We start from the raw sequence: 144,179 nt of genomic DNA, 5'->3' as shown, positions 1-144,179 counted from the left end.
CCGGACTGCGGAGTAACTCTCCACGTGGCTAACAGGTGGTGCCAGGGATATGGAGCCCGTAGTCTGCTCGAGGTGTATAGCAACCTCCTTGCTGGAGCCAGACTACCAAACGGGAACTACCTGCCTCCCCCAGCTAAGTCTGCCTAAACCCCGCTAAACCTGCCTAAGCGACCTGTGCTAATCAGCCCAGCGAACTCTGGCATTGGCAGGTCACGGAGAGAGCAGCTAGACAGCACGTGGAGCCAAACACAAGCGTCCACACAGGAACACAACCTAAACTCAATGATCAGAGTGCACCGCCATGCTTGTGGGCGGACTATTTAAAGACTTATCCCTGCCCACCGTTGCATTATTGGTCGCACTACTGAAGTCGTCACCCGCGACCAATCAGGCGATGCCAGGTCACCGGATCAGCTGATGCCAAACCACCAATCACGGTCCGCTATGTCACAGGCATGCTCAGTGCAGTGCATCCTGGACTTAGACTGTAGCAACCCTGTTCCCCTCCGCAACCTATGCTTAACAGTACTAGGAACAAACATCTTGTTAACTGGCTAGGCATTGTGACTGATAGTGATGCTAAGCAGCATCTGCCCTGGCTTGACCAGAATGGGAGACCAGAGAGCCCACTGATGATTCTGACCCAAATTCATGTCCAGCAACCGCCTGATGCCTAACACAATGGCTGCCAAAAATTGGGAGGAACTCCAAAGCCACTTGCAAGAGATGTAGAGGTCAGAGAGCCTTCTAAAAACTATTTCTCATTGTTAGGAAGTCAGTCTCCCATAGTGTTTGCATATGCAGTGAAGCAATAGCTGCCAAAAATTTGAAGGAACTCCAATGCCACTTGCAAGAGAGGTTGATATGGTACATATGGTGGTGATATGGCAGTTGAGGATGAGGATGCAGAGAAGGAGGAGGACAAGAGCAAATAGACAAAATATTGAAGCGTATACTCATGTCTGGGTGTGAAGACAGAGGTGCATGGGAATAGCATTAGACCGCCCCCCAAAAAAGACACTGTATTTGAGTTTATTTTACGCTTCTTGTTCATTTTTATAAGAGTCAGCCTGACAGCATTTTCAGTTGACAGGTGGATGCCCCTATCGATTATAATTCAACCGGCGGCACTAAAAACCCACTCTGACATGACCTCCAAAGCATAGAGTGCCAGTTCATGCCACGTGTCCAGCTTGGATACCCAATAATTATAAGGCACAGAGGAATCACGGAGGACGTTTGTACGGTCGGCAAGGTACTCTCTGATGACCATCTTCCGAAACTTTGCACTCCTTGTGAGAATATCCCCCCGCCTCAGGGCCTGTGCAATGGCAGGGTCTGAGAAAACTGTCCCAGAACTTTGACAGTGTTCCCCTGATTCTGCTGGATTGCATTTGCGGCTTTCGCCTGTACTCCTTAGTTGTTCAACGAACTGTGACCTCTGCCGTCAGCATTTTCAGATGGGAATTCTCGTATTGCCCCATTATATTAGGCCTTTCCTGCAAAGGAATAACAGACATAAAGTTCTCCCTATAGTGCAATGATTAAGAACTTATAGTTCGAAACGCGTTTGCTGTTCCTCTCCAAGGTGGACTTTTAATATTTTTTGCATGACCCAATAAAATATGGATTTTAGAAGATTTGTTCAGCTGGATCTTCCTGGTTCCTCCCTGTAGTGTGGGTCTAAAAGCTTCACCAACCAATAATGACTGTCACAGAAAATTTGGACAACGCAAGGGTCACGGGAAAGGCAGTGTAACATAAACTCAGCCATGTGTGCCTGACTGAAAAGGGGCAAGACTTCCGTGTCCTTACCAAGAGGACGAATGAACATGCTCTCCTCCTCATCCTCTTCCTCCTCCTTCTCCTCTGGCCATTCACACTGAACAGACGGTATGACAGTTGCGCTGGTAGTACCGTCTATAGCGCAGGAAACTAGCTCCTGTTCTTCCTCCTCCTCCTCCTCATTGTCACCCAATCTCCATTGGCTGGGCTGTGTATAATCAACCTGTATGGTTCCTTTCTCCATCTCATCGTACTCCACCTGCAATGCATCCTCTTCAATTGAGAGCAGGGAGCATTTCAGAAGACAGAGAAGCGGGATGGTGACACTAATTATGGCGTCATCGCCGCTCACCATCTTGGTGGAGTCCTCAAAGTTTTGGAGAATGGTACAGATGTCTGATATCCATGTCCACTCCTGAGGTTTTATGTGTGGAGTATGACCTGAATACTGACGGTCTTGTTGATGCTGGAAGTCAACACCTGCACTCTTCTGCTCACAAATCCTTCCCAACATCTGCAATGTAGAGATCCAACGCGTGGGGACATCACAGATCAGTCAGTGAGCTGGAAGCTGCAAACGCTGCTGAAGCGCGGCAAGAGCTGCGAAAGCTGTAGCTGACTTTCTAAAATGGGCACACAGGTGGCATACTTTGACAAGCAGATCTGACAGATACGGGTAGGTTTTGAGAAACCGCTGAACCCCGAGGTTAAGCACATGGGCCAGGCATGGTACGTGTGTGAGATCACCTCGCCTCAGAGCCACCACCAGGCTCCGGCCATTGTCACACACGACCATGCCTGGCTGTAGGTTCAGCGGTATCAGCCATAGATCTTCCTGCTCTTTCAGAGCTGTCCACAACTGTTCAGCATTGTGTGGTTTGTCACCTAATCATATTAGCTTCAGCACAGCCTGTTGCCGCTAGGAGGCAGAGCTGCAGTGCTTCCAGCTTGTGATTGATGTGGTCATTTTGGAGATGGAGGCTGAAGTGGAGGAAGAGAAGGAGGATGACATGCAGGAACTGTAGAATGCGGGGGCATCCCTGATTGACCTAGGGCCCACAATCCTCGGCGTCGGGTGGACGTGTTCGGTCCCATGGTCCGACTGGGTCCCCGCCTCCATTATGTTAACTCAGTGTGCCATCAACGAGATGTACCGTCCCTGCCCACAAGCACTTGTCCACGTGTCCATGATTAGTTGGACTTTCCCAGTAACTGCATTGTTGAGAGGATGGCTAATGTTCTGGGACACGTGCTTGTGTAATGCGGGGACGGCACACCGAGAGAAATAGTGACAGCTGGGGAATTAGTATCGAGGGACAGCCATCACCATCAGGTTGCAGAAAGCTTCCATCTCCACAAGCCTAAAAGGCAACATTTGGAGCCCAAGCATTCGCGAAATGTGTGAATTTAGTAGTGTGGACTGTGGGGCGTTAGCTGCATATTTGCGCTTGTGTTCCAAGGACTGGGGTAGGTACAACTGAATGCTGCATTGGAACAAGGACGTGGACATGCTTGCTGATGATTCTAGTTGAGAGTGTTCAATGACAGGTGCAGGGTGGGAGGCATCTTGTCATGTGCCATGGACAGGGGATTGGCGTGCACGCACAACAGCAGAACGAGCAGTGTTGTCACCCGCAGACACTGTTGTTGGACCCTGGGGTTTGGTCCACTTAGTCGGGTGCTTTGCTGCCATGTGCCTGATCATGCTTGTGGTGGACAGGCTGCTAGTTTTGTTACCCCTGCTGATGCTGGCCTGGCCAGTGGTGCAAATGGCCTTTTTGGGGTTATAGGCAGAGTCTTTAAAAAACAACCTTACTCGGGAAGAGCTAGCAGTTGTACTGGCAACTTCCATCGTTTTGGCGTCGCCTTCGAGTGACCGTGGCTGCTCAAATATTTGAGCATCACTACATGCGATCTCCTCTTGCCCCGCTTCAAGTGGCCGGGCAAGAGGCCTGAATCTTTAAATTGAAAAGTGAACAACTCTTCGGAGTGTCCAAGTGTGGGATGAGTTGTCTCCAGGCACTCGGCATGGTGGGAGGAAGGAGGATTAGGGTGAGGAATATGCAGTTTAGACTCATGGCTACTGAGACTTGACCATGTGGAAGACAGGGTGGTGGTGGTGGTAGCTAAGTGACTGGAAGCATTATCTGCTATCCAACCAATAACCTTTTCAAACTGCTCTGGGTTCAATAGTGTTGTTCTGGGGTCCCCTATTAATTGGGATAGGAAGGTCGAGCGACAAAATGTGGGTGTTTGTTGTGGCACAATTTCAGCTTGCCCACGGCCTCGGCCTCGTTCTCTGCATGCACCATCACGATCACATCCACTTACCCGTCCCTTGCCACGTGCCTTGCCCATTTTAAATGGAGGACAATATTTTCCACGTTCACTACAAATGGCTGGATTTGAATAAAAAAAAACACACATATTTGGTATCACAGCATCCGGAATGATCCAAACTAAAAAAAAGTCACCTTATTTATTCTGTACGTTGAACACCACAAAAAATAAATAAAAATCAATGCTAAAATTCTGTTTATTCATTATATTGCCACAAAAACATGAAAGAAAATACATTCATAAAGCAAAATGTAGATAACAATGTTATCAATGAAAATAACATTGTGTCTTGGAAAAGATAAGCCCTTATACAGATTTGTTGGAAGAAAAAATTTAATTTCAGGTTTCAAAATAAAGTGATGCAAATACATTTTTTTCTTTTTTGACCCGAATAACAAAATTGTCTTATAATATTTAGCGCACAGTGAACGGCATAAAAAAAATCAAAAATAAAAAATAGCCAATTGACATTTAACCCTTCAAAAGTCATCACCTTGCCTTTGTTGAGGGCTCGCACACCAAGCCCGCATCTTTCCCGGCAGTTGATGGCTGAAGCATTGCCATGACAGACAGTGGTCTGCAAAAGACCCTTGTGTCTGTCATCATGGTACTCCTGTACCATTTACTATATGTGGCATATTGCCATCTGTTAACCATTTCTATCTGTGCTATTGGCTTTCCCTGTTTTAAGGAATACACAAAAGCACAATTGACTACACTTTTGTGCACCTCTAAAAAGAAGGGTACTGTCGGAAAAGAGCCAAAAGGAGTCCAAAGTGAGTTTGTCTTTGGTTCTATCGGGTGTTTGGTCTGAATCCTGGTATTCATGGATTTAGACAGAAACTCTAATGTAAGTGCTCAATATAAAGCACAGGATAAATGTAAATCTAGCCTAAAAGCAATAAAAAAGTTCTGCACCCCAATATGTTATCAATAAAAACTTCAACTCATCGCACAAAAAATAAACCCACTTTCAGCCTCATCATTCATAAATGAAAATATAGGGAGGATAAATGTTATTAATAGCTAAATTTCTCTGGAAAAGCAACATGATTTGCAAAATATTTTTAAGGGGACCGTTTCTCCTTGTAGAGAGTGCACAGCTGATGTAAGGAGGCCATGCAATGCTCTTCTGGGAAATTAAATATGCAAACATCTATTTAGATAGAAAGAGTAGAGAGCTAGTGACACCTATTGGGGTACCAATCCTAAAAGTCAATATTGACCCTTTAACAAGCCTTACCACATGACTTAGGATGTAAAACCAAACACATGTTTCAGAGTATTTGCCTTCCATCAGTGGAAATCAGGAGGTCTGATTTTGCTAAGTGAGAGGCCTCTGACAGAGGATCTAAAAGAGTGTATTTCTCCTTGTGGAGCATGCCAATCTGGTTTAACAAGACCTATAGGCCATGAAGTGCTCCTCAGGAAAATAAAATATGCAAATATCCTCTTCAGAGAGGAAGAAAACTAAAACTTTAGTGCAACTTATCGGGGTTTCAATCCCAAAAAACAATGTGAACCCTTTAGTAAGCCATATCAGACCCCTGCTTTGCACTAATGAAGAGTAAACACCATGAAATCACGTGTTTGCAAATGGAATGTCTGGCTTGGCTTTTTATCCCAAGTCATGTTGCTTGGTCTATTACCCTTCATCTCTGAAGATAATATTTACATATTTACCCCTTCAAAAAATTTTGTGAAATCTGCACTCCCAATACCAGAGACTCCCATCTCAGCTGCGTCCGCAGTTAGTGTCTACATGTTTGGCATTAATTTAGCGGCGACATTACTTAACATTTTTCTGCATGCACGTCTCCAGAAGCACAAGCTGGGCATAATATATAGGGCACCAAGCTGGCATATTTGCAATTATCACTCTGCAACATCAAATGCGTGATTATTTTGTTGTAATCAGAAGAAATTCTGTAACAAACTTTTGGAACCATTTTCTTCTTCCATTCCTTATGAAAATGAAAACTCTGGTGCTAAAACCACATTATTGTGGAATATACTGCACAATTTTTTTTTAATCTTCACAGCTCAATAGTATACAATTTTATGAAACACCTGTGGTATTTTCATCTCTGGATAAATTTATGGAGGGGTGTAGTGTGTAAAATAAGGTCTTAGGGGCTCTACTGTTATGTCACATTAGCAGAACCTCCTAGGGGCTAGGACATCCCAAAACCATTCCAAAAAAATCTAAATCTGCACTCCAAAATGTCGACCTTACTTTTTGAGCCCTCCCGTGTACTCAAAAAGTAGTTTCTGATCCCATATGGGATATTAGTGTACTCAGGAGAAATTCTGTTATATATTGTGCACTTCTTTTTCTTCTGCTACCCCTTATATAAATGACTAATTTTGGGCTAATGAAACATTTTATTAGAAAAAAAAATAACTTTTTCAGTTTCACTGCCTAACATTGTATGAATTTTGTGAGGCTTGTAGTATCCAACATGATGTCCATAATGTGCTCTCACCAAAATTGCTATCCAAATGATAAAAAAGCACTCCTTCCCTTCTGAGCTCTGCATTGTGCCCAAACAGTAGTTTCTGAGCATATATGGGGTGTTTGGGGTGTTTCCACATTCAGGAGAACCTGCATAATAAAACTTGGGATTCGTTTTCTCTTATTATTCCTGTAAAAATTAAACATTTCTACTTTCCTAAAGCATAATTTTAGCGAAAAAAATGAAATTTTTCGTTTCCACATCCCAGTATTTAAAAATTCTGTGAAACACCTGTCATTTCACAATTCTCAGTACACCCCTAGATGAATTGCTTAAGGGATATATTTTTAAAATGGGGGTTACTTTGTGGGGTTTTCTGCTGTTTTGCCATGCTTTTATAATGTGACATTGTTTTCAGAATCTATTCGAGCAAATATTATGCTCCATATGTCAAATTCCCTGCAGTTTTCCCACACAGTAGTTTCCAACCATATATGGGATGTTGGAGAAATTGCCCAATAAAATTTGGAATCCATTTTCTTGTGTTTCCCTTGTGAAAATGAAACATATGGGCTAAAGGAACATTTTTATAAAACACATTTTTGCATCTCAACATCATAAACTTTGCTCCTTTGGGTCCAAAATGGCTGCTTCATCAATAGGATGAATTCTTTTAGGTGTGAAATGTCGCGTCTGTCAGAGGCCACTGACCCAAAAAGGCTACCTCAGACAGACTTGGCACAAGGCTCTCCATCTGGTAGATACCAAAGGAACCCACGACTTCATCCTTTACCTTTAAGCCCTATACTGGAATCTGGTCTTATAATTGGGTTCACTGGAATGCTTCCATAAAAAGGCAGTTCTCTGGAGGAGCAAAACAAGGCAAGAGAATGGTCTGGTAGCTGCGTCAAAACCAAGAGGGCAGAGACAGAACAAAATCATAAAGAAGGAGGATAGTCAAAAACGAGCCACGGTCAAAATCAAGAATGTACACTGGGAATATAGCAAAGCACTAAAAACACAGGAGCATATCAGTTTATAACTGGCAATGGGCAGCAGTTATTCAGGAGTTTAAATAACTTGCAGCCCCACGCAGCAGGGAGCAACATGTATTTAATTACATGCCATGCCGTGTACCTAAATCGTAGTTTCTGTCCACAAATAGGGTATCTGCACACTCAGCTGATAATAAGTAATTAATGTTATTTGTGAGATAATTAATTCAAGGCAAATTGAATTAGCCTCAATTTTTACAAAAAATTACAATTCTCCTCATTCTAAGTTATTTGTGATTCACTTCTTGTGATTTGAGCCAGCCATTATTTTGCTCATATGTAGATTGGGAAAATTGTAAAAATTAAATTCTCACCTCGCTGCTCATCTGTCCAGTCAGTCTCTCATCTTATCCTTCATGCAATTTCCTATGGCCATTTCATTTTCTCAACACCATGCACAACATTCTATTTGAATTTTCTGTGAAATGAACTAAGGTTTTCACCAACAAGTAGATCAATAATTTCTTGACGTGTATTGCCTGATAAAGGTTTGCAGTTTTCACAAAGACCTCAAAGTATAATAATGAACTTTTACTGCCGATTAAGTTAATCCTTTTTGGCCAAATCTGAGTGAATTCTAAATTCAGCAGATTCGTTGGACACTAGAGCAAACAAAAATCACAAAAAAACAAAATTACTAATAAAATGATGGGTTGAAACATTAGTTCTCAGCAACATGCAAACGGGCAACAATGCTATTACTTTTTCCTATGATTATAAGCAGATTTAATCCCTTTTACATGAAAGTTTTGTAATGCTTATGTTAGCATTTGTAAGGGTCATTGACAAGAGTTTGTGGGTCAAAATCTCAAATAATACCTAATGTTTACAAATTTTACAGGATTCAGTGTGGTTGATGTCAGTGGCTTGTGTTAGTTACTAGGAAGGTGATAGGCAGAGCTAATAACAATGTCACTGTTAGGCTTTCAGCTTAAAAAAAGTTTTAATGCATCAGGTTTAGTGATGAGCGAGCACTAAAATGCTCGGGTACTCGTAGCTCGGATCAAGCAAATTGGAATGCTCGGCGAGGCCAATGTAAGTCTATGGGAAACTCGAGTATTTTTCAGGCGGCTCCCACTAGCGGTCTGCAGAGGGCCTAAAAATTGACGAAATTGATGGGAACAGTGCTCAAATGACATGTGAACAGCATGGGGAAGACCCCTGGAAGCATTTCTCTTTCCCAGGTCACTGCTGTCAACAACGTTGTCAGAGTATTACGCCACTTTTACAGACTCACAATAAAACATACCAAAACGAAACCAAAATGGATTTTCCTGGGAAATATGTTAAGGAGCATCCATTGCAGGGTAATGACTTGTATATAAGGCAAAATAAATAACCAAAACCAAAAATACTCCTCCACACCTTGGGCTATGTTCACACGTAGCGTTTTTGATGAGTTTTTGAACTTTTGCATTGGTATCAACCAAGACAAATGCATTCACTGGGAAATGTCATTTTAACATTTAACAACCTTATCTGGCCATGTGGTGTGTGACACAACATCAGACACATGCATAAAGGGCTGAAAAGACATGGAAACAGCATGGGGAAGACCTCTGGAAGCACTTCTGACTCACAGGTAACTGCCTAAAAGTGTGCCCATCATAAGTGATCCTTGGCACAGGCGAAGATGCCTCCCGCCATGCACCAGTCATTGCAGACTTGCAACAATCACCGTCCACGTCCTTGTCCCAGTGCAGCGTTCAGTTGTCCCTACCCCATTCCTTGAAATGCAAGTGCAAGTATGCAGCAAGCCACCAACCCACCCACAGGCTGCAATACTATACTGCCAAATTTTTGACAGCTGCTTGTACTTGAAATGTGGCCTTTTAGGCTCGTGGAGGCTGAAGCTGTCCACAATCTTATGGCGGCGGCATCCATACTCGGTCCCCAGTCGCCACTATTTCTCCCGGTATCGTCTCCGCCTTCCACAAGCACGGGTCCCACAACATTACCCTTGCCCTCCCCAGTGCACTTACTGGGAAGGACCACCTAACCACAAACATGTGAACAGGTGAATGTGGCCAGGGAGGGTACGGGGCCAGTCCACAGCTTTTTTTGCTGAGTTGTATTTCACCACAGCCATATTCTTTAGCTTGGTGAAAGTACTTTGGAAACCATATCTACCCAGCTGTCATTTCTCCCAGAAGTCCTCTAAAGCTGCTTTCACTTGAAATGCGGCCTTTTAGGCTCGTGGAGGTGGAAGCTTTTCATAACCTCATGCCGGTGGCGGCCGGGTGTCCATACTCAGTCCCCAGCCGCCAATATTTCTCCGGGTATAGTCTCCGCCTTCCACAAGCATGGGTCCCACAACATTACCCATGCCCTCCCCAGTGCACTTACTGGGAAGGACAGCCTAACCACAAGCACGTGGACAGGGACGGTACGGAGCCAGTCCACAGCTTTTTTTGCTGAGAGTTGTATTTAGCTCGGTGAAAGGATAGGCATAGAGGGAAATCATATCTACTCTGGGTGTCACTTCTCCCAGGAAGTCCTCTAATGCAGCTTGTTGCAGAAGCAATGGCAGCCTGTCCAACATCAACTCGCACTTGTCGGTGGTGCTTTGACACACAAACATCTTTCTTTGCACATTTAATTTCATGACTACAGAGTTGGGCAATGGCATGATCTGCAATGCGGTTTGAGAAATAACATGCATAAGCACGTCCGCTCCACATTAAAAAAGCAGCCATAGAGTGTCCAGGAACCTTCCCACACACTTTTCTTAGCCAGGGTTGCTTCTTGGCAGGGATGGACGGACCCACCAAGAAACTGGAGATTCTTCCGGTGGTCCCTGGCTTCTCCTTCAGGAGAGTTCATAGTGACGAGGAGAGGCCATGATGATGATAGAGACCACAATGTGCTTAGTTTACTGTTACTTGTAATGCAAGCACAAGTATGCAGCCAGACACCCAACCACAGGCCACAATACTAAACTGCAAGATTACCGGGCAGCTGCTTGCACTTGAAATGTGTCCTTTTAGGCTCGTGGAGGCAGAAGCTTTTCACAACCTCAAGTCTCATGCCTCGTGTCCATACTTGGTCCCCAGCCATCACTATTTCTCCCAGTGTTGTCTCCGCCTTCTACAAGCGAGGGTCCCTGAACAATACTGCTGGTGCTTTTCTGTGGGAATTTGCTTGCCTCCGACCAGCCTAGAATATTTCTAGTAAATTATGGTACGAAGCCATGTTATTAACACTGCCCCAGTACCAGTAGCGAAGACATCCCCAATTTCCTTCTCAGGAATTTTATTTGCTAGACTGAGTGTCTGCCCAAATACATTAGTTTCTCACAAAGGAGATGAAGATAGAGTGGCAGTAGGTGGAAGTTTCTCCAGCCTGTTAGATATTAGAGGGTGAACGGCAGCACATTGGATCAGTGGTTAGCACTGAAGCCTTGCAGCGCTGGGATCCTGGGTTTAAATCCCAGCAAGGACAACATCTAAAATGACTTTGTATCTTCTCCTCGTGTTTGCGTGTGTTTCCTTCTCAGTAAAAAAGCTGCCATAGAGTGTCCGGGAACCTTCCCACACACTTTTGTTAGCCAGGACTGCTTCTCGGCAGGGTGGGACGGTGCAACCAGAGAATCCTCTGGTGTGCCCTGGCTTCTACCTCAGGAGAGTTCATGATAGCGCTGACTTTGCAGCTGTTATGGGGCTCTTAAGCAGGGGAGAAAGGTGAGCCCCCAGAATCAAATTATCTGGTGGGCACAATGTTTTTCAATCTGAAAAAGCTTCTCAGTGGGAATTGTATTTCACCACAGCCATATTTATTAGCTCGGTGAAAGGACTGGCATGGAGGGAAACCATATCTACTCCGGCTGTCATTTCTCCATCACCAGGTTCCACTCATTGTCACACACGACCATGCCTGGCTGTATATTAAGAGGTGAGAGCCACAGATCTGGCAGCTGTGTTACAGCTTTCAACAACTCTGCAGCGCTGGGCGGTTTGTCACCTAAGCATTAAGCATGCTATCTTCAGCACAACCTGTTGCTGCATGGCCAAGGCAGTGCTGCAGTGCTTTCAGCTTGTGACTGATGTGGTCAATTTGAAGATGGAGGAGGAGGTGCAGGAGCTGAACAATGTGATTACATTGAGGTTAAATTGGCGATGCTGTTTTTTATACTAAAGAAAGATTATATTGTTTTGTTTTTTTTTACGGTATTTTTTAAGACAAATGCATTCAGCGGGTAATGTCATTTTAACATTTTACAACCTTATCTGGCAATGTGGTTTGTTACACATCATCAGACACATCCTGCTTCACTTATGATGGAGGGACTCTGAAAGGTATAAAGCCTAGTTTTATAGGGCCATCAGACGGCCCTTACTATTCTTAAAAGGCCAGCAGTCGGCACTCGCTATTGTTAGAGAGCCATCAGCCGGATATGCTTTGTTGTTCCCATTATTAATAAGTGGGTCTCCTATACTGTTATTGCCTATGCAGTGACTGCAAGGGCTGCCAAAAATTTGGACACAACCCAATACCCCTTTGAAGAAACACAGAGGCGGGTCTCAGTAAAAAAAATGTTCCCATTATAAAGGAGCGGGTCTCCTATATTGGTAATGCCCATGCTGTGACTGCAAAGGCTGCCAAAAGTTGGAAAAAACACCACTAAGAATTTAAAGACACATAGAGCAGGGCCACAGTAACGACAAATTCCCATTAGAAAAGAGAGAGTCTGCTATACAGTTATAGGGTATGCAGTGAGTCCAACGGCTGACCAAATTTAAGAAAAACCCCACTAAGAATTTAAAGATACATAGAGCAGGGCCACAGTAACGTGTACGACATGTTCCCATTAGAAAGGAGAGGGTCTGCTATACAGTTATAGGGTATGCAGTGAGTCTAATGTCTGACCAAATTTAGGAAAAATCCGACTAAGAATTTAAAGACACATACAGCAGGGCCACAGTAACGACAAATTCCAATTAGAAAGGAGAGGGTCTCCCAAAGTGTTGGCCTATGCAGTGAATGTAAGGGCTGCCAAAAATTGGGAGGCCCTCCAATACCCATTGGAAGAGACTTAGAGGGCCTCATAAAAAAATGTTCCCATTAGAAAGGAGCGGACTTCCTATACTTGTAATGCCCATGCACTAAGTGTATGGGCTGACAAACATTTACCCCTGGGGGGTATACATGAACATACCATATAACAAATTTTTTATACGGGCATCATAAACACCCTTTAAAAAAATTCTGTGGGTGTTGCATCACGGACCACGATCACCCTTGTGACATGGTGGTGGAGGATGAGGAAAAGGAGGAGAACAAGAGCAAACAGCCAAAATCAGGAAGCGTATACCCATGTCTGGGTGTGAAAAGGTGCATGGGAATACACCTCCCAAGAAAAGACATTGGATTTGAGTTTATGTTACGCTGCCCTCATTCGGTGGTGTTGAGAAATCTGGCCCAATCCAGCCCTTGTTCATTTTTATAAGAGTCAGCCTGTCAGCATTTTCAGTCGACAGGCCGATGCATTTATCATTTATAATTCCACCAGCGGCACTAAAAACCTGCTCTGATAAAATGCTAGCGGCAGGGCAGCCAAGGACCTCCAAGGTATAGAGCGCCAGTTTATTCCACGTATCCAGCTTGGATACTCAATAATTATAAGGCACAGAGGAATCACGGAGGACATTGGTACGGTCGGCAAGGTACTCTCTCAGGATCTTCCCAAACTTTGCACTGCTTGAGAGAGTACCCCGCGTACCTCAGGGCCTGTGCGATGGTAGGGGCTGAGAAAACTGTCCCAGAACTTTGACAGTGTTCTCCTACCTCTGCTAGATTGCATTTATGCCTCTCTCTCCTGTACTCCTTGTTTGTCCAACGAACTGTGACCCCTGCAACCAGCGTTTTCAGATGGGAACTTTTTTAATAGTGCTGCAACAAGGGCCTTCTGGTACTGCCCCGTTTTTGTAGACCGGTCCGCCTCATGAATAAGAGATATAAAGTTCTCCTTGTAGTGTGGGTCTAGAAGTGTCACCAACCAGTAATGACTGTCACACAAAATTTTGAGAATGCGAGGGTCATGGGAAAGGTAGCATAACATAAACTCAGCCATGCGTGCCAGACTGGTAACAGACAAGACTTCCGTGTCCCCAAGAGGATGACTGACCATGCTCTCCTCCTTCTCCTCCTCCTCCTCTCTGTACTCTGGCCATCCACGCTGAGTAGACGGTATGACAGTTGTGCAGGTAGTACCATCTATAGCGCATGAAACTAGCTCCTGTTCTTCCTCCTCCTCCTCCTCTTCCTCATTGTCACCCAATCCACGTTGGGATGAGATGAGGCTGGGCTGTGAGTAATCACCCTGTATGGTTCTTTGCTCCATCTCATCGTGCTCCGCCTGCAATGCATCCTCTTTGATTCTGAGCAGAGAGTATTTCAGAAGACAGAGAAGCGGGATGGTGATGCTAATTATGGCATCACCACTGCTCACCATCTTTGTGAAGTTCTCAAAGTCTTGGAGGATGTTACATATGTCTGACATCCATGTCCACTCCTGAGGTCTTGTGTGGAGTCTGAACTGAATACCGATGGCCTTGTTGATGCTGGTACTCAACAAATGCCCTCTTATTCTCACAAATCCTTCCCAACATCTGGATTGTAGAAATCCAAAACGTGGGGAAATCACATTCCAGTCTGTGAGCCGGAAGCTGCAAACGCTGCTGAAACACGGCAGGGGCGGCGGAAGCTGTAGCTGACTTTCTAAAATGGGCACACAGGCGGTGTACTTTAACAAGCAGATCCGGCAGCTCCGGGTAGAATTTGAGAAACCGCTGAACCACGAGGTTAAGCACATAGGACAGGCATGGTACGTGTGTGAGCTCACCTCACCTCAGAGCCGCCACCAGGTTCCGGCCATTGTCACACACAACCATGCCTGGCTGTAGGTTCAGCATTTTGAGCCACAGATCTGCCTGCTCTTTCAGAGCTGTCCACAACTCTTCAGCATTGTGCGGCTTGTCACCTAAGCACATTAGCTTCAGCACAGCCTGTTGCCACTTGGCCGAGGCAGTGCTGCAGTGCTTCTAGCTTATGACTGATGTGTTCATTTTGGAGATGGAGGATGAAGAAGAGGAGGAGGCTGAGGAGGATGAGGTGCAGGAGCTGGAGAATGTGGGGGCAACCCTGATTGACCCAGGGCATCTTCGCATGCACCAAGGACTGGGGATTGTCTTGCATGCACAACAACGGAAGGAGCAATGGTGTCACCCACAGACACTGTTCCCGGACCCTGAGGCTCGGCCCACAAAGTCAGGTGCTTTTTTGCCATGTGCCTGATCATGCTGGTGGTGGTCAGAGTGGACGTTTGGCCACCCATGCTTATGCTGGCCTGGCAGGTGGTGCTGTGGAGATTTCACCAATTTAAGATACACCAGGTAACTGCTCTCCTACAAATTAATGATGTCCGAGTGCATGCAGAAAAGCTAATTAACCAAATCTGCTAATCCGGTTGAAAAACTTCACTCAGAGACTGAACCACGCAAATGGCATACATTGTTATGTAGACATGGGGTTAAATAGTATTCTCCTTCTAGGTGGGATTAGTAAAATTTATTGCTCTTTTCTGATAATTCGGCACACTGTAATTTGTTCATCCATGTATCTCATGACCTTAGTAAGGCCTTAGGAATTCCAATGGGAGGGGGTGAGTTTGTCTCTCAGCGCCATCTTTGCCAACTCAACATGAATCTCTCTGTTATCAGCCATGCACATGCATACGTCATTCCCCGGAAATCATTTAGTCCTTCATGTCTGCAATAAGAATAGAAGCTGTTAGCTATATATTTTTTAACTATTAACATAAACCATGTGCATATACACATTTGCATACATACATACACATAGATTATTCCATCATCGGTATATTGATTCACACTGATTAGGTAATCTATTAAAAGAAACTAATTGATTTTCTATAATATATATATATTTTACCTTGACAGTGCAAATGGCCTTTTTGGGGTAATCGGCAGAGTCTTTAAAAAACAACCAGACTCGGGAAGACCTAACAGTTGTACTGGCAACTTCCTTCGTGTTGGTGCTGCAGGGAACGGTTGCCTGCCTCCTTTCTGCGGCCACCACACTGATTCTTCCTGCCTGTTTGGGTGCTCTGCCTCCCTCCCCCTGTGTGCTGCTGTTCTCGCTCTGCATGTCCTCCTACCAGGGTGGGTCAGTTACTATATCATCCACCACCTCTTCTTCCACTTCCGCACTCTGGTCCTCCTCCTGACTTTCTGGCAATTGTGTCTTATCATGGTCCACCTCTTGTGACACCTTCCCACCGTCGCCTTCGTGTGACCGTGGCTGCTCAAATATTTGGGCATTGCTACAAGCGATCTCCTCTTGCCCCACTTCAAGTGGACCGTGCAAGAGGACTGAATCTATAAATGGGAAAGTGAACAGCTCTTCGGGAGTGTCCAAGTGTGGGATCAGTTGTCTCTGGGCACTCGGCATGGTGGGAGGAAGGAGCTTCAGGGTGACTAATATGCGGTCCAGGCACACAACTACTGAGACTTGACCATGTGGTAGACAAGGTGGTGGTGGTGGCTAAGTGACTGGAAGCATTTTCTGCTATCCAACCAATAACCTTTTCACACTGCTCTGGGTTCAATATAGGTGTTCTGCGGTCCCCTATTAATTGGGACAGGAAGGTCGAATGAGAAGATGTGGGTGTTTGTTGTGTCACAATTTCAGCTTGCCCACGGCCTCGGCCTCCGCATGCACCATCATTACCATCACGTCCAGTTCCCCGTTAGTGTTGAGCGAGTATGTTCAGTTCCGAGTATGCTCGGGCCGAGCTCCGAGTATTTACAGCTGCTCGGTGATATGGTTGAATCACTCCCATATGCATGATTTTCAACTGTTTGACAGCTTTATTACATGTGAGGAATGTGTAAGAAATAGACATTCCCCACATGTAATAAAGCTGTCAAACAGTTGCAAATCATGCACATGGGAGCGATTCAACCATATCACCGAGCAGCTGTAAATACTCAGAACTCGGCCCGAGCATACTTGGCGAAAGGGTTAATAGAACATACTCGCTCAACACTATTCCCCGTCCCTTGCACATTTTAAATGGAGGACAATATCTTCCACTCTCACAACAAATGACTGAATTTGGAACGTATATGTGATCCGTGTGACGGACAAACCACAGTTTTAAATACCTGGCCTGTAGGTAACTATTTTGAACAGCAATCTGGTGTCAATTGCTTCACTGACACACTGAAACAAATTTTTAATGGAGGTCAGAAATGTCAGTATTTTCTGAAAACGTATATGTGATCCGTGTGACGGAGAAAACACAGTTTTAAATACCTGGCCTGTAGGTAACTATTTGGAACAGCAATCTTTTGTCAATTGCTTCACTGACACACTGAAAATTTTTTTTAATGGAAGTCAGAAATGGCAGTATTTTCTGAAAACGTATATGTGATCCGTGTGATAGAGAAAACACAGTTTTAAATACCTGGCCTGTAGGTAACTATTTTGAACAGCAATCTGGTGTCAATTGCTTCACTGACACACTGAAACAAATTTTTAATGGAGGTCAGAAATGGCAGTATTTTCTGAAAACGTATATGTGATCCGTGTGATAGAGAAAACTCAGTTTTAAATACCTGGCCTGTAGGTAACTATTTTGAACAGCAAACTGGTATCAATTGCTTCACTGACACACTGAAAAAAAATGTAATGGAGGCCAGAAATGGCAGTATTTTCTGAAAACGTATATGTGATCCGTATGATGGAGAAAACACAATTTTAAATAGCTGGATTTCTAGCGCTGTAATATGGAAAGGACCTGGCTGTATTGTGCAGTACCAACAAGCAAATGGCGCAAAAAAACTGTGTTCTCTGGATTGCTTTTTAAGCAAATAATGAGGATTAAGATCCCCAAAAAAAATATTCCTTGACCCTGAGACCTGGGCCTATTTCTAGAAATATCTATCAACTTCAGCAGCAGCAGACAAAACTGGAATGGAGCCTCTTGTCCTATGAGCACTGCAGTCTGATATATACCCTGCCTGCCTGCCTATATACACTGCCTGCCTGATATCTCTGTAGATGGATTAGTCCTCAGAAGGACTGTTTGTTAAGATGGATGTGTGTCTCTAATATAGTTTGGTACACCTACACTAACTAGAAACAAGCAAATCTCTCCTTAGCTCAGCAGCACCTCTCCCTACACTGTCTGATTCCGGAGTGACTGTGACTAGCATAGCGGCGCCAGGTCTGATATAGACTTGATGACGCTGTGCGGCCAGCCAATCACTGTAATGCCACAACCAACATGGCTATGGCATTACAGTGAGTGGCAGGCAATCCCTGCATGTTCATTGGCTCTCTAAAGAGCACCAGACATGCCGGGAGGAGACCCGAGCTCCCGCCGAGCAACCCCAGAAATACTTGGCTAGCGCCTAGCACATCGAACAGTGAGATGCTCGGGCGAGCACCGAGCAGTAGCAAACATGCTCGCTCATCACTAATCGGGTTTGTTGGATTTTAACTTCATTTGATTTTATTTTTAATTTTCCAAAATCGTATCTACAGGTCGTATCAGAAATAACTTAATTATATTTACTAAATATAAAAGTATTACCTATAGTGAGATCTCTTCAGAAAATCACTTTTTTAAGAATGCCACCCCTTTAACCAGACCTGATAATACTGCCTTTATTTAAAAGTTGAAACCATAGTTAAGAGTTTTTCATCCATTTTCTCATTATACTTCCTTTAACCTTTTTCCTAATGAAAATAGTTGTACATTTCAGGGGCTCCTTGATCAATTTTACTGTTCAGTATAATAAATAGTCAAACATAGCCAACAGCACATCTCTGATAAATTCTGCAATACAAGAAATTATTCTACCTACATAATTACTTTTAATTTCATTAATTCATTTAGTAAAAGGATATTCTCTACTGTGAACCCCTAGCCTTATTTCCATAAATTACTGAGCTCTGTGTTTTTTCATGGACACATTTTCATGGCTCAGCAGATCGGTGTCAGAGGCCCAATCTTGTCTGATATGGGATCCATGTACATAGTTTCTTTCAGCCTTTTAATTAACTTCTACATTCAGATGGGTGTCACATAAGCCTGGCTTCTCCACATAGGGGCTGATACAAATTAGCAGATTTCACTAATGCAAATTACAGGAAGTTATCATTAGGAACAGCGTGTGCCTGCTGATTACTTCATCATTTAGGCGTAAAGTGGGCTCAGTCTGCCACTGCGTTAAGACAGAGAGGACAAATGGCACACTTAGAATGTGACAGCCTGCTTACGTTGCAAGATGCTTTCAAGATAAAGATAAATGTGTTAAAAAAAGATTGTGGTAAAATGACGAATGCAAAAATGACTAATATAAAAAATGACTAAATGATACAAGGTACAGAATAAATAACAAATTACCTTGTATGTACAAATGTTGATGTTGCGTAGTGCAATGATAGCAATAATAAAAAAACCAGCAAGAATTAATAAAAGTAAACATGGTGTGTGAAATTTACTAGAATTCAATTTATCACTTTCTTTAACCTCTTAATGACCGGAGCATTTTCCGTTTTTGCATTTTTGTTTTTTGCTCCCCTTGTTCCCAGAGCCATAACTTTTTTATTTTTCTGTCAATATGGCCATGTCAAGGCTTGTTTTTAGTGGGAAGTGTTGTACTTTTGAACGACATCACTGTTTTTACCATATCTTGAACTAGAAAATGGGAAAAAAATGCAATTACACAGTTTTTTTTTTTTTTACCACATTCACTGCATGCTAAAATTGACCTGCCATTATTATTCTCCAGGTCATTACGAGTTTGTAGATACCAAACATGTATAGGTTCTTTTTTTATTTAAATGGTGAAAATAATTCCAAAGTTTGCTAAAATGGCGCCATTTTGCGAGACACGTAGCATCTCCATTTTTCGTGATCTGGGGATGGGTGAGGGATTATTTTTTGCACCCCAGCTGACATTTTTATTGATACCATTTTGGGGTAGATGCGATGTTTTGATCACCGTTATTGCATTTTATTGCAATGTTGTGGCGACCAAAAAAATGTAATTCTGGTGTTTAGAATTTTTTTCTCGCTACGCTGTTTACCGATCGGATTAATTATTTTTTTATATTGACATATTGGGTGATTCTGAACGCGGCAATACCAAATATGTATATTTGTGTTTTTTATTTTATTGTTTTATTTTGAATGGGGCGAAAGGGGGATGATTTAAACTTTTATATTTGTTTATTTTTTTAATATTTTTAAAAAACGTTTTTTTTTTACTTTTTGCTTGTTTCAATAGTCTCCATGGGAGACTACAAGCAACACTTGCCTGATTGGCTCTGCTACATACAGGCGATGAGCAGATTGCCTGTATGTAGCAGATTTGCTCACTTGCTATGAGCGTCGACCACTGGGCAGCGCTCCTAGCAATCTGGACATGACAACCACAGGGATCTCCTGCAGACCCCGGGTTGTTATGCCAACCCATGGGTGACCCTCGATCTTGTGACGGGGTCAACAATGGGCGGGATAAGTGTGTTAAATGCTGCTGTTAGAGATTGACAGCGGCATTTAACTAGTTAAAAGCCGCGGGTGGATGGCGATTTGACTCGCGGCTGTTGCGGGCACATGTCAGCTGTATAAATCAGCTGACATGTTCCAGGTTTAGTGGGGGCTCAGTACCGAAGCCCACGCTGAACCGGGGTTACAATGTGGTGCGTACTATTATGTACCACGTCGTAAAGGGGTTAAAAAAGGATTTCCAGGACTTAAAAGGAATCTGTCACCCCCTGGCACTTATCTTACCTCTAATATGGGCATACAGGTGATAGAAATGTAAATCTATTCATAGCTGTATGGCTCATATTAAAGGTCTTTTTGCTGTGAAATGTATTTTTATTCATATAAGTTTCTGATGTGTTCCAGTCCAGGGGTCCTGAAGAAATCCCCGCCTCCTGTGTGAATTACAATACTTTCCCCCCTCCCCTACATGGTGCAGTGCCTGGATTTGGCTGCTGCAACTGCACATCATAGGGTACTGTGACATGCAGGGGAGGGGGAAACATTATAATTACCACAGGAGGTGGGGATGTCATCAGGCCCGGGGACTGGAACACATCAGAGACTTGTAGAAATAAAAAGACATTTCACAGCCACAAGACCTCTAATATGAGGCAGACGGGTATGAATAGATTTACATTTCTATCAATTGTATGCCCATATTAGTGGTCAGATAAGTGCCAGGGGGTGACAGATTCCCTTTAAAGGACCTCCCAGCACGTTTTTCATATGGAATCAGTGTGATAGCTGTATAAGTGCTCGTCATTCAATAAAAATTTAGAGAAACAATGTGCTAGTCATGAGAAAATCTATTATGTAAGCCATAAGCAAATCAGTCTATTAGCTCACTAAGGGCTAGTCAACGCACTTGCAAGAAGTAGTTTAACATGACCCGACCCTAGAGCCCTTCCAGCTAGATTTAAATATTGCTTGTATGCAATATTTAACAAGACTTTCATAACGTATTGATACAAAAAATGAAATGGTCGCTATTAAACTTGACATCTAGAGTGTTAAACAGTTTGGGAAGATGCTGACCCCAACCTTGGCTGTTGCTGCTGGAGTTTTGCTGTCAATTAAGCCGAGCTCCTGGCAGCGATCATGAGGTCACAGATCCTGTGTCTGCATGATCACTATGATGTATCTATACAGTACAAACCAAAAGTTTGGACACACCTTCTCATTTAAAGATTTTTCTGTATTTTCATGACTATGAAAATTGTACATTCAAACTGAAGGCATCAAAACTATGAATTAACACTAGAGATGAGCGTTGTTCTACTCGAACTGTTCGCCAATCTCAAATTCGAGCTGTTTTGGGCGGTGTTCGAGCCGGTCGGCGAACACGAACAATTTGAGAAAAATTCGGCTGTTCGAGGTTATGTTCGATAACTGTTCGTGCACCAAAATCATAACTGGATTTTTTCTCAGTAATGATGAAAATTAATGTTAATACGCAGTTTGAGTGTACAGCGGGGCGGGGGGAGGGGCAGGGGATGGATCTCTGCAGGAACAATGAAGATCTCCATTTTTTTTTCTCTTTCCCGCATTTGCAGTGGGGAGGTGGAATCTGTCAGCCTATCAGCAGCGCACACACGGAGCGAAGTGCTTTTTTTCACACAAGCAAGGGCATGTGTGATTGGCAGTGTATGTCACATGTCCTTGCCCTATAAGACCAAGCCATTTTCCCCGTCGCCACCATTTTCTCACTGCTGCAGCTGCGTGTTAGACGGCACCGCTGTTGCTGTGTGCGCTATACCTTGTTAATTTCAAGCCAATTTTCGCACAAATATACAGATAGCTTGGGAGTAGGGAATAGTTGTGATTGCAGTCCTTTTAAGGACTAGGTTACAGCATTTCCTACGACTTTTATCAGGCAGGTCTGTGCTCTTAAATAGATAGATTGTGGGAGTAAAGACTAATTGTAATTGGAGTCCTTTTCAGGACTAGGTTACATCAGTTCCTATCAGTTTTTGCCAGGCAGGTCTGTGCCAGTGCTGTGCAAGTTTTTTTCACAGCATTTGGCTGAATCTAGCAAAGTTAATCCTTTTTGGCCTATTGCAGAGTGTGTTAGTCAGTGGAGTAGCCTATCTGTGTTGCAAGATATACCACCTGTGTATAGAATACCAATTTTTTTACTGCACCTAGTGAAGTAAAATCTTTTGGGCATAGCATCATTCTATTAGTCCATCTATACTGACCTCCATCAGGTTGCAAACTGAATATAATTTTTTTCTGCATCTAGCTCTGAAAAAATATTTGGGCTTCTAGCAGTGTGTGGGACTTGGTCTATTAGTCCATCTATACTGACCTCCATCAGGTTGCAAATTAAAAATAATTTTTTTCTTCATTTAGCTCTGAAAAAATATTTGGGCTTCTAGCAGTGTGTGGGACTTGTTCTATTAGTCCTTCTATACTGACGTCCAGCAGATTGCAAATTGAATATAATTTTTTTCTGCATCTAGCTCTGAAAAAATATTTGGGCTTCTAGCGGTGTGTGGGACTTGGTCTATTAGTCCATCTATACTGACCTCCATCAGGTTGCAAATTAAAAATAATTTTTTTCTGCATCTAGCTCTGAAAAAATATTTGGGCTTCTAGCAGTGTGTGGGACTTGGTCTATTAGTCCATCTATACTGACCTCCATCAGGTTGCAAATTAAAAATAATTTTTTTCTGCATCTAGCTCTGAAAAAATATTTGGGCTTCTAGCGGTGTGTGGGACTTGGTCTATTAGTCCATCTATACTGACCTCCATCAGGTTGCAAATTAAAAATAATTTTTTTCTGCATCTAACCCAGCCAATAGTTTTGGCCTAATACCACAGTTTGGCCACTCAGCTCTGCTCGGTTACCATCCATTGTTTTTTTGTGCAAACAACTCCAGAGTTGTGAATTAGTTAACCACCAAAATGAGTGGAAAAAGGCCTGCTGCTGGTGGAAAGGGGAATAGGCGTGTTGGGAAGGGGAAAAAAGGTTGTGTCCGTGGGGTAGGTGCAGAAGAAAGACCATCTTCCAGCCAAACTAAAATGTCTACTTCTTTTAGCGGACAATGTGATAAGATCCCTTTCTTACGGCCACGCCAATCGCTACAAATTCCAGATGAGGCACAAAAACAGCAGGTGCTTCAACGGATATCAAGTGCTCCTTTAAGTGGGCTCTCCTCCACATCAACTTCAACATCACAAATACTCCAGTCCTCAAAGGTGTCACCCAAATCGCACTTGCTTCCTCACAGCTCCCAAATCTCCAGCTGCCCGTCTGAGTATGAGGTAGAACAGATGGTTGAGTCTGCAGAGCTGTTTACTCATACTATAGCCTGGGAATCAGAGGTCGACTCCAGCGCTTCTGTGAATCCAGACGAGGAAATGATCTGCACTGATGCCCAGAATCTTTATGAGTCGGATCCAGGACCAGACGCAGAAGGTTCTGACCATAATGTAGACCCTCATTCCCAAACTGTAACTCCTGTTGGTGGAGACAATGAGGAAGACGATGATAAGACTCAAATACCTGATTGGAGCGACAACTTTAGTTTTTTGTCAGGGCAGGAACAGGTTGGCTCTGAGGACGACGGGTGTGATAACGCACAGGGTGATGATGATCAGGTCGGAGATCCCACTTACTGTCAACCCACAGTCAGCCAAGAGATGAGGTCAGCAGAGGAGGTGGAGGAAGATGCTAGTGACGACGAGGTCAGGTTGCGCCTTCCTGGACAGAGACGTAGTACTGGAAGCACGTCAACAACTGCATCCTCAAACACAACTCTGCCTCTCACCACAAGTCGTGGTGGCTCTTCAGGTCGCATGGGTGCTAAGCCTTGCATAGCCTGGGCATTTTTTCAGATCGATAAAGATGACCCAACTCGTGTTATCTGTAACATTTGTCAGCAAAAGCTAAGTAGAGGCCAAAAAATACATAGTTTGAGTACTTCATGCATGAACCGGCACATGGACATGAAGCATAAGTTGCAGTGGGAAGCTCAGTGTGCTACAATGCGGTCTAGCCGGCCGGGCCAACCACCGTCTGCCATATCTTGTGCATCCGCGGCCTCTTCATCCTCTGTGACTGGGGGGACAGCAGTCACACCTGTTTTGGGGCGCAGACCTGCCACCTCTTTACCCGCAACAGCCAGCGTGATTGGCAGGTCATCATTTTCTTTGGAGGTGGTAACACCAGCTGGTCTTGAGCGCTGTCCGACATCGATAGCACCACCTTTGGATCAAGGCAACCTAACATGTCCGCCTGCATCTTCCTCACAGACCGGCAGTTTGCCGGGGACACCCTTATCAACCCCGTCTAAGCACAATAGCCAGCCCTCGGTCCCTCAGATGTGGACAAGTAAAAGACAATTTCCTCCTAGCCATGAGAAAGCTAAGAGGTTGAATTTCACCATCTGCAAGCTCTTGGCTACAGAAATGCTGCCTTTCCGCCTGGTGGACACAGAGGATTTTCGAGACCTTATGTCCGTCGCAGTGCCCCAGTACCAGATGCCCAGTCGGCACTACTTCTCAAAGAAAGGTGTGCCTGCGCTCCACCAGCATGTCGCACACAACATCACCGCTTCTTTGAGAAACTCTGTGTGTGACAGGGTGCATTTCACCACAGACACTTGGACGAGTAGGCATGGACAGGGGCGTTACATGTCGCTGACTGGGCACTGGGTAACTATGGTGACAGCAGGACAAGGGGCTGCTGTCCAAGTCTTGCCGTCCCCACGAGTTGTGCGTCAATCCTCTTTATGTCATTTTTCCTCCACTGCTTCTGCCTCCTCAACCTCCTCTCGGTCTTCCACCTGCACCCAAAGCCTGTCTGGTCATGCCACAAGCTTTCTAACTGCGCAGAAGGGATCCTGCACACCTCCTTACTATGCTGGCAGTAGGGCTCAACGTCATCAGGCGGTTTTTACATTGAAATGTCTGGGAAATGTGAGTCACACAGCTGAGGAGTTGTGGTCAGCTCTGGAGAACCAATTTCATGAATGGTTGTCTCCACTGGACCTGAAACCAGGGAAGGCCGTGTGCGACAATGCTGCAAACCTGGGTGCGGCCCTTCGCCGGGGCAATGCCACACACGTGCCTTGTATGGCTCACGTGTTGAACCTGGTTGTCCAGCAATTTTTAGCCCACTATCCCAGACTAGATGGCCTTCTGCAGAGGGCACGGTCGCTGTGTGCTCACTTCCGCCGTTCGCATCCCGCAGCTCAGCGACTTACATCTCTACAGAAGTCGTTGGGCCTGCCACTTCACCGGCTAAAATGCGATGTGCCTACCCGGTGGAATTCAACTCTGCACATGTTGCAGCGACTGTGGCAGCACCGACAAGCCCTGGTGCAATACGTTCTGACGTATAGCCTGGGCCAACGAGATTCAGAGGTGGGGCAAATCACGCTGGAGGAGTGGTCTCAGATCAGGGACCTATGCACCCTTCTGCACAGTTTTGAAATGGCGACGAAGATGTTTAGTGCTGACGATGCCATTATCAGCATGACTATTCCGGTGATTTACATGCTGGAGCACATGTTAAACAGAATTCGGAGTCAGGTGGTGGCACAAGAGGAGGTGGAGGAAGTAGAGGAGGAGGAGTTGTATGCGGAAGGGCTAACATCTGCAAGGTCCAGACGGTCGGCAGCACCAGGGCGGCAGGCATGTGAGGGTGGGGGAGATGATTTTACCAGGGTGCATGGTAGCAGCCAAACTAGTGAGGAAGGTGCAGGAGCCCAGGAAGAAATGGAGGACGAACTGATGGAAGACTCATCAGATGAGGGAGACCTTGATCACATTTCTGTTGTGCGAGGTTGGGGGGAGAGGACAGAGGAAAGAAGCATGATTGTTACCTCGCCACCAACACAACAGGGACTTGGTGCTCCTGGATGCGCAACACACATGAGTGCCTTCTTGCTGCACTACCTGCAACATGACCCTCGAATTGTGAGAATTAGAAATAATCCTGACTACTGGGTTGCCACACTGTTAGATCCCCGGTACAAAAGTAAATTTGCAGAAATTATTCCTGCCATAGAAAGGGATGCACGCATGCAGGAGTATCAGCAGAGACTGTTGCAGAATCTTACATGTGCTTTTCCACAAAATACCAGTGGTGCACGTAGTGAATCTCACAGTTCCAACTTGCCAACCGTGGTCTGTATGGAATTGTTCAATAAAGGGCCCAAAATTAAGATAACATAGATGGGAGAGGTCTCTATGAATAGGAATTCCTAAGTATTTGATACCCTGTGAGGGCCAGGCAAAGGGAAAGTTGGACTGGATGGAATCCTATATGGATTTAGGGAGGGAGACATCGAGGGCCTCAGACTTCGCTGCATTGATTTTAAAATTTTACCATGTAACAAAGTGATCTATTTCAGCCATAACAGCAGGGATGGATATATGTGATTGAGTGATATATACTAGGACATCATCAGCAAATAGAGAGCACTTGTACTCGGTGCCTCCCACCTCAATCCACCTAATATTGGGGTTATGGCGAATTGATGAGAGCAGGTGCTCCGTCACTAGGATGTATAAGAGAGGGGACAGAGGACATCCCTGCCTTGTCCCATTGGTGATTGTGAAAGGTGATGAAAATGTTCTGACGCACCCCCTGGGCCTTGGGACACCCGGAGCCGGACCCTTTTTGGTGGATGCTGGTGGTTGTAGTGTTCGTGGCGGCGATCCGGTTCCGTGGCTCAGGGCGGTCAAACCAGTGGCGGAACTATTTATGTGGTTTTGATGTTTAAATGTCCGACTACGCCACCCGTGGATTGCGGTCAGAGTGAACCGCCGCTACAGGGCAGACCGCTAAGGCTGGTGTTGTGGGTGCAGCAGAGCGTAGCATAACTCCCCACGGGAGGAGTATAGCCTCAGGGCAGTGTATGCGGAGGATGGGGGTGATGGTGCAGGGCAGCAGCAGTAACGACACGGAGTCAGTGATGCAGTTCAGGGCCTTTACTCACAGTTCTTATTATCCAGACCACGTCTGCAGGTAACGGCTGCCCACGTCGTACTGTGCTCACCAGGTGAGGGGCTCAGACAACTCCCAGATAACTTTGGAGCGCTTCACAGGACCCCCTTTGTGTGTCCTTTGTCTGGCCTTTCTTACCAACACTTCTGTCCGGCTGCCTCGGGCCTCCTCTTGGTAAACTTGGCGCCAGTTTCCCTGACCCTATGTGGTGCCTTCCTAGCGGGTGGAGCAAGGGGCTGCGCCACATAAAATGTCAGAGCCTCCAGTTTCTAGCTGAGGGTCGTTTCCTGCCTCCACTACTTCGGGGACCGGTCTCCCCCTTTGGCCTGACCCCTCCACGCAGGTGGATTCGGGCGTGCGGTGGCGACTCGCCCGTCCGCACCCCTGGGATCCCTTCATTCCTCGTTCCTGGAGCCTTCTCCGCTCCTCTTCCTTCCTTCTCCTTCTTGCAGGCCTGGGCCTCTGTTACTAGGCCCGCCTCCGGAGCAGAGCTCATGCAGAGCCCCTGCTCCCTGCCACTTCTGCTCAGACTTCTCTGCACTGAACTAAGATGGTGCCCACCTTTTATACTCCCTTCTCAATGCACCCAGGAACTGCTTCCTCCCTGCTCCTGCACTGCAGGGTTCCCCTTCCTCAGTGTTCCCTCCCCCCACTCCAGCCAGGGACAGGGACTGTCGTGCCCATCTCAGGGGCATATTGGTCGCCCTGCCCCACGGCAATGTGGTGTAATGCATGCAGGTGTCGGGTCCTGATCCACACTCCATCCTTATCTGAGAGTGAGATATCACACCTCTGGGTGAGGTGCAATACGTCTGTAGCAACTGAGCCCTCGGTGCTACAGTTCCATTTATCTTCAGCCTAGGTGACGTATTGTGATACAGGGCCGTGATTTTGGCTATAAAAGGGTCCCCTAGACCCCTACCCCAAGCTTTTTAAGAGAATTATATATGGCGTGCCAGGAGACTCTATGGAATGCTTTCTCAGCATCCAACGAGAGTATCTACTTACAAATTTTTAACTGCATCTAGCCCAGGAAATACTTTGTGCCTAGTAGCAGTGTCTGCTAGTCAGCGGATTATCCCGGCTGTTAAGCAAGCTACACCACCTGTAGTTTGGACACTTAATTTTTTCAAAGGAAATGCTTCGGGACCACGGGATACTTAGTGAAGAGCATCAGGAGGCACCCCAAGGCATAGGGGCTGGGACTGGCACTAGGATGCCTTGCGGTGGACAGCCGAGCTCGATCCTTATAAAAGCTTTTTAACTGCAGCAGCTTTAGTGGACGCTACTGGAGCTGGAATTACGCGGCTGCTGGCATGAGACTTGCCCTCCAATAGATCCTTGTAAATGGATTTAAAGTGTATTCATTCAAATTAGAGGGACAATTTAAATTAAAAAGCTTAGAGCTGCCTCCACCACAGGGGGGCTCTCTCGACCCACCAGCGGACAGGCACCAGTATTGGGAGAGGGGGGCTGGCCGTCAGGGTTCACCGCGGCTCTGGCACAAACCCGGCGACACGGAGGTGGCACGGGCAGGAGCGGACTGGCCGTCTCGGCTTCTCACTTTTTGGATTTTAGAAGGGCATGACATGCCTATATCTGTGTCTCCCCCTCCTTTTACTCCTCCACCTCTTTTCTTTTCGCATGACTATATGTACTTGTCACTTTTCCATGTGTTAGTTGTGTCTTCTGAGCAGTTTGTCAGCTTTTGGACACCTTTGAAGGTGTTTTCTATGTGTTTCTATGTGTTTTTGTTTGCCTGCCATTGGTTTTAACGGTGTTCGAAGGTGTTCGACGAACAGTTCGCCGAACAGTTCGGCGAACACACGGGTGTTCGACGAACCGAACCGAACTCGAACACTACGGGGGTGGCTCAACACTAATTAACACATGTGGACTTGTATACTTAACAAAAAAGTGTGAAAAAACTGAAAATATGTCTTATATTCTAGGTTCTTCAATGTAGCCACCTTTTGCTTTGATGACTGCTTTGCACACTCTTGGCATTCTCTTGATGAGCTTCAAGAGGTAGTCACCGGAAATGGTTTTCACTTCACAGCTGTGCCCTGTCAGGTTTAATTGGTGGGATTTCTTGCCTTATATATGGGGTTGGGACCATTAGTTGTGTTGTGCAGAAGTCAGGTGGATACACAGCTGATAGTCCTACTGAATAGACTGTAAGAATTTGTATTATGGCAAGAAAAAAGCAGCTAAGTAAAGAAAAATGAGTGGCCATCATTACTTTAAGAAATGAATGTCAGTCAGTCCGAAAAATTTGGCAAACTTTGAAAGTGTCCCCAAGTGCAGTTGCAAAAACCATCAAGCGCTACAAAGAAACTGGCTCACATTAGGACCGCCCCAGGAAAGGAAGACCAAGAGTCACCTCTGCTTCTGAGGATAAGTTTATCTGAGTCACCAGCCTCAGAAATCGCAGGTTAACAGCTGCTCAGATTAGAGACCAGGTCCATGCCACACAGAGTACTAGCAGCAGACACATCTCTACAACAACTGTTAAGAGAAGACTTTGTGCAGCAGGCCTTCATGGTAAAATAGCTGCTAGGAAACCACTGCTAAGGACAGGCAACAAGCAGAAGAGACTTGCTTGGGCTAAAGAACACAAGGAATGGACATTAGACCAGTGGAAATCTGTGCTTTGGTCTGATGAGTCCAAATTTAAGATCATTGGTTCCAACCACCGTGTCTTTGTGTGACGCAGAAAAGGTGAACGAATGGACTCTACATGCCTGGTTCCCACCGTGAAGCATGGAGGAGTAGGTGTGATGGTGTAGGGGTGCTTTGCTTTTGACACTGTTGGGGATTTATTCAAAATTGAAGACATACTGAACTAGCATGGCTACCACAGCATCTTGCAGCGGCATGCTATTCCATCCGGTTTGCGTTTAGTTGGACCATCATTTATTTTTTAACGGGACAATGATGCCAAACACACCTCCAGGCTGTGTAAGGGCTATTTGACCAGGAAGGAGAGTGATGGGGTGCTACGCCAGATGACCTGGCCTCCACAGTCACCAGACCTGAACCCAATTGAGATGATTTGGGGTGAGCTGGACCGCAGAGTGAAGGCAAAAGGGCCAACAAGTGCTAAGTATCTCTGAGAACTCCTTCAAGATTGTTGGCAGACCATTTCCGGTGACTACCTCTTGAAGCTCATCAAGAGAATGCCAAGAGTGTGCAAAGCAGTCATCAAAGCAAAAGGTGGCTACTTTGAAGAACATTTGAAGACATATTTTCAGTTGTTTCACACTTTTTTGTTAAGTATATAATTCCACATGTGTTAATTCATAGTTTTCATGCCTTCAGTGAATGTACAATTTTCATAGTCATGAAAATACAGAAAAATCTTCAAATAAGAGGGTGTGTCCAAACTTTTGGTCTGTACTGTATGTAATATTGCAGTAACATCTTCCCCAACATGACATTTATATATATATATATATATATATATATATATATATATATATATATATATGTCAAATGACAGAATGTGGTTAATAACACCAATATTTTTTCATTCTTGAAGCTGTACAAACTTCTTCCAATTTTATGTAATGGTTTTATCATTATTGTTCATTAATAAAGATAAGTTCATCTTGTTTGTATTTTTGTTGCCCGAATTGTTTTTTTGGTGTGATTTCTCTCCTATAGGTGCTTGGCTCTTTATAGCTTGAGCTCAAAGTACAAAGTTCACCATCTCTCTCTTAGATTGGCTGTGAAGATCCTCAGCTTGGAGAGTAAAATACCTTGCTTGGAGGGGCGTGACCTGAATGGCATGGAGTAAGGAGGAATGGTGCACATCCATCTTTAATTATCCTGTGGATTCAGTGTGAGGGTCAACTATAAAGAGCTAAACTTTCTCCCTCAGACCTTGTCCATCTGCTCACAGTGAATATATGAATAAGCAGCCAACCATGACAAGGTCAAAGGCTGTAAAAGAACAGACCCATGATGATGGCCTTTCTAGTATGGCAACATTGGTTCCCACACCAGTGAAGGAAAAGGCAGCTGTGGCTGCTGCAACAAAAATAGAAAGGTTTGACTGCTCAGCATCTAACCAGCCATCCAGACCTGATGATGACTATAAAACTGTCAACTCCCTACTCTCTGAAGACCTGACAGCAGGAGGATGATATCCAGGATACAATCAGAGAATCAAAATCACAGGGACAGTTGCCAGCAAGCCAATTGCTACAAGAAGATGCACAGGAGGTATGTGCATTAACTATTTTAATCCCAAATGCTACTGCTGTTCAAGAACAAAACGCTTGATGCCTTAACTATGCATGTTGGTAGTCTGAAAGAAGACAGGAGTTACCTCAAACATGAGATTAACAGAATTAATGAAAAAATTAAAGAAGTTGAGGACACAGTAAGCACAGTGGAGGATCAACTTCCCACTATATACAGTGAAGGAAATAATTATTTGATCCCTTGCTGTTTTTGTAAGTTTGCCCACTGACAAAGACACAAACAGTCTATAATTTTAAGGGTAGGTTAATTTTAACATTAAGAGATAGAATATCCAAAAAAATCAAGAAAATCACATTATATAAATTAGATACATTTATTTGCATTTTGCAGTAAGAAATAAGTTTTTGTTCCCCTACAAACCATTCTGGCTCATACAGACCAGTTAGATGCTTCTAATCAACTTGTTACCTGCATTAAAGACAGCTGTCTAAGATAGTCACCTGTATAAAAGACTCCTGTCCACAAACTCAATTAATCAGTCAGACTCTAACCTCTACAACATGGGCAAGACCAAAGAGCTGTCTAAGGAGGTCAGAGACAAGATCATAGACCTGCACAAAACTGGAATGGGCTACAAAACCATAAGTAAGATGCTGAGTGAGAAGGAGACAACTGTTGATGCAATAGTAAGAAAATGGAAGAAATACAAAATGACTGTCAATCGACATCGATCTGGGGAACCATGCAAAATCTCACCTTGTGGGTTAACCTTGATCATGAGGAAGGTAAGAGATCAGCCTAAAACTACATGGGGGAACTTGTTAATCATCTCCAGGCAACTGGGACCACAGTCACCAAGAAAACCATTTGTAACACATTACACCTTAAAGGTTTAAAATCATGCAGTGCCCGCAAGGTCCCCCTGCTCAAGAAGGCACATGTGCAGGCCCATGTGAAGTTTGCCAATGAACACCTGAATGATTCTGTGAGTTATTAGGAAAAAGTTCTGCGGTCAGATGAGACAAAAATTGAGCTCTTTGGCATTAACTCAACTCGCCGTGTTTGGAGGAAGAGAAATGCTGCCTATGACCCAAAGAATACTGTCCCCACTGTCAAGCATGGAGGTGGAAACATTATGTTTTGGGGGTGTTTCTCTGCTAAGGGCACAGGACTACTTCACCGCATCAATGGGAGAATGGATGGGGCCATGTACCGTAAAATCCTGAGTGACAACCTCCTTCCGTCCGCCAGGACATTAAAAATGGGTCGTGGCTGGGTCTTCCAGCAAGACAGTGACCCAAAGCATACAGCCAAGGCAACAAAGGAGTGGCTCAAAAAGAAGCACACTAAGGTCATGGAGTGGCCTAGCCAGTCTCCAGACCTTAATCCCATAGAAAACTTATGGAGGGAGTTGAAGCTCCGAGTTGCCAAGCGACAGCCTCAAAATCTTAATGATTAAGAGATGATCTGCAAAGTGGAGTGGACCAAAATTCCTCCTGACATGTGTGCAACCCTCATCATCAACTACAAAAAACGTCTGACTGCTGGGCTTGCCAACAAGGGTTTTGCCACCAAGTATTAAGTTTTGTTTGCCAGAGGGATCAAATACTTTTTTTCTCACTGCAAAATGCAAATAAATGTATCTAATTTATGCAATGTGATTTTCTTTTTTTTTGGATATTCAATCTCTCAATGTTAAAATTAACCTACCCTTAAAATTATAGACTGTTCATGGCTTTGTCAGTGGACAAACTTACAAAACCAGCAAGGGATGAAATAAATATTTCCTTCACTGTATAAGGATCTAAAGTGAACTGTCCTTAATGTGAGCTTACTAATCAGTAAAAGAGATGACCTTGAAAATAGGTCTTGCGGCAGGCAGTAATCTACGCTTGGTAGGAGTGCCAGAAAAAGCAGAGGGCAAAGATTGTGTTCCCCTTTTTGAATTCTGGCTTATTTCTAAATTTATGATAGAAACTTTGACACCGTTCTTTTCTATTGAAAGGGCTCACTTGGTTCCAAGTCATCCAGGGCAACTAGGTGCCACCTAGAACAATCCTCATTAAGATTGATTCATTTTAGGGACAGAGACATCATACTACAAAAAGCTAAAGATCATCAGTCTATTATGGTGTATAGTAATAAGGTCTCCATATATTCTGACTTCAGCAGAAGTGCAGAAAAAGTGGGCAAAATTTCTGGATATCAAAAAACGACTATGAGATCTAACAATCGCATACTCGATGCTGATCCCTGCAAAATTTTGTGTAGTCAGATTGGGAAAAACACAGTTCTCTGACTCCCCAGTGGATGCACTAATGCAGCTGGATGCCAGCAAAGATCTCCATGAAGCAAAAAAAGTTGAGATTTTGAATAATGCCAGAATATATGCTACTTGCTGAATCCCACAAATGTTTCTCACAAAGAAGGTGTTATGCACACGCCCGGGCTAAGCGGCGTGTGCGTGTGATTGGTAGTGATTCCACTGGACCGTGCCGGAGAGTGAATGCCTGGAGGGGCGTGACTAAGTATTCACCCGATCCGACCAGGGTCGCACGACGGCATACGACGCCAGTGCACCAAGGAGGAACCGAGCGGAGGGACCAGGTGCTACTCCAGGACAGACCCCGGACACGGCTGTTGACCCACACAGGGGAATACAGGAACAGGCTGGTAGGCTGGCACACAGACTGGAGGGTATAGGCAGGCACGACTGGTATGCAGGCAGGCGGGTATGCAGGCAGGGGGGTAAAGGCAAGCACAGCTAGAGTGCAGACAGGGAGGCACTAGCAGGTAGGAACACAGGCGGGATAGGGCCCAGTACACACTGGGACTCAGGAACATTACAGGCAGAGGGGTACAGGCAGGGCAGGACAGGACTGCCGGAGCAGCGGGCAGAAGCAGGGCAGGACAGGACTGCCGGAGCAGCGGGCAGAAGCAGGGCAGGACAGGACTGCCGGAGCAGCGGGCAGAAGCAGGGCAGGACAGGACTGCCGGAGCAGCGGGCAGAAGCAGGGCAGGACAGGACTGCCGGAGCAGCGGGCAGAAGCAGGGCAGGACAGGACTGCCGGAGCAGCGGGCAAAAGCAGGGCAGGATAGGACTCTGTTCACACGGAACAGACAGGAAGGGAAAGACAGAGCCAGATACTCACACAGTACTTGCAGGGACAACAAGCAGGAGTTAGGTACGAGTTCAGACTCTGCAGAAAAAGGAAGGGAACGGACATAGAGGCAAAACAGGTAAAGGATAGGAGAGAGTTCAGACTGGAACTGAGTGTACGGAGGAGACCGACACTGCAACGGGATACAGGAGCGGGTCTGGGAATACTGCCCCCAGAGAGGCGGGACGAACAGGCAAGGAGCGTGTTCAGACAGGACAGACAAGATACAGGAGCGGGTCTAGGTAATCGGCTCCTAGAAGGCGGGAGGAACAGGCTAGGAGCGTGTTCAGACAGGACAGACAAGATACACAGAAAGGACTCAGTTCAGACACGGGAACTAATACCGCAAAGCAGGAGACATACAGGACTTAGTTCAGACACGGGAACTAATACCGCAAAGCAGGAGACATACAGGACACAGTTCAGACACGGGAGCTGATACCGCAAAGCAGGAGAAATACAGGACTCAGTTCAGACACGGGAACTGATACAAAAAGCAGGAGACATACAGGACTCATAGAATCATAGAATCATAGAATGGTAGAGTTGGAAGGGACCTCCTGGGTCATCTGGTCCAACCCCCTGCTCAAAGCAGGATTCACTAGATCATCTCAGACAGATGTCTGTCCAGCCTCTGTTTGAAGACGTCCATTGAAGGGGAACTCACCACCAGTTCAGACACGGGAACTGATACAAAAAGCAGGAGACATACAGGACTCAGTTCAGACACGGGAACTGATACAAAAAGCAGGAGACATACAGGACTCAGTTCAGACACAGGAACTGATACAAAAAGCAGGAGACATACAGGACTCAGTTCAGACACGGGAACTGATACAAAAAGCAGGAGACATACAGGACTTAGTTCAGACACGGGAACTAATACCGCAAAGCAGGAGACATACAGGACTAAGTTCAGACAGGCCTGGAAATACAGCCTCCAGGAAAGGCAGACAAGGAAACAAAGACGGGACCTGGCACCTTCAGAGTGCAAGCACACACTGAAGGAAAACACTATGCTCAGGCAGGGATAGAAGGGAGCTGCTGAGCTATATACCAAGTGTCAGACAGCAATAGGCTGAGGACGCACAAGGGGTGTGACCCACAGCAGGTACAAAAAGCAGGAAGTGATCGGGCGCCGCCCCTAGGCAGCAGAGACAGACACAAACAGACAGCATGGAGGGAAGCCAGAGAGACATTCTGGACAGGAGATCAAGTGCGCGCTCCTGCACAGTGGGAGATGGACCACTATGCAAGGACGCCGCCAGGTATGTTACAGTACCTCCCCCCTTACGCCCCCTCTTCTTCAGGCCTGCCAGAATCTTCCGCAGGGAATTCGAGGACCAGTCGTTCACTGGGTTGGAGGGGGACAGAGACTTGAGGGTAATCTCTGCTTCGAGGTACATCTTGTCAAGCTCACAGGAAAAAATAGACGGGATATCAGGTACATAATGAGGAAAAGTCACTGTCTCTTTGTTATCTGGTGGTATCCCGGAGGATTCAGGAAACAACTGGAGGTCCTCCGCCGGGTCAGAAGAGTGCAGAGGCTCAGAGAAAACAACTGCTTCAGAGTACACTAGGTCGGACTCACTGGAGGAAGCAGGCGAGGTATCGGGTACCGAGTATAGGAAAGTCTCTGTCCATTCACCACCAGGTGGCACCCCGAAGGGTTCTGGAGACAGCTGGTGGTCCTCCGCCTGGTCAGAGGGGTGTAGAGACTCACGGGTAACCTCTGCTTCGGAGTACACTAGGTCGGACTCAACGGACGAAGCAAGCGAGGTATCAGATCCAGGATATAGGAAAGTCTCTGTCCATTCACCACCAGGTGGCACCCCGAAGGATTCTGAACACAACTGGAGGTCCTCCGCCTGGTCGGAGGGGTGTAGAGACTCAGGAGTAACCTCTGCTTCGGAGTACACTAGGTTGGACTCACTGGACGAAGCGAGCGAGGTATCAGGTACAGAGTATAGGAGAGTCTCTGTCCTTTCGCTACCAGGTAGCACCCCGAAGGGTTCAGGAGACAACTGGAGATCCTCCGCCTGGTCGGAGGGGTGTAGAGACTCGGAGGTAACTACCACTTTGGGGTACCCATTGTCAGGCTCACAGGACGAAGCGGACAAAGTATTGAGTACCGGGTGTAGAGAAGTCTCTCTCCATTTGTCGTCGAGTGGTATCCCGGAGGGTTCAGGAGGCAACAGGGGATCCTCCGCCAGGTAGTAGAGGTGCACAGACTCTGAGGTAACCACAGCTTTGGAGCATCCTTGGACATGCACACCGGCTAAAGAGAAAGAAGCATCTGATGCCGGGTGCAGGAAGTTCTCCTGTGTGGAGTCTGGATGGGCAGAAGTCTCTTCGGGCAGGAGAACTGGTGCACTACCCACGCACATTACCCATTGGGGTTTCTCCGGGATACAGGGAGATGAAGCTTCAGTAGGGACTTCAAGGTTGGGGTCAGGAGGTCTCAGGGAGGACAGACCCTGGCGTGACGGCTTGCCTCTAAGTCTAGCACGTCTGGACTGCCTCTTGAGGTTGAGAGAAGTATTCCGGAAAGCGTAGTCACCCTGTGAGGATTCTGGGTGGGCAGTAGTCTCATTGGGCTGGAGGACTATTGCGCTACCCACACACATTACCCATCGGGGCTGCTCCGGGATATTGGGAGGTGAAGCTTCAGCAGGAGCCTCCGGGTTAGGATCATCGAAGACCATTAGAAAGGCCACCAGGAAGGCCATTAGGTCCCGGAGGATCGGATCCTGTGTTTCATATAGGGGGTTGATCCATTCCAAGGCATCACCCGCCAGGTAAGACATCATAAAGGCCACTTTAGCCCAATCGGAAGGAAAATAAAGAGGGTAGGCCTTAAAGTGTAGCATGCATTGCTCCACAAATGCACGACACTGTCTTGGATCCCCATAGTAACGTGGCGGATCCGCAGGAACGAGAGCTGATAGATCCATCTGGACGGTGCGTAATTCGCCTGGAACTCAGCTAAGGGAAAAAAAAAATTTATTTATTTATTTTAATGCATATATTCGCTGGAAAACTTCTCAGAGGGCGAAGGCCGTGGGGCTCAACGGGAACCATGGCCTGAGCATGCTGTTATGCACACGCCCGGGCTAAGCGGCGTGTGCGTGTGATTGGTAGTGATTCCACTGGACCGTGCCGGAGAGTGAATGCCTGGAGGGGCGTGACTAAGTATTCACCCGATCCGACCAGGGTCGCACGACGGCATACGACGCCAGTGCACCAAGGAGGAACCGAGCGGAGGGACCAGGTGCTACTCCAGGACAGACCCCGGACACGGCTGTTGACCCACACAGGGGAATACAGGAACAGGCTGGTAGGCTGGCACACAGACTGGAGGGTATAGGCAGGCACGACTGGTATGCAGGCAGGCGGGTATGCAGGCAGGGGGGTAAAGGCAAGCACAGCTAGAGTGCAGACAGGGAGGCACTAGCAGGTAGGAACACAGGCGGGATAGGGCCCAGTACACACTGGGACTCAGGAACATTACAGGCAGAGGGGTACAGGCAGGGCAGGACAGGACTGCCGGAGCAGCGGGCAGAAGCAGGGCAGGACAGGACTGCCGGAGCAGCGGGCAGAAGCAGGGCAGGACAGGACTGCCGGAGCAGCGGGCAGAAGCAGGGCAGGACAGGACTGCCGGAGCAGCGGGCAGAAGCAGGGCAGGACAGGACTGCCGGAGCAGCGGGCAGAAGCAGGGCAGGACAGGACTGCCGGAGCAGCGGGCAAAAGCAGGGCAGGATAGGACTCTGTTCACACGGAACAGACAGGAAGGGAAAGACAGAGCCAGATACTCACACAGTACTTGCAGGGACAACAAGCAGGAGTTAGGTACGAGTTCAGACTCTGCAGAAAAAGGAAGGGAACGGACATAGAGGCAAAACAGGTAAAGGATAGGAGAGAGTTCAGACTGGAACTGAGTGTACGGAGGAGACCGACACTGCAACGGGATACAGGAGCGGGTCTGGGAATACTGCCCCCAGAGAGGCGGGACGAACAGGCAAGGAGCGTGTTCAGACAGGACAGACAAGATACAGGAGCGGGTCTAGGTAATCGGCTCCTAGAAGGCGGGAGGAACAGGCTAGGAGCGTGTTCAGACAGGACAGACAAGATACACAGAAAGGACTCAGTTCAGACACGGGAACTAATACCGCAAAGCAGGAGACATACAGGACTTAGTTCAGACACGGGAACTAATACCGCAAAGCAGGAGACATACAGGACACAGTTCAGACACGGGAGCTGATACCGCAAAGCAGGAGAAATACAGGACTCAGTTCAGACACGGGAACTGATACAAAAAGCAGGAGACATACAGGACTCAGTTCAGACACGGGAACTGATACAAAAAGCAGGAGACATACAGGACTCAGTTCAGACACGGGAACTGATACAAAAAGCAGGAGACATACAGGACTCAGTTCAGACACAGGAACTGATACAAAAAGCAGGAGACATACAGGACTCAGTTCAGACACGGGAACTGATACAAAAAGCAGGAGACATACAGGACTTAGTTCAGACACGGGAACTAATACCGCAAAGCAGGAGACATACAGGACTAAGTTCAGACAGGCCTGGAAATACAGCCTCCAGGAAAGGCAGACAAGGAAACAAAGACGGGACCTGGCACCTTCAGAGTGCAAGCACACACTGAAGGAAAACACTATGCTCAGGCAGGGATAGAAGGGAGCTGCTGAGCTATATACCAAGTGTCAGACAGCAATAGGCTGAGGACGCACAAGGGGTGTGACCCACAGCAGGTACAAAAAGCAGGAAGTGATCGGGCGCCGCCCCTAGGCAGCAGAGACAGACACAAACAGACAGCATGGAGGGAAGCCAGAGAGACATTCTGGACAGGAGATCAAGTGCGCGCTCCTGCACAGTGGGAGATGGACCACTATGCAAGGACGCCGCCAGGTATGTTACAGAAGGGATTATTATTGTTACAAATTTAACATAATGGATACTTATTAGTGTTGAGCGAGCACTAAAATGCTCGGGTGCTGGAAGCTCGGGCCGAGCTCGCCGTGATACTCGGGTGCTCGACCCGAGCAATGAGCCCAATGTTAGTCTATGGGAGACTCGAGCATTTTTGCGGTGGCACCCCGGGCAGTCTTTTAAAAGCCTATCAAGTGCCCAAAACGATAGTGACAGTGCTCAAATGACATGGGGACAGCATGAGGATCACCCCAGGAAGCATTTCTAACCCCCAGGTCACTGCTGTCAACAACGTGGTCAGAGGTATTAAGCCACTATTACGGGCTCACAATAAAACGTTCAAAAACTAAAGTGAAACTTTTTTCCTGTGAAATATGTTAAGGAACATCCTTTCCAGGGAAAAGACTTGTGTATAAGTTAAAATAAATGACCAAAAACAAAAATACTCCTCCACACTTTCTGCTATGTTCACAAGTACCATTTTTTATGTGTTTTTGCACTTTTGTATTGCTTTGAACTATGACAAATGCATTCACCGGGAAATGTCATTTTAACATTTTACAACCTTATCTGGCCATGTGCTGTGTGACACATGCATAAAGTGCTGAAAAGACATGGGAACAGCATGGGGAAGACCCCTGGAAGCATCTCTGACTCCCAGGTCACAGTCTAAACGTGTGCCCATCATAAGTGATCCTTGCCGCATCAGAAGATGCAGACTTGCAACTATCCCCATGCAAGTTCTAGTCCCAGGGCAGTGTTCAATTGTACCTCCCCCATTCCTTGCAATGCAAGCGCAAGTATGCAGCCTGCCACCCACCCACCCCCAGGCTGCAATACCATACTGTTTGCTTGCTTGAACTTGAAATTGGGCCTTTTAGGCATGTGGAGGCGGAATCTGGCCACCACGTCATGGCTGTGCTGGCGGCCTGGAATCCATACTCAGTCCCCAGCTGCCCGGCGGCCAGGTGTCCATACTCGGTCCCCAGCCGCCCCACGGCCGGGTGTCCACACACGGTCCCCAGCCGCCTGGGGGCAGCCGGGTGTCCATAAACGGTCCCCATCCGCCCCTATTTCTCCTTGGAACATCCCCCCACACACTTTTCTTAGCCCGGCCTGCTTTAGGCAGCATTGGACGAGCCCACCAGAGAACCAGACTCCTCCGGTGGGCCCTGACTTCTCCATCGGTGGAGTTGAGAGTGCCAAGGTGAGGAGCATGATGATGATGACAGAAGTTAGCATCTGCTATGTTTTCTTTTAATGCAAGTGTAAGTGTGCAGCCTGCCACCCACCCACCCCCAGACTGCAATTCCATACTGCTAGCTTGCACTTGAAATGGGGCCTTTTAGTTTGGAGGAGGCCGAAGCTGGCCACTACCTCATGGCTGCTTCGGCAGCGAGGAATCCATACTCAGTCCCCAGCCGCCCCTATTTATACTTAAGATTAAGCGTGTATACCAAAACATTACCTGTGCCCTCCCCAGTGCATTTAGTGGGAAGGAGAGCCTATTCTGCTGTAGTGTGTGCATGCCAAACCACTGTTCATGGTACATGCGAAGATGGCTCCCACCTTGCACCTGTCGTTGCAGACTTGCAACTATCCCCATTCAAGTCCTTGTCTCAGGGCAGTGTTCAATTGTACCTCCCCCATTCCTTGCAATGCAAGTGCAAGTATGCAGCCTGCCACCCACCCACCCCCAGGCTGCAATACCATACTGCTTGCTTGCACTTTAAATTGGGCTATTTAGGCATGTGGAGGCGGAATCTGGCCACCACGCCATAGCTGTGTCGGCGACCTGGTATCCATACTCAGTTCCCAGCCGCCTGGTGGCCGGGTGTCCCCGCTTGCTCCCCAGCCTCCAGGGGGTGGCCGGGTGTCCATACTCGGTCCCCAGCCACCCCTATTTGTCCCGGTAACCTTTCCCACACTTTTCCTAGCCTGGCCTGCTTTAGGGCAGCATTGGCCGAGCCCACTGGACTATCAGACTCCTCCGGTGGGCCCTGGCGTCTCCATCAGGGGAGTTGAGAGTGCCAAGGTGAGGAGCATGATGAGGATGATAGAAGTTAGCATCTGCTTTGTTTTGTTGTAATGCAAGCGCATGTATGTAGTAGCGGCTAGGCCTGAGGTGGTCAGCGTTTTGGCGCATATCCTACCTCCTCCGAGGATTGCTGGATGTTTTCCTGCTACTATCCAAGTTCTATGACTCCTGTTAAAACAAATCTTCAGGTGATAAATGATGGATGAGGAAGTGGCAAAGGAGAAAGAGCAGGAGGAACAGGGACCATTCACATCAATATCAGGCCAGTCAACCAGATATGTCTTGTAGGATATGTTTCTGTAACTAAAGGAGCGGTTCAGCTACACAGTTATAGGGCATACAGTGAGTGAAATGCCTACCAAAAATTTCGAGGCACTCCAATGCCCCTTGGAAATGACATGGAGGTCAGAGGGCGTTAACTAAACCTTTTTTTCCATTTATAGCAACTGGGTCTCCTGTGCACTGTTGGCCTAAGCAGTGAATGGAAGGCTTTCCAAAAATTATGAGGAACTACAATGCCCCTTACAAGAGCCATGTGTGGCACCCCTGGGGTCTGGTCACCACAGTAATAGAGATATTACGTCGGAGAGCAAGTGGGAGGTTTCCTGGTTTCCTGGTCAGGATCCCTTAAACATGCAACATCCTCCTGCCCCAGTCCTGGGAGGGGAGAATTCTGCCCTTATAAACTGGATCTGGGGCGGGGTTGAGTGAGTCAGAGAACAGAGAACAGTCAGAGTCAGAGTGAGAGCAAGGGAAAGTAACAGCAAGGAGCTCTGTAGGAGCTAGGAGCTAAAGACCAGGGGCTGGAAGCTGAGCAGAGCTCGCCCTGGCAGAAGACAATAGGAACCGGACGCAGGAGTCCGAGGCTGTGAGGACTTATATATCCAGCAGCAGAAACCAGCCGGCAGGGGATTTCAGATCCTCTGGCCATAGAAGCCCGGAGGCTCAGTCACAAGCAAGGGACCAGCACTGCCGTCGGGGAGCGGAGGCTAACAGAAGGCCCCAAGTCACCAGCCATACGGGTGAGCACTACACGGTACACTCAGGGACGTGGGCTACTTCTACCCGCTTACAGCAAGGTAGCCAGGAAGAGTGCAGACAGACGGGGAGGCCTACAACTCCACCTGGCCAGGGGAACTCCTGCTTGCTCACAGACTGACCAGGCCTCTTATGCTAGCCAGTACTCCCGGGAGGGTCTACCTTATAATCATCAGTAAAGACCCTGAACTGCACTGCAAAGACTCTGAGTCGTTCCTGCTGTGCTCGTGCACCCTCACCCCCATCATCCACACTCACTGCTCTGAGGCTATACTCCTCCGGTGGGGAGTTATCCCATTCTCTGCTGCGCACACAACACCAGCCTCAGCGGTCTGCCTCGCAGCGGTGGTACTGCCTGACCGCAATCCACGGGTGGCGCAGTCGGACAATTAACCTCAAAACCTAAGAAAGACTGCCACTGGTTTGACCAGCCTGAGCCATGGGACCAGGTCACCGCCATGGAGACTACAGACCCCAGAGATCCCACACACGTGTACACACGGCCCAGGGGGCGCGTCACATTCAGTACAGCATATTACAAACATAAGTCCCATTATTGGGGAGTGGGTGTCCCATAGTATTTGCTTAAGCCTTGCAAGCAAAAGCTGCCAAAAATTAGGACGGAGCAACTTGCAATGCCCCTTACAAGAGCCATGCAGTACAGAATATTACAAACATAAGTCCCATTATTGGGGAGTGGGTGTCACATAGTATTTGCTTATGCCTTGCAAGCAAAAGCTGCCAAAAATTAGGACGGAGCAACTTGCAATGCCCCTTACAAGAGCCATGCAGTACAGCATATTACAAACATAAGTTCCATTATTGGGGAGTGGGTGTCCCATAGTATTTGCTTATGCCTTGCAAGCAAAAGCTGCTAAAAATTAGAATGGAGCAACTTGCAATGCCCCTTACAAGAGCCATGCAGTACAGCATATTACAAACATAAGACCCATTATTGGGGAGTGGGTGTCCCATAGTATTTGCTTATGCCTTGCAAGCAAAAGCTGCCAAAAATTAGGACGGAGCAACTTGCAATGCCCCTTACAAGAGCCATGCAGTTCAGCATATTACAAACATAAGTCCCATTATTGGGGAGTGAGTGTCCCATAGTATTTGCTTATGCTTTCCAAGCAAAAGCTGCCAAAAATTAGGACGGAGCAACTTGCAATGCCCCTTACAACAGCCATGCAGTACAGCATATTACAAACATAAGTCCCATTATTGGGGAGTGGGTCTCCCATAGTATTTGCTTATGCTTTCCAAGAAAAAGCTGCCAAAAATTAGGACGGAGCAACTTGCAATGCCCCTTACAAGAGCCATGCAGTACAGCATATTACAAACATAAGTCCCATTATTGGGGAGTGGGTGTCCCATGGTATTTGCTTATGCTTTCCAAGCAAAAGCTGCCAAAAATTAGGACGGAGCAACTTGCAATGCCCCTTACAAGAGCTATGCAGTACAGCATATTACAAACATAAGTCCCATTATTGGGGAGTGGGTGTCCCATAGTATTTGCTTATGCTTTCCAAGCAAAGCTGCCAAAAATTAGGAGGGAGCAACTTGCAATGCCCCTTACAAGAGCCATGCAGTACAGCATATTACAAACATAAGTCCCATTATTGGGGAGTGGGTGTCCCATGGTATTTGCTTATGCTTTCCAAGCAAAAGCTGCCAAAAATTAGGACGGAGCAACTTGCAATGCCCCTTACAAGAGCCATTCATTACAGCATATTACAAACATAAGTCCCATTATTGGGGAGTGGGTGTCCCATAGTATTTGCTTATGCTTTCCAAGCAAAAGCTGCCAAAAATTAGGACGGAGCAACTTGCAATGCCCCTTACAAGAGCCATGCAGTACAGCATATTACAAACATAAGTCCCATTATTGGGGAGTGGGTGTCCTATAGTATTTGCTTATGCCTTGCAAGCAAAAGCTGCCAAAAATTAGAATGGAGCAACTTGCAATGCCCCTTACAAGAGCCATGCAGTACAGCATATTACAAACATAAGTCCCATTATTGGGGAGTGGGTGTCCCATAGTATTTGCTTATGCCTTGCAAGCAAAATCTGCCAAAAATTAGGACGGAGCAACTTGCAATGCCCCTTACAAGAGCCATGCAGTTCAGCATATTACAAACATAAGTCCCATTATTGGGGAGTGGGTGTCCCATAGTATTTGCTTATGCTTTCCAAGCAAAAGCTGCCAAAAATTAGGACGGAGCAACTTGCAATGCCCCTTACAACAGCCATGCAGTACAGCATATTACAAACATAAGTCCCATTATTGGGGAGTGGGTCTCCCATCGTATTTGCTTATGCTTTCCAAGTAAAAGCTGCCAAAAATTAGGACGGAGCAACTTGCAATGCCCCTTACAAGAGCCATGCAGTATAGCATATTACAAACATAAGTCCCATTATTGGGGAGTGGGTGTCCCATGGTGTTTGCTTATGCTTTCCAAGCAAAAGCTGCCAAAAATTAGGACGGAGCAACTTGCAATGCCCCTTACAAGAGCCATGCAGTACAGCATATTACAAACATAAGTCCCATTATTGGGGAATGGGTGTCCCATAGTATTTGCTTATGCTTTCCAAGCAAAAGCTGCCAAAAATTAGGACGGAGCAGCTTGCAATGCCCCTTACAAGAGCCATGAAGTACAGCATATTACAAACATAAGTCCCATTATTGGGGAGTGGGTGTCCCATAGTATTTGCTTATGCTTTCCAAGCAAAGCTGCCAAAAATTACGAGGGAGCAACTTGCAATGCCCCTTACAAGAGCCATGCAGTACAGCATATTACAAACATAAGTCCCATTATTGGGGAGTGGGTGTCCCATAGTATTTGCTTATGCTTTCCAAGCAAAAGCTGCCAAAAATTAGGACGGAGCAACTTGCAATGCCCCTTACAAGAGCCATGCAGTACAGCATATTACAAACATAAGTCCCATTATTGGGGAGTGGGTGTCCCATAGTATTTGCTTATGCCTTGCAAGCAAAAGCTGCCAAAAATAAGGACGGAGGAACTTGCAATGCTGGCACCCTGGTGGTATAGTGGTGATGGAGGCTGAGGATAAGGAGAAGAAGATAAAACAGCCGAAACGAGGAAGCGTATACCCATGTGTGGGTGTGAAGCGGTGCATGTGAATACACCTCCCGAAATAACACAATGGATTTGACTTTATGTTACTCTGCTGTCATTTGGTGGTGATGAGAAGTCTGGCCCAATCCAGCCATTGTTCATTTTGATAAGGGTCAGCTTGTCAGCATTGTCAGTTGACAGGCGAGTGCTCTTATCAGTTATAATTCCCCCAGCGGCACTAAAAACACGCTCCGATAACACGCTAGCGGCAGGGCATGCCAGGACCTCCAAGGCTTACAGAGCGAGTTCATTCCAAGTGTCCAGCTTGGATACCCAATAATTAAAAGGCACAAAGGAATCACGGAGAACGCTGGTACGGTCGGCAAGGTACTCCCTCACCATCTTTTGAAACTTTCCACTCCTTGTGAGAGTACCCCGCGCCTCAGGGCCTGTAAGCTGGGCAGGTGTCAGAAAACTGTCCCAGAATGTTGACAGTGTTCCCCTGCCTCTGCTGGATTGGAGTTGCATCTCTCTCGCCTGTATGCCTTGGTTGGGCAACGAACTGTGACCTCTGCCGCTAGCGTGTTCAGATGGGAATTTTTTTAAGAGTTCTGCAGCAAGGGCCTTCTGGTACTGCCCCATTTTTGTAGACCTCTCCAACTCAGGAATAAGAGAGTGAAAGTTCTCCTTGTAGCCGGGGTCTACAAGTGTCACCAACCAGTAATGACTGTCACCCAACATTTTTACAACGCGAGGGTCACGGTTAAGGCAGCGTAACATAATGTCAGCCATGTGTGCCAGACTGATAACGGGCAAGATTTCCGTGTCCTCACCAAGATGACGACTGACCATGCTCTCCTCCTCCTCCTCCTCTTCCTCCTCCCCCCTGTCCTCAGGCCACCCACGCTGAACCGACGGTATGACACTTGTACAGGTACTACCGTCTACAACGCATGATAGCAGCTCCTGTTCTTCCTCCTCCTCCTCCTCCTCTCCCTCATTGTCCTCCAATGTACGTTGGGATGAGATGAGGCTGGGCTGTGTGTAATCGCCAGCTACGGCTTCTTGATCCATCTCATCATACTCTGACTGCAATGCCTCCTCTTTAATTCTCTGCAGAGAGTGTTGCAAAAGACAGACAAGTGGGATGCTGACACTAATGATGGCGTCATCGCCACTCACCATCTTGGTGGCCTGCTCAAAGTTTGTCAGGATGGTACATATGTCAGACATCCAGGTCCACTCCTGAGGTCTTATGTGTGGAGTCTGACCTGAAAATCGACGGCCTTGTTGCAGCTGGTACTCCACAACTGCTCTTTTCTGCTCACAAATCCATTGCAACATGTAGAGGGTAGAGTTCCAACGTGTGGGGACATCACACACCAGTCGGTGTGCCGGAAGCTGCAAATGCTGCTGCAACACAGCAAGGGCGGCGGAAGCTGTAGCCGACTTGCGAAAATGAGCTGACAGGCGGCGTACTTTCACGAGCAGATCTGGCAACTCGGGGTACGATTTAAGAAACCGCTGAACCACGAGGTTAAGCACATGAGCCAGGCATGGTACGTGTGTGATCTCACCTCGCCTCAGAGCCGCCACCAGGTTACGGCCATTCTCACACACGACCATGCCGGGATGTAGGTTCAGCGGTCACTGCCACAGATCTGCCTGCTCTTTCACAGCTGTCCACAACTCACAAGCAGTGTGAGGTTTATCATCAAAGCTTATGAGTTTCAGCACAGCCTGTTGCCGCTTGGCAGAGGCAGTACTGCAATGCTTCCAGCTTGTAACTGATGTGGTGATATCTGAGATGGAGGCTGAACATGAGGAGGAGGAGGAGAATGCGCAGGAGCTGTACACTGTGGGGGCAACTCTGACTGGCATATGGCCCGCAATCCTCGTTGTGGGGAGGATTTGTTCAGTCCCAAGGTCCGACTATGTTTACCCAGTGTGCCGTCAGAGAGATGTACCATCCATGGCCACAAGCACTTGTCCACGTGTCCATTGTCAGGTGGACTCTACCAGTAACTGCGTTGTTGAGGGTACGGCAGATGCTTTGGGACACATGCTTGTGTAGTGCGGGGATGGCACACCGGGCAAAATAGTGTCGGCTGGGGACCGAGTACCGAGGGACAGCCACCGCCATAAGATTGCGGAAGGATTCCGTCTCCACCAGCCTAAAAGGCAGCATTTCCAATGCAAACAGTCGTGAAATGTGCGAATTTAGGACTGTGGTCTGTGGGGCTTTAGCTGCGAATTTCTGCTTTCGTTCAAAGGTCTGGGATATGGACAATTGAACGCTGCGGTGGGACGTGGACGTGGACGTTGATGCTGTTTCTTGAGAAACTGCCATAACAAGTGATGACTGAGAGGAGGGGGCATCTTTACATGCAGTATGGACAGGGGATTGTCTTGCACACACAACAGGGAGTTCTACTGCACGCACAACAGTGGAAGAAGCAGTGGTGACACCCGCTGACACTGGTCGTGGACCCTGGGTTTCGCCCCACAAAGTCGGGTGCTTTGCTGCCATGTGCCTGATCATGCTGGTGGTGGTCAGGCTGGTAGTTTTGTCACCCCTGCTGATGCTGGCATGGCTGGTGGAACATATGGCCTTTTTGGGGTTATCAGCAGAGTCTTTAAAAAAATTCCAGACACTGGAAGACCTACCACTTGTACTGGCAACGTCCCTCGTGTTGGTGTTACGGGGAACGGTTGCCTGCCTTCTGTCTGCGGCCACCACACTGCTTCTTCCTGCCTGTTGGGGTACTCTGCCTCCCTCCCCCTGTGTGCTGCTGGCCTCACTCTGCATGTCCTCCTTCCACGTTGGGTCAGTTACTAGATCATCCACCACCTCCTCCTCTTCCACTTGCGCACCACGATCCTCCTCCTCACTTCCTGGCAATTGTGTCTCGTCATCGTCCACCTCTTGTGACAGATTGCCAACGTCGACTTCCTGTGGCCGTGGCTGTTCAAATATTTGGGCATCGCAACATGGGATTTCCTCTTCCACCACTTCAAGCGTATCAGGCGAGGGGCCCAAATATGGAAATGGACCAGTGAACAGCTCTTCAGAGTGTCCAAGTGTGGGATCACTTGCTGTCTGACGACACTCGGCATGGTGGGAGGAAGGAGCATCAGGGTGAGGAGGAGTATGCGGTCGAGACTCACGGCTACTAAGAGTTGACCGTGTGGAAGACAGACCGGAGGTGGTGGTGCCCAGGTAACTGGAAATATTATCTGCTATCCAATTAATAACCTGTTCACACTGATCAGTTCTCAATACTGGTGTTGTTCTGTGCTTCCCTAATAATTCGGTCAAGAAGTGGGAGCGAGAAGATGTGGCTGTTGGTTGTGGCACATTTTCACCTTGGCCACGGCCCCATCCTCTGCACGAACCATCACCAGAACGTTGACCTCCACGTCCCTTGCCACGCGCCTTGCCCATTGTAAATGAAGTAAAATAGCTTACACTTGCACTATCAATGGAAAAAGGGTAATAAAGAGTAGATTAGAACCATGGAAGAGGAAAACCACAGTTATTGTTTACTGGGGTATACCACACTTTTTTAAATAGAGATATTTGTGGCTGAACAGTGAGCGACACACTCAAACTGCTTTTTTTTTTAGATACCAAAGGCCCAAAACTGGATAGTACAGCGATTTGGCCCATGGAACTGCGAAACCACACTGGGATGTCGGGCCTACACAAGACTATTTTCAACAGGTATATTTTTGTGTCACAACAGTCAGAAGACACTACTGTTTTTCTTTACGGAAAAAACTACCAAAAGCTGAATAATAGAGATTTTTTACCGTGGGATAGCAAAACCACAGTTATTGTTTACTGGGGTATATCACACTTTTTAAATAGAGATATTTGCGGCTGAACAGTGAGCGACACACTCAAACTGCTTTTTTTTTAGATACCAAAGGCCCAAAACTGGATAGTACAGCGATTTGACCCGTGGAACTGCGAAACTACACTGGGATGTCGGGCCTACACAAGACTATTTTCAACAGATATATTTTTGCGTCACAACAGTCAGGAGACACTACTGTTTTTCTTTACGGAAAAAACTACCAAAAGCTGAATAATAGAGATTTTTTACCGTGGGATAGCAAAACCACAGTTATTGTTTACTGGGGTATACCACACTTTTTTAAATAGAGATATTTGCGGCTGAACAGTGAGCGACACACTCAGACTGCTTTTTTTTAGATACCAAAGGCCCAAAACTGGATAGTACAGCGATTTGACCCGTGGAACTGCGAAACCACACTGGGATGTCGGGCCTACACAAGACTATTTTCAACAGATATATTTTTGTGTCACAACCGTCAGGAGACACTACTGTTTTTCTTTACGGAAAATATACCAAAACCTGAATAATAGAGATTTTTTACCGTGGGATGGCAAAACCACAGTTATTGTTTACTGGGGTATACCACACTTTTTTAAATAGAGATATTTGCGGCTGAACAGTGAGCGACACACTCAAACTGTTTTTTTTTTAGATACAAATGGCCCAAAATGGACAATACAGAGGTTTGAACCGTGGAAGAGCAAAACAACACTTCTGTTTCTCTAGCCTACACCAGACTATTTTCAACAGTTATATTTGTGCCTGAAAAATCAGAGACACACTTTTTTTTGGGGGGGGGGAGGGGGGACACACCAAAAGGTTAATAAGACTGGTGTATAAACAGTGTGAAGGAGGAAAAAAAAGGAGGATTTAGATGAAAAAAAAAAGGATTTTTCCTGGCCCCCGACACCTGGTGCTAAGTCCAGCAATTTCAGCAACAGGAGCACACAGGACTGTAATGCAGCGTTTGCTGGTATAACCACTGTGTCTCCTATACAGCCTGCCTGCCTGGTATCTGGGATGGATATTAGTCCTGAAAAGGACTGTTTGTTTGTTCTGGCAGCCTTTACAGACCCTACACTAACTATTTCGCAGTTTATATCTCTCCCTAAATCAGCAGCGCTGTCCTTACACTGTCTAATCCGGAGCGACTGTGTCCAAGATGGCGGCGCCCGGTTTTAAATACTCGAGGTGACGCTGTGCGGCCAGCCAATCACTGTAATGCCCACAGCCAACAACAGCTGCAGCAGTACAGTGACTGGCTGGCAATCCCTGCATGTTCATTGGCTCTGTAAAGAGCGCCAAACATGCAGGGCGGAGACCCGAGCTCCCGCCCGAGTAACCCGGAAATGCTCGGTGCTCGCCGAACATCCCGAGTAGCGTGATGCTCGGGCGAGTACCGAGCAGTATTGAGCATGTTCGCTCAACACTAATACTTATTAACATTTTTACGGGTGTGGGATATAATTCATTTGCGGGTAGCAAAAGTTCTTATATTTTTATTGTTTGAGTATCTTAGAGTTATATACTTGTTTTATAGGGTATTTCAGTACGAGATTCACGATTACCCTTATCTTCTCATGAGGAGGAGAATGTCCTTACTTGTTATAGTTATTCTTTATAATCAGGTAAATAATGTGGCACTGTGGGTCATTATACAGTATATATATTCCAACCATATAACTATACAGCTTATCCTGTTGATATACTGTATTTGCATCAAAGTTAATATGGCGCAACAATTTGACATAATGACCTGGAATGTTAGAGGCATTGGAGATGCAACCAAGAGGTGCGCAATGAGATGTGTGCAATATTTAATTGGCTCCGTCAAGTTCAAAAAGCAGTAATATGTATATCAGAGACAAATATGGTTAGAGATAGAGTTTATTGGCTACTTTGGACTTGGATAAGGAATCATTACCATTCTGTAAATTCAACACATTTCACCTCCCTACTGATCAATCACTTCCCAGCCCATATAGGTGCTAGGGCTAGAACAAGCATGTGAGGGATCAGTAGCAGCGATTGCAGTATATTTGACACCATAGACCAGATTTCATATCATCTGCTGTATCCACCTTACACATTTCAGCAAATTAGCTGAATAGCCAGGTTCATTCATACCAGGATTATGTATTTTTATCTGGCAGATACCCTGAGCCCCAATCCCATTTACTTCTGGTTCAGTAGAAACAATTGGCCTATTTTGCTGTATACTATGATGTCCAGCCTTTAGTGTACTGTCAGATAGGATATTCAGTGAAGCTGTAATCCTTTTCACACTCAAATGGACCATGTTATCCACTGAAAGTGTGGAAAACCTTAAATTTGTCAACATAAATCATGCATGGATCAATTCTGACTTTAATTTTCCTGTCTGCCTGTCTGTTGTCTTCAACACTGTTCTACTACCATCAGTCTGGATGGACAAAACCCAGCCAGGCATCTACTTCTTATCCAACATGTGATCTATACTGTGCTGCTGCTGTGACTGCCAGTGCTGGACCTACACTGCCAAACCTCTTTGTGTACTCCATCACATTTCTATATTGTGCGGCTTCTGCCTCTGCCACTGCCACTGGACAGCTATGCAAGCCACACATCTCCTGCCAGACAACTGTGTTTTATAGTGTTATACTTTACTGCTGCTGACAGGACTGCCAGACATCTTCTTGCATGCCCATCATGTTCTACAGTACATTGTGCAGTTACTGTCACTACCACTTCCATTGCCACTGTAGCCAAATGCCCACGTACAACTTCTGTGCTTGTCCAGTGTGTTGTAGAGTGATACTGTACTGTGTTTGGGAAGCATACCCTCTTCAAGGTACACTAATATGAAATTGTTCCAAAAATAGGAATGCTTTTTTCATGGCTTGTTGACAAGTCATTGCTTCTTCCAGCTAGCCCGTTCCTGCTTTGTAAATTAAAGAATAATTTATGCACAGCTTGAAAATATGCCATTGTTTCTTCAGTTTGTAAATAGCATACATCTGGCAGATCCAAAAATAGGGATAATTTATGTGTGGCTTGTGAAGAACATGTCATAGCTTCTTTATCTAAACAGCAAAAGTGTTGCTGTCTTCTGTTCCCAAAGCAGAGATAATTTTTTGACCTATTTGTACAATTGAAACAGTCTATTACACAAGCTGTTTATCATAACCATTTTCCAACCATTTACTTAGTGAGGTAACTTTGATGGATAGGAGTTCAATATCCATTCTAGGCATTTAAAAGCTTAGCAGTACTAGCCATAAACTGCAAATCAAATGCTAGGAAAATTTTTTCCAAATCTGGTGAATTAGAATTTCAAAAGATTTGATCGTGTCTAGCAGTTTCCCATCACCTGTCTCATAGTGTGTTGCTGAAAAAATAAATTCCGCAAGGCATTATGATCCTTTGCATACTTAATTTTAATTGGGTTTCTCAGGGATGTCAAATTAATTTGCGCGACAAATGGTGAAAAGCTGACTAATTTTTTACTAGAGGGTATGTTCTGCAATTATCCACTATTTTATGTGTAAATCAAGATCTTTGTAGTTTGTGAATGCATCAATGAGACATGCTGTGACTTGTACATATTTATCTTTATGTATAACCCTTATTAACAATCAAACACTGGCTATACAGTTTTGTGAAGGTTTCTGATTGTAATTAAAGGTATATCATATGATAATTTCATAGCAAATTGTTACTTATTACAATTATTATAATTCAAAGATGGTGTAATAAAATATGTAAAAGAAGTAAGAATTGTCCTTTACATCATCATATACACAATACACACACATGCATAATATATCATACAAATGTTATAGTCATTGGTTTATTTGGGAATACAACTTTGATTGGTATGAAAAGAAATACTTGAGACTTGTGTGCACAATCAAAAATCCTAATAATCGGTTTGTTTTTCACGTATGTGGAGACCTTGGTTGGGATAACCTGCACTTAGACTGACTTTCGTCTGATGTGTATGGGGGCCTTAAAATGTGTCAAATTGATTAGGGAAAGGATGTGAAAAAAGTATATTGCTCATAAAGTCAGCCAACATGGTGCAACTCCCCTGCTCTAAAGTGAACTAAAAGAAATGTTTTAAAGGAGTCAGACAGCTGGTGGAGGAATAGTAACAATTGAGAGGATCAAAAAATTATTGTCTTTATGAAAAAAAAATATATATATAGGCTATATCTTTGCCAACCAATATAAATATCACAATACATTCTGTAGAAAAAATAATTAACATCATGAAGGGTCAAAACAACCCTTTGTAGTCTTGTATTTTTAAGGTGAGTTTTTGCCACCAAATCTGAGAGCAGTAAATGTAGAAGCGGAGACCATGCTACCTGCGATGTGTCACTTACTATGCTGCTTGCTGTAGATTTTATAAAATAACAATTTTATCACAACAAGGTTATCACTAGATGACTAGTAAATCTGCTGCCATGTAGTACTCCACATTCATGAGCTCTATGTAACCCTGCCTCTGCCTCCGATTGCCAGTTTTCTGCCTATGCACAGTCCTCACATAAAGCTATCAGTCAGAGGTGTGAGGTGCGGGGTTATAAAGAGCTCAGCATTCAGAGAATAGGTAGCAGATAAAATAATGTTTTTTATAAAACAAATGCAGCAATGAGTGTAGTAAGTGATACATTGCTGAAATCAGGGTCTCTGCCACTACATAATGCTTATTTCAGATGGGATAGTAAAAATCTGGTGAAAAATAACCATTAATAACTTGATATCTAAATTATCTGCTTTAAACTTACATTAAATAACTGTTGTTCAGTGTTGTTTAGTTGGATTTAAGTTTTATTTTAATTGACACACTTAGCATAATGTATCATGAATTAGAAAAATATTTTACTTATCTCAAACCATTTTTACATTTATTTCATCATTCTAGTGCCAATGTTTAACTTTTTTAAAACAACTATACTATATATAAACTTGTATTGATTTCCTTGACACAAGCACTTGGCCTCAGGTCAATGCCTTTTGCTTCATATATCTAAGACAATGTCTAGAGTAAATAAGTTGATTAAGAGACTAGAAATGAACATTTTCCGAAAAATGACACCATGAAAGAGTTTGATACTGGATCAAAAGCAATTTGGCCCAAGATGAACTTTACAGCATCATTCTGTTACTTTAATTTTCATTTATACTGCAACCGTGACTTTTATTAAAAAATAATACAGAGAATCTGATGTATGACTTGTGTATATCTGTCTTAATTGATATTCTGTTTCTGATTTGTCTACTATGTTAAAGTCTTCTTCTCCTGTGATATCATTTGCCTAATTCAGAGTACTTTCTTTGCTCTCAGTCCTATCTAAGGGCCACTATGATAGGTCAGTGACATACAGTGGGGAAAGTAAGTATTTGATACACTGCTGCTTTTGCAAGTTTTCCCACCTATAAAGAATGGAGAGATTTGTAATTTTTATTGTAAGTTCACTTCAACTGTGAGAGACAGAATCTTAAATAAAAATCCAGAAAATCACATTGTATGATATTTACATAATTAATTTGCATTTTATTGCATGAAATAAGTATTTGATACAATAGAAAAGCGGAACGTAATATTTGGTACAAAAACATTTGTTTGCAATTACAGAGGTCAGATGTTTCCTGTAATTCTTGATCAAGTTTACACACACTGCAGCAGGGATTTTGGCCCACTCCTTCATACAGATCTTTTCCAGATCTTTCCAGTTTTGGGGCTGTCACAGGGCAACATTCAGGTTTATCTCCAAAGATTTTCTATTGGGTTTAGTTCAGGAGACTGGATAGGCCACTCCAGGACCTTGAAATGCTTCTTAAGAAGCCACCCCTTAGTTGCCCTGCCTGTGTGTTTTGGGTCATTGTCATGATGGAAGACCCAGCCAAGGCCCATCTTCAATGCTCTTATTGAGGGAAGGAGGTTGTTGACCAAAATCTTGCGCTACATAACCTCATACATCCTTCCTACGATGCAGTCATCCAGTCCCCTTTGCAGAAAACCCCCCAAAGTGTGATGTTTTCCCCACCATGTTTCACAGTTGGGATGGTGCTCTTGGGGGTTGTACTAACCCTTTTTCTTCTTCCTCCAAACACGGTGAGTGGAACTGATACCAAAAAGTTCTATTTTGGTCTCATTTGAACACATGACCTTCTCCCATGCCTCTTCTGGATCATCCAGATGGTCATTGGTGAACTTCAAATGGGCCTGGACATGTGCTGGCGTGAGCATGGGGACCTTGTGTGCCCTGTTGGATTTCAATCCATGACAGTGTAGTGTGTTACTAGCAGTAATGTTTGAGACTGTTGTCCCAGCTCCTTTCAGGTCATTGACCAGGTCCTCCTGTATAGTTCTGGGCTGATTCCTTACCTTTCTCAAAATCATCCTTACTATTGTTGAGCGAGCATGCTCGACACTGCTCGGTACTCGCCCGAGCATCTCACTACTCGGGATGTCCGGCGAGCACCGAGCATTTCCGGGTTACTCGAGTGGGAGCTCGGGTCTCCGCCCTGCACGTTTGTCACTCTTTACAGAGCTAATGAACATGCATGGATTGCCAGCCAGTCACAGGAATGCCGCAGCCATGTTGTTTGTGGGCATTACAGTGATTGGCTGGCCGCACAGCGTCACCTCGAGTATTTAAAACCGGGCGCCGCCATCTTGGACAGAGTCGCTAGGGATCAGTGTAGGGAGAGTGCTGCTGAGTTAGGGAGAGATATATAGTGCGAAATAGGTAGTGTAGGGTCTCTAAAGCCTGCCAAATCAAACAAACAGTCCTTCTCAGGACTAATATCCATCCCAGATATCAGGCAGGCAGGCTGTATAGAAGATGCAGTGGTTATACCAGCAAACGCTGCATTACAGTCCTGTGTGCTCCTGTTGGTCAAATTGCTAGACTTATCCCCCGGTCTCAGGGGTCAGGAAAAATCCTTTTTATTTCATCTAAATCCTGTATTTTTTTTTTCTCAGTCAGACTGTACAAAAATGCGTCTTATTAACCTTTTGGTATTTTCCCCCCAAAAAATTCACTGTGTCTGTGACTGTTCAGACACCAATATATCTGTTTAAAAGAGTCTGATGTAGGCCAGAGAAATAGAACTGTGGTTTTGCAGTTCCATGGGTTAAATCACTGTATTATCCTGCTTTTGACATTTTTTGTCGTAAAAAAAAAATTTGTAATAGTGTCTCCCTAACTGGTCAGACACCAATATATCTTTTTAAAAGAGTCTGGTGTAGGCCAGAGAAATAGAACTGTGGTTTTGCAGTTCCACGGGTCAAATCTCAGTATTATACTGCTTTTGGCATTTTTTGCCGTAAAAAAAAGACTGTAATATTGTCTCCCTGACTGCTGAGACACCAACATATCTTTTTAAAAGAGTCTGGTGTAGGCCAGAGAAATAGAACGGTGGTTTTGCAGTTCCACGGGTCAAATCTCTGTATTATTCTGCTTTTGGCATTTTTTGCCGTAAAAAAAAAAAACTGTAATAGTGTCTCCCTGACTGGTCAGACACCAATATATCTGTTTAAAAGAGTCTGGTGTAGGCCAGAGAAATAGAAGATGTGGTTTTGCAGTTCCACGAGTCAAAACTCTGTATTATCCTGCTTTTGGCATTTTTTACCGTAAAAAAAAACTGTAATAGTGTCTCCCTGACTGGTCAGACACCAATATATCTGTTTAAAAGAGTCTGGTGTAGGCCAGAGAAATAGAACTGTGGTTTTGCAGTTCCACGAGTCAAATCTCTGTATTATCCTCCTTTTGGCATTTTTTACCGTAAAAAAAAACTGTAATAGTGTCTCCCTGACTGCTGAGACACCAATATATCTGTTTAAAAGAGTCTGGTGTAGGCCAGAGAAATAGAACTGTGGTTTTGCAGTTCCACGGGTTAAATCTCTGTATTATCCTCCTTTTGGCATTTTTTGCTGTAAAAAATATATAGTAATAGTGTCTCCCTCACTGGTCAGACACCAATATATCTGTTTAAAAGGGTCTGGTATAGGCCAGAGAAATAGAACTGTGATTTTGCAGTTCCACGGGTCAAATCTCTGTATTATCCTGCTTTTGGCATTTTTTGCAGTAAAAAAAACTGTAATAGTGTCTCCCTGACTGGTCAGACACCAATATATCTGTTTAAAAGAGTCTGGTGTAGGCCAGAGAAATAGAACTGTGGTTTTGCAGTTCCACGGGTCAAATCTCTGTATTATCCTGCTTTTGGCATTTTTTGCCGTAAAAAAAAACTGTAATAGTGTCTCCCTGATTGATCAGACACCAATATATCTGTTTAAAAGAGTCTGGTATAGGCCAGAGAAATAGAACTGTGGTTTTCCTCTTCCACGGTTCTAATCTCCTTTTTGTTACCCTTTTTCCATTGATAGTGCGATTGCAAGCTATTTTCCTTCATTTACAGTGGGAAAGGTGAGTGGCAAGGGACGTAGAACTGGACGTTCTGGTGATGGTGCATGTAGAGGATGGGGCCGTGGCCAAGGTGAAAATGTGCACAACCAACAGCCATATCTTCTCGCTCCCAATTCTTGACCGAATTACTAGGGAAGCACACTACAACACCAGTATTGCGAACTGATCAGTGTGAACAGGTTATTAATTGGATAGCAGATAATACTTCAATCCAGTCTTTCTTCCACACGGTCAAGTTTTAGTAGCTGTGAGTCTCGACCGCATACTCCTCCACACCCTGATGCTCCTTCCTCCCACCAGGCCGAGTGTCGTCAGACAGCAACTGATCCCACACTTGGACACTAAGAAGAGCTGTTTACTGGTCCATTTCCATATTTGTGCCACTCACGTGCTCCACTTGAACTGGTAGAAGAGGAGATCCCATGTAGTGATGCCCAAATATTTGAACAGCCACGGCCACAGGAAGTCGACGCTGGCAATTTGTCACAAGAGGTGGATGATGACGAGACACAATTGCCACGAAGTGAGGAGGAGGATCGTGGTGCGCAAGTGGAAAAGGAGGAGGTGGTGGATAATCTAGTAACTGACCCTACGTGGCAGGAGGACACGCAGAGCGAGGCCAGCAGCACACAGGGGGAGGGAGGCAGAGTGCCCCAACAGGCAGGAAGAAGCAGTGTGGTGGCCGCACACAAAAGGCGGGCAACAGTTCCCCGTAACACCAACACGAGGTATGTTGTCAGTACAACCGGTAGGTCTTCTAGAGTCTGGAATTTTTTTAAAGACTCTGCTGATAACCCCAAAAAGGCCATTTGTACCACCTGTCATGCCAGCATCAGCAGGGGTGACAAAACTACCAGCCTGACCACCAGCAGCATGATCAGGCACAAGGCAGCAAAGCACCCGACTTTGTGGGGCGAACCCCAGGGTCCACGACCAGTGTCAGCATGTGTCACCACTGCTTCTTCCGCTGTTGTGCATGTAATAGAACCCCCTGTTGTGCATGCAAGGCAATCCCCTGTCCATACTGCATGCAAAGATGCCCCCTCCTCTCAGTCTTCACTTGTTATGGCAGTTTCTCAAGAAACAGCATCAACGTCCACATCAACGTCCCACCGCAGTGTTCAATCCTCCATATCCCAGAGCTTTGAACGAAAGTGCAAATTCACAGCCAACACCCCACAGACCACAGTCCTAAATTCGCACTTTTCACGACTGCTTGCGTTGGAAATGCTGCCTTTTAGGCTGGTGGAGATGGAATCCTTCCGCAACCTTATGGCGGGGCCGTCCCTGGGTACTTGGTCCCCAGCTGACACTATTTTGCCTGGTGTGCCATCCCCGTGCCCTCAACAACGCAGTTACTTGGAGAGTCCACCTGACAACGGACACGTGGACAAGTGCTTGTGGCCAGGGACGGTACATCTCCCTGACGGCACACTGGGTAAACATAGTGGAAGCCGGGACCCAGTCAGACCTTGGGACGGAACACATCCTCCCCACACCGAGGATTGCGGGCCCTATGTCAGTCAGAATTGCCCCCACAGTGTACAGCTCCTGTGCATCTCAGATATCATCACATCAGTCACAAGCTGGAAGCACTGCAGTACTACCTCAGCCAAGCGGCAACAGGCTGTGCTGAAAATCATAAGCTTAGGTGATAAACCTCACACTGCTTGTGAGTTGTGGACAGCTGTGAAAGAGGAGGCAGATATGTGCCTGAGACCGCTGAACCTACATCCAGGCATGGTCGTGTGTGACAATGGCCGTAACCTGGTGTCGGCTCTGAGGCGAGCCGAGATCACACACGTACCATGCCTGGCTCATGTGCTTAACCTCTTGGTTCAGCGGTTTCTTAAATCGTACCCCGAGTTGCCAGATCTGCTCGTCAAAGTACGCCGCCTGTCGGCCTATTTTCGGAGGTCGGCTACAGCTTCCGCCGCCCTTGCTGTGTGGCAGCAGCGTTTGCAGCTTCCGGCACACCGACTGGTGTGTGATGTCCCCACACGTTGGAACTCTACCCTCCGCATGTTGCAAAGGATTTGTGAGCAGAAGAGAGCAGTTGTGGAGTACCAGCTGCAACAAGGCCGTCGATATTCAGGTCAGACTCCACACATAAGACCTCAGGAGTGGACCAGGATGTCTGACATATGTACCATCTTGACAAACTTTGAGGAGTCCACCAAGATGGTGATTGGCGATGATGCCATCATTAGCATCAGCATCCCACTTGTCTGTCTTTTGCAATGCTCTCTGCAGAGAATTAAAGAGGAGGCATTGCATCCAGAGTATGATGAGATGGATCAAGAAGCCGTAATGGGTGATTACACACAGCCCAGCCTCATCTCATCCCAACGTGCATTGGGGGACAATGAGGGAGAGGAGGAGGAGGAGGAAGAACAGGAAATGGTATCATGAGCTGTAGACGGTAGTACCTGTACAGCTGTCATACAGTCGGTTCAGCGTGGGTGGCCTGAGTACAGGGGGGAGGAGGAGGAGGAGGAGGAGAACATGGTCAGTCGTCATCTTGGTGAGGACACGGAAGTCTTGCCCGTTACCAGTCTGGCACGCATGGATGACTTTGTGTTATGCTGCCCTAACTGTGACCCTCACGTTGTTAAAATGTTGGGTGACAGTCGTTACTGGTTGGTTACACTTTTAGACCCCCGCTACAAGGAGAACTTTCACTCTCTTAATCCTGAGGTGGAAAGGTCTACAAAAATGGGGCAGTACCAGAAGGCCCTTGCTGCAGAACTGTTAAAAAAATTCCCATCTGTACACGCTAGCGGCAGAGGTCACAGTTCGTTGACCAACCAAGGTGTACAGGCGAGAGGCGCAACTCCAATCCAGCAGAGGCAGGGGATCACTGTCAACATTCTGGGACAGTTTTCTGAGACTCGCCCAGCTTACAGGCCCTGAGATGGTGAGGGAGTACCTTGCCGACCATACTAGCATCCTCCGTGATTCCTCTGTGCCTTTTAATTATTGGCTATCCAAGCTGAACACTTGAAATGAACTCGCTCTGTACGCCTTGGAGGTCCAGGCATGCCCTGCCGCTGGCGTGTTATCGGAGCGTGTTTTTAGTGCCGCTGGGGGAATTATAACTGATAAGCGCACTCGCCTATCAACTGACAATGCTGACATGCTGACCCTTATCAAAATGAACAAAGGCTGGATTGGGCCAGACTTCTCATCACCACCAAATGACAGCAGAGTAAAATAAAGTCAAATCCACTGTGTTATTTCAGGAGGTGAATTCCCATGCACCACTTAACAACCACACATGGGTATACGCTTCCTCATTTTGGCAGTATTTTGCTCTTCTCCTTATCCTCAGCCTCCAACACCACTATACCACCAGGGTGACCGTGGTCCGTTTTGCCAGAATTGCAAGTTCCTCCATCCTAATTTTTGGCAGCTTTTGCTTGGAAGGCATAGGCAAAGACTATGGGAGACCCACTCCTCAATAATGGGAATAATGTTTTTAATATGCTGTACTGCATGGCTCTTGTAAGGGGCATTAAAACCGTCTTGTTAAGCTACTGTGACCTCCACCACTCTTTCAAGGGGCATTAAAACCGTCTTTTTAAGCTACTGTGACCTCCACATCTCTTCAAGGAGCATTAAAACTGTCTTGTTAAGCTACTGTGACCTCCACTACTCTTCCAAGGGGCATTAAAACTGTCTTGTTAAGCTTCTGTGACCTCCACCACTCTTCCAAGGGGCATTAAAACCGTCTTGTTAAGCTACTGTGACCTCCACCACTCTTCCAATGGGTATTAAAACTATCTTGTTAAGCTACTGTGACCTCCACGTCTTTTCCAAGGGGCATTAAAACTGTCTAGTTAAGCTACTGTGACCTCCACGTCTCTTCCAAGGGGCATTAAAACTGTCTTGTTAAGCTACTGTGACCTCCACTACTCTTCCAAGGGGCATTAAAACCGTCTTGTTAAGCTACTGTGACCTCCAGGTCTCTTCCAAGGGGCATTAAAACTGTCTTGTTAAGCTACTGTGGCCTCCACCACTCTTCCAAGGGGCATTAAAACCATCTTGTTAAGCTACTGTGACCTCCACGTCTCTTCCAAGGGGCATTAAAACTGTCTTGTTAAGCTACTGAGACCTCCACCACTCTTTAAAGGGGCATTAAAACTGTCTTGTTAAGCTACTGTGACCTCCACGTCTCTTACAAGGGGCATATAAACTATCTTGTTAAGTTACTGTGACCTCCACCACTCTTCCAAGGGGCATTAAAACCGTCTTGTTAAGCTACTGTGACCTTCACGTCTCTTCCAAGGGGCATTAAAACTGTCTTGTTAAGCTGCTGTGACCTCCACCACACTTCCAAGGGGCTTTAAAACCGTCTTTTTAAGCTACTGTGACCTCCACCACTCTTCCAAGGGGCATTAAAACTGTCTTGTTAAGCTACTGTCACCTCCACGTCTCTTCCAAGGGGCATTAAAACTATCTTGTTAAGCTACTGTGACCTACACCACTCTTCGAATGGGTATTAAAACTATCTTGTTAAGCTACTGTGACCTCCACGTCTCTTCCAAGGGGCATTAAAACTGTCTAGTTAAGCTACTGTCACCTGCACGTCTCTTCCAAGGGGCATTAAAAGCGTCTTGTTAAACCACTCTGGCCTCCACAGCTCTTTCAAGGGTCATTGAAATGTTGTTTTTAATTAATTCTAACCTCCACGACTCTTCCAACGGGCATTTCATTTCCTCCTAATTTTAGTCAGCTTTTGCTTTTCAATGCATAGGCGAACTCTAAGGGAGACCCACTCCCCAATAATGGGTAGAAGGTTTTTAGTATGCTGTAATCCACGTATGTTTCAAGGGGCATTGCAGTTCCTCATAATTTTTGGAAAGCCTTCCATTCACTACTTAGGCCAACAGTGTACAGGAGACCCAGTTGCTATAAATGGAAAAAACGGTTTAGTTAAGGCCCTCTGACCTCCATGTCACTTCAAAGGGGCATTGGAGTGATTCAAAATTTTTGGTAGGCATTGCACTCACTGTATGCCCTATAACTGTGTAGCCGAACCGCTCCTTTTGTTACAGAAACATATCCTACAAGACATTTGTGGTTGACTGGCCTGATATTGATGTGAATGGTCCCTGTTCCTCCTGCTCTTTCTCCTTTGGCACCACCTCATCCATCATTCATCACCTGAAGCTTTGTTTTAACGCGAGTCATAGAACTTGGATAGTAGCAGGAAAACATCCAGCAATCCTCGGAGGAGGTAGGATATGCGCCAAAACGCTGACCACCTCGGGCCCATCTGCTACTACATACATGTGCTTGCATTCCAAGGTACAGAAAGCTAAGAAGATGGATGGCCTCATGATCATGAATAATTTACTCATTGTGTAGGAGGCCGACCACTGCTGCTGTCTACCTTCTAAACTTTGTGTTGAAGCCTGATTGACCCAGGACTCGCAATCCTCTATGTCTGGAGGACATGTTGCATCCCAGTGTCCAACTGTGTCCCGGCTTCCACAATAATAAACCAGTGTGAAGGCGTCAGTGAGATGGACCATCCCTGGCCACATTCACTTGTCCACGTGCTTGTGGTTAGGCTGTCCTTCAAATAGGGGTGGCTGGGGACCGTTTATGGACACCCGGCCGCCCCCCCGGCCACTGGGAACCGAGTATAGACACCGGGCCGCCCCCTGGGGACTGAGTATGGATACCAGGCCGCCGACGCAGCCATGACGTGGTGGCCAGATTCCACCTCCACATGCCTAAAAGGCCCAATTTCAAGTGCAAGCAAGCAGTATGGTATTGCAGCCTGGTGGTGGGTGGGTAGCAGGCTGCATACTTGCGCTTGCATTGCAAGGAATGGGGGAGGTACAATTGAACACTGCCCTGGGACAAGGACTTGCACGGGGATAATTGCAAGTCTGCATCTTCTGATGCCGCAAGGATCACTTCTGATGGGCACACTTTTAGGCAGTGACCTTGGTGTCAGAGATGCTTCCAGGGGTGTTCCCCATGCTGTTCCCATGTATTTTCAGCACTGTATGCATGTGTCACACAGCACATGGCCAGATAAGGTTGTAAAATGTTAAAATGACATTTCCCGGTGAATGCATTTGTCACGGTTGAAAGCAATACAAAAGTGCAAAAACGCATAAAAAATGGTACTTGTGAACATAGCCCAAGGTGTGGAGGAGTATTTTTGTTTTTGGTTATTTATTTTACCTTATACAGAAGTCTTTACCCTAGAAAGGATGTTCCTTAACATATTTCACAGGAAAGCAGTTTCAGTTTCGTTTTTGAACGTTTTATTGTGAGCTCGTAAAAGTGGCTTAATACCTCTGACCACGTTGCTGACAGCAGTGACCTGGGGGTCAGAAATGCTTCCTGGGGCGATCCCCATGCAGTCCCCATGTCATTTGAGCACTGTCACTATTGTTTTGGGCACTTTTTAGGCTTTCTACAGACTGCCGGGGGTGCCGCCGCAAAAATGCTCGGGTCTCCCATAGACTAACTTTGGGCTCGTTGCTCGGGTCGAGCAACCGAGTATCACGGTGAGCTCGGCCCGAGCTTCGAGCACCTGAGCATTTTAGTGCTCGCTCAACACTAGCTAACAGTCAAAATGAAAATATTTATCATGACGCAGGCCATGACAATAAACCATCGCAGTGTTGTGATGAAAATGAAACAACAGTGCTCTCAGTCATTTTGTTAAGTATGGCAAGCTGTATGCTGGAATGGTTGTGGGATGACATACTTATTGTAACCTTCAAGCAAAGGGTTGACTATTGGATAGCCATGATTTTGTCTCTCCCTAAAACAGTAAAATTGTTTTTTTATGCTTCCAAAAGAGCGTCCAATTTGGTTATTACCTGGATTAACTGTGTTAACTGCTCTGTGAAGCCTTTACGGAGCAGAAACCTTTAGACCGCACTACTAACCAGGACATACCTCTCCGATCACTGCAGAACCAATGCTTACCCCATCTGTGCCAGTGATAGGGCTACAACAAGTAGCCGAAGCAGCATTAGCTAAAGCAACAGTATTTTTGATATAATGGACTAGATGTTTAATCTGCCATTGCTACAACCTAATGCAAACAGACACACCAAGTGAATAGCCAGACTCAGTCATAACTTGAACATGTCTTTTTCCAGGTAGTTAGCTTGAACCCCAGTCTTCTACTTCAGCAAATAGGAGCACAGGCAAGAACTGGCCCAGGCATGGATCAGTACTAACTTTTGTTCAGTTACAGCTGATGCTAATAAATAAACCCGGCCACACCATTTGCTTGACTATTTTTTGTCTGTCTTCTACACTGTTCCATGACCTATTGATCATGCTCAACCAAGCATCTACTCCTCATCGATCATGTCATCTGTACTGTTATACTACTGCAGCCGGGTTTGCTGTTTCTGGCCCTTCACTGCCACACATCTTCTTGCCTATCCTGACTTATGTTTCTACCATGTGGCCTCTGATGCTGCCTTTGCCACAGAACAGCCATGCCATCAACACTTCTGGCTGCTCACTGCGTTTTATAGTTCTATACTATATTGCTACTAGGGCTGCTATTGATGGCCTTACCCTGCCAAACATTTACTTGGTTGACCCGTCATGTTTATACAGTGGTGCAACTGCTGCTAGACACTCGCATGTGATCTCCTGTGTCTGTAAAGTGTGTTGCATAGCTATGCTGTAATATTGCTGGGAAGCATACTTTCCTGAAGGTATGCAAATATGAAAGAGCTCTCAGAATAGGGCACATTTTTTAAATGCTTTTTGATAAACCATTGCTTCTTCACCTTGTAAACAGCTAGCCTGTTCCTGCTGCCTAAAAATGGGATAATGTTTGAATGACTTGATAAAAAGCCTTTGTAATCGTTAAATCATTTTTACAATAGCAAATGTATATCATATCCCAAAATAGAGATAACTTTTTCACTTCTACTTCAGAAAATATTATTTGTTCACTTGCAAAACAGCTCATCTCTTTTTACTCTTGTTCATTAAGGTATCATTTTTGGACAGCTCATGAATAATCTTCACTAAGCAAAGAACAAAGCTCATGACACTTTACAAACAGGTGTTGTTTTTGAACCACCCCATGTGAAAAAACATCTTCTAGTTGTATTGCTTGTGTAAAAATATCTGCAAGGCAGGAATCTGCTCAAAAAGGGATAATTTTTGTACTATGTTTACAATTTGACTAGTTTAAAAAAAAAATTTATGCAGTGTGGTGTTAAATAGACTATTGATTACCACTAGTTGTCATTCCATTTTTCTCAAACCAAATACATTGAGTTCACTTGGACAGTACCAACATTGTGTTTGCATTAAAAATCTCAAAAGAGGTTCAATGCTAGGGTTTTGAATTCTAGGAGACCTCAGAGTGTAGTTTACATCTATTTAATCAATTAGTGGTTTTGATCTATTGAGATTCAAATATTTGGGATAATGCAGCGAAGATGAAGAATTTGAGTTTCCAAAGTTATGCTTATCTCTGCTAAATATGAAAACCTTAGTTTAACCCCTTAAAGGTCGATCCAATTTTAACCTTAATGACCCGGCCAAATTTTTGAAATCTGACCAGAGTCAATTCATGTGGTAATAACTCTTGGACACTGCAAGGTATCCCAGTTATTCTGAGGTTGTTTTTTTGTGACACATTGTACTTTATATTAATGGCAAATTTAGTTCCATATGGCTTGCATTTGTTTATTAAAATATCAGAATTTTGGTGAAAATTTGGACAAACTCGCAATTTTCATAGTTTTAATCTTTATATTCTTAAATAAAACCAGTCATGCTGTACAAAACAATTAATAAATAACATTTCCCATATGTCTACTTAAGATCTGCATAATTTTTCAAATGTCATTTTATTTTGATTAGAAGAGTTAAAAGTTTAGTAGCAATTTCAAAATTTTCAAGAAATTTACAAAACCTGTTTCTGTACTGACCTGTTCAGATTTAAATGGACTTTGAGGGACCTAAATGCTGAAAACTCTCCAAAAGTAATACCATTTTAAAAACTGCACTCCTCAAATACTTCAAAACTGCTGTCAGGAATTTATTTAACCCTTCAGATGCTACAAAGAAATGAATGCAAAGTCAAATGAAAAAAATTTTAATTTTTATTCAAAAATGTTGCTTTAGCCCCAACTGTTTCACTTTTACAAGAAATAGCACAAAAATATGGACCCCACAATTTGTTAGGTAATTGCTTCTGAATGCTTTGATACATGTCATCAGAAACCTCTGTTTGGACAAACAGCAGGGTTCGGAAGGGAAGGAGCACCATTTGAATCTTTGAACACAAATTTGGTTGAAATAGATTGCAGGCACCATGTTACATTTGCACGGCCCCTGAGGCGCCCATGTAGCAGAAAACCCTGACAAGTAACCCCATTTTGGAAACTACAGCCCTCAGAAATTTTATCCAAGGGTATAGTAAGCATTTTGAACTCAGATGTACTACAGAGAATTTAATAAAATTAGGTCGTCATATTAAAAACTTTCATTTTTTTCATGACAATGTTGCCTTAGCCCCAAATTTTTCACTTTTGTAAAACGTAACACGAAAAATTGCACTGCAAAGTTTGTTACCCACTTTCTTTTGAGCATGGCGATACCCCACATGTAGTCAAAAAGTTCTGTTTGAACACAAGGCAGGGGTTGGAAGGGAAGGAGAACCATTTGAATTTTGGAACACAAGTTTGGCTGAAATGGATTGCGGGCACCATGTTGCATTTGCACGTCCCTTAAGGTACCCAAACAGCATAAAACCCCCACAAGTGACCCCATTTTGAAAACTACACCCTTCAAAGATTTTTTCCAGGGGCATAGTGAGTATTTTGAACCCATTTTGATAACACTAGGTTGTAATATTGAAAACTTTCATTTTTTCACAAAAATGTTGCTTTAGCCCCAAAATTTTACGTTTTTCAAGACGTAATAGTTTATTTCCTACTTTCTTCTGAGTGTGGTGATACCCCACATATACTCAAAAAGTTCTGTTTGGACACACGGCAGGGAAAGCAAACAGCATAAACAGAGCAATAAACAGAATTTTTTAAAATAAATTTCAAAGTCAAATTAGAAAAAGCAAAAAGGCAATGGTACTCACCAGCGAAGAATTTAAGACAAATGCACACCAGGACGCAGCCGGCCCCCTTTTGTAAGAAGGAGATGACACAGGTGCAGAATGCTGTGAGCAATCACCCTCAACCACTCTCACTGGAGGAGCGACCGCCCGGCACTAAAACTGCACAAGATAAAACTTGCAAATAGGGCGCAATTCACAAACTCGCGGCAACCGTGCCTGGCTAGCATCCTATTAAACGCCCTTCCTATTCGATTAGATGGGATGCCCGGCACCCTATCCGTGCATTGCAGAGGTGCAAAGCCACCATTCACAAGGTCACCATTAGTGGGCCTGGCTGCGCCCTGGCAGATAAAAAAGTGCAAAAATATCATATGAGGTATTAGATGATATTTTGGCCAAAATACGTAAGCTCGCAACCCAAACGTCAAGGGTCCCCACGATTTTGCTAATCCCTACTCTATCATTAAAAACAAACAGCATAAACAGAGCAATAAACAGAATTTTTATTGCAGGCAAAATTCCATATGTGGTTTTACACTACTGTTTTAGCACACAGCAGGGATCGGATGGGAAGGAGCGCTACTTGGCTTTTATAATGCAGATTCCATTTGAGTAGATTGTAGGCTCCATTAGCTGAGCCCCTGAAGTGCTCGATCAGCAGAACTTCCCCCCTGGTGACCCAATATTTCACATTTCACTGCTTAAGAATTTCATCTGTGGGTGCAGTGAATATTTTGAACCTGCAGGTACATCACAAAATTTTATAACATTGGGACATGGAAATGTAACATTTTAGTGGTAAAAATGTAACTTTTTTTATTTGCTGCAAATTTCTCAGTTACACAAGGGTTAATAGGTGAAACTGGACCCCACAATTTACTGCATAATTTCTCCCGAATGTGGTGATGCCCCATTGGTCATCAGAAACTACTGATAGGCCATACGTGAGGGCTGACAAGGAAGGAGTGCTATTTGGATTTTGGAACACACAATAGTTTATGGGCGACATTTGCAGAGCCCCTAAGATTCCAGAACAGCAGAAAAAAAAAAAATGAACCCATTGTAGAAATTGCACCTCTCAATGAATTAATTTACAGCTGCAGTGACTATTTTGTAACATCCATGCCATCCTTTATTTTGGAGAAGTGGAAATATGCCAGTTTAGTGCCCATACATTGTGCGCCCATACAGTGTAGAGACCCCAAATATTGTAGATCCCTCATACACTGTGCCCAGTTTGTGTTTCTAGTAATACACACTCCATAAATTATGTGTGCTCTCCTCATTACAACAATACCAAACATTTGGCAGCTTACTGTAGTCTAGGCACAGAGGGGCTCATAAGAAGGGGGGTATTTTGATTTTGGAGAGCAGATTTCACTGGATTTAATTTGACGGGGTGGGAGCCATTTCACTTTTCCAGAGTCTTTGTTCTTCGAGTAACATGGGAATCCCTACATTTCCAGTGACAGATGATGGACCTGAGTGGGGGCTGGCTTTGTGTGAAATAAGTTAGTGCTTTTATTGGTAACATTTTGGGACACTTAACATTTCATATCGCTTCCAGTATAAGGCTGGGATCACATTCTTATGTTCTATATTGAGAAAAAATGTAGGATTTGGACTACCAACCATATCAGTGTAAATCTAGCATGGTAGAAAGTATATTAAAATATAACTTTTAATGATTATATGATAAAAATGGCCAATGGCTCAATAAAAATAGACAATAGACACGATAAACCAACAAACGACACACATAGACATTTAGTCACAAACCCACAGGGGCGAGGGTGGAACTACCCAATATTACAACCCCCTAGCAATAAGGCAGTGACATGTAAATAAATGAGAAAGGAACAATCTCACCGATAGTTGGAGCATAGCCTTTCTCAAAGCACAAGAGGATCCCCACTTGGCTGGCTACTTCATCCAGAGAGGTACAATCCACAGAAGAGATACAAACAAATGGGGGGGGGAGAACTACCCACACATTACCCATAAATCGATATTTCATGTATAAATAAGTGAGCCGGGGATCTATTGCACATGCCCCAAAAAGTTTCCCATTCCCTACGCGTTTCGTTAGTCACTCATCAGGGGATAGTGAGAAAATAGGGGACCGCTGTATAAGCACAGCATGATATGATTTCCAAAAACAAAATACAAAAGGGAATTACATGTGCTGCATGCTCTGATAATGGGTGGCGTTTTAAATATGCTCACTTTAAGCGCCAATTACAAACAAGCAAACATCACTTCCGATGCGCTATGTGACGCATCTGTCTTTGCATTTCTGATTAGGCGTTATGGCTTATTTTATAGATTGCTATAATAGCAAAAATTTCAAAGTTTTTGACACTGGTTTGCTGTTCAAAACAATTACCTACAGGCCAGGTATTTAAAACTGTGTTTTCTGCTTCACACAGATTACATATACGTTTTCAGAAAATACTGCCATTTCTGCCCTTCATTAAATTTTTTTTTCATTGTGTCAGCAAAGTTTTTGACACTGGTTTGCTGTTCAAAACAGTTACCTACAAGCCAGGTATATAAAACTGTGTTTTCTCCATCACATGGATCACATATACACTTTCAGAAATTACTGCCATTTTTGGCCTCCATTAAAAAATTTCTTCAGTGTGTCAGCAATTTTTTTGACACTGGGTGGCTGTTCAAAACAGTTACTTACAGGCCAGGTATTTAAAACTGTGTTTTCTCCATCATACGGATTACATATACGTTTTCAGAAAATACTGCCATTTTTGGCCTCCATTAAAAGAAAATTTCAGTGTGTCAGTGAAGCAATTTACACCAGATTGCTGTTCAAAATAGGTACCTACAGGCCAGTTATTTAAAACTGTGCTTTCTCCGTCACACGGCTCACATATACGTTGTCAGAAAATACTGCCATTTCTGGCCTCCATTAAAAATTTCTTTCAGCGTGTCAGTGAAGCAATTGACACCAGATTGCTGTTCAAAATAGTTACCTACAGGCCAGGTATTTAAAACAGTGGTTTGTCCGTCACACGGATCACATATACGCTTCAAACTCAGTCATTTGTAGTGAGCGTGGAAGATACTGTCCTCCATGTAAAATGGACAAGGCACGTGGCAAGGAAAGGGGAAATGGACGTGATGGTAATGGTGCATGCAGAGGCCGAGGACAAGGCCATGGGCAAGCCAAAATTGTGCCACAACAAACACCCACATCTTCTCGCCTGACCTTCCTGTCCCAATTTCTAGGGACCGCAGCACACCACTATTGAACCCAGAGCAGTGTCAAAAGGTTGTTGGTTGGATAGCGGATAATGCTTCCAGTCACTTAGCCACCAACACCACCACCCTGTCTTCCACACAGTCAAGTCTCAGTAGCCGTGAGACTGGACCGCATATTCCTCACCCTGATACTCCTTCCTCCCTCCATGCCCAGTACCCAGAGACAACTGATCCCACACTTGGACACTCTGAAGAACAGCTCACTTTTCCATTTATAGATTCGGGCCTCTCGCCCGGTCCACTTGAAGCGGGGCAAGAGGAGATTGCGTGTAGCGATGCCCAAATATTTGAGCACCCACGGTCACACGAAGGCAATGGTGGGAAAGTGTCACAAGAGGTGGACGATGATGAGACACAATTGCCAGAAAGTCAGGAGGAGGACCAGGGTGCGGAAGTGGAAGACAAGGTGGTGGATGATATAGTAACTGACCCAACCTGGCAGGAGGACATGCAGAGCGAGGACAGCAGCACTCAGGGGGAGGGAAGCATAGCACCACAACAGGCAGGAAGAAGCAGTGTGGTGGCTGCAGACACAAGGCAGGCAACCGTTCCCCATAATACCAACACAAAGGAAGTTGCCAGTACAACTGTTAAGTCTTCCCGAGTCTGGTTGCTTTTTAAAATCTCTGCCAATAACCCCAAAAAGGCCATTTGCACCACCTGCCAGGCCAGCATCAGCAGCGGTGGCAAAACGACCAGCCTGACCACCACAACATGATCAGGCACATGGCAGCAAAGCACCCGACTTTATGGGCCGATCCTCAGGGTCCAGGAACAGTGTCTGCTGATGGCACCATTGCTTCTTCTGCTGTGGTGTATGCAAGCCAATCCCCTGTCCATGGTGCATGCAAAGATGCCTCCTGCCCTGCACTTGTCATAGCACACTCTCAAGTAGCAGCATCAGGAAGCACGTCCATGTCCTTGTCCCAGTGCAGCGTTCAGTTGTCCATACCCCAGTCCTTTGAACGCAAGCGCAAATATGCAGCCCATGCCCCACAGGCCACACTATTAAATTCTCACATTTCACGACTGCTTGTGCTCGAAATGTTGCCTTTTAGGCTTGTGGAGACGGAAGCATTCCGAAACCCGATGTCGGCGGCCGTCCCTTGGTACTCGGTCCCTAGCCGACACAATTTCTCCCGGTGTGCCATCCCCGCATTACACAAGCACGTGTCCCAAAACATTAGCCATGCTGTCAACAAAGCAGTTACCGGTAAAGTCCACCTAACCACGGACACGTGGACAAGTGCTTGTGGCCAGGGACGGTACATCTCACTGATGGCACACTGGGTTAACATAGTGGAAGCCAGGACCCAGTTGGACCTTGGGACGGAGCACGTCCTCCCGACGCCAAGGATTGTGGGCCCTAAGTCTATCAGGGTTGCCCCCATGGTCTACAGTTCCTGCACCTCATCCTCCTCAGGCCCCTCCTCCTCTTCAGCCTCCATCTCTGAAATGATCACATCAGTCACAAGCTGGAAGCACTGCAGCACTGTCTCGGCCAAGCGGCAACAGGCTGTGCTGAAGCTAATATGCTTAGGTGAAAAACTGCACAATGCTGAAGAGTTGTGGACAGCTCTGAAAGAGCAGGCAGATCTGTGACTCACACCGCTGAACCTACAGCCAGGCATGGTCGTGTGTGACAATGGCGGGAACCTGGTGGCGGCTCTGAGGCGAGGTGAGCTCACACACGTATCATGCCTGGCCCATGTGCTTAACCTCGTGGTTCAGCAGTTTCTCAAATCCTACCTGGAGCTGCTGGATCTGCTTGTTAAAGTACGCCACCTGTGTGCCCATTTTAGAAAGTCAGCTATAGCTTCTGCCGCCCTTGCAGTGTTTCAGCAGCATTTGCAGCTTCCCGCTCACAGAGTGGTGTGTGATGGCCCCACGCGTTGGAACTCTACACTGCAGATGTTAGGAAGAAATTATGAGCAGAAGAGGGCAGCTGTTGAGTACCAGCATCAACAAGGCCATTGGTATTCAGTTCAGACTCCAAACATAAGACCTCAGGAGTGGACATGGATGTCAGACATATGTACCATCCTCCAAAACTTTGAGGACTCCACCAAGATGGTGAGCGGCAATGACGCCATAATTAGCGTCACCATCCTGCTACTCTGTCTTCTGAAACGCTATCTGCTCACAATCAAAGAGGATGCATTGCAGGCGGAGCACGATGAGATGGAGCAAGGAACCATACAGGGTGATTACACACAGCCAAGCCTCATCTCATTCCAACTTGGATTGGGTGACAATGAGGAAGAGGAGGAGATGGAGGAAGGACAGAAGCTAGTTTCATGCACTCTAGACGGTACCACCTGCACAGCTGTCATACTGTCTGTTCAGCGTGAATGGCCAGAGGACAGAGAGGAGGAGGAGGAGAGCATGGTCAGTCATCCTCTTGGTGAAGACACGGGAGTCTTGCCTGTTAGTAGTCTGGCACGCATGGCCGAGTTTATGTTACGCTGCCTTTCCCATGACCCTCGCGTTCTCAAAATTTTGGGTGACAGTCATTACTGGTTGGTGAAAATTCTTGACCCACGCTACAAGGAGAACTTTATATCTCTTATTCCTGAGGCGGACAAGTCTACAAGAATGAGACTGTACCAGAAGGCCCTTGTTGCAGAACTATTAGAAAAATTCCCATCTGAAAACGCTGGCGGCAGAGGGCACACTTCGTTGGACAACCAAGGAGTACAGGCGAGAGAGACTCAACTTCAATGCAGCAGAGGCAGGGGAACACTGTCACAGTTCTGGGAGAGTTTTTTGACAGGCCCTGAGGCGTGGGGTACTCTCACAAGGAGTGCAAAGATTGGGAAGATGCTGAGGGAGTACCTTGCTGACCGTACCAACGTTCTCCATGATTCCGCTGTGCCTTATAATTATTGGGTATTCAAGCTGGATACGTGGAATGAAATGGCTCTCTATTCCTTGGAGGTCCAGGCCTGCCCTGCCACCAGCGTTTTATCAGAGCGGGTTTTAGTGCCGCTAGTGGAATTATAACTGATAAGCGCATTTTTTTATGAGGCCCTCCTACACGTCTCTTTCAAGGGGAATTGAAGTGCCTCCAAATTTTTTGCAGCCCTTGAATTCACTGCATAGGCCAACACTATGGGAGACTCTCTACTTTCTAATGGGCATTTGTCGTTATTGTGGCCCTGCTCTGTGTGTCTTTAAATTTTTTGTGGGGTTTTTCCTAAAATTGGTCAGCCGTTGAACTCACTGCATACCTATAACTGTAAAACAGACTCTCTCCTTTCTAATGGGAAAATGTCGTACCTTGATACTATGGCCCTGCTCTGTGTGTCTTTAAATTCTTAGTGGGGTTTTTCCTAAAATTGACAGCCGTTGGACTCACTGCATACCCTATAACTGTATAGCAGACCCTCTCCTTTCTAATGGGAACATGTCGTACCTTGTTACTGTGGCCCTGCTCCATGTGTCTTTAAATTCTTAGTGGTGTTTTTACTAAAATTGGTCAGCCGTTGGACTCACTGCATACCCTATAACTGTATAGCAGACCCTCTCCTTTCTAATGGGAACATGTCGTACCTTGTTACTGTGGCCCTGCTCCATGTGTCTTTAAATTCTTAGTGGTGTTTTTACTAAAATTGTTCAGCCGTTGGACTCACTGCATACCCTATAACTGTATAGTAGACCCTCTCCTTTCTAATGGGAACATTTTGTAACTTGTTACTGTGGCCCTGCTCTGTGTGTCTTAAAAATTCTTAGTGGGGTTTTTCCTAAAATTGTCAGCCATTGGACTCACTGCATACCCTATAACTGTATAGCAGACCCTCTCCTTTCTAATGGGAACATGTCGTACTTTGTTACTGTGGCCCTGCTCTGTGTGTCTTAAAAATTCATAGTGGGGTTTTTCCTAAAATTGTCAGCCGCTGGACTCACTGCATACCCTATAACTGTATAGCAGACCCTCTCTTTTTTAATGGGAACATGTCGTACCTTGTTATTGTGGCCCTGCTCCATGTGTCTTTAAATTCTTAGTGGGTTTTTTCCTAAAATTTTCAGCCATTGGACTCACTCCATACCCTATAACTGAATAGCAGACCCTCTCTTTTCTAATGGAAACATGTCATGCCTTGTTACTGTGGCCCTGCTCTATGTGTCTTTAAATTCTTAGTGGGGTTTTTCCCAAATTTTGGCAGCCTTTGCAGTCACAGCATGGGCATTACCACTATAGGAGACCCGCTCCTTTATAATGGGAACATTTTTTTTACTGAGACCCTCCTCTATGTCTTTTCAAAGGGGTATTGGGTTGCGTCCAAATTTTTGGCAGCCCTTGCAGTCACTGGATACGCAATAACAGTATTGGAGACCGACTTGTTAATTAAGGGAACAACAAAGCATAGCCGGCTGATGGCTCTCTAACAATAGCTAGGGACGACTGCTGGCCTTTTAAAAATAGTAAGAGCCGTCTGATGTCCCTATAAAATTTGGCTTTATGACTTTCAGAGTCCCTCCATCATAAATAAAACAGGATGTGTCTGATGATGTGTCACACACCACATTGCCAGATAAGGTTGTAAAATGTTAAAATGACATTTCCCGGTGAATGCATTTGTCTTAAAAAAACAAAAATAAAAAAAAACAAAACAATAGGATCTTTCTTTAGTTTAAAAAACAGCGTCACCAATTTAACAACAATGTAATCACATTGTTCAGCTCATACACCTCCTCCTCCATCTCCGAAATGTCCACATCAGTCACAAGCTGACAGCATTGCAGCACTGCCTTGGCCAAGCGGCAACAGGCTGTGCTGAAGATAACATGCTTAATGCCTAATTGACAAACCGCCCAGAGCTGCAGAGTTGTTGAAAGCTGTAACACAGCAGCCTGATCTCTGGCTCTCACCGCTGAACTTACCGCCAGGTATTTCCCTCTATGCCAGTCCTTTCACCGATCTAAAGAATATGGCTGTGGTGAAATACAACTCCCACTGTGAAGCTGTTTCAGATTGAAAAACATTGTGCCCACCAGAAGATTTGATTCTGAGGGCTAACCTTTCTCCCCCGCTCAAGAGCCCCATAGCAGCTGCAAAGTTAGCTCTATCATGAACTCTCCTGAGGTAGAAGCCAAGGTTCACCAGAGGATTCTCTGGTGGGACTGTCCAAGCCTCCCAAGAAGCAGTCCTGGCTATGAAAAGTTTGTGGAAAGGTTCCTGGACACTCTATGGCTGTTTTTTTACTGAAGAGGAAGCACACGCAAACAAGCGGAGAACATACAAAGTCCTTGCAGATATTGTCCTTGCTGGGATTTGAGCCCAGGATCCCAGCTCTGCAAGGCTTCAGTGCTAACCACTAATCCATGTGCTGCCGTTCACCCTCTAATATCTAACAGGCTGGAGAAACTTGCACCTACTGCCACTCCATCTTCAGCTCCTTTGTGAGAAAATGTATTTTGGAAGCCACTCAGTCTACCAAATAAAATTCCTGAGAAGGAATTTGGGGATGACTTCGCTACTGGTACTGGGGGCATTACTAACACCATGGCGTCGTACCATAGTTTGCTGGAAATATTCCAGGCTGGTAGGAGGCAAGCAAATTTCCACAAAAAAGTACCAGCAGTAATGTTCAGGGATCCACGCTTGTAGAAGACGGAGACAACACTGGGAGAAATAGTGACGGCTGGGGACCAAGTATGGGCACGAGGCATGAGGCATGTGGTTGTGAAAAGCTTCCTCCTCCACGAGCCTAAAAGGCCACATTCCAAGTGAAAGCAGCTTTACAGGACTTCCTGTGAGAAATGACATGCAGGGTAGATAGGGTTTCCCTCTATGTCAGTCCTTTCACCGAGCTAAATACAACTGTCAGCAAAAAAAGTTGTGGACTGGCTCCGTACTGTCCCTGGCCACATTCACCTGATGACGTGTTTGTGGTTAGGCGGTCCTTCCAAGTAAGTGCACTTGGGAGGGCACGGATAATGTTGTGGGACCCGTGATTGTGGAAGGCAGAGGCGATACCGGGAAATATAGTGGCGGCTGGGGACCGAGTATGGACACCCGGCCGCCGCCGGCATGAGGTTGTGATAAGCTTCTGCCTCCACGAGCTTAAAAGGCTATATTTCAAGTGCAAAAAGCTGTCCAGAAATCTGGCAGTTTAGTGTTGGGGCCTGTGGGCGGGTGGGAGGCTGGCTGCATACTTGCACTTGAATTCCAAGTAACCGAAAACTATTCAGATGGAGGCCTCTATCATCATCATGGCCTCACCTTGGCACTATGAACTCTCCTGAAGGAGAAGCCAGGGCCTGCCGGAGGAGTCTCCAGTTCTCTGGTGGGTCCGTCCAACCCTTATGAAAAGCAGCCCTGGATAAGGAAAGTGTGGGCAAAGTTCCCCGACATTCTATGGCTGCTTTTTTAATGTGGATCGGTCATGCTTATGCACGTTATTTCTCAAAACGCATTACAGATCAGGCCATTGTCCAACTCTGTATTCAAGAAATTAAATGCGCAAAGAAAGATGTGTGTGTGTCAAAGCACCACCGACAAGGGCGAGTTGATGTCGGATGGGCTGCCTTTGCTTCTGCAATAAGCTGCATTACTGGACTTCCAGTGAGAAATGACATGCAGGGTAGATAGGGTTTCCCTCTATGCCAGTCCTTTCACCGAGCTAAATACAACTTCAGCAAAAAAAGTTGTGGACTGTCTCCGTACCGTCCCTGGCCACATTCACCTGTCCACGTGTTTGTGGTTAGGCGGTCCTTCCCAGTAAGTGCACTGGAGAGGGCACGGGTAATGTTGTGGGACCCATGCTTGTGGAAAGCGGAGGCGATACCGGGAAATATAGTGGCGGCTGGGGACCGAGTATGGACACATGGCCATCGCCGGCATGAGGTTGTGAAAAGCTTCCACCTCCACGAGCTTAAAAGGCAATATTTCAAGTGCCAAAAGCTGCCCAGAAATCTGGCAGTTTAGTGTTGTGGCCTGTGGGTGGGTGGCTGGCTGAATACTTGCACTTGCATTCCAAGTAACAGAAAACTGAGCAGATGGTGGCCTCTATCATCATCATGGCCTCACCTCGGCACTATGAACTCTCCTGAAGGAGAAGCCAGGGCCCGCCGGAGGAGTCTCCGATTCTCTGGTGGGCCCGTCCAACCCTGCCGAAAAGCAACCCTGGCTAAGAAAAGTGTTGGGGAAGGTTCCTGAACACTCTATGGCTGCTATTTTAATGTGTATCGGCCATGCTTATGCATGTAAGGGGTGCACGCGTGCTGGGGTGTGCACGCGTCTTCTTGTGCAAAGTGGCTTCGGAGAGAAGTGGCAGTTATTTCAGAGGCCATGGACTAACATTCGTCTTCTTCTTCTCTTTCCGCAGGTACATGCTCTGCATAATTCCCCTGCTCCTATGTATGCTGTCATCTAATGCTCTGCTGACCCATCTCTCTGGTACATGCTCTGCATAATTCCCCTGCTCCTATGTATGCTGTCATCTAATGCTCTGCTGACCCATCTCTCTGGTACATGCTCTGCATAATTCTCCTGCTCCTATGTATGCTGTCATCTAATGCTCTGCTGACCCATCTCTCTGGTACATGCTCTGCATAATTCCCCTGCTTCATCTGTCCCACTCCAATCAATATTCACATATGCTTGTCCTTTCCCCACTATATACCTTATCTGATTTTTAGAGGTGCTAAACTGCAGAGACTAGAGTCCTGGCTCTGTCTTTGATCACCCAGCCATCTCCTGTTGAAATGACCAGCTGTTAATTTATCCACAAGCCGTTCCCACAATGCCCTACACCTGATATAGTTTAATGTGGCCTATATATTTAGACTCTCTGTAAGGGGTGCACGCGTGCTGGGGTGTGCACGCGTCTTCTTGTGCAAAGTGGCTTCGGAGAGAAGTGGCAGTTATTTCAGAGGCAGTTAGTCAGGGCAGGAGTCATATAACCAACACTTTGACCACTTACTCTCCTTTAACTATGTTTCTGTTAGCTCTCACTTTTTCCTCTATAGTCCTCCACTTTCTAATAACCCCTCAAATCCCTACACCAAGTAAGAAACTCTTCATCTCTCCCTCTATTCTCCCCATTCATCTCACCTCCTCCTCCAAATTATTCCTCAACATTCAATCCTGGATCTCCAAACACAGACAGCCACCTCATGCTCTCTCTTCCTCCCACCTGCTAACACTTTCTCTGCTCCTCCTCACTGCTGGAGATATCTCTCCAAATCCTGGTCCTCCTCGCCATATCCCCACAGTCACTTCTACCTCCTATCCACGACCTTCCTCAAACTGTCGCAACCCTTCTAACCTCATACCCATCCAACTAATACCCACCTCCTCAGCTATACTAACAGGAGCTCTCTGGAACGCTCGCTCTGTCTGCAACAAACTTTCCTTCATCCACGATCTTTTCATTACAAACAAACTCTCCTTCCTCGCCATCACCGAAACCTGGCTCACCCCCTCTGACACAGCCTCCCCAGCTGCCCTTTCATATGGCGGATTCCACCTTTCCCACACCCCCCGCCCCAATGGCAAACATGGTGGAGGCGTAGGTTTCCTCCTATCAGAACTCTGCGCTTTCACCAAAATCCCACTGCCACCCTCCGTTACACTCCCCTCTTTTGAGGTGCACTGTGTGCGCATCTATTCCCCTTCCAACCTCCAACTGGCCGTCGTTTACCGACCCCCAGGGCAAGCCACCACCTTCTTAGACCATTTCACTACCTGGCTGCTTCACTTCCTTTCCACTGACATCCCCACTATCATAATGGGTGACTTCAACATCCCCATTGACACTCCCCACTCGTCTGTCTCTAAGCTCCTATCCCTCACTTCCTCCTTTGGACTCACTCAATGGTCTTCCACACCCACCCACAAAGATGGCCACACACTGGACCTCATCTTCACCCGCCTCTGTTCCCTATCTAACCTCTCTAACTCACCACTCCCTCTCTCTGACCATAACCTCCTCACATTCTCTACCCTCTCCTCTCCGGGTGCACAATCCCCACTCCACAAACTCACACACCCTCGCAGAAATCTCAAACACCTTGACCTACACTCTCTCTCTGAATCCCTCCTTCCTCTCACAGACATAAATTCCTTACACGATGCAGACGTTGCTGCTGCTTCATATAACACCACAATAGCTTCAGCTCTAGACTCGATCGCCCCTCTCACACACACCACACCTCGCACATTCAACAGGCAACCCTGGCACACTAAACTTACCAAAGAACTGCGCCGGGCCTCCAGGGTTGCGGAGCGGAGATGGAAAAGGTCTCACTCCATCGAGCACTTCATCGCATTCAAGCAATCCCTCACTAATTTCAAGTCCGCACTCACTACAGCAAAACAAACCTACTTCTCATCTCTCATATCCTCCCTATCTCACAACCCTAAACAGCTATTTAACACTTTCAACTCTCTCCTTCGTCCCCCAGCACCTCCTCCCTCTTCTCTCATCTCAGCCGACGACTTTGCCTCATTCTTCAAACAGAAGATTGACACCATCAGACAAAACTTTGGCCTAAAGTCCACGCAACCCCTCCTCATATCTACTCAACCCTACTCCTCCAAACCCCACTTCTCCACCATTACAGAAGGTCAAGTCTCCTCTTTACTCTCCAAATCACACCTCACCACCTGCGAACTTGACCCAATCCCATCCCACCTCATCACTAACCTCACCACAGTCTTCATCCCAACCCTAACCCACCTCTTCAATCTATCACTAACAACCGGAGTCTTCCCCTCATGTTTCAAACATGCCGCAATCACACCCATCCTCAAAAAGCCCTCCCTTGACCCTTCCTCTCTGACCAGCTACCGCCCCATATCACTCCTCCCCTTTGCCTCAAAACTTCTAGAACAACATGTCCACCTTGAACTGTCCTCCCACCTCTCCTCCTGCTCCCTCTTCGACCATCTACAATCTGGCTTCCGTCCGCATCACTCGACTGAAACTTCCCTGACCAAAGTCACCAATGACCTACTAAATGCCAAATCCAAGCAACACTACTCCATCCTCCTCCTTCTGGACCTGTCATCTGCCTTTGACACAGTGGACCATTCCCTCTTACTTCAGATTCTCTCATCTCTTGGCATCACGGACTTGGCTCTATCTTGGATCTCCTCATACGTAACAGACAGGACATTCAGCGTCTCCCACTCACGCACCACCTCCTCATCTCGCCCCCTATCTGTCGGTGTCCCCCAAGGTTCAGTTCTAGGACCTCTGCTCTTCTCCATCTACACCTTCGGCCTGGGACAGCTCATAGAGTCTCACGGCTTTCAGTATCACCTCTATGCTGACGACACACAGATCTACCTCTCTGGACCCGATATCTCCTCCCTACTAACCAGAATCCCACAATGTCTGTCCGCCATCTCATCCTTCTTCTCCGACAGGTTTCTAAAACTCAACATGGATAAAACAGAGTTCATCATCTTTCAACCCTCTCATTCACATCCCCCATCCGACCTATCCATCAACGTCAATGGCTGTTCACTCTCCCCAGTCCCACAAGCTCGCTGCCTTGGGGTAACCCTGGACTCTGATCTCTCCTTCAAGCCACATATCCAAGCCCTTTCCACCTCCTGCCGACTCCAACTCAAAAACATCTCCCGGATCCGTGCATTCCTCAGCAAAGACTCTGCAAAAACACTAGTGCATGCCCTCATCATATCCCGCCTCGACTACTGCAACCTCCTGCTCCGTGGCATCCCTTCCAACACTCTTGCACCTCTCCAATCTATCCTAAACTCTGCTGCTCGACTAATCCACCTGTCCCCCCGCTATTCCCCGGCCTCTCCTCTCTGTCAATCCCTTCACTGGCTCCCCATTGCCCAGAGAATTCAGTTCAAAACTCTAACCATGGCATACAAAGCCATCCACAACCTGTCTCCCCCATACATCTGTGACCTAGTCTCCCGGTACTTACCTGCACGCAACCTCCGATCCTCACAAGATCTCCTGCTCTACTCCCCTCTTATCTCCTCCTCCCACAATCGTATACAAGATTTCTCCCGTGCTTCCCCCCTACTCTGGAACTCTCTACCCCAACATATCAGACTCTCGTCGACCGTGGAAACCTTCAAAAGGAACCTGAAGACCCACCTCTTCCGACAAGCCTACAACCTGCAGTAAACACCACTGCACGACCAGCTCTACCCTCACCTACTGTATCCTCACCCATCCCTTGTAGACTGTGAGCCCTCGCGGGCAGGGTCCTCGCTCCTCCTGTACCAGTCGCTGACTCGTTTTGTTAAGACTATGTAAATGCTTTTGTTATGTATATCCCTATCACATGTAAAGCGCCATGGAATAAATGGCGCTATAATAATAAATAATAATAATAATAATAATAATGTTATTTCTCAAACCGCATTACAGATCAGGCCATTGTCCAACTCTGTATTCAAGAAATTAAATGCGGAAAGAAAGATGTGTGTATTTCAAAGGACCACCGACAAGGGGGAGTTGATGTTGGACGGGCTGCCATTGCTTCTGCAACAAGCTGCATTACAGGACTTCCTGTGAGAAATGACATGCAGGGTAGATAGGGATTCCCTCTATGCCAGTCCTTTCACCGAGCTAAATACAACTCTCAGCAAAAAAAGGTTCATACTGGCTCTATACCGTCCCTGGCCACATTCACTTGTCCACGTGATTGTGGTTAGGCGGTCCTTCCCAGTAAGTGCACTGGGGAGGGCGCGGTTAATGTTGTGGGACCCATGCTTGTGGAAGGTGGAGGCGATACCGGGAAATATAGTGGCGGCTGTGGACCGAGTATGGACATCCAGCTGCCACCGGCATGAGGCTATGAAAAGCTTCTGCCTCCACGAGCCTAAAAGGCCACATTTCAAGTGCAAGCAGCTGTCACAAATTTGGCAGTATAGTATTGCAGCCTGTGGGTGGGTGGCTGGCTGCCTGCATACCTGTGCTTGCATTCCAACGAATGGGGTAGGTACAACTGAACGCTGCAGTGGGACAAGGACTTGGACGGTGATTGTTGCAAGTCTACAATGACAGGTTCATGGCGGGAGGCATCTTTGCATGCGCCAAGGATCACTTATGATGGGCACACTTTTAGGCAGTGACCTGGGAGTCAGAGATGCTTCCAGAGGTCTTCCCCATGCTGTTCCCATGACTTTTCAGCACTGTATGCATGTGTCTGATGATGTGTCACACAACATATGGCCAGATAAAGTTGTAAAATGTTAAAATGAAATTTCCAGGTGAATGCATTTGTCTTGGCTGAAAGCAATGCAAAAGTGCAAAAACGCATCAAAAACGCTATGTGTGAAAATAGCCCAAGGTGTGGAGGAGTATTTTTGTTTTTGGTTATTTATTTTGCTTTATATACATTGTACATGTCATTGAAAGGATGTTCCTTAACATATTTCCCAGGAAAATCCATTTTCGTTTCGTTTTGGTATGTTTTATTGTGAGTCCGTAAAAGTGGCGTAATACCTCTGACAATGTTGTTGACAGAAGTGACCTGGGAGTCAGAAATGCTTCCAGTTGTCTTCCCCATGCTGTCCCCATGTCATTTGAGCACTGTTCCCATCGATTTGGGCAATTTCTAGGCCCTCTGCAGACCGCCGCGGGGAGCCGCCTGAAAAATGCTTGAGTTTCCCATAGACTTACATTCGGCTCGTTGCTCGGGTCGAGCACCCTAGTATTCCAATTTGCTCGACCCGAGCAACGAGTACCCGAGCATGTTAGTGCTCGCTCACCGCTATTCTTTATAAACATAATGCAATGTGTAGTGTAATTATTTTATAACTGTACTCAGTACATGTATTATATATGAATAAGACATAATGAATTGTAGACTATTGCTCATTAAAAAACCCACTACCAACTCCAACTTCCTGATCTCAAAAAGCTATTTTCAATTTGGACATTTAAAACTTATGCTTAGACTTTTGTCCTCTCCAATATATAATACAATCAGCATGAGATACAAGGATTTTTTCATTTGATAAAACAGGTGTTCCGGCTTTTCAGTAAAAAATAACGCAGGCATTTGATGGCACACGTGTAAAACACAAAATAAAAAATATTTCCAACCACAAAAAAATTACCTAATGAGTAGTGACCATATGATCAGACCCCACACAGGCGGTCTGCAGAGGAGCAGAACACTGCAGATGAGACAAATCAATAAAATACTTATCAGACTCCAAGGCAGAATAAACAAATCCAATGAGTTACAGGTCACATTTTCTCTATAGGGGACAGTTCTTTTTCTCCATCTCATCCTCCGGGCCCAGACCATTGTAATGACTTCTTCTATTATTATTTTCACCTCTGCAGAATTTTACACATTTCATACAATAGATAAAGAAAAGTCCCGGCACTCACGTGTAGAATAAACCATTTTTAATCCAGCACACACATGGAAATCCAGGTAAACGTTTCAGCCCATCCCAGGCTTTCATCAATAAATTTTATTGATGAAAGCCTGGCATGGGCTGAAATATTTAACTGGATTTCCATGTGTGTAATGGATTAAAACCAGTTTATTCTACATGTGAGTGCCGGGACTTTTGTTTAATCATTGTATTGACTTCTATGAGCGCCACTTCATGCTGAGTGCTGACCTACCCTTTTTCTACTGATTTGAAACATCGACTTTGGCTCCATGCTTTCCTAGTACATCTATGACATCCACCCTCTTCGCAAACTATCCTGCTCAGGATGCAGTAAAGGGAACAGAATCATGGGTCACACAGTTTTTAGCTTCATGCAGTAATATATTATCTTTTTAAATAACTTCCTCTGTCTTTTTTTTCAGTACAGCTGGACTGCTTTGTGAAGCAGCAGACAAAACCCCTGAGAAGCATGCACCTCTTAATAAATGTAGTGCATCTTTCTCCAGTGGGATTTTGATCAAGAGTGGTGTATTAATTTCCTCCTTATTCTATATATTTTTTCACTGACCTGTAGGGCCTTGATTTCAATATGACCTTGTTGTTAAAAGGCTAATTGATGGTGTCTACCAATTTTCACTTAACTTGATGATGATGAAGGACAGCAAATGTATGGTTCTTGGCTTTAATTCTGTGCTGTTGTAAATTTAAGGTGCAGGTTTAAAGCTCTTACTCCTGCAATCTAGCAGAAGAAAGGTCAGGTCTTCAACTGTCAGACACCTTGAGGAGAAGGCAGATGTGGTTTATTACCACTTCTGCCTTCTATTTCGCTATCGGTATAGTGCTCAATGAACACTATGCAGTGTACAGAAGCATCAGCACTGCCAAAGCGTCTATAAGACAATGTGCTAACAAGACAATCACATGATCCCCGGTGTTTGCTTGGCATAACAAAGAGATTAACTATTTTCCCTTGTAACTGTTGCTCCCGTGAATACCCCAGTTACAGAGGAAAAAAATGAATAATTAAAGGAAAAAATATGTTCTTCAAAGAACTTTTATGATATTTTAAGTCAATCACAAGAATATACAATTTATTTTATATATGAAAATCTGTAAATAATAAAAGTAATAAAAAGTCCCTATGCAAAAAAAAGCACAAAAAATATTTTTTTCCATATAAAATACATGATTAAATAAACATTAATATGTAACGTAAAAAAATACACTTATTAGGCATCCACACCAATATCTAAACCTAGAGAATTTATTCAACAGGTTATTTGGTATGAAATTTAGGCAATAAAAAATATAAGAAAAAAATATAACTTTTTCATTTTTTAGATTTTTTTGTTGCAAAATATGTATATAATATGTACATTAATTTGTAATTACCAAAATACAGCACTAAAATATAATACAATTTGTCACATTTAAAACAAAGTCTCAAACAACCACATTAGTGATAAAAAAAATGAAATAAAAAATTTTGGCTGATAAAATGCAGAGAGGTAAAAATGAAAAAAAAATATCCAGTCATTAGGGCCCTTCCAGGCCTGGTCATGAAGTTGTTAATTCTTAACAACCATAGGCTATTGACCTGTGAACAGTTTTAGATTCTGACTATAATCAGTTTTATATTCTAATGAAAAAGAACCACTGACTTTTGAAGTTTTCAACTAGAAACACTCATAAGTTTATAGTGTGTTCTGCAATAAAATTGTAAAGCAAAAATTCTTAAATCACCCAATAAATTGCTGAAAATTTGCTCTTTTCCAAGACTTCCCTATACAGCAGAGTGCGCAGTGCAGCTTATCAAATCAAATTTTATTTTCATGCATACTTAGAGTTTATTAATTAAGATCCAGGAAAGTATATGTCAGAAAGCACAAACCTAACCTGGCAAGTTTTTCAGATTTATATCAAGCATATAAGTTTGCTATGCATTACAGCCTCCTCCGCTGTAAAAGAGTTTAAAATAGTAACACCTCATTAACTGTAGGAAAAAAGACACATCTCTCTATTTAGCAGGCAGATCTCAAATATATAGGGCCTATAAAATTGTGTTTTTTTTTAATGTGAATTTTTTAACCATTCCTTATGTGCTGAAAAAGTAATATTGTACAATATCTATTAATACTTTTTGTATATTTGGAAGTTCTCGGGTTAAATACTCCACCGATATTTTTTTGCAAGTTTCTCATTAGAATACTGTATACCTCATCATTTTATCGCAGGAAGTTATAGTACTTAGGAACGAATTTTGTAAGGCAATATAGCAATGTAACAGAAAAGTAGAAAAAGACACTGCTCTTGAAGAGCATAGTGCAGTAAAAGGGCATCTTGTCAGTGTTAGTGAATTTAAGTGCTAGAGATAAATCGATCGTTAAATATCACAACAGCTCCCTGCCTTGTATCCGCACAGTGGCATTAAACTATTGAGACTTGCAGATTTTCTGGTATGGTAGAGCACCTTTTCTGCTCTGCTTAGAAAAGAAGGCAAGCTTGCACTGAAGCTGTCATTTTTTGCAGCTCTTCAGGGAACAAAATGTATTTACAAAATGTATAAAACTTTGTTTTTCTAGAAATTGTGAATATATAAATTTTTCATGCTATTGAATTTTATGCTGGGTATAATATTTATTGCTGATATACGGACTGTATATTAACAATTAACATCCCACTGCTTATACATTTTGCTCTGTAGGAAAGGATATATAAACTTCTCTAACAAGTTTATCTCTTGATTAACAATTGAGATACATTATTGTGTTTATGTAAGTTTCTCACTTGGAGATTGAGGAACAGCAACTCTTGGTGCGAGAAAATTGATGATTTTAGCAAAACATCAGGAAAATATATTCTTAGGCTTCATTCACACGTTCGTGTTTAAGTGCACACATGACAAAACCTCATTGGGGGTCATCAGTGTTTTATATCAGTGTGTCATCGGTGTGTCGTATTTACCATCAGTGTTTGTCATGGATGGATTAATAAATAAAATAATTGAAAAATAACAAAACTTCTACTATACATTTCAATGTTAAATGCATACAGTATACTAATGCCATCCCTGTGTTGTACGTATTTTTCATGGACCAATAGACTAATATTGACCCCTTTCATCTGTGCTGCCGGAAAAAACGGCCATGTCTACATTTGTATCGCATACGGTCCGTGAAAAAGTACAGACTTTTGAATAGCACTATAGATTATAATGGGTATGTGTTGTATCAGCAGACTTGGACTGGCACACAAGGGGAATAGGAGAATCCTCCGGTAGGCCCCTGTGAAGAAGTGCTAATGAGTAGTGCTATTACACTTGATTCACAATTTGCAGAAAAACATATAATCTAATCATTCATTAAACAAGCTAGCCAAATTAATATTATATAGAAGGAAAAAATTATTTGTATGATGGGCATCACGGTGGCTCAGTGGTTAGAGCTGCAGCCTTGCAGCGCTGTAGTCCTAGATTTAAATCCCACCAAGGACAACATCTGCAAGGAGTTTGTATGTTCTCCCCGTGTTTGCGTGGGTTTCCTCCGGGTTCTCCGGTTTCCTCCCACACTCCAAAGACATACTGTTAGGGAATTTAGATTGTGAGCCCCAATGGAGACAGTGCCCATAATGTCTGTAAAGCGCTATGGTATTAATGGCGCTATATAAGTGAGTAAAATAAATTAATAAATTCTAGGGTCAGGCTATTTTTTGCATGTAGTTGAACAGTGGACCCTAAGAATCAATGTTACTGACAGGCCTTTGCCAAACCAGTCTGACACTGTGTACCAGTTGTGACAAAGTCACTGGTATGATACACAAGGGGAGGTATGTGTCACTCAGGTTGCTCTGCTGTGTGAACTGACACCTACTACATTTCTGCCAGCATGTCATATGCTGGGGGATTAACTCTCTGAAAGGATGTGGTTTTATTGCAATGGCAAAGAGGATGGGAGGCCATTCCCCTACCTCACCTCAGGGTGTGGCTGAGCAGGGTTAAATAGTCAGTAGTTTGCTCTATGAAGTGCGTGGTCTGGAGAGGGAAGTCTCCAGGCTGCATTTGGCTGAAGCCAGAGAGCAACACCGGAGGACTGGTGTTGACTAAGACTTTATCGTGCTACCCAAAGTGGGCAGAGCCTCGCTTGCTAATGGACTCTGTTATACCTTCTCTTTTGTTTTCCTGTTAATCCTGAGAAGGCCTGTTTATTTTTATGGGACACTGCTGAAAGTTTATGCCACTGAATAAACCAGAATGAAGTTAACCCGAACCGTCCTGTGTCTGCCTTTGGAGAGCCGAGCGAGTCGCTTTACAACACAGTGAACAAAACGGATACAACATGTACGTGCAACACGGACTTCTGAATGAGGCCTAAATGATCATTCAAAGAGGACATTGTGAGTGCCATTTTTTCAGTTTGCCTAAGGTTTTATATTTTTAAGCAATAATCTAACAGCAGAAAGCAGATAGGCAAGAAGAAGGCAGGCACTATCAGTGATATCAAGATGGGTTCACAACAGTTGAAACCTGAAAACCTGAAAATAATTCTTCATATTTATGAAAAATGGGTGTTCCCTAAACCTCTTACATTGGGTGCGGAAAGTATTCAGACCCCTTTAAATTTTTCACTCTTTGTTTGCCATTTGGTAAATTCTAAAAAGTTCATTTTTTTTTCTCATTAAAGTACACTCTGCACCCCATCTTGACTGAAAAAAAACACATGTAGAATTTTTTGAAACTGTATTAAAAAAGAAAAAATGAAATATCACATGGTCATAAGTATTCAGACCCTTTGCTCAGTATTGAGTAGAAGCACCCTTTTGAGCTAGTACAGCCATGAGTCTTCTTGGGAATGATGCAACAAATTTTTCCCACCTGGATTTGGGGATCCTCAACCATTCTTCCATGCAGATCCTCTCCAGTTCCGTCAGGTTGGATGGTGAATTTTGGTGGACGGCCATTTTCATGTCTCTCCAGAGATGCTCAATTGGGTTTAGGTCAGGGCTCTGGCTGGGCCAGTCAAGAATGGTGACAGAGTTGTTCTGAAGCCACTTCTTTATTATTTTTGCTGTGTGTTTAGGGTCATTGTCTTGTTGGAAAATGAACCTTCGGCCAAGTCTAAGGTCCAGTGCACTATGGAAGAGGTTTTCATCCAGGATATCTCTGTACTTGGCCGCATTCATGTTTCCTTCAATTGCAACCAGTCGTCCTGTCCCTGCAGCTGAAAAACACCCCCATAGCATGATGCTGCCACCACCATGTTTCACTGTTGGGATTGTATTGGGCAGGTGATGACCAGTGCCTGGTTTTCTCCACACATACCGCTTAGAATTATCACCAAAAAGTCCTATCTTCGTCTCATCTGACCAGAGAATCTTATTTCTCATAGTCTGGGAGTCCTTCATGAGTTTTTTAGCAAACTCTATGTGGGTTTCATATGTCTTGCACTGAGGAGAGGCTTCCATCGAGCCACTCTGCCCGACTGGTGGAGGGCTGCAGTGATACAAGGCAAAGGAGATATATAGCTCACCACGTCACTGTAATCATCAACTTCGGTCGGAGATTCCCTGGAGGGAGCTAGTCCTGCTGGTGACTGCAGCCATATGCAACAAGAAAGGAGGGGGGAGGAACGTATTCCAGCATCACTATCCAGGTAAAACTTGGTTCTTTATTAGTTTATCATTAAAACCTAGTTAAAATGGAAGTTCCTTACGCGTTTCTGGCACCATAGTGTGACCTGGGTCATAGGATATAAAACAACAGTAAGGCAAAGTTTTATATATACATGGAAACTAATCACAATTGAATTAAGTTATTTGCATTGTGCAGACAAGGGCGGAGCAATCACAGATCACATGAATATGTTAATTTCTGTCACACATATGGAGGAAAAAGTGAACAAGAAAAGCTGACACTGAAAAATATATTATGAATGTTCATCATGAATAATGACCTATGTTAGTTAATAAATAAAAAACAGATCATTTTTATAATTCATGCATTTAGAGAACTGTGTATCTAAATGAAGAATCCAATATGCTTCTCTTAATGCTAAGGCTTTTTGCCAGTTCCCTCCACGGGTTGGGCATTTAACCCTCTCAATTCCAAAAAGGGAAAAATGTGATAAATCACCTCTGTGCATTGAAACAAAATGCTTCACAGCACCTGAATAAGTGATATTGTTATTTTATATGTTTGCTATATGTTCAGCAATTCTTTTTTTTTATTTTTCTGATTGTGCATCCAATGTATTTAACATTGCAAGTTTGGCTTTCAATGAATTACACTATGTGATCAGAGTCACAATTGATGAATGGACCTGATGGTGTGTACTGTGCCTTGGGGAAGAGAGAATGTTTTTTTCTATTAATGGCAAAAATGCAAACATTGCAGCGATCGCTAGCACATTTTTTTGGAAATTTTTGCATGCAAGCCATGTAGTAGAAGGGCATGTAGTTTAATCATGCTTGGAGACAGCATGTTGGCAAGTGACATACCTCTCTTTGTTACAACTCTGCAGCCATTCTGTAAGATTTTTTTCACAGTATTGTCCTGGTTGATTATGGGTAGGTATTTTAAAATTATATCCTTGATATTATTGAACTGTCTACTATATGATGTTGAAAAAGTAATTGTGGAATTTGGGTCAGATTTGTCGCTGTTTGCACAATTTTTGTGTAATAAAATGCTATGGTTTTTTAAAAATACGTTCACAAATGCTTTGTTTATATGTTTCCTGTTTTATCCCCTATCAGATAGCCTTTTGCAGATAGTTGCTCTTTCTGAGAGAAAAGCTTCACTACTAGAGCAAATGCGTCTGGCTCTTATGAACTCCCCATGTGGAATCGCTTGTATTGTGTGCTGGGGATGGGAACTGGAAGATAACAAAGTAGTGTTTCCTGCATTCTCTTTTCTATACAGCATAGTGCTGACCCCATGAGAGATTTGATTCCATACCAAAGTGATATCCAAAAAAGAAATGCAATTGGAGGGGACATTCAATGTAAACCATAAATTGCAGTTGTTTAAAATTATGTAATGGTGAAAATCCGCTATTCTGTTCATATCTCTACCATCAAAAGGTCATCCACAAAACCACCGTACCATATTATGTTGTGGAAAAATGGATTGTTATCAAAGAATATGACATTTTCTTCCCACCATGCCATAAATAATATTGCTAGAGTGGGTGAGAATTTAGACCCCGTAGGAGCGCCTAGGGTTTGTAGATAATACCTCTGATCAAACATGAAAAAATTATGACTCAATAAATAATCAAGAGATGATAAGATGAAATTCTTGAGATCAGATGAATAAGTACTGTAGTTGTCCAGATATACTGGAGGGATAGAAGAATAAAGATTAATTACGTCCAATGACACAAAACAGAAGTCAGATTCCCACTGAAAATGTTCAAATGCTTTGAGGACAGTGGGTGTGTCCCGAAGATAACTTGAGATTCTAGTAATTAACGGCTGTAGATGTTCAACCAGCCATTCGCTTAGATTTTCATTTAGGGATCCTATGCCAGATATTATTGGCCGAAGAGGTGGTGGAAACACATTTTTGTGAGTTTTTGGGAGTCCATGATATATGAGCCTTATTGGGTGATCCGGCAGTAACCATCTGGATATCTTGAAATTGATCACACCGAGTTGAGCTCCTTCATTCAAAATTCTGAAAGAGTATTTTTGAATGAAGATGTAGGATCTGTAGTTAGTCTCTTATATGTATCTTTGTCACTTAAAATAGTTAAGACAGATTTGCAGTATAGTGATGTGTCAAAGACAACCACACAACCTGCCTTGTCAGATTGTCGAATAGTTAAACTGGGATTATTCTGTAGTTCTTTTATGGCTGCAAGCTGTTTGTTTCTAAAATTGTTCCAATGACATGTGTCCTTGTTGCATTCCTTTAATTCCCTTAATTCTTGTTCCACTAATGTCTGGAGAGTATCGAGTGCTGGCTCCCGAGATTGGATAGGGTAATAACTGGTGTTTTTTGGTGTTATTTCTATGTCCTTGTCCTGAATGAATTCCTTCTGATCTTTTTCTGCTTGCAATGATGACAAGGTAATTATTGCATTCTGTTCAACAAACGTAAGTGCTGCATTTCCATCTAATAATGTTGTATTGAGAGATCTTGTTTCATTCTTGTTGTTATGCTGCTCATTGAAAAAATGTTTTTTTACACTAAGTAGCCGAGTGAATTTATTCACTTCTCTGATGGTTGCAAATAGATCAAAGTTCTGTGTGGGAACAAAATTAAGCCCTTTTGATAGTACTTCAATATAGGTGAAAGAAAGTATGGTAGAGGTAAGTATAATGACACTGTGGAGATTTTTATTTAATAGTAGTGTTTTCGTTTCCTGGCTCTCATTGGATAACGTCTCCACACATCTTCTCCTAGTCCTTCTGACCTCCCTCTTCCTAGTGCATTTTTTGACTGTTTGTGTGGATGATTCATACTGGTATTTGAACTGGGACCAGAGGCATCTGTATTGTAGTCTGTAGTACTTCCGATGATGAGAAGGAGACTGATTTGTTGCTGGCATTATTCTCATTGTATTTCCAGTAACGATTTTTTAATATAGATTTGTTTGTAGAGGCCTGGGTACGTTTTTCAGACCAAGTATACACTTTGTCATTTTTTAAATCATACATGTGTGGCACCCCAGGGGTCTGGTTTCCACAGTAACAGCAATGTTATGTCTGAGAGCAGGTGGGAGGTCTCTTGGTCAGGAATCCTATGCATGCCACACCTCCTGCCCAGTCCTGGGAGGGGAAGAACTTCCCCTATATAAACCTGGGGCTGAGGCAGGGTTAGAGAGTTCAGAGGGAGAGTTCAGCCAGGAGGGCTGACAGGGAGCTGTGGCTCCGGCTGGGCCCAGCTCCTGGGCCATGCCAGAAGTAGAGACAGAGAAGAGAAGCAGCTATGGGAAGAAACAACAGGAGCTCTGTGGGAGCAGTGTTACAAGGAGTCAGGGGCTGGCAGCTGCAGAGCTCGCCCTGACTGAGAAGATTTCTTACCGGACCCGGAGTCCGAGGCTGTGGGGACTAACTCCTACCCAGCAGCAGAATCCGTCAGGCAGGGGATTTCAGGTCCTCTGGCCAAGAAACCCGAAGGCACGGTCACACGCATGGGACCAGCACCGCCGTCGTGGAGCAGAAGCTACTAGAAGGCCCCGAGTCACCGGCCATACGGGTGAGCACCACACGGTACACTCAGGGACGTGGGCTACTTATACCCGCTTCTAGCAAGGTAGCCAGAAGAGTATCGTTAGTTTGGGAGGCCTACAACTCCGCCTGGCCAGGGGAGATCCCATCTGCTCAAGGACTGACCAGGCCCCAATCGCTAGCCAGTACTCCGGGAGGGTCTATCGTTGTCACCAGTAAAGACCCTGAACTACACCGTACCGTCTCTGAGTGATTCCTGCTACCCCCATCATCCACATCGGCTGCCCTGAGACCATACCCCTCCCGTTGGGGGTTATACCATCCACGCTGCACCATCCTTCCACCGGCCTCAGCGGTCTGCCCTGCAGCGGCAGCTCCATAGCTGCATTCAACGGGTGGCGTAGTCGTCCATCATCTACCGCTGATACAGCGCCACTTAGTCTGACTCCCTGGGCACGGACCGGATCACCGCCACGAGACTACAACCCTCAACAGATCCGGCTCCGGGTAAGCTCCTGCGTGCGCAACGCTGCGCGACACAGGCCCAGGGGCGCGTCAACTTTTGGCGTAGTCGGCAGGATTTCGTGCCCGCAACCACCGGGTACTGCGTGCCTGAAAAAGACTGTTCAAACTTACCTGTGGTGAAGATTCCCGCCATCCGGCGCCATCTTCCGCTTCCTTCCCGCCATCGGTGGAGTTTTCCCGCCATCCGGCGCCATCTTCAGCCTTCTTCCCGCCATACATGGAGTTTTCCCGCCATTGGACGCCATCTTGAGGACGCCGCGCGGGAAGAAGAGGGGCGTGGACTCCGAAAGCGCGCGAGAACTGAAGCCCCGCCTCACGTCCGGACGTTGCGTAAGGTCCTGGAAGGAGCCCAGCAGACGCCGACGTCACAGGAGCGCGACGGAAGGTCCTCAACCCTGACGATCCACTGCGGAGCCGCGGCCTACGGAAGAGGATCATCGCAAGGTAGGCCACGGTCCACTAGGGGGGATAAGGATGCCGGATACGGAGGAGAGCTTCACCGCTTCAACCCCCGCCGGAACCACCGCTGTTGCGGTCATGCCTTTCACCATGCCCTATATCCCGGGGGCAGCCTGGCTACCCCCGTACTCAGGGGAGTCACATACCCTGCATGACTTTAGAGAAAAGCTGGATAGCCTCTTCCAGGTGTACCCCCTCACAGAGGAGCAAAAAGTGAGCATCCTGGTGGCCCAATTAAACGGGGCAGCCCAAAGGGAGGTAAAGTCCTGGCCACCTGGGAGGAGGACTGTCGCAGAGATACTAACCCAGCTAACCGAGGAGGAGCTGCAGTACTACCAATACGAGGAAAGCCAAGAGGACCCGGACGGGTCTGAGGACTACCCTCAGGAGGGAGCACAAAGAGGACATAGCTACTGAAGGGAAGTAGCGTGAATAAAGAGCTGTAAATAGTTACCCGTAAGGGTACAAGGACTGCTGCTAATTAAAATATGGTCCCCGTTGGGATTAGTGAATTGTTCCCCATGTGCCCCTATCTTAAACCAGGCTGAGGACTGTGAGCAGCCATTCCTTATCCCCACTGGCCGAGGACTGAGAGCGGCCATATCCTGTAAATAATTATGTGTTTCTAGTTATTTACAGGAGTCTTTGGTGGATTTACCGGGAATCCTTTGTGTATAGTTGGAGCGTAACCCAGGACGGACTAAAGACTGTTAAGGACTCGGGGCAGGACAGACCCCTACCTGGTTACGTCTCCCTGTTTTGGTGAAATGGACACCTTTGTTTTCTTCAAAGACTGCACCCGGTTGCGGACACACCGTGACCATCTTTATGTGTTTCCTTATTGTATTTTATTGTTGTTGTTATACCCTGTTATGTTTTTGTAAAATATGTTTAGTCCCGGAGTACTAAATTTCACTAGGGGGGAATGTGGCACCCCAGGGGTCTGGTTTCCACAGTAACAGCAATGTTATGTCTGAGAGCAGGTGGGAGGTCTCTTGGTCAGGAATCCTATGCATGCCACACCTCCTGCCCAGTCCTGGGAGGGGAAGAACTTCCCCTATATAAACCTGGGGCTGAGGCAGGGTTAGAGAGTTCAGAGGGAGAGTTCAGCCAGGAGGGCTGACAGGGAGCTGTGGCTCCGGCTGGGCCCAGCTCCTGGGCTATGCCAGAAGTAGAGACAGAGAAGAGAAGCAGCTATGGGAAGAAACAACAGGAGCTCTGTGGGAGCAGTGTTACAAGGAGTCAGGGGCTGGCAGCTGCAGAGCTCGCCCTGACTGAGAAGATTTCTTACCGGACCCGGAGTCCGAGGCTGTGGGGACTAACTCCTACCCAGCAGCAGAATCCGTCAGGCAGGGGATTTCAGGTCCTCTGGCCAAGAAACCCGAAGGCACGGTCACACGCATGGGACCAGCACCGCCGTCGTGGAGCGGAAGCTACTAGAAGGCCCCGAGTCACCGGCCATACGGGTGAGCACCACACGGTACACTCAGGGACGTGGGCTACTTATACCCGCTTCTAGCAAGGTAGCCAGAAGAGTATCGTTAGTTTGGGAGGCCTACAACTCCGCCTGGCCAGGGGAGATCCCATCTGCTCAAGGACTGACCAGGCCCCAATCGCTAGCCAGTACTCCGGGAGGGTCTATCGTTGTCACCAGTAAAGACCCTGAACTACACCGTACCGTCTCTGAGTGATTACTGCTACCCCCATCATCCACGTCGGCTGCCCTGAGGCCATACCCCTCCCGTTGGGGGTTATACCATCCACGCTGCACCATCCTTCCACCGGCCTCAGCGGTCTGCCCTGCAGCGGCAGCTCCATAGCTGCATTCAACGGGTGGCTTAGTCGTCCATCATCTACCGCTGATACAGCGCCACTTAGTCTGACTCCCTGGGCACGGACCGGATCACCGCCACGAGACTACAACCCTCAACAGATCCGGCTCCGGGTAAGCTCCCGCGTGCGCAACGCTGCGCGACACAGGCCCAGGGGCGCGTCACATGTCTCTATGAAACTTGGATTTTTTTGTTTTTATGATGGAGTTTTCCAATGTATTAATATTTTCCTTCATTTTTTTCAATGAAATTTCTAGTTCAGTAGAATCTTTAAATTTGACTAGATCAGTATTGATTTTATCAATCTCACTTTTAAGATTTTTTAATCGTGTCTCCTCATGTGATGTTATCAGTTCCATTAATTTTAAGGAACAATGTGAAAGAATCCTGTTCCAAGCCTCTAGAAATTCATCATCAAAGATATAAGTAGGAACTTTCTTTAACTGAAGCCCATTGGGATCATGTCTTTTTCCAAGTTTTTTTTTAAGGTGTTATGATCCCACCAAGTGCGCACTTCTTGGCTTGAAAATTTCTCTAATTTATGTATAAATTCCTTTAATTCAGGTGTATGGGACATCAAGCCCTCACCACTATCAAATACCTGGGCCTATTTGGCAGATTGTCAGATGTCAGGTGTCAGATTAAATTTGTTCCAAACATATATATATAGGAACAAATATCACTCACAGTGGAGGGTGCAAAAAAACTTTGCATGGAAAAGGGTGCATAAATGTGTAAAGCCACAGCTTTTCTTGTTCACTTTTTCCTCCATACATTCCCATAAGTGTGGCAGAAATTAACGTATTCATGTCATCTGTGATTGCTCAGCCCTTGTCTGCATAATGCAATTAACTTAATTCAATTGTGATTGTTTTTCATGTGTATATAACACTTTTCCTTACTGTTGTTTTATATCCTATGACTAAGGGCACACTATGGTGCCAGAAACAGGTAAGGAACTTCCATTTTTACTCAGTTTTAATGATACACTAATAAAGAACTAAGTTTTACCTGGATAATGATGCTGGAATACGTTCCTCCCCCCTCTTTCCTTGTTGGCTGCAGTGATTGTTGACTTTGTGGAACTTTCTCCCATCTGCCTACTGCATCTCTGGAGCTCAGCCACAGTGATCTTGAGGTTCTTCTTTACCTCTCTGAGTGAAGCTCTTCTCCCATGATTGCTCAGTTTGGCTGGACAGCCATGTTTAGGAAGACTTCTGGTGGTCCAAAACTTCTTCCATTTAAGGATTATGGAGGCCACTGTGCTCTTAGGAACCTTGAGTAATGCAGAAATTCTTTTGTAACCTTGGCCAGATCTGTGCCTTGCCACAATTCTGTCTCTGAGCTCCTTGGGCAGTTACTTTTAGCTCATAATTCTAATTTGCTCTGAAATGCACTGTGAGCTCTTATATAGACAGGTGGGTGCCTTTCCAAATCAAGTCCTATCAATTTAATTAAACACAGCTGGACTCCAATGAAGGAGTAGAACCATCTCAAGAAGGATCACAAGGAAATGGACAGCATGTGACTTAAATATGAGTGTCTGAGCAAAGGATCTGAATACTTATGACCATGTGATACTTCAGTTTTACTTTTTTAATAAATTTCCAAAAATTTCTACATTTCTGTTTTTTTTTCAGTCAAGATGGGGTGCAGAGTGTACTTTAATGAGAAAAAAAAAACTTTTTAGAATTTACCAAATGGCTGCAATGAAACAAAGAGTGAAAAATTTAAAGGGGTCTGAATACTTTCCGTACCCACTGTATTTGCTGTGAACCTGGCCCTAGTAAAATATTGAATTTGCTCTGATAAACTTCAGAAGTTGTGGAACTTTCTACGAGCTTCTGTACTAATTCTTCATATACTGTACCACTGTAGTGCCAATTGCTTTGCAAGTAAAGTAAATTAAAAGATATTGTGTTCTCTTCAGCTATTGGAAAACTTGTAAACAACAACTCCTGCATTCTGTTAGAGCATGCTGATTGTTGCAGTTTCTTAAAAGCTGTAGAGTCGTGGGTTGGAGACCCCTGCTCTCAGGCATGCCCATTAAGAGCAACTCCTGCTTACATAGAACCTTGCTTAATTACTAGTTGTCCTACATAGTGATTTCAAATCAGATAGGCTTAAGTAGTCTAGGCAATGGCTAATATTTTATTTTTTGTTTCCCTAGCTATTTAGTAATCTAAAAATTATATTTGCTTTGAAGCAAAAATAAAACACAATATAATATGGAGTCATAGGGCCCAATTCATCAAGACCAGCATTGTTCATGATGGTCTTGATGAAGGTGTGTGCTGGAGTCATATGCTCCTAATTCATGAAGAGGTATGTGCTCTTCATAAATCAGGAGCGATTCATGCAGAGGCACATGCCTCTTCATGAATCAGGAGCGTCTGATGAGTGGCATGCGCCTCCATGAGAAATCTTACTGCAGGCAGGTACTGAAGTGAGATTTCTGGCATAGACAATGCCACAGCTTTTCATGTATTAGACATTCTGTGGCATCATGCCCCTGCTGCACCCCTGCCCTGCCTCAAACTGTCAGCACTGCTATATATAGCACAAATGACAATCTTCTATGAATGCCGGCCTCGGGCCAGCGTTCACAGAAGTATCATCATAATGACAGGCATGGGGGTCTTCAAAAGACCCTCGGCTGCCATGACAACCCCAGTCCTGCAATCATGTCAGATATTTACAACAGGATTTAACAGCTTAACAGCCAAGGGTGGAGCTACTCAGTGACCTGTTAGTAGGCAGACATAGGAATGCATAAGCAAAGCACAAGATAAAGCCCGTCTCCAAAGACCCGCCCTGAAGCACGAGCATCTCATTATGACAGAAATGAAAATAAAGATTATAAAAAAACAACAGCATGGATTTAATCAACAAAGGTATCATTTTATTGAGTGTAATGGTGCCCACCTGACAGTGTATGTGGTTTACTGTGAACAGTCCTGCTGATAGGTGCACTTTAAAGTTCTTTGTAAAAGCTTATGGAAAAAGTACCAAATCAAAAGCATGCTGTATTTTGATAGAAACATCACTGAATCCAAAAATACGTCCGAAAATCTGAATGCTGTGTGTGTAAGCTTTACAATATTTATGGTAATTAAAACTTAAAAAAAAGTCTCCAACAAGCTGAACCAGAAAAAAAGGAAAAATATTTAATACAGTGTGTTCCTGACTTATGAACATCCGAGTTATGTATGCCCTCTAGTAACACATGTCAGTTGTGAAAAAAAAAATCTAAACTTAATATGCTATTATGCTATTATATCTTAATATTAGTGATGAGCGAGCACTAAAATGCTCGGGTACTCGTTGCTCGGGTTGAGCAAATTGGAATACTCGGGTGTTCGACACGAGCAACGAGCCCATTGTAAGTCTATGGGAAACTCGAGCATTTTTCAGGTGGCTCCCCCCGGCGGTCTGCAGAGGGCCTAAAAATTGCCCAAATCGATGGGAACAGTGCTCAAATGACATGGGAACAGCATGGGAAAGACCCCTGGAAGCATCTCTGACTCCCAGATCACTGCTGTCAGCAACGTGGTCAGAGTATTATGCCACTTTTATGGACTCACAATAAAACATACAAAAACGAAACCAAAATGGATTTTCCTGGGAAATATGTTAAGGAACATACTTTCCAGGGTAATGACTTGGATATTAGGCAAAACAAATAACCAAAAACCAAAATACTCCTCCACAAATTGGGCTATGTTCACACGTAGCGTTTTTGATGCATTTTTGCACTTTTGCATTTCTTTCAACCAAGACAAATGCATTCACCAGGAAATTTAATTTTAACATTTTACAACCTTATCTGGCCATGTGGTGTTTGACACATCATCAGACACATGCATACAGTGCTGAAAAAGCTGAAAAGACATGGGAACAGCATGGGGAAGACCTCTGGAAGCATCTCTGATTCCTTGGTCACTGCCTAAAAGTGTGCCCATCATAAGTGATCCTTGGCGCATGCGAAGATGCCTCCCCCAATGCACCTGTCGTTGCAGACTTGCAACAATCACCGTCCACGTCCTTGTCCCACTGCAGCATTCAGTTGTTCCTACACCATTCCTTTGAAGGCAAGCGCAAGTATGCAGGCAGCTACCCACCCACAGGCTGCAATACTATGCTGCCAAATTTGTGACAGCTGCTTGCACTTGAAATGTGGTCTTTTAGGCTCATGGAGGCGGAAGCTTTTCACAACCTCATGTCGGAGTAGGCCGGGTGTCCATACTTGGTCCCCAGCCACCACTATATTTCCCGGTATCACCTCCGCCTTCCACAAGCATGGGTCCAACAACATTACCCGTTCCCTCCCCAGTGCACTTAGTGGGAAGGACCACCTAACCACAAACACGTGGACAGGTGAATGTGGCCAGGGACGGTACGGAGACAGTCCACAACTTTTTTTGCTAAGAATTGTATTTAGCTCGGTGAAAGGACTGGCATAGAGGGAAACCATATCTACCCTGCATGTCATTTCTCCCAGGAAGTCCTGTAATTGAGCTTGTTGCAGAAGCAATGGCAGCCCATCCAACATCAACTCGCACTTGTTGGTGGTGCTTTGACACAAAAACATCTTTCTTTGCGCATTTAATTTCTTGAATACAGAGTTGGACAATGGCCTAATCTGTAATGCATTTTGAGAAATAACATGCATAAGCATGGCCAATCCACATTAAAAAAGCAGCCATAGAGTGTCTAGGAACCATCCCCCACACTTTTCTTAGCCAGGGCTGCTTTTCGGCAGGGTTGGACGGGCTCACCAGAGTACCGGAGACTCCTACGGCGGGCCCTGGCTTCTCCTTCAGGAGAGTTCATAGTGCCGAAGTTAGGCCATGATGATGATAGCGGCCACCATCTGCTTAGTTTTCTGTTACTTGGAATGCAAGTGCAAGTATGCAGCCAGCCACCCACCCACCCACAGGCCGCAACACTAATCTGCCAGATTTCTGAGCAGCTATTTGCACTTGAAATATGGCCTTTTAAGCTCGTGGAGGTGGAAGCTTTTCACAACCTCATGCCGGCAGCGGCCGGGTGTTCATACTCGGTCACCAGCCTCCACTATATTTCCCGGCATCACCTTCACCTTCCACAAGCACGGATCCCACAACATTACCCGTGCCCTCCCCAGTTCACTTACAGGTGAGTGTGGCCAGGGACGGTACGGAGACAGTCCACAACTTTTTTTGCTAAGAGTTATTTTTAGCTCGGTGAAAGGACTGGCATAGAGGGAAACCGTATCTACCCTGCGTGTCATTTCTCCCAGGAAGTCCTCTAAAGCTGCTTGCATTTGAAATGTGGCCTGAACATTACTGCTGGTACTTTTCTGTGGGAATTTGCTTGCCTCCTACCTGCCTGGAATATTTCCAGCAATCTATGGTACGACACCATGGTATTAGCACTGCCCCCAGTACCAGTAGCGAAGCCATCCCCAATTTCCTTCTCAAGAATTTTATTTGGTAGACTGAGTGGCTGCCCAAATACAATTTCTCACAAAGGAGCTGAAGATAGAGTGGCAGTAGGTGCAAGTTTCTCCAGCCTGTTAGATGTTAGAGGGTGAATGGCAGCACATTGGATCAGTGGTTATCACTGAAGCCTTGCAGCGCTGGGATCCTGAGTTCAAATCCCAGCAAGGACAACGTCTGCATGGACTTTGTATGTTCTCCCTGTGTTTGCGTGTGTTTCCTCCTCAGTAAAAAATTACCTTCCCACACACTTTTCTTAGCCAGGACTGCTTCTCGGCAGGGTTGGACAGTAGAGATGAGCGGTGTTCGACTAGAACTGTTCGCCAATCTCAAATTCGAGCTGTTTTGGGCGGTGTTCGAGTTGTTCGACGAACCCAAACGATTTGCAAAAAATTCGGCTGTTCGAGGTTATGTTCGATAACTGTTCGTGCACCAAAAGCGTGTCCTGGATGTCTGGCACTATTTAGAGCACCAATCATGCAGGGATTGTCTGCCACTCACTGTAATGCCACAGCCATGGTGGTTGTGGCATTACAGTGATTGCCCAAATCGATGGGAACAGTGCCAACAGTGAAACATGAAAAGCCGGCAATTCAGCAGCGGCATACACCTGTACCCGACAATTTAGAACCGAAAGAATAGAGCTTCACACATAGATTAGATAGATATAAACATGTCAGCCACATATATACGAAGTACAGTGAAAGTGCTGCTTACTGTACTTGTCATTTAGCGTAAAGGATTTATCAAAAAAAATAATAGTGTTTTCATGCACCGTCTCTTTAAAAAAGCCGGCCGGCAATTCAGCAGCGGTACCCGACAATTTATAACAGACAGAATAGAGCTTCACACATAGATTAGATAGATAGAAACATGTCAGCCACATATATACGAAGTACAGTGACAGTGTTGCTTACTGTACTTGTCATTTAGCGTAAAGGATTTATCAAAAAAAATAATAGTGTTTTCATGCACCGTCTCTTTAAAAAAGCCGGCCGGCAATTCAGCAGCGGTACCCGACAATTTATAACAGACAGAATAGAGCTTCACACATAGATTAGATAGATAGAAACATGTCAGTCACATATATATGAAGTACAGTGATAGTGTTTACTGTACTTGTCATTTAGTATTAAAATAAAGGATTTATTATTAAAAAAATTGGCGTGGGGTTCCCCTTAATTTTAGGCTCTAGCGGAGGTTAAGCAGACGGCTGGGGCAGATGTTTGAAGCCTGGGAAGGGGGTAATACCCACGGAGCTTCCCAGGCTACTAATATCAGCCCCCAGCTGAATACATAGCCTTTACTAGCTATTAAAATGGGGGACCCCCCCAAAAAAATGACGTGGGGTCCCCCCTAATTTAATAGCTAGCAAAGGCTAGGCAGACAGCTGGGGGCTGATATTAATAGCCCAGGAAGGGAGCCATGAATATTGGCCCCCTCCCAGGCTAGAAACACCAGCCGTCAGCCGCCCCAGAAATGGCGCATTCATAGGATGCGCCAATTCTGGCACTTAGCCTCGCTCTTCCACGCTGCCCTGGTGCGGTGGCAGGGGGTAATAGGGTTGGGGTTGATGTCAGCTTATAATGCCAGCTGACATCAAGCCCAGGTTAGTAATGGAGAGGCGTCTATAAGACACCCCCATTACTAACCCCATAGTCAAAGTTAAAAAAAACACAAACACCCAGAATAAAGTCCTTTAATTGAAATAAAGACACAATCCTTTATTGTTCTAAATTAAACCATACTTACCGTCACGCCCATTCCAGCTGAAGCCAACGATCTCCTGCAATAAAAGAAAAATAATAAAGCAACCTCATCCTTACCTTTCCATGGTTCCCACGACAGCTTCAGCTCTGCTACATCGAGATGACAGGCTGGACCGCAGCAGAACGCTGCCATCCAGCCTCTCATCCCGCAGACACTGAGAAGCGCAGGCTTGCTTGCGCTGCTCAGCGTCTCTCTGTGACGACATCCAGATGAGCCGAGTTCATGTCCAATGAACTCGGCTCACCTCATGCACGTCACTGACAGAGTGGGAAAATTCTCACGCTGAAGCGGTGAGTGCAGGAGAATTCTCCCACGCTGTCAGTGACGTGCATAAGGTGAGCTCATGTCCAATGAACTCAGCTCACCTCCTGCACGTCACTGACAGCGTGGGAGAATTCTCCTGCACTCAGCGCTTCAGCGTGAGAATTCTCCCACGCTGAAGCGCTGAGTGCAGGAGAATTTTCCCACGCTGTCAGTGACGTGCATAAGGTGAGCTCATGTCCAATGAACTCAGCTCACCTCCTGCACGTCACTGACAGCGTGGGAGAATTCTCCTGCACTCAGCGCTTCAGTGTGAGAATTCTCCCACGCTGAAGCGCTGAGTGCAGGAGAATTTTCCCACGCTGTCAGTGACGTGCATGAGGTGAGCCGAGTTCATTGGACATTAACTCGGCTCATCTGGATGCCCTCACAGAGAGACACTGTGGAGCTCAAGCAAGCCTGCGCTTCTCAGTGTCTGCGGGATGACAGGCTGGATGGCAGCGTTCTGCTGCGGTCCAGCCTGTCATCTCGATGTAGCAGAGCTGAAGCTGTCATGGGAACCATGGAAAGGTAAGGATGATGTTGCTTTATTATTTTTCTTTTATTTCAGGAGATCGTTGGCTTCAGCTGGAATGGGCGTGATGGTAAGTATGGTTTAATTTAGAACAATAAAGAATTGTGTGTTTATTTCAATTAAAGGACTTTTTTCTGGGTGTTGTGTTTTTTTTAAATACTTTACTAGAAATTCATGGTGGTCATGTCTAATATTGGCGTGACCCCATGAATTTCGGGCTTAGGGCCAGCTGATAATGCCAAGCTGGCCCTAACCCCTTTATTACCCAGTGAGCTACCGCATCAGGGCCCTGGATGAGTTGGGTACAGCGCCAGAAGATGGCGCTTCTATGAACGCGCCATTTTCCGGGGTGGCTGCAGACTGCAATTTGCAGCGGGGGTGGCCCAGAAAGCTTGGGCCTCCCTGCGCTGCGGATTCCAGCCCCCAGCTGCCTAGTTGTACCTGGCTGGACACAAAAACAGGGCGAAGCCCCACGTCAATTTTCTTTAAATTATTTCATGAAATAATTAAGAAAAAAAGGGCTTCCCTATATTGTTGTGTCCGGCCAGGTACAAATAGGCAGCTGGTGGTTGGGGGCAGCCCGTTCCTGCCTGCTGTACCTGGCTGGACACAAATATAGTGCGAAGCCCCACTTCAATTTTTTTTAATTATTTCATGAAATTCATGAAATAATTAAGAAAAAAAGGGCTTCCCTATATTGTTGTGTCCGGCCAGGTACAAATAGGCAGCTGGTGGTTGGGGGCAGCCCGTTCCTGCCTGCTGTACCTGGCTGGACACAAATATAGTGCGAAGCCCCACTTCAATTTTTTTTAATTATTTCATGAAATTCATGAAATAATTAAGAAAAAAAGGGCTTCCCTATATTGTTGTGTCCGGCCAGGTACAAATAGGCAGCTGGTGGATGGGGGCAGCCCGTTCCTGCCTGCTGTACCTGGCTGGACACAAATATAGTGCGAAGCCCCACTTCAATTTTTTTAAATTATTTCAGGAAATTCATGAAATAATTTAAAAAAAATTGACGTGGGGCTTCGCACTATATTTGTGTCCAGCCAGGTACAGCAGGCAGGAACGGGCTGCCCCCAACCACCAGCTGCCTATTTGTACCTGGCCGGACACAACAATATAGGGAAGCCCTTTTTTTCTTAATTATTTCATGAATTTCATGAAATAATTAAAAAAAATTGAAGTGGGGCTTCGCACTATATTTGTGTCCAGCCAGGTACAGCAGGCAGGAACGGGCTGCCCCCATCCACCAGCTGCCTATTTGTACCTGGCCGGACACAACAATATAGGGAAGCCCTTTTTTTCTTAATTATTTCATGAATTTCATGAAATAATTAAAAAAAATTGAAGTGGGGCTTCGCACTATATTTGTGTCCAGCCAGGTACAGCAGGCAGGAACGGGCTGCCCCCAACCACCAGCTGCCTATTTGTACCTGGCCGGACACAACAATATAGGGAAGGCCTTTTTTTCTTAATTATTTCATGAATTTCATGAAATAATTAAAAAAAAAGTACGTGGGGCTTCGCCCTATTTTTGTGTCCAGCCAGGTACAACTAGGCAGCTGGGGGCTGGAATCTGCAGCGCAGGGAGGCCCAAGCTTTCTGGGCCCCCCCCCCGCTACAAATTGCAGTCCGCAGCCACCCCGGAAAATGGCGCGTTCATAGAAGCGCCATCTTCTGGCGCTGTACCCAACTCATCCAGGGCCCTGGTGCGGTGGCTCACTGGGTAATAAAGGGGTTAGGGCCAGCTTGGTATTATCAGCTGGCCCCAAGCCCAAAATTCATGGGGTCACGCCAGTATTAGACATGACCGCCATGAATTTCTAGTAAAGTATTTAAAAAAAACACAACACCCAGAATAAAGTCCTTTAATTGAAATAAAGACACAATTCTTTATTGTTCTAAATTAAACCATACTTACCATCACACCCATTCCAGCTGAAGCCAACGATCTCCTGCAATAAAAGAAAAATAATAAACCAACCTCATCCTTACCTTTCCATGGTTCCCACGACAGCTTCAGCTCTGCTACATCGAGATGACTGGCTGGACCGCAGCAGAACGCTGCCATCCAGTCTGTCATCCCGCAGACACTGAGAAGCGCAGGCATGCTTGCGCTCCTCACTGTCTCGCTGTGACGGCATCCAGATGAGCCGAGGTCATGTCCAATGAACTCGGCTCACCTCATGCACGTCACTGACAGCGTGGGAAAATTCTCACGCTGAAGTGCTGAGTGCAGGAGAATTCTCCCACGCTGTCAGTGATGTGCATGAGGTGAGCTCATGTCCAATGAACTCAGCTCACCTCCTGCACGTCACTGACAGCGTGGGAAAATTCTCCTGCAATCAGCGCTTCAGCGTGAGAATTTTCCCACGCTGTCAGTGACGTGCATGAGGTGAGCCGAGTTCATTGGACATGAACTCGGCTCATCTGGATGTCGTCACAGAGAGACGCTGAGCAGCGCAAGCAAGCCTGCGCTTCTCAGTGTCTGCGGGATGACAGGCTGGATGGCAGCGTTCTGCTGCGGTCCAGCCTGTCATCTCGATGTAGCAGAGCTGAAGCTGTCGTGGGAACCATGGAAAGGTAAGGATGAGGTTGCTTTATTATTTTTCTTTTATTGCAGGAGATCGTTGGCTTCAGCTGGAATGGGCGTGATGGTAAGTATGGTTTAATTTAGAACAATAAAGGATTGTATCTTTATTTCAATTAAAGGACTTTATTCTGGGTGTTTGTGTTTTTTTCAACTTTGACTATGGGGTTAGTAATGGGGGTGTCTTATAGACGCCTCTCCATTACTAACCTGGGCTTGATGTCAGCTGGCATTATAAGCTGACATCAACCCCAACCCTATTACCCCCTGCCACCGCACCAGGGCAGCGTGGAAGAGCGAGGCTAAGTGCCAGAATTGGCGCATCCTATGAATGCGCCATTTCTGGGGCGGCTGACGGCTGGTGTTTCTAGCCTGGGAGGGGGCCAATATTCATGGCTCCCTTCCTGGGCTATTAATATCAGCCCCCAGCTGTCTGCCTAGCCTTTGCTAGCTATTAAATTAGGGGGGACCCCACGTCATTTTTTTTGGGGGGTCCCCCATTTTAATAGCTAGTAAAGGCTATGTATTCAGCTGGGGGCTGATATTAGTAGCCTGGGAAGCTCCGTGGGTATTACCCCCTTCCCAGACTTCAAACATCTGCCCCAGCCGTCTGCTTAACCTCCGCTAGAGCCTAAAATTAAGGGGAACCCCACGCCAATTTTTTTAATAATAAATCCTTTATTTTAATACTAAATGACAAGTACAGTAACCAACACTATCACTGTACTTCATATATATGTGACTGACATGTTTCTATCTATCTAATCTATGTGTGATGCTCTATCTTTCTGTTCTAAATTGTCGGGTACCGCTGCTGAATTGCCGGCCGGCTTTTTTAAAGAGACAGTGCATGAAAACACTATTATTTTTTTAAATAAATCCTTTACACTAAATGACAAGTACAGTAAGCAACACTATCACTGTACTTATTATATATGTGACTGACATGTTTCTATCTATCTAATCTATGTGTGAAGCTCTATTCTTTCTGTTCTAAATTGTCGGGTACAGATGCTGAATTGCCGGCCGGCTTTTTTAAAGAGACGGTGCATGAAAACACTAATATTTTTTTTAATAAATCCTTTACACTAAATGACAAGTGCAGTAACCAACACTGTCACTGTGCTTCTTATATGTGTGACTGACATGTTTCTATCTATCTAATCTATGTGTGATGCTCTATTCCTTCTTGTCTAAATTGTCGGGTACCGGTGTATGCCGCTGCTGAATTTGCCGGCCGGCTTTTTTAAAGAGAGTGTCTTCTGAGCAGTTTGTCAGCTTTTGGACACCTTTGCAGGTGTTTTCTATGTGTTTCTATGTGTTTTTGTTTGCCTGCCATTGGTTTTAACGGTGTTCGACGGTGTTCTAAGGTGTTCGACGAACAGTTCGACGAACAGTTCCTCGAACATCCCGGTGTTCGACGAACCGAACCGAACCCGAACACTACGGGGGTGGCTCAACACTATTGGACAGTCCCTTCTGGTGTGCCTTGGCTTCTACCTCAGGAGATTTCATGATAGCGCTAACTTTGCAGCTGCTATGGGGCTCTTTAGCGGGTGAGAAAATAAATCCCTCTGAATCAAATCTTCTGTTGGGCACAAGGTTTTTCCATCTGAAACAGCTTCTCAGTGGGAGTTGTATTTCACCACAGTCATATTCTTTAGCTCGGTGAAAGGACTTGCATAGAGGGAAACCGTATCTACCCCAGCTGACATTTTTCCGTCACCAGGTTCTGCCCATTGTCACATATGACCATGCCTGGCTGTATGTTCTGCAGGGAAAGTCACAGATCAAGCTGCTGTGTTACAGCTTTCAACAACTCTGAAGTGCTGGGCGGTTTGCAAATTAAGCATTAAGCATGCTATCTTCAGCACAGCCTGTTGCCGCTTGGCCAAGGTAGTGCAGCAGTGCTGTCAGCGTGTGACTGATTTGGTCATTTCGGAGATGGAGGAGGAGGTGCATGAGCTGAACAATGTGATTACATTGTTGTTAAATTGGTGACGCTGTTTTTTATACTAAAGAAAGATCCTATTGTCTTGGTTTTTTTTAAGTTATTTTTTAAGACAAATGCATTCACCGGGAAATGTCATTTTAACATTTTACAACCTTATCTGGCAATGTGGTGTGTGACACATCATCAGACACATCCTTTTTTATTTATGATGGAGGGACTCTGAAAGTCATAAATCTTGATTTTACAGGGACATCAGACGGCCCTTACTATTCTTAAAAGGCCAGAAGTCGGCCCTAGCTATTGTTAGAGAGCCATCAGCCGGCTATGCTTTGTTGTTCCCAATATTATCAAGTGGGTTTCCTATACTCTTATTGCGTATCCAGTAGCTGCAAGAGCTGCCAAAAATATGGATGCAACCCAATACCCCTTTGAAGAGACATAGAGGAGAGTCTCAGTAAAAAAAATGTTCCCATTATAAAGGAGCGGGTGTCCTATAGTGTTAATGCCCATGCTGTGATTGCAAAGGCTGCCAAAATTTGGGAAAAACCCCACTAAGAATTTAAAGACACATAGAGCAGGGCCACATTAACAAGGTACGACATGATCCCATTAGAAATGAGAGGGTCTGCTATACAGTTATAGGGTATGCAGTGAGTCCAACGGCTGACCAATTTTAGGAAAAACCCCACTAAGAATTTAAAGACACATGGAGCAGGGCCACAGTAACAAGGTACGACCTGTTCCCATTAGAAAGGAGAGGGTCTGCTATACAGTTATAGGGTATGCAGTGAGTCCAACGGTTGACCAGTTTTAGGAAAAACCCCACTAAGAATTTAAAGACACACACAGCAGGGCCAAAGTAACAAGATACGACATGTTCCCATTAGAAAGTAGAGGGTCTGCTATACAGTTATAGGGTATGCAGTGAGTTTAACGGCTGACCAATTTTAGGAAAAACCCACTAAGAATTTAAAGACACACGGAGCAGTGCCACAGTAACAAGGTTCAACATGTTCCCATTAGAAAGGAGATGTTATGTTCTGCTACCAGAGCTAAGGAAAGAGAGGAGATCTGTCCCTACGATAGAACTCAGCTGAATCCCTACGATGCAACAGGGAACCTGATCCTGCGATCAGACCTGCTAAAGTCCTAAGCTAGGCTGTACGGAGACCTATAGATGTGGGGAAGGAATCCCTACAAGTACTAAGGACTGGGAGGAATATGGGACACCTCCTAACAGAAATAGTAGCAGACAGACGAACAAACAAAATATATAAAACATAGAGGTCCGTAGACCAAGCAAACTAACAGAGTTAGATACAGAGCACAGGCTAGCTAGAAAGTAGTTATACAATGAAGTCCAGCAAAGCCAGAAGGGCGGAGCAGGATTAAATAGGCCAACAAGGTCATGTGACCAGCAAAGGAAAAAAAACCTAAGAGCAAGGTTCTAACAGTACCCCCCCTTCTAAGAGGATCCTCCAGATCCCCTAGGACCAGGCTTATCAGGAAATCTCCTGTGAAACGCTCTGATAAGTCTGGACGCGGAAACATCATCCGACCTCACCCAAGAGTTATCCTCGGGTCCGAAACCAGGCCACAAGATACTGCAAACTACCTCTATACCGTCTAGAGTTAAGGATGCGAGAAATTTCATATTCCCCGTCCTCCACCACCGGAGGAACAGAGGCAGAGGCGTCACAATCCGATACAACAGCTTTTTTCAACAGAGAGACATGAAATACCGGATTAATTCTGCAGGAGGTAGGAACCTCCAACCTAACAGCAGATTGGTTGACAACCTGAAGCACCTTAAAGGGCCCTACAAACTTGGGACCCAATTTCTTAGAAGGAATCCTCAACCGCAGATTCCTAGAGGACATCCAAACCATGTCACCAACAGCGAACAAAACCTCCTGTCGTTTCCTATCAAAGTAGTCTTTAGATTTTCTGTTGGCCTCCTGAAGATTACCACGCACATCCGTCCAAACTCTCTCCAAATCACCGGAAAAATTCTCCTCCTCAGGCACGGCAGATCCCAACTTGGAGAACGACCCAAACGACGGATGTCTCCCAGAACAACAAAAAAAAGGCGAACAACCAGCAGAAGAAGATGTATGATTGTTCAGAGCAAATTCAGCAAGTGGCAGAAACTCAGACCACCCCTCTTGATTGTCTGCCACAAAACAACGCAAGAACTGCTCAACATCCTGGTTTTTCCTTTCTGTCTGGCCATTAGATTCAGGATGATATCCGGATGAGAACGAAAAATGAACTCCCAACCTGTCACAAAAGGCACGCCAAAAACGAGCCACGAACTGAGGACCCCTATCAGAAACAATGTCAGTAGGAACGCCATGAAGTCTGACAATTTCCTTGACAAAGGCCTTAGCGAGAGTTTTAGCGCAGGGCAGTTTGATGAAGGGAACCAAGTGACACATCTTGCTAAAACGGTCCACGACCACCCAGATGACAGTAAAACCCTCAGAGGGGGGAAGGTCAGTTATAAAGTCCATAGCCAAATGTGTCCAAGGAGCACTGGGAACCTCCAAAGGACAAAGCAACCCCGCAGCAGGAGTATGTGAGGACTTAGATCTAGCACATATAGTACATTGACGCACCCACTTAATGACTTCCTTCTGCCATCCAGGCCACCAAAAACTGCGACCCACCAGTCTCTTGGTCTCAGAGATTCCGGGATGACCTGCCAACCGAGATTCGTGACACTCAACAAACAAATCTCTCCTAAAGGTCCCAGGCACAAACAACCTCCCATGAGGAGTGTTAGATGGGGCATTCTCCTGTGCTTTAAGAATCTCATCTTCCAAAACGGAGTCCAAAGCAGCTATCACAACACCTTCTTGTAAAATGTTCTCCTCTTTCTCAGCACCGACTATGGGAGAAAAACTGCGAGACAAGGCATCCGCCTTAACATTCTTAGTACCAGGGATGTAAGTAACGGAGAAATTAAACCGCGAGAAAAACAGTGCCCACCTAGCCTGACGGGCATTCAGGCGCTTGGCAGCATCAAGATATATCAGATTTTTATGATCCGTAAGAACCTGAACGGGAAATTCCGCACCTTCCAAGAAGTGGCGCCAGTGTTCAAATGCGAGTTTAATAGCCAATAATTCCCGATTACCAATATCGTAATTCAGTTCAGTCTCCGAAAATTTTTTTGAAAAAAAGGCACAGGGATGTTATCCATACCCGTTATCCTGAGACAATACTGCGCCAACCCCCACAGAGGAAGCATCAACCTCAACCAAAAACGGCTTAGTCACATCAGGCTGCATAAGGATGGGAGCAGAGGTGAACCTCTCCTTGAGATACACAAAAGCTTCAATGGCCTCAGAAGACCACTGAACCGCATCAGCACCTTTCCTGGTGAGATCGGTCAGAGGTTTGACAATACTAGAAAAATTTTTTATGAATTTTCTGTAATAATTGGCGAAACCTAAAAACCTCTGTATCGATTTCAAACCAATAGGCCTAGGCCATTCCTGTACAGCTTGAACTTTAACCGGGTCCATCTCAAAACCTTCGCTGGAGATAATGTAACCCAAAAACTAATTCTCTGTACAGCGAACTCACATTTCTCCAGCTTAGCAAAAAGCGAATTGTCCATTAATAACTGTAATACCTCACGTGCGCTCCGCCAATGAGACTCCAGATCCGGCGAATAAATCAAAATGTCATCCAAATACACAACCACATTTTTGCCGATCAAAGGTCTAAGGATGTCATTAATAAGATTCTGAAAAAATGCAGGAGCATTAGTAAGACCAAAAGGCATAACGAGATTCTCAAAATGACCCACAGGAGTGTTAAAAGCAGTCTTCCATTCGTCACCCTCCTTCATGCGCAACAGATTGTATGCCCCCTTAAGGTCAATTTTAGAGAACCACTTGGCCCCCATTAACTGGTTAAACAGATCAGGAATCAATGGCAGTGGGTAAGGATTGCGTACAGTAATTTTGTTAATCTCACGAAAATCCAGACAAGGACGTAAACCGCCGTCCTTTTTTTTTTACAAAAAAAAATCCAACCGCCACAGGAGACTTAGAGGGCCTAATGTGACCGGCGGCCAAACTTGTCTGTATGTATTCCTCCAAAGCCTTCCTCTCAGGAATAGTAAGGTTAAATAAACGACTTTTAGGAAGAGTCGCTCCAGGGACAAATTCAATAGAACAATCATAGTCTCTATGGGGAGGCAAAACCTGCGATTCCTTCTCAGAAAAAACTCTCCAAAAATCCTGAATAGGAACAGGCAATTCTCCCCTATCCAAAGCTGCAATTCGCCCGTTACAACACTTGTCATAACATTTATGGCTCCAGGATTTAATTTCACTGGTAGACCAATCCGGTACAGGATTGTGAAATTTTAACCAGGGCAATCCCAATATTACTGGAGAAGGCAAGTTATTCAAAACTACCAAATCCAATTTCTCATGGTGAACACCATTAATAGTGAGAGGAAATTCACAGACCTTGAGAGTAATATTCTTCAAAGGGGAACCATCCACAGAAACCACAGCAATGGGGGATGATAAAGGTTCGGGTTTTAAATTGAGTCTTTCCAAGAATCCCCCATCAATAACATTCAGAGTAGACCCACAATCAACAAACACCCGAAATTCCATTAATTTTTCCTGAGCAATCATGGAAGCAGCTAAAAATACACCCTTGGAATTTAAACAGGCAATACGGGCACGACTGACCATTTTTTTTTCTTTCTTCATACGAAGCTCACAGCCTTTAATCAAATGACCAGATTTTCCGCAATAGAAACACAAGCCTTCAGAAAATCTACGATCTTTTTCTTGAGAGCGAGGTGCCACCGATCCAATCTCCATCGGTTCACCACTGTTAGTACACACATTCTCATAACCAGAAACTGACATAGCAGAGGATTTGCTCTCATTAACCCTTGCACGCAGTCTCCTATCCACCCGTATAGCTAATTGCATAGCCTGTTGCAAATCTTCAGGTGTAGGATAAGCAATTAGCAGGTCTTTAACCCTTTCATTGAGCCCAGCAAGAAATAGACTTTTCAGAGCAGAATCGTTCCACCCTGTTTGAGTAGACCAACGACGGAAATGAGTACAATATTTTTCCACATTACCTGATCCCTGTTTCAAACGTCTCAACTCAGTCTCAGCTGATGCGACACGGTCAGGATCATCATATAATAGTCCCAAAGCAGAAAAAAAAATATCCACTGATCTGAAGCATGTATCACTAGGTTGCAAAGAAAAGGCCCACTCCTGAGGCTCTTTGCGCAAAAGTGACATTATGAACCCTATGCGCTGGGATTCATCCCCAGAGGACTTGGGTCTCAAACGAAAATACAATAAGCAAGCATTTTTAAATGAAAAAAATTCTCGGTGTTCACCAAAAAATAAATCCGGCAAACATACCTTAGGCTCCAAGAAATGTGCTCCAGGACAGTTACTCACGTGCTGACGGAGCTCGGCCACTTCCAGAGAGAGTCCCTGCAGGTGTTTAGCCAAATCCTGAACCGACACCATGATGGAACAGAAAAATCTTTCCTTAGAGAATTTGCGGGCTGGACTTACTGTTATGTTCTGCTACCAGAGCTAAGGAAAGAGAGGAGATCTGTCCCTACGATAGAACTCAGCTGAATCCCTACGATGTAACAGTGAACCTGATCCTGCTATCAGACCTGCTAAAGTCCTAAGCTAGTCTGTACGTAGACCTATAGATGTGGGGAAGGAATCCCTACAAGTACTAAGGACTGGGAGGAATATGGGACACCTCCTAACAGAAATAGTAGCAGACAGACGAACAAACAAAATATATAAAACATAGAGGTCCGTAGACCAAGCAAACTAACAGAGTTAGATACAGAGCACAGGCTAGCTAGAAAGTAGTTATACAATGAAGTCCAGCAAAGCCAGAAGGGCGGAGCAGGATTAAATAGGCCAACAAGGTCATGTGACCAGCAAAGGAAAAAAAACCTAAGAGCAAGGTTCTAACAGTACCCCCCCTTCTAAGAGGATCCTCCAGATCCCCTAGGACCAGGCTTATCAGGAAATCTCCTGTGAAACGCTCTGATAAGTCTGGACGCGGAAACATCATCCGACCTCACCCAAGAGTTATCCTCGGGTCCGAAACCAGGCCACAAGATACTGCAAACTACCTCTATACCGTCTAGAGTTAAGGATGCGAGAAATTTCATATTCCCCGTCCTCCACCACCGGAGGAACAGAGGCAGAGGCGTCACAATCCGATACAACAGCTTTTTTCAACAGAGAGACATGAAATACCGGATTAATTCTGCAGGAGGTAGGAACCTCCAACCTAACAGCAGATTGGTTGACAACCTGAAGCACCTTAAAGGGCCCTACAAACTTGGGACCCAATTTCTTAGAAGGAATCCTCAACCGCAGATTCCTAGAGGACATCCAAACCATGTCACCAACAGCGAACAAAACCTCCTGTCGTTTCCTATCAAAGTAGTCTTTAGATTTTCTGTTGGCCTCCTGAAGATTACCACGCACATCCGTCCAAACTCTCTCCAAATCACCGGAAAAATTCTCCTCCTCAGGCACGGCAGATCCCAACTTGGAGAACGACCCAAACGACGGATGTCTCCCAGAACAACAAAAAAAAGGCGAACAACCAGCAGAAGAAGATGTATGATTGTTCAGAGCAAATTCAGCAAGTGGCAGAAACTCAGACCACCCCTCTTGATTGTCTGCCACAAAACAACGCAAGAACTGCTCAACATCCTGGTTTTTCCTTTCTGTCTGGCCATTAGATTCAGGATGATATCCGGATGAGAACGAAAAATGAACTCCCAACCTGTCACAAAAGGCACGCCAAAAACGAGCCACGAACTGAGGACCCCTATCAGAAACAATGTCAGTAGGAACGCCATGAAGTCTGACAATTTCCTTGACAAAGGCCTTAGCGAGAGTTTTAGCGCAGGGCAGTTTGATGAAGGGAACCAAGTGACACATCTTGCTAAAACGGTCCACGACCACCCAGATGACAGTAAAACCCTCAGAGGGGGGAAGGTCAGTTATAAAGTCCATAGCCAAATGTGTCCAAGGAGCACTGGGAACCTCCAAAGGACAAAGCAACCCCGCAGCAGGAGTATGTGAGGACTTAGATCTAGCACATATAGTACATTGACGCACCCACTTAATGACTTCCTTCTGCCATCCAGGCCACCAAAAACTGCGACCCACCAGTCTCTTGGTCTCAGAGATTCCGGGATGACCTGCCAACCGAGATTCGTGACACTCAACAAACAAATCTCTCCTAAAGGTCCCAGGCACAAACAACCTCCCATGAGGAGTGTTAGATGGGGCATTCTCCTGTGCTTTAAGAATCTCATCTTCCAAAACGGAGTCCAAAGCAGCTATCACAACACCTTCTTGTAAAATGTTCTCCTCTTTCTCAGCACCGACTATGGGAGAAAAACTGCGAGACAAGGCATCCGCCTTAACATTCTTAGTACCAGGGATGTAAGTAACGGAGAAATTAAACCGCGAGAAAAACAGTGCCCACCTAGCCTGACGGGCATTCAGGCGCTTGGCAGCATCAAGATATATCAGATTTTTATGATCCGTAAGAACCTGAACGGGAAATTCCGCACCTTCCAAGAAGTGGCGCCAGTGTTCAAATGCGAGTTTAATAGCCAATAATTCCCGATTACCAATATCGTAATTCAGTTCAGTCTCCGAAAATTTTTTTGAAAAAAAGGCACAGGGATGTTATCCATACCCGTTATCCTGAGACAATACTGCGCCAACCCCCACAGAGGAAGCATCAACCTCAACCAAAAACGGCTTAGTCACATCAGGCTGCATAAGGATGGGAGCAGAGGTGAACCTCTCCTTGAGATACACAAAAGCTTCAATGGCCTCAGAAGACCACTGAACCGCATCAGCACCTTTCCTGGTGAGATCGGTCAGAGGTTTGACAATACTAGAAAAATTTTTTATGAATTTTCTGTAATAATTGGCGAAACCTAAAAACCTCTGTATCGATTTCAAACCAATAGGCCTAGGCCATTCCTGTACAGCTTGAACTTTAACCGGGTCCATCTCAAAACCTTCGCTGGAGATAATGTAACCCAAAAACTAATTCTCTGTACAGCGAACTCACATTTCTCCAGCTTAGCAAAAAGCGAATTGTCCATTAATAACTGTAATACCTCACGTGCGCTCCGCCAATGAGACTCCAGATCCGGCGAATAAATCAAAATGTCATCCAAATACACAACCACATTTTTGCCGATCAAAGGTCTAAGGATGTCATTAATAAGATTCTGAAAAAATGCAGGAGCATTAGTAAGACCAAAAGGCATAACGAGATTCTCAAAATGACCCACAGGAGTGTTAAAAGCAGTCTTCCATTCGTCACCCTCCTTCATGCGCAACAGATTGTATGCCCCCTTAAGGTCAATTTTAGAGAACCACTTGGCCCCCATTAACTGGTTAAACAGATCAGGAATCAATGGCAGTGGGTAAGGATTGCGTACAGTAATTTTGTTAATCTCACGAAAATCCAGACAAGGACGTAAACCGCCGTCCTTTTTTTTTTACAAAAAAAAATCCAACCGCCACAGGAGACTTAGAGGGCCTAATGTGACCGGCGGCCAAACTTGTCTGTATGTATTCCTCCAAAGCCTTCCTCTCAGGAATAGTAAGGTTAAATAAACGACTTTTAGGAAGAGTCGCTCCAGGGACAAATTCAATAGAACAATCATAGTCTCTATGGGGAGGCAAAACCTGCGATTCCTTCTCAGAAAAAACTCTCCAAAAATCCTGAATAGGAACAGGCAATTCTCCCCTATCCAAAGCTGCAATTCGCCCGTTACAACACTTGTCATAACATTTATGGCTCCAGGATTTAATTTCACTGGTAGACCAATCCGGTACAGGATTGTGAAATTTTAACCAGGGCAATCCCAATATTACTGGAGAAGGCAAGTTATTCAAAACTACCAAATCCAATTTCTCATGGTGAACACCATTAATAGTGAGAGGAAATTCACAGACCTTGAGAGTAATATTCTTCAAAGGGGAACCATCCACAGAAACCACAGCAATGGGGGATGATAAAGGTTCGGGTTTTAAATTGAGTCTTTCCAAGAATCCCCCATCAATAACATTCAGAGTAGACCCACAATCAACAAACACCCGAAATTCCATTAATTTTTCCTGAGCAATCGTGGAAGCAGCTAAAAATACACCCTTGGAATTTAAACAGGCAATACGGGCACGACTGACCATTTTTTTTTCTTTCTTCATACGAAGCTCACAGCCTTTAATCAAATGACCAGATTTTCCGCAATAGAAACACAAGCCTTCAGAAAATCTACGATCTTTTTCTTGAGAGCGAGGTGCCACCGATCCAATCTCCATCGGTTCACCACTGTTAGTACACACATTCTCATAACCAGAAACTGACATAGCAGAGGATTTGCTCTCATTAACCCTTGCACGCAGTCTCCTATCCACCCGTATAGCTAATTGCATAGCCTGTTGCAAATCTTCAGGTGTAGGATAAGCAATTAGCAGGTCTTTAACCCTTTCATTGAGCCCAGCAAGAAATAGACTTTTCAGAGCAGAATCGTTCCACCCTGTTTGAGTAGACCAACGACGGAAATGAGTACAATATTTTTCCACATTACCTGATCCCTGTTTCAAACATCTCAACTCAGTCTCAGCTGATGCGACACGGTCAGGATCATCATATAATAGTCCCAAAGCAGAAAAAAAAATATCCACTGATCTGAAGCATGTATCACTAGGTTGCAAAGAAAAGGCCCACTCCTGAGGCTCTTTGCGCAAAAGTGACATTATGAACCCTATGCGCTGGGATTCATCCCCAGAGGACTTGGGTCTCAAACGAAAATACAATAAGCAAGCATTTTTAAATGAAAAAAATTCTCGGTGTTCACCAAAAAATAAATCCGGCAAACATACCTTAGGCTCCAAGAAATGTGCTCCAGGACAGTTACTCACGTGCTGACGGAGCTCGGCCACTTCCAGAGAGAGTCCCTGCAGGTGTTTAGCCAAATCCTGAACCGACACCATGATGGAACAGAAAAATCTTTCCTTAGAGAATTTGCGGGCTGGACTTACTGTTATGTTCTGCTACCAGAGCTAAGGAAAGAGAGGAGATCTGTCCCTACGATAGAACTCAGCTGAATCCCTACGATGTAACAGTGAACCTGATCCTGCTATCAGACCTGCTAAAGTCCTAAGCTAGTCTGTACGTAGACCTATAGATGTGGGGAAGGAATCCCTACAAGTACTAAGGACTGGGAGGAATATGGGACACCTCCTAACAGAAATAGTAGCAGACAGACGAACAAACAAAATATATAAAACATAGAGGTCCGTAGACCAAGCAAACTAACAGAGTTAGATACAGAGCACAGGCTAGCTAGAAAGTAGTTATACAATGAAGTCCAGCAAAGCCAGAAGGGCGGAGCAGGATTAAATAGGCCAACAAGGTCATGTGACCAGCAAAGGAAAAAAAAACCTAAGAGCAAGGTTCTAACAGGAGAGGGTCTGCTATACAGTTATAGAGTATGCAGTGAGTCCAACGGCTCACCAATTTTAGGAAAAACCCCACTAAGATTTAAAGACACATGGAGAAGGGCCACAGTAACAAGGTACGACATGTTCCCATTAGAAAGGAGAGGGTCTGCTATACAGTTATAGGGTATGCAGTGAGTCCAATGGCTGATCAATCTTAGGAAAAACACCACTAAGAATTTAAAGACACATAGAGCAGGGCCACAGTAACAAGGTATGACATGTTCCTATTAGAAAGGAGAGGGTCTGCTATACAGTTATAGGTTATGCAGTGAGTCCAACGATTGACAAATTTTAGGAAAAACCTCACTAACAATTTAAAGACACAGGGAGCAGGGCCACAGTAACAAGGTACGACATGTTCCCATTAGAAAGGAGAGGGTCTGCTATACAGTTATAGGGTATGCAGTGAGTTTAACGGCTGACCAATTTTAGGAAAAACCCACTAAGAAATTAAAGACACACGGAGCAGTGCCACAGTAACAAGGTTCAACATGTTCCCATTAGAAAGGAGAGAGTCTGCTATACAGTTATAGGGTATGCAGTGAGTCCAACGGCTGACCAATTTTAGGAAAAACCCCACTAAGAATTTAAAGACACATACAGCAGGGCCACAGTGACAAGGCACGAAATGTTCCCATTGGAAAGGAGAGGGTCTGCTATACAGTTATAGCATATGCAGTGAGTCCAACGGCTGACCAATTTTAGGAAAAACCAAACTAAGGATTTAAAGACACATGGAGCAGGGCCACAGTAACAAGATACGACATGTTCCCATTAGAAAGGAGAGGATAAGCTGTACAGTGATAGGGTATGTAGTGAGTCCAACGGCTGACCAACTTCAGGAAAAACCCCACTAAGAATTTAAAGACACATAGAGCAGGGCCACAATAACAAGATAAGACATGTTCCCATTATAAAGGAGAGGGTCTACTATGCAGTTATAGGGTATGCAGTGAGTCCAACGGCTGACCAATTTTAGGAAAAACCCCACTAAGAATTTAAAGACACATAAAGCAGGGCCACAGTAACAAGGTACGACATGTTCCAATTAGAAAGGAGAGGTTCTGCTATACAGTTATAGGGTATGCAGTGAGTCCAACGGCTGACCAATTTTAGGAAAAACCCCACTAAGAATTTAAAGACACACGGAGCAGGGCCACAGTAACTAGATACAACATGTTCCCATTAGAAAGGAGAGGGTCTGCTATACAGTTATAGGGTATGCAGTAAGTCCAACGGCTAACCAATTTTAGGAAAAACACCACTAAGAATTTAAAGACACACAGAGCAGGGCCACAGTAACAAGGTACGACATGTTCCCATTAGAAAGGAGATGGTCTGCTATACAGTTATAGGGTATGCACTGAGTCCAACGGCTGACCAATTTTAGGAAACACCCCACTAAGAATTTAAAGACACAAAGAGCAGGGCCACAGTAACGACATAGTGTTGGACTATGCAGTGAATGCAAGGGCTGCCAAAAATTTTGAAGCACTTCAATGCTCCTTGGAAGAGACGTGGATGAGGGCCTCATAAAAAAATCTTCCCATTAGAAAGGAGCGGGCCTCCTATACTTGTAATGCCCATGCACTAAGTATATGGGCTGACAAACATTTACCCCTGGGGGGGAAACATGAACATACTGTATAAAAAATGTTTTTACGGGCATCATAAACACCCTTTAAAAAAAATATGTGGGTGTTGCATCACGTACCATGGTCATCCTGGTAATATGGTGGTGGAGGATGATGAGAAGGAGGAGGATAAGAGCAAATAAGACAAAATCAGTAAACGTATACCCATATGTGGGTGTGAAAAGGTGCATGGGAATACACCTCCCAAGAAAAGACACTGGATTGGAGTTTATGTTACGCTGCTATCATTCGGTGGTGTTGAGATGTCTGTCCCAATCCAGCCCTTGTTCATTTTTATAAGACTCAGCCTGTCAGCATTTTCAGTTGACAGGCGGATGCACTTATCAGTTATAATTCCACCAGCGGCACTAAAAACCCGCTCTGATAAAACGCTGGCAGCAGGGCAGGCCAGGACCTCCATGACATAAAGAGCCAGTTCATTCCACTTATCCAGCTTGGATACCCAATAATTATAAGGCACAGAGGAATCACGGAGGACTTTGGTACAGTCGGCAAAGTACTCCCTCAGCAACTTCCCAAACTTTGCACTCCTTGTGAGAGTACCCAGCACCTTAGGGCCTGTGTGATTGGAGGGTCTGAGAAAACTCTTTCAGAACTTTGACAGTGTTTCCCTGCCTTTGCTGAATTGAAGTTGTGTCTCTCTCGCCTGTTCTCCTTGGTTGTCCAATGACGTGTGTCCTCTGCCGCCAGCGTTTTCAGATGGGAATTTTTTTAATAGTTCCGCAACAAGGGCCTTCTGGTACTACCCCATTTTTGTAGACCTGTCCGCCTCAGGAATAAGAGATATAAAGTTCTCCTTGTAGCATGGGTCTAGAAGTGACACCAACCAGTAATGACTGTCACCCAAAATTTTGAGAAAGCGAGGGTCAAAGGAAAGGCAGTGCAACATAAACTCAGCCATGCGTGCCAGACTACTGACAGGCAAGACTTCCGTGTCCTCATCAATAGGATGACTGACCATGCTCTCCTCCTCGTCCTCCTCCTCCTCTTCTCTGTCCTCTGGCCATCCACACTGAACAGACGGTATGACAGCTGTGCAGGTAGTACAGTCTATAGTTCTTGAAACTAGCTCCTGTCCTTCCTCCTCCTCCTCCTCTTCCTCATTGTCACCCAATCCACATTGGGATGAGATGAGGCTTGGCTGTGCGTAATCACCCTGTATGGTTCCTTGCTCCATCTCATCATGCTCCGCTTGCAATGCATCCTCTTTGATTGTTAGCAGAGAGCGTTTCAGAAGACAGAGAAGCGGAATTTGTTGCGCTTATTATGGCGTCATTGCCACTCACCATCTTGGTGGAGTCCTCAAAGTTTTGGAGGATGGTACATATGTCTAACATCCATGTCCACTCCTGAGGTCTTATGTGTGGAGTCTGAACTGAATACCGACGGCCTTGTTGATGCTGGTACTCAACAACTGCCCTCTTCTGCTCACAAATCTTTCCCAACATCTGCAGTGTACAGTTTCAACGTGTGGGGACATCACACACCAGTCTGTGTTCCGGAAGCTGCAAACGCTGCTGAAACACTGCAAGGGCGGCAGAAGCTGTAGCTGACTTTCTTAAATGGACACACAGACGGCGTACTTTAACAAGCAGAACCGTCAGCTCCGGGTAGGATTTGAGAAACCGCTGAACCACGAGGTTAAGCACATGGGCCAGGCATGGTACGTGTGTGAGCTCGCCTCGCCTCAGTGTCGCCAATAGGTTCCGGCCATTGTCACACACGACAATGCCTGGCTGTAGGTTCAGCGGTGTGAGCCACAGATCTGTCTGCTCTTTCAGAGCTGTCCACAACTCTTCAGCATTGTGCGGTTTTTCATCTAAGCATATTGGCTTCAGCACAGCCTGTTGCCGCTTGGCCGAGGCAGTGCTGCAGTGCTTCCAGCTTGTGACCGATGTGGTCATTTTGGAGATGGAGGCTGAAGAGGAGGAGGAGGCTGAGGAGGATGAGGTGCAGGTGCTGTAGACCGTGGGGGCAACCCTGATTGACCTAGGGCCCGCAAACTTTGGCTTTGGCAGGACGTATTCCGTCCCAAGGTCCGAGTGGGTCCCTCCTTCCATTATGTTGCCGTCAGCGAGATGTACCGTTCCTGCCGACAAGCTCTTGTCCACGTGTCCGTTGTTAAGTGGACTTTACCGGTAACTGCATTGTTGAGAGCACGGCTAATGTTTTGGGACACGTGCTTGTGTAATGCTGGGACTGCACACAGGGAGAAATAGTGGCGGCTGGGGTCCGAGAACCGAGGGACGACCGCTGCCATCAGTTGCGGATTGCTTCCGTCTCCACGAGCCTAAAAGGCAACATTTCGAGCGCAAGCAGTCGTGAAATGTGAGAATTTAGTAGTGTGGCCTGTGGGGCGTTGGCTGCATATTTGCGCTTGAGTTCCAAGGACTGGGGTATGAGCAACTAAACGCTGCGCTGGGACAAGGACATGGACGTGCTTCCTGATGCTGCTACTTGAGAGTGTGCAATGACAGGTGCAGGGCAGGAGGCGTCTTCGCATGCACCATGGACAGGGGATTGGCTTGCATGCACAACAGCAGAAGAAGCAATGGTGCCACCCGCAGACACTGTTCGTGGACTGTGGGTTTCAGCCCACAAAGTCGAATGCTTTGCTGCCATGTGCCTGATCATGCTGGTGGTGTTCAGGCTGGTCGTTTTGCCACCCTTGCTGATGCTGGCTTGGCAGGTGGTGCAAATAGCCATTTTTTGGCTATCGGCAGAGTCTTTAAAAAACAACCAGACTCGGGAAGACCTAACAGTTGTACTGGCAACTTCCTTTGTGTTGGTGTTACGGGGAACGGTTTCCTGCCTTCCGTCTGCGGTCAACACACTGCTTCTTCCTGCCTGTTGGGGTGCTCTACCTCCCTCCCTCTGTGTGCTGCTGTCCTCACTCTGCATGTCCTCCTGCCGCCAGGTTGAGTCAGTTACTATATCATCTACCACCTTGTCTTCCGCTTCCGTACCCTTGTCCTCCTCCTGACTTTCTGGCAATTGTGTCTCATCATCGTCCACCTCATGTGATACTTTCCAACCGTCACCTTCGTGTGATTGTGGCTGCTCAAATATTTTGGCATCGCTACATGCAATCACTTCTTGCCCTGCTTCAAGTGGACCGGGCGAGAGGCCCGAATCTATAAATGGAAAAGCGAACAGCTCTTCAGAGTGTCCAAATGTGGGATCAGTTGTCTCTGGGTACTCGGCATGGTGGGAGGAAGGAGGATCAGGATGAGGAATATGCGGTCCAGACTCATGGCTACTGAGACTTGACCATGTGGAAGACAGGGTGGTGGTGGTGGTGGCTAAGTGACTAGAAGCATTATCCGCTATCCAACCAACAACCTTTTGACACTGCTCTGGGTTCAATAGTGGTGTGCTGCGGTCCCCTAGAAATTGGGACAGGAAGGTCAGGCGAGAAGATGTGGGTGTTTGTTGTGGCACAATTTCGGCTTGCCCACGGCCTTGTCCTCGGCCTCTGCATGCACCATTACCATCACGTCCAGTTCCCTGTCCCTTGCCATGTACCTTGCCCATTTTAAATGGAGGACAGTATCTTCCACGCTCACTACAAATGACTGAGTTTGGAGCGAACTTATATGTGATCCGTGTGATAGAGAAAACAGAGTTTTAAATACCTGGTCTGTAGGTAAGTAGTTTGGACAGCAAACTGCGGTGAATTGCTTCAATGACACACTAAAGGAAATTTTTAATGGAGGCCAGAAATGGCAGTATTTTCTGACAACATATATGTGATCTATTTGACGGAGAATACACAGTTTAAATAGCTGGATTTCTAGTGCTCTAATATGGAAAGGACCTGGCTGTATACTACAGTGCCAACAAGCAAATGGTGAAGAAAAAATGGTATTCTCTGGATTGCTTTTTAAGCAAATAATGAGGATTAAGATCCAAAGTAAAGCATTCCTGGCCCCTGAGACCTGGGCCTTTGTATAGAAATATCTAATAGCTGCAGAAGGCAGAATTGGAATGGAGCCTCTTGTGCTATATGCACTGCAGTCTGCTATATACACTGCCTGCCTATACACCCTGCCTGCCTGATATCTCTGCAGATGGATTACTCCTCAGAAGGACTGTTGGTTAAGATGGATATGTGTAATGTACGGTTTTTCTCCCTACACTACCTAATACACAAGCAAATCTGTCCCTGATGCAGCAGCACCTCTCCCTACACAAGCAAATGGCACAGAAAAATGGAGTTCTCTGGATTGCTTTTTAAGCAAATAATGAGGATTAAGATCCAAAGAAAGTTTTCCTGGTGCCTGAGAACTGGGCCTTTGTATAGAAATATCTAACAGCAGCAGAAGGCAGAATTGGAATGGAGCCTCTTGTGCTATATGCACTGCAGTCTGCTTTATAAACCACCTGCCTATTCACCCTGCCTGCCTGATATCTCTGCAGATGGATTAGTCCTCAGAAGGACTGTTTGTTAAGATGGATATGTGTAATGCACGGTTTTTCTCCCTACACTACCCAATACACGATCAAATCTCTCCCTGACACAGCAGCAGCTCTCCATACACTGTCTGATCCGGAGTGACTGTGACAAGTATGGCGGCGCCAGGTCTGATATAGTCCTGATGACGCTGTGCGGCCAGCCAATCACTGTAATGTCCACAACCAACATGGCTATGGCATTAAAGTGCATGGTAGGCAATCCCTGCATGTTCATTGGCTCTCTAAACAGCGCCAAACATGCAGGGAAGGGACCCGAGTACCCACCCGTGCAACCCGGAAATACTCGGCGAGCGCCGAGCATTTCGAGCAGTGAGATGCTCCGGCGAGCACCGAGCATAGCGAGCATGCTCGCTCATCACTACTTAATATACTTCACTGGCCACCACCCAGTCTTCTTTTTCTACCATCACAAGCCGCATCTCTGGGCTCCCTGCTTTAGTCCTTTCTCCTTACTGTGTTCTGGCCAGAGCTCACTACCCATCATAAGGTCATGTCATCATCAAAACCTTATGACATGCAGTAAGCACCAACATGGATGTAGCATCGGCGTCTCTGCCCCCTGCCAGGAAGAGACGCCATCTCTCTCACCGCCACGCTCCCCACCCTCCGTCCTCCAGTGCTCCTCTTCCTGCTTATGCCGGCGCGTGCATCTTCCCGGGCACTGTGCTTAGGGCGCGCGTGCGCTCCCTCCCTCTTAAAGGGGCCGCGCGCGCCGCCCTAAGGAGTCCCCGACCAATTGCTGGAAGTCCTCCCATATATAAAGCACCTCCTCCAATATGGAGGTGCCCGAGCAATAGTTGATGCACAGTGTACTTACCTCTGCTTCAGCCCTCAGGTCCCGCTGCTAGCCTGACTACTAGTCCTGCCCACCAGCCTGACTACCAGTCCAGTCCGACAGTCTGTCTTCCATTCAGTCCGCTAGTCTGTCTATGGGCTTTGCCCACCTGCTTACCTGGAAGCACCTGCCCGCTACCTACCGTGCCTACCTGGAGGCTCCTGCTTGTTACCTGCCGTGCCTACTTGGAGGCTCCTGCTTGCTACCTGCCGTGCCTACCTGGAGGCTCCTGCCTGTCACTTGCCGTGACCACCTGACAGCCTACCTAGAGGCTCCTGCCTGTCACCTGCCGTGTCTGCCAGTCCATCCACCAGGACCACTCGTCAGCCTGCCTGCTGTGCCCATCTGCTATACCGGTCAGTCCCAGCCATCTGACCAGAGAGAGTCACCTGCTCTCTTACAAGGTCGTCCCCAGAGTAGCACCTGGTCCCTCTGCTCGGTCCCTCCCTGGTCACGGAGGGACCGGTCCGAGTTGATACTTAGTTATGCCCCTCTGGGTCCCTCCTTGCACCGTAGCACAGAGGTTCCCCCACCCGGATCCTTAACAATGGACACTGCCTTAAGTTCTGGCCTAAAGAAGCTGGAGATGCAGCGTGCCAGATGATGGGGAAAAAAAGGACAAAATGGCAAGATGAATTTTGGTATAAAAAAAACAAACAATACTTACCTCTCCGACCCTCTCCAAGACTTCTGGCTGCATTCAAGCCCCAGAAGTTACTGCTGTCATAAGGTTGCAATATCAGTTTTAGTTACCATTTGACCCACAGCAACCTCAGAGAACTGGACATGTCCATAAGTTCTGGCATATATTGAAGAGGCTAGAGATGACAATGGCAAAAAGAGGAACAGACAGCGAGCAGTGGGACCACCAGAGAGGTGAGTATTGGTTGGAATACTGCTCGCCATCTAGTCCTCTTCTTTCCACTGTCTCACGCTGCGTCACAAAGACTTCTGGATGTGTCCAGGTCCTGAAGGATGCTGGGTGTCAAAAGGCCACAAGGTTGATATTGCAACCTTAAAATGCGCAATATACTCTCTGGCCTAGATGTGGAGATAGGTTCTGGCCTACATAGAAGAGGCCAGGAGATGCGGCGAAACCAACCACGGATAGAAGATAATAAGAAGATAAAGTAATCAAGGAAATAACTTGATCGCTGCTATGGTGTCTCTTCTCTTCTATGTATAAAACTAATAAAAAACAATCACAATTTATCTTGCTTTGTGGGACAGTGACCTTGTGCAGATATGGCAGATATGAACTGTGTGTTTTTAGATTCGATTTTAAGATCTTTTTTATCACTAACACTGTTATGCAGTATGAAAATATGGAATCAGTATATAAATAATTCAAGTAATTTTTTGCCTATTAACATAAATATATAATTTTATGTCATACCTTTCCTTTACATTTCAACAATTTAAATTTTATTATATTTTCATTTATGTCTATCAGATACTTTTCATTTCAATAATCAGTAATATATTGCCTTGTTTATTTTCACGGGTCTATTCAGCAATTGTTTAATCATTTATTCATAAATTCTGATTAGGAATACATTTAAATTAACCCAGGGATAAGTAATGTCCATTTTACAGTTACAGATAATGTGTTTCTGATGGTGTGAGATGTGAAATTTATTCACGATCAGCACTGTAACAAAATATTTGATTTCATAACGATTAGAGAAGGTAAATTGCCTAGCTATCAGCATATTTCTTTTTCATTTGAACTATAATTCCTACATATATTTATTGCTTGTATTTTTCTTTTTTTTATATAAAATAAAATCCATTTTCTTGTTTTGCGGATCTTTGATATTGCTTATTTCATATAAACCTTTTATATGCTGGGCTGCAGCCTGATAGTCATTAGTAGGGCTCCGGGTAACTAATTCTAAGCATAGATTCCAGTGAAATCAACTAGTCAAATTCTAGTATTTTTATGATTTTAATATTTTTTATAATACAATATAACAAGGGATGAATGAACCTGGAAAATCCGAGATTGGCGAGTTCGGCCAAACTTGAGTCCAAAGTTCAGTTCAGGTACTTAAACTTGACCCGAACTTGGACCAGGACCCGAACCCCATATAAGTCAATGGTAACCTGAATTTTGATGCTGGAAAATAGTCGTATTAAGGGCTAGGGGACTACAAAAGGAAGCAAAATGGGGGTAAAAGCAGGACAATTGCCCTGCAAACAAATGTGGATAGTGAATAGGGAAATGACTTAAAATAACATAGAATATATATTTTTTTAAAATAATAATGTTGAACCAGGAGGTGGAGGAAGAGAGGAGCAGTGCCTTGCATGTGTAGTTTACTCTACTTGTTTAAAAATAAATAAATGATAAAAACGATGTGGGGTCACCCCTATTTTTAGTAACCATCCAAGGGAAAGCAGACAGCTGTGACCTGGTCCTATTATGCTGGTAAGGGGCCAATATCCATTCCGCTACCCAGCCTATTAATATCAGCCCCCAGCTGTCTGCTTTTCCTTAGCTGGTTATTAAAAATGGGTGAACCCTAAAAAAATTAAGTTTGGTCCCCCCTATTTTTAATAATCAGCTAAGGAAAAGCAGACAAATGCAGGTTGATATTAACAGGCTGAGAACGGCCATAAACATTGGCTTCATCCCAGCCTAATAAGACGAGCCCTCAGCTACTCCGGAAATGGTACATCCATTAGATGCGCCAATTCTGGCACTTAGCCTAGGACCTTTTCGATTGCCCTAGTGCGATGGCAATTGGGGTAATGGGTTTGAGGTTGATATCAGCTGTGTAATGTCCACTGACATCAAGCCTAGGGGTTAGTAATGGAGAAACGTCTGTCAGGCACTCTCATTACTAACCCCATAGTTAAAAGAAGGAAAGACACACAGAAAAATCTTTTATTTGTAAAATGCATTTCATGACAAATTCCTTCTTTCCCACATTTATTAAAAAAAAACCATAGGAGTAATCCGACGTAATCCAAATGGAGGTCTCAAGATGAATTCATTCTTATTCCTCCAGTCTATGGAGCCCCATTCAGAGATCGCAGCTCCATAGACTTGAGCTGCATCCACTTCCATAAGCCTGCCGCTTATCAGGCTGGCACTGGTGCTGTACTCAGTAAGACCCAGCCGCTGTGAACTAAGATGACATCAGTAAGGTTACCTCAATTCAAAGCGTCTGGTTCTCACTCACACTGTGCAGCGTCAGTGCAGGACTGATGAGTGGTCGTTCACCAGGACTGGTGCTTACTGACGTCACCTCAGTTCACATCAGCAGGGTCTCGTGTAGTACAGCGTCAGAACCGGCAGTGGCTGCAGCTCCAGTCTATGAAGCTGTTTTCTCTGAAAGGGGATGCATAAACTGGAGGAAGAAGACTGGGATCATCGTGGGACCTCCATTTGGATTACTTCAGATTAAGCCTGTGGATTATTAGTATTTTTTTAATAAATGTGGGAAAGAGGGAATTTGTCAGGGAGTGCTTTTTTACAAATAGAGTGTGTCTTTCTTTCTTTTGACTACGGGGTTAGTAATGGGAGTGTATGAGAGATCCCTTTCCATTACTAACCCCTGGGCTTGATGTCAGTGGACATTACACAGCTGACATCAACCCCAAACCCATTACCCCAATTGCCAATGCACCAGGGCAATCGGGAAAAGCAAAGGCTAAGCACCAGAATTGGCGGCTGAGGGCTGGTTTTATTAGGCTGAGATGAGGCCAATATCCTTGGCTGCTTTGACTAAGCTGGTTATTAAAAATAGGCGGAACCCCACATCATTTATTTTAGGATCACCCCAATTTTAATAAGCAGCTTAGGCAAAGCAGACAGCTGGAGGCTGATATTAATAGACTGGGAAGCTAAATGAATATTGCCCCCTTCCCAGCATAAGACCAGCTCACAGCTGTCTGCATTCCCTTGGCTTTTTATATCAATGGGGGGGACCGCACATCAATTTTTTAAATTATTTATTTATTTTCACACTGTTAGGCTGGGTCACATGCAGCACCGTACAATCACAGCTATGCCATTACTTGACATGGCTGTGATAGGGCCAGAAGTGCCAACCACCTTAAAGCTTGTTGATTAGCTGTCTTTCAGTCTTTCAACAAACTGTATTAGGCTGCCGAACCCGAACAGTAACAAAGACGTACAATAAGAAGTCCGTGTTCGGGCTTTGGTACCAAACACTAGGTGCCCCGTATGAACCCTGACCTTTACAATTTGGGTTCGCTCATCCCTAAATATAACCAATCCTCACATAAAAAGGGAATTTCTAGTGTCTTTTTCTTGGGTATTAGAAAGGTCTCTTGTATGGATTTGTTCGGTATCATACTTCCTGCAGCCATGTTAGTACTGTTCTTCTGGCCTATGGTCTATAGCACTTAAAACAAACAGTTTACAAACACTAAGGGAAGTTCATAGTTCGGCTAAATTCCCATGATGATTATTTGGTGTATTTTTTCTATAATAGCAGCAAAGTAGATGAGATTTATGTAAATTTCATGCCCACTTTGCTGATTTTTTTATGCTGCTGTGTGTCTTTGAAAGCTGAAGCATGTCAACTTCTCTTGCACTAAGAGATTTGGAAGTGGTATGGAAAGCCAACAGATGAAAACAACACATTCACCTCTAATATGTTTGTATGTTTCCACAGTAGAAGTGCGCTAAAGACGCATATAATCCTAACATTACTTTATCAATACATTTTTAGAAAATCTAAGTAACAGGAAGTTTTAAAAGTAGTTTTATTTAAAACACTATATACCAGAAAGAGACAAAAAATACAGCAGAAAAAAACATCATATAAACACATGTAAAAAAAATAATTAAAAAAGTAGCTACAGCAAATTAGAAAAAAAAGTCTTCAACATCAAAAACACACCAGATACTCATCAAAGGAGTTAATGAACATGCTTGGTAATTAGAGCATTGATGTTATGGGATCACAAACCTACTAAAACATGACCATTTACTTTTACTTTAAATCAATATTTTTATAATAGGTTAGTATTGTCTTCAATAACTGAATGAGGACAACTTATAGGCTACCTCACATTTAGATAAAATACTTTTAGTATTGTTTCTTCAAGATGTTTATGCCAGAAAACTGGAGAAAAACACTTTGAAAAGTCGCAAAATGTTTTTTCACTGTGACTTTTGCAATTTACATATCAATTTTTCCTGTGGAGGAGCTGAAGTGGAACAAGGCATGGCTATTCTCATCAATGAAATTCATCAATAGTGATAGTGTTTCTTATACCAGAAATGTTACTCCAGTCCTCGACTGGAGGAATGTTCCTAGAGAGACGCATGGAGGTGTACTTCAGGGATAAGATTTACTGAATTCATTAAGTGGTGGGTGTCTCAATGAATCCAGTGCATATTATTCCTGCAAGTCCCTGATTAAGACTTGAGTACGAGATGGCAGGCTTCAGGATTCAGGACTTTAATCTTGATAGGTGATATCTAAACATAGAGTGAATTGTGAGCTTCTAATTAAAGACAGTCTATCACCTCCAAAATCGGTTACTTAAACATTTATAAAGTGGACATAGCCTCTGTAAAAATCATATTAGAATACAGCCATGGCTAAAAGTGTTAGCACCCTTAAAATTGCTCCACAAAATGAAGTATTTCTCCCAGAAAATTGTTGCAATTACACGTTTTGTTATACATGTATTGTAACAACACAAAAAAACAGATAAAAATCCATGACTGTATTTTAGAGTTGTAGTTGCAGATAAATTCACTTTTAATCCACATACAAATAAGGGGGCTTCAGTGCATATGGATTTGCATATCCAGCACTGTCCCCGATCTTGATTGACAGCGTTGGTTTTCATAGTCAGTGAGTGTTGACTAAACTCAAATCCTTGTTCCTGTACATGCGCATTGACACAGGGGGGAAGCCCATCGGTAGGCATACTCTCAGTATCAAGGTGGGCATACTCTGATTTCTGGCTCATCTTTATAGCAATTCACTTGCTACACTACCATGTACAGGATTCGGTGATCAGACTTTCTTTAAGACCACACTCACACATGCAGTATTTGGTCAGTATTTTATATCAGTACTTGTAACCCAAAACTAGGAGTGGGTTATAAATACAGAAGTGGTGATGTGTTTTGTATTATACTTTTCCAATGATTGTTCTGCTCCTGGTTTTGGCTTACAAATACCAATGTTAAATACTGACCAAATACTGAACGTGTGACCGTGGCCTAACTTGGACAGTTCCGCCTCAGTATGTATATCACTTACTCATTATCTCCGCAAGTTACTTTTTTTTTTTTGGCTAGAAATAACTTTTTTGCAGCCTAATTTACATTTTTCAGGTCACATTGTACTTCTTTGTGTTAGAATCTTGAGATAAGTACAGGTTGATCTAATTTGTATTGTGTCGAGAAATGTATTAAGTTGAAAAAACAATGACTTGATGACATTGGTGACTTATGAGTATATTAATATTGCAGGTATTAGGGAAGTTTTAAAGTTATGAAAGTGAAATAAATTATTTGTTCCCTATTTAAGGTAATCTTCCATGTAAAATTCAAGGTAAATTTAAGTAGTTTGAACAATATAAACTAAAAATAATACAGAATATTAAGGATGGAGAAATTTTCATGTCTTTTCACAATAGAGGTTGTAATTGCCATTTAATAAAACAAATCCTATTTTCACAAATTAGAAACTATGTTTAAAACCAGATGCATGGAAGCATATAGAGTCTCTGGAGATTTGTACTATGGAGATTTAGGCACTAATGCCATGGTATGGGGTCCTTCTATCATGTCAAATTGGATTATAGATAAGATCATTTTAAGGGATTTGTTGAAACCACTGTATTAGAGCACAAATTACAGCTGATTTATGAGAACCAAGCAAAGGGACTCTTCATCAGCTTTTCATGAAAAGATCCATATAACAAGTAAGGAATATCCAAATCGGGAAATTAAGGAATTACATTTATAAATATATTTCTATTATGCTCTTTAATATGCTGTCATGCTGTTGACTGGTTTAAAAAAACAATTTTCAAATATCCCAAAAACCCAATCCCTCTACTCATAAAGAGGAGGCTCCCAATTCTAACCATTAATGACTGTTCACCAGGTCAGAAGTCGACCTTTTTATTTTATGCTAATTTTTATGTTCTTTACCAAGGGGCATAGTACACAGGGTAATAATGCAGAGCAGCCTAAATATACAGCTTCAGAGAATACTGTGATCCACACTCCCTTGGTAAAGAACTAAAGGAAAAAATAGAACTAAATTAAAAGGCTCTAATCTGTAGAATCGTAAGACAGATAAAAAAATAAATTAAATAAAAAGAATTACTCAGAGGAGCAGTAGGAGTGAAACCAGCACAAAAACTTTAAGGCTATGTGCCCACGATGCAGAAATGCTCCGGATTTTTTCCTGAGTGTTTCAGCATCTCCCCTGGCAGAAAAAAATGCATGTGGATTGTACATGCGGATTGTACATGCGGATTGTACATGCGGATTGTACATGTGTTTTTCCTGCCAGGGACTTGCGGATGTGAAGCGTTCTTCACATGCATTTCCGCATGCGGGTTGTCAAGCGCTTTCCAAGTGATTTTAGCATCACTTGGAAAGTGCTTGTCAACTTGGTCACACTATATAAATCCATGCAAACGGCATGGATTTATTTAGTGTGATCGTAAAGAATGGTAAAATTAATAAATATATATTATACTTAACTTCTGATTGCCCCTGTGTCTTTATCCGATGCGTCTTGGCTTGCCGGCAGCTCGCGGTAGCTTAAAGGACCTGCCGACGTCAGCAGTCGGGTGACCTGTCACATGACTAAATGACGTCACTGCAGGTCCTTGAGCCCACCGCGAGCTGCCGGCAAGTCGAGACAAGCACACTGGGGGCCATCAGAAGGTAAGTATAATATTTATTTTTTATTTTATTCTTTTTTTTATAGGTACTATGGTACCCGGGTCCGGAGAAGAATCTCCTCTCCTCCAGACACGGGTACCATCCACACATTGAAACGCATGGAATCCGCATGTACAGATGCAGTGATGCGGATTCCATGAATTCCAATGCAAGTCAATGGCGGCGTAAAGCCGCGCTTCCGCAAAATAATTGGTAGTACTGCGGATTTTTTACCAAGCGTTTTTTAAGCGTTTCTGCCGCTGTGGAAATGCTTAAAAAACACATAGTGGGCACACAGCCTTAATGCCTGGAGCAGAGAGTAGCCATAAAGTGTCTTTTTTATCTGGAGAACATGTCACATGCACCAGCCTTTGATGTCAGCAAGCATCATGAAATGCTTGATTTTATTTTGTAAATTACAACAGAATATTTTGGGACTCCTGATACTTTGTTTTTAGAGTCATTTGAGTAAATAGAAATTTAGCAAGTGAACAAATCTTTTAAAGGGAATCTATCACAAGTTTTTTGCTACCCCATCTGAGAACAGCTTGATGTAGGGGCAGAGACCCTGATCCCAGAGATGTATCATTTACCGGGCTGCATAATGTAATTTTTATAAAATCACAGTATTATCTGCTGCAGATCTACCAGTTCTCTGAACTCTAAGCTCTGTATAACCACACCCATAAAACTAATTGTCATCTTTCTGTATACACTGTAATTAGGCAGAAAGTTGTCAATCAGTGATGGGGGTGTGGTTTTACAAAGTTCATGAGTATGGAAGACTACATGTCAGTAGGTTGATAAATCCCCTAGTGATAATCTCCTGCTGATAAAACTGTGATTTTATCAAAATTGCCTCAAGCAGTACCGTAACACATCACTGGAATCAAGGTTTATGTCTCTACATTGTGTTTTTTCAGATTACGTGGCAAAAAATCTTATGAAATATTCCCTTTAAATATATCTTTCTAAATGTAGCCATAAGTCTAGTTTAAACTACTCTTGGTTATTTTTTTTGTACATGTTCTTAAAAATGATTTAACAATAAAAGTATTATTTTCACCCAATTCTTAAATTTTCTTGGTTTGGAAATAGTATTTAAAGGGACCTTGAGCTTCATGAATTATAATTCCTTTATAATAATGCTATGTACAAAAATATAGTAGTAATAAATGTAAAAATATCTAAGAGGAATATAAAAATACATGCAAAAATGATATTGAAAATTAAAACTATTGGATTATGAACAATGTACATACTGATTTAATAAAGTAGTATGATGCATATTTTTCTTTGTATTTAAAGGAATTCTCCAAGATTGAGATAAAATGGAGTCCATGATATAATTCAAACTTCAGCCCATCTTAATTACGTATCAGTACAGGCTGCAGACTGAAGACATACAGCTTCCGAGACTTGCGTCTCAACTGACAAGAGCTGTATCACATATACCCCAGCAGTGGACACGAGGACAGATGTGATATGTGAAGAAATATGTTTTAACCCACGTTGTACTCAGCAAGGAGATCTCCAGCTTCATTTTCCTCCATCAGTCTGACAGCTTTATAGCAATGAACAGAGACTGACTGCACCTAACTGGAAAACTAATAAACACTGAGGAGGATGAAGCTGGAGATAACCCCTCTTTTTGCTTGGTGAGGAATAAATAGATTTCTTCAAATACGATAGCGGTACTCCTCAGCTGCTTCTTGCCTGGAAAATAATTTTGGGCCTGTAGCAGTGTGTGGTACTCATTCTATTAGGCCATCTATACTAAGCTCCACCAGCTTTCAAATTACTAATAATTTTTAGCTGCATCTTGTCTGGAAAATAATTTTGGGCATAGTAGCAGTGTGTGGTACTCATTCTATTAGGACATCTATACTAAGCTCCACCAGCTTTCAAATTAATAATAATTTTTGTTCTCTCTGAACGTGTGGTCAGCGTTGCTGGTGGTGTGCTGACAGCTAAGGGCACGCGACTGTCCACTGACAATGTAGATAAACTCACGATCATAAAGATGATCAAATCATGGATCCGCAAGGACTTTTCTACCCCTGTGTCATCCTGGGGAGAGAAAAAACTTGAAGATTTGTTAAAATCACCTCACCAACCGTTTTAAGCAACTCTGGGGCAATTGATGCCACATAAGTGGTGTATGTGCCCCAAATTTTTGGAAAAAATGGAGACTCTTTTTGGAGTCCCCTTGCTGTGTTTTACGTGACGTTGGCATCGTTAATTACAGGTGGGTTGGGTCCCCCCCCCCCTTTTAACCGTAAGAAACTACATACACTATGGCTTGGGGTAACACAGATGGTTGAGTCTGAAGAGCTGTTTACTTAGAGGTCTGCTCCAAAGCTTCAGTGTCTGCTAGTCAGCGTAGTAACCCAGCTGCAAAGCAATCTGCACCGCCTGTGTATCTAATAATGATTTTTAACTGCATCTAGCCTAGGCAGACTGTGGTGACCCCCAACCAAGCCCAGACACTCAGCCCCCTATCGCCCCCCTTTCATTGACAATACAATCATGTAACTCTTACAACTGGATGGGTGAGGATCGTTCACAGCTTTATTAACTGTTTATACTCATTACATTAGAAAGGCATTTTATTTCTAAAATAATTCAGCTTGTTGCAGCATGCCCTGTGTCTCCAGTCTCCACAACGGCAAGTTGGCCAACAAGTGTAACTCTCCAACATGTCCTTTCTATTTCCAGGCCACAGAGGATCCTGCGTACTCGTATGCAGGACTCTGACCCCCATCCATCACTCTTAACGCTTGTTCCACTCCGTCCTGGAGTCCTGACAGGAATATGTCCAGTCCAATATCCATTAAGTGAACACAGTCGGGCTGTATGAGGCCTGCTTTATCTCCTTCCAGTTGTCCGCCTCTGTCTCTTATAAATTTTGGCATCCAAATATTTATTAGCCGCCTTGTCCGTTCGATGGCCGTGATGTCTCGGGCACCTTGCAATACCGCGCTCGGCATAATCTCTGACGTAATTTTTGAAAAATTCTCTGAAGCGTTCAGTGTCTAGTTTCATTGTTGCCATTAGTTATGCGCTCTTATGATAACCTAGGTCGTTTCCCCCGGCCTGTATAACTAAGATGACCGGACCTTTTGCCTCTCTCCCTACCTTGATTACCTGCATTAGTACCTGTGGCCATAGCAGGCCTCTAATACCTCTCCAGTTCAAATATGTGTTATGAAACTCTAATTTCCTCCCGCCTGGGCGGACTTTCGCCCTTTTTTCTGCCCAATATATATACGAGTGGCCTATCACCCACACTGTTGGCTTAGCGTCACCTGTAAAAGAAACAAACCACGTTAGGATAACAAGTCCGGTCTTATGTATCTCGCCAAACACGTGGATCGCCATCTCCCTATCCTCTGAACTTCCGTTTGTGACAGTCCTGCTCTTGCTGCTTCCATGGCCGCGCCTATGCGAAATGAGTGTGTCCCATAATCTTTGGGGTGGTTCCCTGCCGATGTTATGCATTTGTTAAATATAGCTTGGAACTGGTATCTTGATAATGGCGTTCCATCAATGTGTGATAGGAAGAAATTACTTTGTGATCTGATGGTTATATATGTTTTTACTATTGTTACCCGACTCAGCTTACCATTTGTGGGTTGTAGAAGTACCCAAGTGCCCCTGCCCGCTGGAGCCGTTTTCGATTTGCGTATGCGCAGACGTATTGCATTATTGGCTATGACTTCGTCCTGGTGTAATAAGCCTCCACTGGTGGTAATTTTGGATTGAGGGATTAATTCGCTTATGCATAGCGCCCCGAAGAAGTCGATCGCAAATACAGTAGACAGTAGTGTTGCTTCGAATTGTAAGTATCATGTTAATGGTGTTAGGGATATGATGTGAGAAATCAGTTTTAGTGACACCGGACGGGACGTCTACACTCCTGACTTGGCTGACCCCTTTTCCACCCTTTAATGGATTGTCTGATGATGAATCTCTTTGTCACATCTCCCCAATTCAGTAGTTGGAACTGAAATGCTACTCCGGTCCGCCACCGCAGCGCTGACGCCCCTGATATGCCCCTCATCATTAGCTGGTGGAGAAATTCTATGGTGACTTGTAATCTGGCTTGTTCACATTGGTCAACCCATCTGTCTGCTACTAGTCGTGTCCACTGTTTCCTTGCCTTACCGTATGCTTGCCACATCGACGGGGCAACTGACGCATCAACTATTCTCCACTAGATCCCATAGGGAGGCTGGGCAACTGTTGCCGGATGGGTGGGCGTTGGTGAGGAGCTCTGTGAAAATCTGCCAATTGAATTGTGATAAAGCATTAGCAGCAGCGTTAGACTCCTCAGGATTGTGGCTAGCGTGGACCCATACATTGTGTTTTAGGCACAGGAATGCTAGCCTGCACAGTAGGCCTAGCACTGGGAGAGACGATGATGCCATATTATTAATGAAGTGCGCTAGGCTGGTGTTTTTTTTTATGAAGAGTATATTTTTGTTAGCCAGGCCCCATATTTCTATTGCTACCACTATTGGAAAAAGTTCCAGGACTCTCTGCTTTTTTGTCAGCACTTGTTCTGCCCAATACGGAGGCCATAAGCTTGTGCACCATTGGTTATTTAGTATCGCTGCATATCCGCCTGATTCTGCCGCCCCGGTGAATAATCTTAGTTGAATGTTAGACTGTTCTGCTGACATAAATAACGTGTGACCGTTGAATGATTATAAGAAGGTTTTCCACACCTCTAAGTCCGCCCGTAGCTGCCTGCTGATTCTGATTGTATGTCTCGGTTTTGATGCCCCTTTTGATGCGGGTGATAAATGAAGAAAAAAAACCCTTCCGACTGGCATCACCCGGCTCGCAAACATGAGGAGACCTAGTAATACTTGCATCTGCTGTAGTGTTACTTTCCATACTGCGCAAAAAACCTAGGTCAGGTGTAATGTTTTGGTATTTTTTCCCATGGGAGGCGGAACAACCTTGCTGTGGTGTCGATTTCGATGCCTAAGAACGTTTTTTTTTAGTTGTGGGGCCTATGTTTTTGGTTGGGCATAATGGAACTCCAAACCGACGGGAGATGTTTGTGAATTCATTGAGTAAGGGGCAGCGAAAGTGGATGACCAATCGCCACATGGCAGAAAAAGAAAGGAAAAAATCAGCTCACCCACCTAGAAGATCAGCAGCACGGAGCCAGGAGTGCTACCAGGCGAACATGAGGAACCAGGAAGATCCAGCTGAACAAATCTTCTAAAATCCACTTTTTATTGGGTCATACAAAAAATATTTTAAAAGTCCACCTTGGAGAAGAACAGCAAACGCGTTTCGAACTAAAGGTTCTTAATCATTGCATAGCAAAATAACAGCAAGGAAGTGGTATTTATATGTCATGTCCTGCTATGCACCTGTTCAAGGCTGAGTTAATCAGAAATTTAAACACACATACCATGTTAAAATCGTATAGCATAGAAACAATGCATATAAATGTAAATAATCCAAAAGAAAAAGAAAAGAAGAAAAAAGGAACATATATATAATAATAATCTATAAATAATCACTCATAATGATACATCAAATCATGTCTGATGTTTAAACCCGCTGGTACACGTGTATTTAAAGTATAAATCCACCAACTTTCTCTATTAAGGAGCTTTCTCCTATAATCATCCACCAAATCTCCACCAATCGCCATGGCTCACGGAGGGGCCACCACAGTCAGTGAATCCTTCCTTATTTAGTATAGAGTCTACCAATACTTTGGGCGTATTAGCCCAGCTGCGAAGCAAGCTGCACCGCCTGTGTATCTAATAATAATTTTTAACTGCATCTAGCCTAGGCAGACTGTGGGGACCCCCAATCAAACCCAGACGCTCTGCATCTAACCCAGCCAATCATTTGATAGTATTGCTAGTAGCAGAGTCGCATGGGCTCTAAACCTTGCATAGCCTGTGCATTTTTTCAGATCGATTAGGATGACCCAACTCGTGTTATCTGTAACATTAGTCACCAAAAGCTAAGTAGAGGCCAAAAAATCCATAGTTTGAGTACTTCATGCCTGAACCATCACATGGATTTGAAGCATAAGTTGCAGTGCGAAGCTCACTGTGCTACAATGCGGCCTAGCGGGCTGGAACAACCACCATCTGCCCCACCTGTGTCATTCTGGGGAGACTAAAAGCTTGAGGATTTTGGAAAATCACCTCACCAACCATTTTAAGCAACTCTGGGACAATTGATGCCACTTAAGTGATGTCTGTGCCACAATTTTGGGAAAAAATGGAGACTCTTTTTGGAGCCCCTTTGCTGTGTTTTACATGACGTTGCCATCGTCATTTCCAGGTGGGTCGGGTCTCTCCCCCCACTTTTAACCGTAAGAAACTACATACACTATGGCTTGGGGTAACACAGATGGTTGAGTCTGAAGAGCTGTTTACTCATACTATAGCCTGGGAATCAGAGGTCTGCTCCAAAGCTTCAGTGTCTGCTAGTCAGCGGAGTAGCCACCGCCTGTAGATCTAATTACAATTTTTTTTTTTCAAATTCAAGTTTTTTTTTATTTTTGTGTTGAAAAAGTACAAGAAAATACAATATACATAGTAAAAGGGGTAGTATGACTATAAATCTATGCATAACGACTGTACATTGGGGGGTACAGGGAGGGTTTTCCATCAATATCCAGATCAAGCATGTATTTTTCCATATGAAAGATAGAGAGAGAGGGAGGGGACCACGGCAGACCACCAATCAATAGAGTGCGATTATAGTCATTGTTGTGCCGACATCACGGATAACTTTAGTTGGGGGCTAGATGGTAGGCGTCAGAGTTTTGCAAATAAATCTAATCCCTCCAAATCACACAGTATCTATCAACATCAGCCGGTTAGATGGCAATCAGATGCTCCATCCTATTAAGGAGGGAGATCTCCGCAAACTATTCCTCCACAGTGGGTGGGTCTCTGCTTTTCCAGTGTCGTGGAATGACATTCTTAGCTGCCTGTATTAGGAAGCCTATTGATGACCTTTTATAACTACGTTTACTTATTGGTAACACTGATAAAAGGTGGGCTTCTGGCATATTGGGGATAGTCAAACCAGTTATTTTCTCAATCATGGGAACCACCTTTGCCCAAAATGCATTTATTATAGGGCATGCCCACCATATGTGTGACATTGTCCCTTACCCCTCCCCACATCTCCAACATCTATCTAAGACCACTGGATACCATCTATGAAGGACTGCTGGTACCCGGTAAAATCTAGAGATAATTTTGAAGGAGGTTTCCTGAGCTTTGGACCCTATTGAGGTTTTATGTGTTAGGAAGAAACATTTATCCCATTGTGAGTCAGAGAAGGACTTCCCCAGTTCCCTTTCCCATGCACCGCAGAATCCTGGAATATTGTCAGTTACCTGGGCAATGAGGAGATTATACAGTAGGGAGATGGAGTGTGTAGGGGGTGACAATAATTGGCTCAATTTTTCAAAGTTTGTGAGATCTCTATGAAGATGTGTGCGCTTCTTCACAGTTGAATAGAAGTGTTGTAACTGGCTATATTAAATATTAGCCTTCGGGGAAGTGGCTCTTCCCTGTAACAAGTCATTGAGGGGGAGCAGCGAAGTATTGGAGATGACATGAGAAAATAATATCGGATGGGATTTATTTGAACCGAGAAATCTATTTGCAGATTGTCCTGGTGGGAAATCTGGATTATCTGAAATCAGGAGCAAGGGGCCCTGGGGGTCGATTGAGGATAAGCTTTTTTTTGGGATCTCAAAGCCAAAGCAGTGGCATAAGTACTATATGACATGAGGCCAAGAGAGGGGACAATTAAATGGGCGCATCATGGGAGAGTGGTAAGAGCTTTAGGACAAATGGAATGAGCTATTTTGACCCACAATTTCCCCTCTGAATGATGGAAGAAGTCCAGGATTCTAGCGTGTACTGCTGCCATGTAATACCTTCTACAATCCGGAAGGCTAAGGCCCCCCTTTTGTTTGTGTCTGATCAGAACGTCCCCCCAAATGCGAGGACGCCCACTTGCCCAGATAAATCTGCAAAAGCTACTGCGTAGTCTTTTCCAAAAATTTGAGGGAATTACCACGGGAATGGTTTGGAAGAGGTATAAGAGTTTAGGTAGGACGTTCATTTTTAGTATATTTATTCTGCAGAACCAGGAAAAATCCTTCACCGGCCAAGAAGTAAGATCTCTATGGAGTTGTTCAATAAAGGACCCAAAATTAAGATAAAATAGACGGGAGAGGTCTCTATGAATACGAATTCCTAAGTATTTGATACCCTGTGAGGGCCAGGCAACGGGAAAGTTGGACTGGATGGAATCCTGTATGGATTTGGAGAGGGAGACATGGAGGGCCTCAGACTTCGCTGCATTGATTTTAAAATTTGACCATGTACCAAAGTGATCTATTTCTGCCATAACAGCAGTGATGGATATATGTGGTTGAGTGATATATACTAGGACATCATCAGCAAATGCAGAGCACTTGTACTCGGTGCCTCCCACCTCAATCCCTCTAATATTGGGGTTATCGTGAATTGATGAGAGCAGGTGCTCCATCACTTGGATGTATAAGAGAGGGGACAGAGGACATCCCTGCCTTGTCCCATTGGTGATTATGAAAGGTGAAGATAATGTTCCATTTATCTTCAGCCTAGCTGACGGATTGTGATACAGGGCCATGATTTTGGCTATAAAACGGTCCCCTACCCCAAGCTTTTTAAGAGAATAATATATGGCGTGCCAGGAGACTCTATGGAATGCTTTCTCAGCATTAAACAAGAGTATCTAATTACAAATTTTTAACTTCATCTAGCCCAAGCAATACTTTGGGCCTAGTAGCAGTGTCTGCTAGTCAGCGGATTAACCCAGCTGTTAAGCAAGCTACACCACCTGTAGTTTGGACACTTAATTTTTTCAAAGGAAATGGTTCGGGCCCCCGGGACACTCAGTGAAGAGCATCGGGGAGGAACCCCAAGGGACAGGGGCTGGGACTGGCGGTAGGACGCCTTGCGGTGGACCGCCAAGCTCGATCCTTATGAAAGCCTTTTATCTGCAGCAGCTTTTGTGGACGCTACTGGAGCTGAAATTACCGCGGCTGCTGGCATGAGACTTGCCCTCCAATAAATCCTTGTAAAAGGATTTAAAGTGTACTCATTCAAATTAGAGAGACAATTTAATTTAAAAAGATTAGACCTGCCTCCACCACAGGGGGGCTCGCTCGACCCCCCAGCGGACAGGCAGCAGTATTGGGAGAGGGGGGCTGGCCATCAGGGTCCACCACGTCTCTGGCACAAACCCGGCGACACGGAGGTCGCACGGGCAGGAACGGACTGGCCGTGTCGGCTTCGCACTTTTTTTGTTTTAGAAGGGCATGACATGCCTATATCTGTGTCTCCCCCTCCTTTTACTCCTCCACCTCTTTTCTTTTCGCATGACTATATGTACTTGTCACT

The sequence above is a fragment of the Phyllobates terribilis genome, unplaced genomic scaffold (assembly GCF_046119375.1).
Source record: "Phyllobates terribilis strain yellow unplaced genomic scaffold, ASM4611937v1 Scaffold_2__4_contigs__length_985480577, whole genome shotgun sequence".
Classification (NCBI taxonomy): Eukaryota; Metazoa; Chordata; class Amphibia; order Anura; family Dendrobatidae; genus Phyllobates; species Phyllobates terribilis.
This window is presented reverse-complemented; position numbering follows the sequence as displayed.